The 142,832-nt window shown below is 42.7% G+C and overlaps 5 protein-coding genes and 2 long non-coding RNA genes across 10 annotated transcripts in view; 4 read left to right on the top strand and 3 right to left on the bottom strand.

Moving 5' to 3' along the window:
- Window positions 1-1,957, bottom strand: part of LOC309372186 (uncharacterized protein) — a 50,461-nt gene extending 48,504 nt beyond the window's left edge. Inside the window, exons 1-2 of the mRNA XM_081915485.1 lie at window positions 1,698-1,957; window positions 1-115 (exon numbers count right to left, since the gene is read on the bottom strand). The exon at window positions 1-115 is cut by the window's left edge and continues 30 nt beyond it. Coding sequence (XP_081771611.1) covers window positions 1-115; window positions 1,698-1,856 — 274 coding nt within the window. The 5' untranslated portion in view covers window positions 1,857-1,957. The remainder of the gene's footprint in view (window positions 116-1,697) is intronic.
- A 2,163-nt stretch (window positions 1,958-4,120) lies between these two features.
- EFCAB14 (EF-hand calcium binding domain 14) lies at window positions 4,121-27,088 on the top strand. Of its 2 annotated transcripts, none has more exons than XM_081913994.1 (11): window positions 4,121-4,633; window positions 7,926-8,074; window positions 13,236-13,381; window positions 14,652-14,750; window positions 15,207-15,317; window positions 15,978-16,079; window positions 17,670-17,858; window positions 19,420-19,500; window positions 20,238-20,346; window positions 21,582-21,713; window positions 22,760-27,088. In XM_081913994.1, exons 1-11 carry the CDS (start codon window positions 4,401-4,403, stop codon window positions 22,933-22,935), a joined length of 1,527 nt encoding a protein of 508 aa, XP_081770120.1. In that variant the 5' UTR covers window positions 4,121-4,400; the 3' UTR covers window positions 22,936-27,088. The 2 variants fall into 2 exon arrangements, with proteins under 2 accessions (XP_081770120.1, XP_081770121.1); XM_081913995.1 differs by having other exon boundaries at window positions 4,123-4,633; window positions 19,420-19,485.
- Window positions 27,089-30,405: 3,317 nt separating this feature from the next.
- Window positions 30,406-32,024, bottom strand: LOC309371425. The gene is made up of 3 exons (XR_014169099.1): window positions 31,662-32,024; window positions 31,385-31,489; window positions 30,406-30,474 (listed from the first exon to the last, which is right to left on the bottom strand). It is a non-coding gene; the product is annotated as an uncharacterized lncRNA (long non-coding RNA).
- A 1,592-nt stretch (window positions 32,025-33,616) lies between these two features.
- ATPAF1 (ATP synthase mitochondrial F1 complex assembly factor 1) lies at window positions 33,617-45,092 on the top strand. Its single transcript, XM_081914021.1, has 9 exons — window positions 33,617-33,876; window positions 35,054-35,162; window positions 36,136-36,171; window positions 36,747-36,809; window positions 38,912-38,962; window positions 39,954-40,001; window positions 40,257-40,352; window positions 41,982-42,089; window positions 42,868-45,092. Exons 1-9 carry the CDS (start codon window positions 33,632-33,634, stop codon window positions 43,066-43,068), a joined length of 957 nt encoding a protein of 318 aa, XP_081770147.1. The 5' UTR covers window positions 33,617-33,631; the 3' UTR covers window positions 43,069-45,092.
- A 5,550-nt stretch (window positions 45,093-50,642) lies between these two features.
- Window positions 50,643-52,840, bottom strand: LOC309371422. Its single transcript, XR_014169093.1, has 2 exons — window positions 51,795-52,840; window positions 50,643-50,748 (listed from the first exon to the last, which is right to left on the bottom strand). It is a non-coding gene; the product is annotated as an uncharacterized lncRNA (long non-coding RNA).
- Window positions 52,841-56,443: 3,603 nt separating this feature from the next.
- On the top strand, window positions 56,444-87,615 carry MOB3C (MOB kinase activator 3C). 2 transcript variants are annotated; one of them, XM_081914042.1, is made up of 4 exons: window positions 56,444-56,577; window positions 73,230-73,731; window positions 79,575-79,777; window positions 85,955-87,615. In XM_081914042.1, the coding sequence occupies exons 2-4, from the start codon at window positions 73,314-73,316 to the stop codon at window positions 85,982-85,984; spliced, it is 651 nt and encodes a 216-aa protein (XP_081770168.1). In that variant the 5' UTR covers window positions 56,444-56,577; window positions 73,230-73,313; the 3' UTR covers window positions 85,985-87,615. The 2 variants fall into 2 exon arrangements, with proteins under 2 accessions (XP_081770168.1, XP_081770167.1); XM_081914041.1 differs by lacking the exon at window positions 56,444-56,577 and adding an exon at window positions 61,689-62,302.
- A 2,845-nt stretch (window positions 87,616-90,460) lies between these two features.
- On the top strand, window positions 90,461-133,103 carry MKNK1 (MAPK interacting serine/threonine kinase 1). Of its 2 annotated transcripts, none has more exons than XM_081914013.1 (13): window positions 90,461-93,180; window positions 104,616-104,712; window positions 111,362-111,460; window positions 112,731-112,828; window positions 114,845-114,924; window positions 115,201-115,274; window positions 118,868-118,972; window positions 127,540-127,595; window positions 127,692-127,787; window positions 130,295-130,489; window positions 130,872-131,036; window positions 131,511-131,554; window positions 131,852-133,103. In XM_081914013.1, exons 3-13 carry the CDS (start codon window positions 111,364-111,366, stop codon window positions 132,078-132,080), a joined length of 1,239 nt encoding a protein of 412 aa, XP_081770139.1. In that variant the 5' UTR covers window positions 90,461-93,180; window positions 104,616-104,712; window positions 111,362-111,363; the 3' UTR covers window positions 132,081-133,103. The 2 variants fall into 2 exon arrangements, with proteins under 2 accessions (XP_081770139.1, XP_081770138.1); XM_081914012.1 differs by lacking the exon at window positions 90,461-93,180 and adding an exon at window positions 95,911-96,161.
- Window positions 133,104-142,832: the final 9,729 nt, after the last annotated feature.

Below are 142,832 nucleotides of genomic sequence, written 5' to 3'. Positions count from 1 at the left end.
CAGGGTGTGTGATAGTTACACAGGCAGAGAATTTCCCAAACCACAAAGGAAAGGCAAATGGATATAGAAGGCTCCAGTTTTCTACCTTCCGGAAAACCTTGGAAACAGGTAAGAGCTGCAACAAATTAAGAGAGCAAAGAAGGAGGTGAAGGTGGAATATTTTCCTGAAGGGATCAGAACAAACATTCAATCTAAATTATGCTTGAGGGTGATAGAACTAGGATCCAGCGCAATACGGGAGAAGGAATAAACCTGGAATTTTAACTATAAAACTAAACTATAAAATAAAATTTCAATTAAAATGCCTACTGAAAGGGGGAAAAAATGTCTTCACTAGGTTGGTAAAGAAAAAGCATTTTATATGTGTTGGAGATTGTGTAACTGCATAAGGGGAACATGAACATGGAAATAATGCCTGGAAGAATAAACATAACAAAACAGAACAGAAAAGATATAAACCACAGCAAAAACCATGGACTTAATTCTCCAGGCTATTTCCTGAACACAGAAAAACTGGTTTGGCCTATATTTTGACATTGCTAAATTTGGCATCTGGCACCCAGAAATGAGAAGGGGGTCCAGGAATTAGAAGGGGAGCCCAGGCACACCACAAACTTTAACAATATATTGTCTCTGGTCTGCTTCATCTGAGCAGAACTTTATCCCAATCTCTGATCAGAGAAGTGTGGGAAGACAAACTCCATGCCGCAAAATGTGGCTGTTGCTGTTCCTGTGGCTGTTAATGTAAATGGCTCAAGGGGCGGTATTAAACTAAGCCTTAATCAGAGTAGACTCACTGAAATTTATCAAACTAACTTAATCATCAACATTAATTTCAATGGGTCCAGTCTGAGTAGAACTCACTTGAATGCCACCTAAGGTTCATAAAAATGCAAGGTGACATTGGCCAATCTAGAAAAACAAGTCATTGTGTTTTCAGGTCACCAGACCTAAGGGCAGTGTCAAAGGTCTGCTGCCTTTCTGATTCAGGTTCGGCCTCATACTTCAGAAATTTACAATGTAACCTTTTCCTCCAGGCTGAGTTGCTACCAATCCGAGCTCCATGGGCCAGTGGTCTGACCCCATATAAAGGCATCTTCCTTCTTCTAATTGCTTCTGTTAACTTAATAACAATTTATTATTTATACCCCGCCCATCTGGGTGGCTCCCAAGAGAATAATAATAATAAATAAAAAGTGATAAAACATCAAAAATTAAAAACCTCCCTAAACAGGGCTGCATTCAGATGTCTTCTAAAAGTCAGATAGTTGTTTAATCAAAGCACATACTGGTAATTAATGCATGTTTTTATTTATTAATAAATGATACAATCCATTAATAATAATGTCTCTTAATAGTTGTGAATTTTACTCAGCTACAAGCAACACCTCTTTGGATCGGGGATGGGAAAACCTTTTCAGCCACATTTCCTTGTGGGCAAAGCTGGGAATGGGCACAGTAATGAAAGTAAATGTCACCTTTGTACCGTAGTAGGCGAGTTTTTACGGGCACTCACACGCCCCTGGGACGGGTGGCCCTGGGTGGAGGATTCAGAAGAGTGTGTCAGGCGCTCCGGATGATGCTGGACCCGTCCCTCACCCCCACCCCACCTCGCGATGCTTTGTGCGCTGCGGCGGCGTCCGGATTTGAAGCTGCTTTTCTCCCATGCACAATAAGTCTCCTCTCTTTTCGCCTACCTCAGAGATGTGCCCATACAGCCAGTGGGTGGGGGGCCCCGGGAAACAGCTCAAAACCTTCAGTAGCTCCTGCCTCCGGCGATGCAACTGGATGACTTTGACCAGCACGCACGTTAGGCAAAAGACAATCACTAAGTGCCAAATCCGCGACAGATCCATCGCAGCAGCAGGAAGGCGTGGACCAAGTGGGCTTCAGAGCAGGACGCGGCCTCGATCAATGTGCCTCCCGCGGACAGACGAAGGCGGCGCTTCCAGCATATTATGGATGATTAACTCCTCGGGGCAATTGCCCAACCTACCGGGTCGCCGTCAGAAAGGAAGAAGCAACGGAGGCCTCTGGGAATCTGGGCGATCGGAGAGATAGGAGCAGCTTTCTGCGGCGGGGGCGCGGGGCTGTGTCTGCGGGGAAAGGGTTAAAAAGCGTTGCAACTGCTGCTGCTGCCGCCGCGCTTGGAGCTTCTGAGGCAGATTGCAGCCTCCGTGGTTGTATTAAAACCCACCCCAAAAAACCACGTCACTTATATTGTTGCCGCTGTCCTCGGTCATGAAAGTATTCAACCAGAATCCAAAGGTCCGCCCATTCCAGCATCCTGTTTCGCAAAAACTGTCGACTGGGTTTTAGATACATGCTTCATATGATGCTGGAGGCAGTATACAGCTATCAGTAATCAGAAGCCCTGGATAGACTCTATATCCATGAATTTGCCTAATCCCCGTTTAAAACTGTCTAAGTGAGTAGCCATCGACACCACAACTTGTGGCAGCAAGATAATATAATGATGAGGATGATACAGTATTTAATAGCCAAAATATGGGAGAAGAAAGATGAACAGGTGATGTAGATGTAAATGATACCTCAATGATACACCTGCACCTCCAGGATAGAATCATCAATGAGATGGCATTGAGTTGCATCATCGTCAATGCTTGGCCAATGACAGCCAAAGAGGGAAACACAAATAAGGAACTGGTTTAGTTTTCTTTTCTTCTTACATATTTTGGTTATTACTGGCATAGATTCCCAAACAAAATGCTGGACCCCACAGTTTACTGTCAACTTGCAGAAGACACTCTTCACAACATATGGTAGCAGCTGACAGCATGGTGAGGTGGTGGCATTCGCCTAAATGTCTGACAGCTGAGTTGCCACTGTTTACCAGGCAGGAGAGGGAGAGGTGGCTAGGAATCTGGCGGTCTTGCTGGTATGTTTGCATTGCATTGACCTCCCTGCTGCTCCATCCTCTCCTCAGATAAGCAGCAGTGACTCAACAGCTGGGAGATCAGATGAGTGATGCCACCCCACCACACTGATGTGTGGGTAAATAATTTGTGATAGCCCCAAAATTATTTTCAGTTGCTTACCAGCAGTTTCTGATTCTGGTCTGCATATTCTGGCTATTGGCACAAGGGCATCATGCTTGATAATGTTCTACTCTCAAAGCATTGGACCAGATGCAATTCAATGCTGTATAGCAGGGGATTCTCTTATGGAGGTGTGGACCAAAGATTTGTAGTGGCCCAAAGATTATTTTAGGGTGCACACCCCTGGCTGCTTAATCACTATATGTTTTGATTACTATTTGCAGCATGTTGTGTCCCACAAAGTATTGGACTCAGTTCAATGCCATCTTGTAGAGGACAGTCTCCTGGAGATGTGGGTATATATTTTACAACCTAGTCTCTTATAACAATGTTATATTACATTACATTACATGTTATATTACATTACACTGGCTATTATTGAAAGATTTATAATTTGGCATGCCCTTTATGGATATAGGTGCTGTTCTTCATAAGAGCATCGCTGGTGATTTTTGAAAATTGTTTCTGCAGACTTATGCTAACTTGTGCATGGTGCCCACTTTTTTATTTTCTAACCCTTCCAAACTATGTTTCCTAGATCATCTAGGTGAAATTACCATCAGTGACCATTTTTCTATGGATATATATTAGAGGAACAGGGCTATTATTGTTAGCTCAGATTTATTCACAACTTTCTCAGGTGGTTGCTTAAACAGAACAGAACATGAGAACAAAAGACTATGAGAAGCATCTGCTCCAGTGAGATTCAAGGAGACCGAGTCTGAGCCCCAAGTGCATCTTGGTCAATGACCGTCTCATTTTCCGATCGGAAGCTGCTCAGTACGTTTCGGTCATTACTGTACTTAAAACTGACCTAATACAGTACCCCAAAGCTATATACAGCACTTGCCCTTTAATAATTTCCGTACGTTCTCGCTGTGGGCTGGCATTAACTGGCTCAGCAGCCAATGAGAATCCCCGAATACATCTACGGTTGAGAGAGGCGTGACAGGCGAAGAGGAGTTGCCTTTTTGTCCAATAGGAGCGGCCGATGCTGGTAGGCGCCAGAGCAAAGCCGTCCAGCCAGCTTCCTCAACCTTTTCCAGCCAATGGCAGCGCCTCGTGTTGGCCGGCGGGCGCTGAGGGCGAGGAGGAAGCTGCGCCCGCTCAGCTGCCATGGGTCGGGCGGTTGTGGCGGGAGGAGCAACCGATAAAAAAGAGCAGCAACGGCACCGCCGGCGTCTGAGGGCGCCGCGCCAGCCCCGCTGAGGCTGCTCCAGGGCGGTCGGGGAAACCTCCGAGACGCTGAAGCTGGCGAGCCGTGGTCCGGAGTTGGGAGCCCCTCCCGGGTTGCGCTGCTGCCCGGCTTCCCCGGCTCCTGCCCCGGCCCAGCAGAAAAGGATGAAGAAGCGCAAGGAGCTCAACGCGCTCATCGGACTGGGCGGCGGGAATGGGGACCGGGGAAGCGGGAGCGGCGGCGGCGGCGGGCGCAAGAAGAGACACTCGAGGAAAGGCTCCGCCTCGGGCCACCGGCTCCTCCGCACCGAGTCCGCCGAGAGCAGCAGCAGCAGCTCTTCTGGCCCGGAGTTCGGGGACGGCTTCGGGCTCCCAGGCGCCCGCTCCCGCTTTGCCAAGTGAGGCCCGCAAGAGAAGCAGGAAGGGGCTGCGCTTGGGGAGGAGGGGGCGAGGGACCTCGGTCCGTGGAGAGGCAGGCATGGCTCGGGCAGGACCAGAGGAGTGTGAAATATAATTTTAGATACGATGTATTATTGGGCGCCGGGCTGCCCCGTGCGGGATTTGGGGCTCCAGAGTGGGTTGGGTGGGTAGGGATGAAGGGAGGGGGTTGAGGTGCATGTGGAAGAGTTGATACGTGACTAGCTCCATCGGGAGTATGCTGGGAGGAAAGGGGTTGGGGCATTGGGAGTGTAAGGTTGACATGATTGCAGCTGAGTTGGAAAGTTGGAGACTGGGTGGGTAACATTTGGGTGTGCTGGGGTTGAAAGTGAGTTAAGGCTACTGAGGATCTGGAGCAGATTGTTAACACAAACAGTGAGTTTTTGTTCTGAGAGGGAAGCTGTCTGCGACATGAATAGCTGGGTGTGTTTCTGGTATAACTTGTTGCTCTTGCACTAAGCCCAGGTGTGTGGGTGGGACAATTAGTGCCATTCTTTTTGCTTGGTTATTGTCATTTTGTTTATTTCATTTATTCAATTTATACCCCATGCTTCTTCCTGAAGGAGCCCAGGGACTGTTCTGCTAAGCTTGTTGTTTAGTCGTTATGACCCCACGGACCAGAGCATGCCAAATATAAATCTCCTGAATATAGCTTCGGGTGCTCATAACCATGCTCTAATACATTTGATCTTGATTGATCTATACCTCTGGTTAATGCCTTTCCTGTGGTCGTTGGTGTACTTTCTACTGGTCAATGGCAATCTGATGTATTAAGTCTTCAGCGCAGTTTGTTGTAAAACAAGATTCTGTTTGAGTTCTGGAAGAAGGAATCCTCAGTACAGATGTGGGGAACCTTTGGCCCTTTTAAATGTGGTTGAACTACAACTCCTGTCAGCCCCAGCAAGCATGACAGTAGTTGTAGTTCAGCAACATCTGGAAGGCCAAAGGTTTCCTGCACCAGTTCTAATAAGACTTATCCCTAAATTCTGCTTTGTGGGCATTGTGAAAAAAGGTCTAATTCCTTCAAGCTTATTAAAACAGAAATAGTTCTTACAGTACTTCAAATTTGATTATAACCCCCCCCCCCAAAAAAAGCTGGTTGTAGTAATTTGTAATTAACGTTAAGACCAGGGAAATGTACAGAGTGCTAGATATTCTGATCCTGTGCTATTCTGTGCAAGTACCCTTTTGCCAATGTTTCCATTGTTGGATTAGGATACTAATCTAGAACATCATGACAAGTGCTCTTCCTTGAACATTTGTATCAAAAAAGGTAAAATATCAGCAAGAACTTGGATTACTAGATACTGAATAATTAATGGAATTCCTACAGTCAAGAATTAATAAAAACCTCTGGTCAAGGGATTTAGGTGAAGGCCCTTGAATAATAAACTAGTTTTGAATTTATCTAGCTGTTTTGCATTGGATTGAATTGAATTGTGAGAGAGTAATATATTGCATTAATATTGAATACAATGTAAGTGCCAATTTTGTGTGATATTTGGCCATTGATAGTATTCTGAGGAAATTACTATGGGATAAACTTGCCGGCTGGGGAATAGATAGAAGGCTCCTGTGGCTTATCTCCCAACTTCATGCCGGGTCCGTGGCCAGGGTGAGAATATCCCCTGCTGGAGACCTGACTAACCCTGTGCCAGTAAATAAGGGTATATGCCAGGGTTGTATTTTAGCGCCTCTTTTTTTTAACTTATTTATCAGTGATATGAGGAACCCATTAGCCGTCGCACAAAAATTTATCCATGCCCCTCGTATAGCAGATTACCGTTGTCCTCTACTTCTCTACGCATATGATGCGGTACTACTCTCTTACTCCAGAGTGGGTTTAAGGAGGGCACTAAAGATTTTTGCGACATATTGCCATTCTAATCATCTGTCTATCAACCACACCAAGTCCAAAGTACTGATATTTTCAAGGAGTCGAAAACTTTATTCATGGAAACTGGAGGGCACGAAAATCGAACAAGTACATAAATTTAAATATTTAGGAATTTATTTTCAATATAATTTAGGGTGGAAAGCGCACGTTGAATATCTTCAAAACAAGACAAAAGCCCTATCACACTCCCTCCTCCGTTTTTTCTACTCTGAGGGGGCCTTATTCATCCCTGCGGCCTTGAAAGTGTATAGCATCAAAGTGATGGCCACAATGGCCTATGCTGCACCTTTATGGGCTGCCTTTGCAAACCTCTCACCTTTAGAGTCACTTCAAAGCCAATTCTTACGCCGACTTCTAAAATTACCAACTTGCGTAAGTAATGCGGCTATCCGCTTAGAAATGAAGATCCCCTCAGTGGAGTTAGTTATATGAAGGAGAGTTTTCATTTATTGGATATCCCTATGGCATAAACTCCCGAACCACTATCTCATTCATTGCATGTGGCGTGATGACTTCACAAATTTGTGGTCAGGAAAAATCCATGCCAAATTGCTGTCCTATGAGATCTCGCCCACTGAACTGCTCAAACTGGATCTAAATGTGGCAAAAAGGTGTATAAATCAAAGGCTGGATGATGCGGAGCTATACCAAAATTTCGTAGCTGGTGGTGGAGCCTGTTCGCCGTTAAATTTCGGCATAACCCCTATCTACCGCGCTCCGTCCTACTTAACATCGCTTATGGCCGCGTCTCACCGATATGCCTTCATTAGAGCTAGGTTCAATGTCTTTCCAACAAATGTGCTGAGACATAGATTCACTAAGGGCCAAGTCTCTTCAATGTGTGCTTGTGAAATGAAAACATCTGAAGCTCTACATCATGTTATGTTTATCTGCCCTTTGTACAGTTCAGCCCGTGCTAGTATACTAAACTCCACAATCCAGCCTATGGCTGACAAACCAGTAGACCTACAGCTTGCCTGGGTTCTTCAAGATGTGGATCCTTATATGACCCTACAGGTTGCTAAATTCCTAACAGCCGTCCTCTCATACAAGAGACGGAATGGAATGTTAGCTGATTATTGATAGTTATAAGAATTTTCTATAATGACATCAGATATTGATTTTAATGTAGTGCCTAAATTTTTTAATCTTAATCTTAATCTTTTCTTATGAATGGCTAATATCTGCCCTTGTGAGTTGTGAATCGTGTTATATTATTTGTGGTTTGTACGAGTCCGCTGTTTTATTTGATTTGTGTGTGTGTGTGTTTCATGATGGGCGTAAAGCCGAATAAAACATCTTTGACCTCTATTTGGCCATTGTGATGTAGCTGAACCATTTATTTATTCATTTAGGGGTGACTACCTGCGATGCTGCAAGCTTTGCTACCCATTATGTGCTTTTGTCATTTTGGCTGCTTGTGTGGTAGCTTGTGTTGGCTTGGTATGGATGCAGGTTGCTCTCAAGGAAGACCTGGATGAATTAAAGGAGCGGTTTCGAACCAGTAAGTACTGATTTTTGGTATTCCCTTTCTTTATAATAACTTGTGGGATATGGGACAAAGTCTTATATAGCTGGTAATTGCCAAAAACACTCTATTTATAGTCTGTTTTAATATGAAGCAAACATGCTGACAAATGGTCATTTGTGTACAAAATACTATAACTCTGTTGCCATCCTCTATAAGCCACAGGTGAATGAAAACACATGGCCATACGTGTATTTTTAAAACGCAGAAGCCATATTTATTGGCATATGTCTTATTTGAACTATTTAATGCTTACAAATCATGTAATTAGATCTCTGTGATCCTTGGTGAATGTGTTAAAAAAATTCAAGTACTCAAGAATATTTTCAAAGGCGGAGTTGCTAAAGTATCCTGAAAAATTTCAGCTGCTTTGTCTTGTGGGTGGCAGTGGGTAGACAAGTTCACATCTCTGTGTCATCTGATGGTGATTGTGAACAGGAAAGATCCATATTGATTTGGTGCCTTGCTAATTTTACTAGAAGTATGAGATAGAAATTGTCATACAGGAATTCCAAGGAAGGCTAATACCATGAGGTGAAGGGAATTGTTTAGGAGGAAGTGATTTTCTTCAAAGCTGCTGACACTATATAGCTATGAAAGATAAACAAACTACCAGTTCATTTGTAACCAAGCTTTTCTTCACTATAAACTCCAAAACACACTTCTGATCCTCCTTTTGTGATCTGTTAATCTTGGAAGGTATACAGTGGTACCCCGCAAGACGAACGCCTCGCGAGACGAAAAACTCGCAAAACGAAAGGTTTTTTCGTTTTCGAGTTGCCTCGCAAGACGAATTTCCCTATGGGCTTGCTTCGCAAAACGAAGCTTGCCCCGGGGACAGCGGGTCTTCTCTTTTGAAGCAAGGGGCGGCGGGAAGATCGCTTCTCCCCACCGCCCCTTGCTTCAAAAGAGGTCCGGGGGCAGCTCTTCCCGCTGCCCCCGGACCTCTTTTGAAGCAAGCGGCTGCGGGGAGATCGCTTCTCTCCGCAGCCGCTTGCTTCAAAAGAGATCCCGGACCTCTTTTGAAGCAAGCGGCTGCGGGGAGATCGCGTCTCTCCGCAGCCGCTTGCTTCAAAAGAGATCCCGGACCTCTTTTGAAGCAAGCGGCTGCGGGGAGATCGCGTCTCTCCGCAGCCGCTTGCTTCAAAAGAGATCCCGGACCTCTTTTGAAGCAAGCGGCTGCGGGGAGATCGCGTCTCTCCGCAGCCGCTTGCTTCAAAAGAGATCCCGGACCTCTTTTGAAGCAAGCGGCTACGGGGAGATCGCGTCTCTCCGCAGCCGCTTGCTTCAAAAGAGATCCCGGACCTCTTTTGAAGCAAGCGGCTGCGGGGAGATCGCGTCTCTCCGCAGCCGCTTGCTTCAAAAGAGATCCCGGACCTCTTTTGAAGCAAGCGGCTGCGGGGAGATCGCGTCTCTCCGCAGCCGCTTGATTCAAAAGAGATCCCGGACACCTGCCCCAGCCGCCGGGCTTCGTAGCGCTGCTGCGAAGCCGGGCGGGGGGGCGGGAACACCTGCCCCAGCCACCCCGCTTCGTAGCGCTGCTGCGAAGCGGGGTGGGGGGGCGGGAACACCTGCCCCAGCCGCCGGGCTTCGTAGCGCTGCTGCGAAGCCGGGCGGGGGGCGGGAACACCTGCCCCAGCCACCCCGCTTCGGAACGCTGCTCCGAAGCAGGGTGGGGGGGGGCGGGAACACCTGCCCCAGCCGCCGGGCTTCGCTGCGAAGCCGGGCGGGGGGCGGGAACACCTTCTGAAGGCGGGCGGGGGGGCGAAAGTCTTTGTCCCCCCTGCCTGCCTTCCCAGGGGCTTTTAAATCGCCCCGGACAGCGGAGAAGTCCTCCGCTGTCCCAGGTTTTTTAAAATGCTGGGGGTGGGAAGAAAAGCCCTTGTCCCCGCCCCCCAGCCTTCAGAAGAGGTCCGGGGACAGACTGTCCCCGGACCTGGTCTGAAGGCGGTTTCCCTAGGAACGCATTAATTGATTTTCAATGCATTCCTATGGGAAACCGTGCATCGCAAGACGAAAAAACCGCAAGACGAAGAGACTTGCGGAACGAATTAATTTCGTCTTGCGAGGCACCACTGTACATACATGTATTGATTATCACAGCAACTATAATTTGCCTTTTTGATATAATTTATATACATACCTGGATACTTGGTCCAGGTGATGTGTGAGACTATATACTGGCATATAACAAACCACTTTTGCTGTTGACCCAACTCTGTAGGGGAGAGGATTTCACAATTAATTGGCGTGTTTCCAGGAGGAAAACCACTAACGGCAATGGTGAAATACTATTTTGTTTATTATGACACTTTCAGGTCACCCATCAGCTTTAGAGCTTAATCTTCAAAGCGCTATTCATTCTTCAAATAGGTTACTTGGTTTTATGTCTGTTAATGAACTGTCTTGAAAATGTACTGTGTTGAATATGACAGTTTTTCATATAGGCTGAGCAATTACTGCATTTCTCAGCTGTATTTGTCGCTTTTAAGAACTGAATTCTCTACTAAGAAAAAAATGAAAAACACAGTTTACTTAAAAGAGCTCCCTGGTGTTCGTTCTAAAAGCTTTAAATAGTTCTATCCAATCATCCAGGCATTCAGAATTCAATTTTATTTCATTTTACCTAGCTAGGTCCAAGGTCCATCAATCTAAGGTTGTTGTATTAATCTACAAAGCTCTGGACAACTTAAGTCCAAGGTACTTTAATGACTGCCTTATATCCTAGCTCAATCAGTTATATGATCTGTAGGAGCATTGCTGGTTATCCTTTAAGTCACTGAGGTTCAAATTATGTAGCCAGTAAAGCAAGCTTTCAGCATCATTGACCCAGTCCTGCAAAATGCTGTTCTGGTTGAGATTCAGCAGACATCTGCTTTAGTCTTTAAACTTTTGCTGAACACTTTTTATGTCACTAGGCTTAGGCAGGCAATTAAGAAAAAAAGTAAATGTGATAACTGCTAGTTTTAGATTTTCTCAGTTGTAAGCTGCCTTGATTTTTTTTAATGAAACACTGATAGTACACATATTTATGAAAAAATATACCGTATTTTTCGCTCTATAACACGCACCTGACCATAACACGCACACAGTTTTTAGAGGAGGAAAACAAGAAAGAAATATTCTCAACGAAACAGTGGATGTATGATTTTTGTGGTTCATGCTGTGGCCACAGACATGTGATCTGACAGTGAGTTTGGGGTAGCCCAATACAAAAATCCTGAGGATCCATGTGGATCCGTGCTTTGTAACCACGTTTTAAGTGGGGAGGGAAGGAAAAACACTCAAGGGACAAGGAGCACACGTGGGGGGGGGTGTGGAGAAGGATGCTGCGAATAATGCAGGAGAGGCTCCTCTCCGGCTTTGCTCCTTTAAAACAAGCAGGCTCTGCTTCTATCCCTCCTCCCCGGCAAGGAAACCATGATAGTAAGCATTCTGAGACAAATCAAGAAAAATTGCGACCAACACTCCTCCCCAACAAGCGCAGTGAGGTCAAAACACACACACACACACACACACACACACAGAGAGAGAGAGAGAGAGAGAGAGAGAGAGAGAGAGAACTGGCCCTAAAGTCGCAGGGCGCTGGGAGAGTGCAGGGGCGCAGGGAGAGTGAATGGAAGCAAGAGAAGGAGAAGGAGCCCTCACACACACAGACACACAGTGTCAATCCTAAAGTCGCAGGGGCGTGCAGGGGCGCTGGGAGAGTGAATGGGAAGCAAGAGAAGGAGCCCTCACACAGACACACAGAGTGTCAATTCTAAAGTCGGAGGGAGAGCGCACGGGTGCTGGGAGAGTGAAGGGGAAGCATGAGGAGGAGCCCTCACACACACGGAGACACACACAGTGTCAATCCTAAAGTCGGAGGGAGCGCAGGGGGCTGGGAGAGTGAAGGGGAAGCAGGAGGAGGAGCCCTCACACACACACACAGCCCCTACAGTGGCTAATCCAAAATCGGACAGCAAAAAACTGCAGGCAGGGACAGAGAGCATGGGGTTGTTTTAAAGCAGCCAACTCCCGCTCTGCTTCTCTCCCTCCTCCCCGGCTCCGCTAGCTGACAGGAGCCGCTTACACCCGCTTTGCTGTTTCAAAGCGAGCCACGGACTGCTCACGACTGCAGCAAATTCCCCCGCCATCTGTAGGCATTCGCTCCATAACACGCACAGACATTTCCCCTTACTTTCTAGGAGAAAAAAACTGCGTGTTATGGAGCGAAATTTACGGTAATAAAAATATTCTTGAATAAAGCTATGTTTCTAGATATTAACAGACGGTTAAGTTTAATAGCGTAACTCTGTTATGAAAGAAAATTACTAAGGAGAGCATGCTCGGAAGCATATTTGAAACTTGAAAGAAAGAGGTTATATTGTATATACACTTCATAAAGTGGTAGTGGGAGTCCCATTATACTTAGTGGGTGAAATTCAGCATTGTGCTCTTCCAACAGCCAGTATGGTATAGTGGTTAGTGTGTTGGAGTAGAACCTGGGAGACAAAAGAGTTTGAATCTCTGCTTGGCCATGAAGATCACTGGGTGATCTTGGGCCAGTCAGTCGCTCAGCATAACCACACAGGGTTGTTGTGAGGATAAAAATTGGGGAGGGACTATATATGCCACCTTGAGCTCCTTGGAGGAAAGGTGGGGTATGAATGCAATTAATAATAAACAAATGTACAAGCAGCTTGGGTATTGCTTTTTTCTTGTTATGTTGCTGAAGCGTATGACACAGCTGAAGTCGTAAGGACATAACAATGACTGAGTAAAAATGGAATTCAATAAAGATTACTAATAGTACCTTAGCATCATATTGTCTGTTCATCAAAATAATTCCAATGGTTATTTAGTCATTAGTGTATGTAACTCATTTCCTTGACAATAATAAACTGCCTGTTTAATTCAACTTCTCTCTCTTAAGAGCAGACACAGATTACAGGAAGGTGGTTCCTGCAATACATTTTATGATGTCTTTCACATATCTGTTAATCTACAACTTTGTTTAGCTTACTCTTTGTTCCTAAATGCACAGTGTGGAAGCTTGGCTAAAATCAATTCTAATATGTTTAGAATTCAGTCCCAAATTACAAAGCAATGATCTTCGTGTTGATGGATAACTATTGCTTCTGACTTTGTGTTTTAGTGGAGTCTAATCAAAAAACCTCATTCCAAGAAATTCCTAGATTGACTGAAGATCTGCTTAATAAACAAAAGGAACTGGAAAAGATTGAGAATGGAGATGCGGGATTAAGCAAAATATGGGTAAACATCACTGAAATAAGCAAACAGGTAAAGTAAGTGACCATTCAAGTAAAGTTACAATCTAAGCCATTTAAAATATGTCTTATAACATCTTAGTTGAGCCATCTGCTATTATTGGTATGATTGCTATTGAAGAGCAACATTCTGGGTCAACGTGTATGTTGACATTTTTTAAACTGGTAAAAGTTATTAATCCATTCTTTTTACTGTCTGTGATAGTACATAATGCTAAGCTATAAAGTATGGTTCCGTAAGCCACACAGTACATTAGTTGTGTGCTGGTTCATGCAACCCAAGGGCTCCTGCTTCACTTCTCCTTTGTGCAAGCAGGTAAACAAGCCATAATATAGGTAGGTTACAATAATTACCAAAGTTAGGGCCATGGTTTGCTTTCTCCCTGACAAACCATAGTAACTAAGCCACCAACAAACTATGATTTAGGAGTGGCTAAAGTGGTCATTTGTTAGGAGAAAAAAACATGATTTCATGTTCAGATGTTACTCAAAGCTGTTGACTTTGTGGTTTATTCATGTGCTTGTGTAAAGCAGCAGGGCATAAGCTGCATGCTCCAGCATGTGGCTTGCGCACGGTATGGATTTCTAAATATAGTTTAAGTCTTATGTGCAGTTGTGGCCATTGGCTTAGCTTGAGTTCTGACAATGCAATAAACCATGGTTTATTGTGACAGTAACAAGCATGCTGCCCTCTCCCTCTTCCTTTTGTGCTGCTGCTAAAAGGAAATAAGAAATTTTACTTCCACTTCATTTGCACTTGACTTGTTAATATTTGTTGCTTGCTTGAAACAAGGCAACTGCAAATCATTGGTTATGAAATTAGCTTGTTTCAGCAAATCATATTCAAAAGGAAACTGAGAAGCGTTGTCATGGAAGGAGTAAACATAGAAAGTCTCTGCACAATTGGATTGTTCCTAAATTTTAAAAAGAATGTTCAGTGACTCTAAAAGCTGGGAAGGAAGTGTGTGCTTTTTGAATTTTTGCCTGTTTAGTGTATTTCGGTAGTTGGAAAATGTTTCCTTTTACCCCACTTCTCTTATGATAGAAGAGTTAATGGTGCTTAGAAGTTAGCAGTGAGCTAGCAACCTGCTTAATCAGTAGGCTGACACTGACGAATCCACCAGTAGATTCTGAGCAAAGTGTTACCATGGTTGTGCCTAGTTGTATGTAGTGCAGACTCAGGAGGCTTCCCAGTATTAGGTGCTGTGCCATTTATGTTTAAATGATTTATCTGTAACCTCTACTCTGAGAGAGAATGAAATAACATCTTCCTCTCGTTTTAGATTTCTTTGTTGATGTCAGCTGTAAATCACCTCAAGACGAACATTAAATCTGCTTCTGATTTGATTAATCTTCCTGTCACAGTAGAAGAGCTTCAGAAAGTATGTACTACACCAAGTATATTGTGTTTATCAAATTCTGCAAGCTACAAAAGTATTTTGAATCAGAGTTTTTTGAACCACTGCTATCAGTGTACAATGGTGTTAATCACTTGTAGGAAGTATGTAGGTGGGAAATGATACTGCTGCACTGGGTCACATTGCATAATGTCAGGATGTGCGCAGTTTGTTCAGTATGACACTCCCATGTGGTTTTTTGTAAGGTTATATGGGTTGTTTGTATTGTATTGCTTGGTATTTTGGGTTGGGGTTGCATGTTCGTGTTTGCATTGTTGTATTATATTACAAGTTTCTAAATGTAACCTGCCTTGGGATCTTATGTGAAGTGTGGTGGTTATTATTATTTATTAGCTACTCTTCTGGAATTAATACATTTGAGTCTCACACTTTTTAATATACCACTGATACTACAATATTATGATTGGGTTTTTTCCCCAGAGTGTTGCTACTATAGGTAGCACTGTAACTAGTGTTCATCATGATGTTGAGAGTATGCAGGCAGCAATTGAAGAACATAAGAAAACTATAGAGACACTCCAAAATGAGATGGTAAGGACTTGTATTAATCTGATAGTAGTTCATTCTGTGATAATTCCCATATGAACTTCATTTTGGCTATGTCATTTGACAGTAAAAAAATGTCTTTTTAAAGGCAATCAATGTTTTGGATGAAAATCTGTATTCTCCAGTTTATTGTTGCAGAACTCCATGTTAAAGTTTAACAGGGATGGGAAGCTTAAGTCTTTCAGATTCCTAGATACTATAAACAAATTTGTAAATATTGGTCATCTTTGAGGATCTAAATAAGTTAACGATTAATGCCCAATTAATAGGGGATTGGGTGTCTAGCCTCAATGGACTTTCCTGATCCACCCTCTTCATATGCTCCTTGTACTATTTCTTAAATCAAGCAAAGCAAGTAAATGTGACTTTAATTATAACAAGAACCTTTTGAGTAATCGCATGCTGAGGGAGCATCACATATCTCTCATGTTTCCTAACTGCTTTCCATCCATACAATACTTGTCATATTGCACTTGTTTATTTATTTTGAATCTCTTAAATACATTTACATGGAGACCAGTATATTTCTGTATATCACAGTCTGCTACCCTCTGTCTTCCTAGTTTTGTGTTTGTGAAAGCTTGGTTCCCATGTTCAAAGTTTAAATAACTGGTTTCAAAAAATCATTTTTACTACTTTTATTAGAGTGAACTCGCAGAAGATGTTAGAGGAAAGCAGCTGCCTTCATTTCCCTCCTCTCCAACCCCCCAAATAAGTGAGAAGAATCTGACAGACAGTTGTAAACAGGTACAGCTTGTTGCTGCTTTAGATGCTTTGCAAATCAGTATTTCAAGATTTCTGTAAAACTATTTTAAACTAGGATTCTGGGACAAAGGAGAAACTGTCAGCCTCTATTTTAAGGAAACATGGGTTGATATTTAAGATTAGTTATACTCGGAGTAGACCAGGGGTAGGCAGCCTAAGGCCCGTGGGCTTCTCAGTCTGGCCCGTGGGCGGTCCGGGAATCAGCGTGTTTTTACATGAGTAGAATGTGTGCTTTTATTTAAAATTCATCTCTGGGTTATTTATGGGGCATGGGAATTGGTTCAATTTCCCCCCCAAAAAATATAGTCCAGCCCACCACATTCTCTGAGGGACGGTGGACCAGCCCACGGCTGAAGAAGGTTGCTGACCCCTGGAGTAGACTGATTGAAATTGGTGTCGTGGTCATTAATTTCACAGGATCTATACTGAATAGAACTTCATAGAATCATAGAATTATTGAGTTGGAAGGAACCATAAGGATCATCTATTCCAGTGATGGCCAAACTTGGCCCTCCAGCTGTTTTGGGACTACAGTTCCCATCATCCATGACCACTGGTCCGTTAGCTAGGGATGATGGGAGTTGTAGTCCCGAAATAGCTGGAGGGCCAAGTTTGGCCATCACTGATCTAGTCCAACCCCCTGCAAAGCAGGAATCTTTTGCCCAGGTCTGTGTCTAACCATTAGTGAAATTCAGTTTCCTAGGCAGAGAGCAGAAATAAAAGAGAATATGACAGTCTTCATATTAAGAAGCTGGATATTAATTTTAGGTTGTGATTTGTGTAATAGTCTCTTCCCTCAATCCCTTGTATTGCATAACATCCAGCACAATGTGGAGTTTTGGAGAACTAAGAAGCTTTCTCACACACTATTTTGAGGCAATTTAATTCATTTTAATTAATTTATTGTCCAACTGTGAATTCTGAAAATTGAGCAATATGTCTTTCTTTGCTTGTTAAAAAGGAAAAACATACAATTTCTTTGAAAGAAACCATCAATATTAAAACAGCCAACAACATGGCAGTTCTTGAAATAGATCTCCTAGCTTTGTGGTTAGTCATTTGCCCTAGTTAAGTACTTAATTAGTGAGTAGTAAATTGCTATGCCCACTTGTCAAACTTCCTTGCAAAACACTGGCAAAGTGTATTTATTATAAAATAAAGGTATCAGTAAAATATATTAAATAACACAGTGGTATTAAAACAACATGTTGGCAAATTATTTTGTTTGATCTGTTAGGCTTTGTACTCTTTGAAGGCAGCTTGCACTAAAAGAACTGAACATAAGGCCTGTGAGATTTAGCACACCTGTTTTCACAGAGGGTAGTTGCTGAAACCCAGCTTTCAACTTTCAAAGAACTAACAGACCTCTTTCATTTAAGGATTTGTCAAGTGGCTCTAAACCCCATTTGAGCTGCAATCCAATGACTCTTGGGAATATTCTTTGCTGAATTTAGGGATTTATTTATGCCAGCATAGAGTCAAGCTGCAGATGAATGACAACAATTGCATAAGTATAAACAGTTATTGCTGTTTCTATAATAGGGTAAGAACATTTTTTTCTGTGTTGAACAGGATAACCAGTACCTACATACCTCTATAGAAGAGGTAAACTCTACCCTAATGTTGTACCAGAAACAGAATGATTTAAAACTTTTCAATATGGACTCCACAGTTGGTAATCTAAGTTGGAGAGTTGCTTCATTAGAAAATCATATGACAGTGAATAAACTGGAAAAAAGAGAAAACCTGACCCTTGGCATGGTAAGTGCCTAGCTATTGTGGGTGTTTGAGAAACGAATTTTTGCAAAACAGTTATGTTTTCTGTCTATATGGATTTGTTGTGCTGCATAGTGGTTGAACTGATACTGGGAAAGCCACACTTTCCAAAAAGAAATTGCAATTCACGCTTGGTGTGTGGAGTTATAAATGCTAACTATAATGAAAGAGGCCATTCTCTAGTTATCTGGATTCCTTCTATCACAAGCTTTGCACTGAATTAATGAATTTCTGCAACAATATGAGCTGTCAGTTGGATATTCAGTGATGCTTTCTGTGTTACTGTGGATCTTGGTCACCTTGAATTTCTAATTTGCTTGTACAGCTTTTGTTGACTGATAATTTGAACAGTAAAATCCACTATACTCTTAATGACTATGAGAACTATGCTTCAGTTTTATTACAAAGTTAAAACGGCAGTCCTACACACTTCTTGGGAAGTAAGCCCCATTTATGTCAGAGGGAGTTGTTTCTGAGTCGACATGCATTGGATTGGACTTGGATTGCAAGTTTGTATGGATGCAGTAGTAGTGCTTGCATTGCAAGTAAGATCCTACCTGAATCAATTAATATTTGTTGCAGCATTTTGTGTAGTTACTCTCATCTGACTATGCATTGAGACTCTGCACCTAGAAAAATCTTGTACGTTAATAAGTAGCCTGAAATGTTGACAAAGCCAGATTCTACATGCCTACTTCATTTTTTCTCACTGAAAACATTTTTCTTTCCATGTTCTGCAAGATTTTGGGACATATTGGGATGAAAAGAAAAGGAGCTGGTGGAACTGGCTATCAGAATGGCAACTTGGCTGGGCACTAGACAAAATGATATTTTTCTGTGATTCTCTTCTTTTTAAAAAATTTAAACACAGGAGTGGAAGTACTATGGTGAAATGGCAAACATCTAGAGCAAGTGTAATAGTTGAATGTATACTTTAATGTTTTTAGAGGATTAGAAATCTCAAATAATGAAGTTGGAAATCTTGGCCATATGTAGGACTGAAAACTGTATAATACAATTGCCACCTAAGATGGCAAATGTAGAAGGAAGGCTAGGAGAAGCTGTATTGATCAGGTTGTATTGGACATTGGCACTAAAATGTGTAACTTTCATTAGATTTTAGTTGTTCAGTATATTGGATCCCCAACTTCACCTTTCTGGCAGCACTGCTGTGTGTGTGTTCCTGTTGTACAGTTATTATACAGTCATGCTGAGTGGTAGCCTTATTGATATGCTATTTCAACCTCCAGTGTACTTCTCTTTCTCTTTTTGCTTAAATAGCCACTGGGTTGTGCTAGTTGCAGACTAGGACTGTCTGAGCTTCCATTGATCTCAGCATGTCCTGGTGAGCCTTGTATATTAACTTTTCTCTCCAGTATAGTTGTTCAAATAATAGGTCTTGATGCTTTCTCACACAGCTACATTTTAATATCTTTGTGATTACTGGCTAGTCCTAGGGTGTTCATTTCTTGTATCGCTTAAGGGTAAACTATATTTTAGAAGAAGACACAAACATAAGCCTTTCTTTTGGTTTTGCTTTTTGCAGGTGAGCGACTTAACTACCTCGGTGAAAGTAGAAAATGAACCAAGGAATGAAACTACTACTGAAAAGGTACAGGGCATGGAGGTAATTCTAGGGAACCCAGAAGTAGTGTTTAAAAGCAAGCCATATCATATTACTACACATTTTTTTCCTGCTTTCCCTAATTTACCCATAAAGATAGGAAGGTGTTTTAACAAATTCCAACTAAGGAAATATGCAAAATGGTACAGCTTTAAATTTCTAGCAATATATAAGAAATCTATTCTCTGCAATGTATAAAACTGTATATGCTGGAGATCTCTCTGGCTTGCTTTTAAAAGCAAGCTACATGTTGCACACCAGAGAGACACTCTTAAGATCTTCCTAGGTAATAAGAACTTACTAAGGATAAACAAGGTTATGCAGATTTTGATAAAATGAAATGACCATTTTAAATGCTGGCTGGGTGAGGTTGGTTGGTGCAGAGTATCTTATTTTTCACAAATAAGGTACTCGCTCGTACAGAAAATGCTATACTAAGCTAGTCCTATTGAATATGTTCTTGTTTTGTCAGGTTAGTGGGCAAGTGAAATTATTACAATATTTTATTTTGGCTTATTGGTCTATGGAAAAAGTGTATTGTAGCATCTTAAGGAAGATTATGTTATCTAATCCTATGGCCACCATAATAGGCCACAGGGGTTCTACAGAACATATGGGTGATATGATGCTTATAGATCAAGTATTTAGACTTCTGAACTGTGGAATCTTTCAGTTTATTACAACTTAGTCTGAAATTGGCAGTGTTTTTTCATGGAAATATTTCTGTTGGTATTGTACAGAATATAGAAAACGGGGATTCTCAGGTATCTATGTTAAGAGAGAAGCTGCAGCTGATCAACGCTCTGTCAAGCAAACCAGAAAGTGATCGATCTGAAGCATTGAAAAAAGGTGAATGTTACATATAGTTTCACTTCCTGCACTAAATTACTATACTACTGCTTTAGCTAATTTAATAATGAGTCATTTGCACTACAGTTCCTTGTACAAATGAGCAAACCGGGTGCTGAAAGGAGTGGAAATATGTTTGATGGCTGGCCTCTAGTTACAAGCTTCTGACCGAAGCCTCTCATAGCTTATCCTTTATGGAAAGGCAAATAACAAGAAGTGTAAAAATATAAGTGCTTACTTTGGAAGGGAAAACTATTAGCAGAACCACATTATTAACAGAAACAATTGAGGCATGTACAATTCAGTTCCAAATTTATCAGTTCCATCACTTTCAGCATATGAACTGCTTTGATCGTTCAAGTAAGCGTTTATACATGTATATCACTCTTACTGTGCTGTAATGAAAAGGCAAGGTAGCTATCATGTCAAAGTCCCCAGTAAATGATCAGTCAAAATATTTTTCTTTGCCTTATTGAGTTAATACTCTAGCATAGAAACACACGTGCCACATCAGTAAGGCTAGGTTATACATTTGAAATGTGCTTTTCCATTCAAAATGCACAAGAAGAAGCAAGTTGGAAAAGACTGGGCCATTACTTTTCCATGTTCAAAGGGGAAAGCCCTCTTCCTCATTAGAAGATACTTTCTATAAAATGTTAAAGTCTGGGGTTACCAGTGTGACACCAGTACCAGTAAATATACTCTTTGAAATCTGCAATACGTGAGTGTCTGTTTGCTCTTCTGGCTCAGTTCCTGTTTGCACTGGCTCAATCTCTCCTACACTGAACATGCTCCCTTTAAAGATACCCATGTTACATTGGATGCCAGAATTGGACACCCCACTCCAGTTGTAACAAGGGGAGAGGTGCAATGAGCTTCTTTATGAGAGAGTGCAGTGGTAGCTGATGTAGATGCCTTTCCCCATAGGCTGGGAGGGAGGGGCATGCTTGCACCACTTTGCCCTGTTGCTTTGTCTGTTCTTTTGGATGTGGAAATCCTTTTGTGACTGGCACCAATGGCACTTTTTCAAAATTTCATAGATGCCCGCTAGCCCAAAAAGGTTGCTGCCACCTGCACTGATTTTTCCACTAATGACATCTCTGGTATGTTACTGTGTTGAAAGTGCCATATTATGTTTGATACCATCTCCATGTAGCCCCGTTTTTGAAGCATAATTGCCTTCCACCTACTCTTGCCAGATAGTTAGCAAAACCTACTGTAAAATTTCTTGACAGGAGGAAAGCTCCAGAGCACTACATCAAAGCCTACAAAGCTTCCAAGACTTTCTTCAAGATCAGTTGGCAGCAGTTTTGAGGGGAATAGACACCCAAGAGACTTGTCATTACCTGGAATATCCAACATAGAAGGTAACCGCATGTGGTTGGAGATGAATGAACCATAGAGAACATTTTTCAAATGTAGCATAAACAATCCCAAAGGACCTCTCCAAGCTGAGTGAATGTGCAGTAAAATAGCAAATCAATTCAGTGCAAGCAAGTGTAAAGCGATGCATGCCTGGGTAAAAAGATAATTTTATGCACTTACAGAGTCTGAAATGGCAGTAGGTGGCCAGGAACAAGACCTTGGGGTCATAGTGGGTAGCTCAAGAATAGCATCACAATTGCAGCCAGTCTGAATCCTTAAGATTATGGAAAATGCAGTGGTAAACATTTATGCCTGCTTAAAAGCCTGCAAAGATGGGGAACTTAAGGGAGGTAGATTCTTGTCTGTTTGAATATTTTTAAAAGATTTGTGCAGTTGCAAGTTGCATGCTGTTCTGCCATATGTGTTCAAAAGTAAAGAAAACAGTGGTGAAGATGTATAAAAGATAAAAGAACTGAAACACTGACCAAGATTTATTTGGCAGAAGTACAATTTACTTTGTAATGTTCTCAAGCAAATCTGAGATTTCTGGTTCAAACTGTTGAGAGAGGTCCAATATTTTAGCAAATCAATGTTGCTTTTGTTTAAATGTCCACAGAGAATGATTCTCTTTTGGGCTGATTCACATCTAGCAATCTGAGAATGAGTCATGCCTCACTTACCCCCTGTTATCACTCCCCCTCCTTACCTTACATGCTGAGAAAATATTCTGCTGTGCTATGTTTAAGCCACAGTTTCCTGTTAGCTCTGAACTGGGAAACTGGGTGAATTTTGACTAACAGCCTGGTTTCATATCCTGATTAGTAATGAGAAACTGGTTTAAACAAATGGCAATAGAAGCAGCAACGTTGGCATGCAAGGGAAGGAGGATTGTGGAGATCCAGTGCTAGTAGCACTACCGGAATGTATATTACAGACCATATAGTGTGTATTTTGTGTGTCTCGTGGAAAAAGCTACTGCTGCTGGAGGAAAGTGTTAATACTTCTTAGCTACTGTCTGTTCTTTAAAATTATTTGTTCCTTCTTGCAGACCTTCAGGATTTATTCAGGACCATCAGCCAAGACTCTGATGGCAAGCTATCCTATGAAGACCTGCAAAAACTGGTTGGATCTGCAGTGTATGATTCCCAGAGCTTTAAAGAATTTGATACAGATGGAGATGAGAAGTATTCCTTACTGGAACTAAGGATGGCTTTAGGTTTATAGTATCTCTACATATATAAATAACAGTATTGGAGGACTACAGTAGCTATACAAGAAAAACTGATAAGTTAAAAGCTACATCTGGCACTTTCTGAATTATATACTAATCTTTGCAGCTAACTTAGTGTACATGTTGACACCGTTTTAATTTTGTGTTCTTTGGAAAATATGGAAAGCTAATTTTTGATTTAATTTAAGAGATACAGACTCCTCAGATTTTCAATTTTGAACCTCTAATCCCGAGATTATTTGGTAATGCCTAAACTCTGTTGACAAGTAGAGGGCACATAGGTGCAACTAAATTTTCTCTGGATTGAGGCTTAGAGGATTGTATTCTGCCATGGTTTTGGATAACTGGGCTGCACCTTAAATTGCACTAAGAATTTTAGCTCAAAGTTTTTATTTCCCTTATAAGGGAAGCACTTGTCTTCAAATTAGAATATGTGTGTATATATTGACAGACATGTATTTTATATTTCAAATTTGCCTTAAATTAGCTGCACTTTAGAATAAAAAAAAAATAAAAGCATCTATCTTCACAGGATGGGGGCTCTTTTCCTTGTAAATATTTAAAATTGAATCAATTACATCTGAGTCAACTTGGCAATCTATTAAAAGTAATAAGGATCCCAAAGTAAGTTGTGTTGGAGGAGGCTGGAAATACATGTTTCTCCTTAGGACCACACTTTGGGGGTCTGCTTTTCCCATAGTTGCATGGGAATCCATGGATAACTTTCAGATACTAAGATACCTGTCTACCAGACTCTCAGAATGACTTTTGTCCCTGAAGATGAGATGAAATAAAGTTCCTGTTTATTTTATACTCAGAACCATGGGAGTTAGAATAATAACTAGTTCTTTCCCTCTGCCATTCAATTTCATATGGATTGTTTAGTATTGAAAACTTTTAGAAGAAGTGCAGTTACTAGCCTTTCTGTAGACTTTCCCTCTTATTTTGGCTAACATTTATTGAATTAAATTTCCTCACCTTAATACAAATCTCAGCAAATCAGAGGTTGTTTTACATGGGGGTTATGTTCCTGGTCAGGAACCCCTGGAACCAGGGCCCCTGCAAGTTGGAGGGCTGCTTGCCTGGCTTGGGGAAGGCTGCACAAGGGCTCTGACAGCGTCCTAGAGTCCTCCCATCTCCCTTCCAAACCCTAGTAAGTGCTTGCCCAGGCAGGAGGGCTCTGGGACCCTGTAAACCTCTAATGGATAATCCCACAATCACAGCTCTGCACAGGTGTGTGTTGGGGAAATAAAGATTGGGATTCTGCCACTCTCCATGTATTTATTTCCCCACCGACCTGCGCAAAGCCGTAATTGCATTAGTAAAATAAGCATAGGTTGTGACTTACCTGTACTCTCATTTTACTTCTTTCTTGATTTATGTGAGCGAGGAAAAGGTTGGGGATATTTGGGACCAAACATGGAGTGTATCTTTGCATTTGTACATAGTGTTGTTGTTTTTAAAATAGCAGTGTGGTGTCCTGATCCAGGTTGGCAATGTGGCATGAGTAAAGTTTAAAAAAGGATGGTAAAGGAGCCCTGGATGGATTAAGTCCAGTCAAAGACAACTATGGGGTTGTGGCGCTCATCTCGCTTTCAGGCTGAGGGAGCCAGCATTGTCTACAGACAGCTTTCCGGGTTATGTGGCCTGCATGACTTAAATCACTATTGGTGTATGGAGGAGCGTGACGAGTGCCAGAGTGGGGATTCGAACCACCGACCTTCCAATCAGCAAGCCCAAGAGGTCCAGTGGTTTAGACCACAGCGCCACCTGTGTCCCTTGTGGCATGAGTAAAGGTAAAGATATCCCTGACCGTTAGGTCCAGTCGCGGACTACTCTGGGGTTGCGCGCTCATCTCGCTCTATAGGCCGAGGGAGCCGGTGTTTGTCCACAGACAGCTTCCAGGTCATGTGGCCAGCATGTCTAAGCCGATTCTGGCGAGCCAGAGCAGCGCACGGAAATGCTGTTTACCTTCCCACCGGAGCAGTACCTATTTATCTACTTGCACTTTGACATGCTTTTGAACTGCTAGGTTGGCAGGAGCTGGGACTGAACAACGGGAGCTCTCCCCGTCGCGGGGATTTGAACCGCCAACCATCTGATCAGCAAGCCCAAGGCTCTGTGGTTTAGACCACAGCGCCACCTGCGTCCCTGTTGCATGAGTAGAAGAGGGTTAACCCTCCCCGTATCATTGTTGTGATGAAAATCCTGTCTTCTGAAATTGTCTCATAGGGCAAATAGCTTGTGGGAGGGATTTCCATTGGGATCACCACTTAGAGAGTAAAGATTAACCCATTGATTCAGCACCGCAGTCCATATCTGGATTGGGGACTCCACATGTGCTGTTTTAAAAAGTGTGTGCAAATGTGAAGAGTCTGTGGATGTATACTGCAGCTTGGTCCTTTTTACAGTTCCCTTGCTTAAACTTAAGAACTCTTTGATATTTTAAAAGGATTTTACCTTTTCACTTTTAATTTGATCAGCAAAGTAACACAACAAAGTACAGACTTTACAGTCATCTGAATATGCATGCCATGGACAATAATAATAATACTTTTATCTATATGCCACCTATCTGAGTTGCCCCAGCCACTCTGGTCGCTGTTAACAGAAGACTAGTGTACATGGAGGTCTGATATAATGTTGGTTTACTCTAGAGTAGATGGAAACGATTCCTCCAAAAAACATTACAATAATGAAAAGCCTTGAAAACCAAATTTTTCTCATAGGTTCTCTAATTTTTTACTACCAGTTTCCTACCTGGGCAAGTTGACCTTGCCCAGTGAAGTAGAAAAATATTTCAAGATTACTGAAAACCAGTGCTTTCTCAGACAAGTATCAACCACTTTTTTAATCTGCTTTCTGTATAAAACTGTTGACCAAATTAAATGAAGCAATAAAAATAACTTGGCTAGTATTTATTTGTACCTATGTAATATGATTGTATGCCAAATTGTTGAAGGTATTTTTGGAAGATTAGTTTGTATGGTTAATATGGAAGGAAGCTCTTTTCTAGCCCCACTCTTAAGCAAATAACTGACAATTGTTTAATTTTTCTTTGAGGTGTATATTTACCATAATAGGGAATCCCATTCAAATACTTTGGAATATTCATGGCTGGCTGGATGCTCAACTACTAAAGTGATAGTCCTCCGGAACTCTACCATCTCAGTTTTCATGAAGGGAAACATGTTTGGAAACCATCTCACTTCAAAGGATGCCTCTTATGCAGAAAGCTTTCCAAAGCCCAGTTCATGTTGCCTCAGCAGCAAGGGAATTGTACAGAGACTTGTGTGTTCTTTTAATTACAGTATATGGCTCCTTCCCACAGTAGCATTTTCCAGCTCCTGAGTGTGTGTGTGGCACATGTGGGAAAGAACCACATCATTCATCAAACTCACATGGGTCCATTTTGCTGGTGTGATGTGGGGACCGATGATAAAAAGTAGGTCTCCACCAATCTCTGATAACATGAACTGGGTCTAATTTCTTCTCTCTGAAGAAGGAACCAAATACTGTGGTTAGAACAATAGTTGCGTATGTTAACAGGAACATCCATGGGGCTGTGAAGACTATAACACCAGTAACCTATTAAGCAGAACTAAATCATGTATTCTAGGGAATACTGTTTTAGCTCAGGTTGTTAATGGTTTGCTGCTTGTGTTTTACAATGCAAGTGTTTTGCTATATTTTGTAGGCTGTGGAGCACACAGTCCCGTGCAGTAGTGCTAATGTAACTTCTCCCAGCAACATATGGAAATAAAGGAGGGAAATGGGTTTGAGCCACAAGCTTAAATCCAAGCTTCTGTTCAATGTTTGGTATCCTCAGCATTGGGATGTGGCATTCTGTGTTGGGAAGAAGCACATAGATGGTTATAGCTATGGTTAACTTTTTTACCTGCTTCTTCAAGAATGCCAACGAAACTGGGATAGCCACTTTAGTGCTGCAGTACTGAAGGCCTTTGGGTGAATACTGAGTTTCTTATTTTAACACTTTTGGAATGCTTCCAGTGAAGATGAGGCATTCTCTGAAAACTGAAGTGATCCCTGTTGCCCTTCAGCCAAGATTGAAAATATGTTGGTTGAGAATTAATACACAATAATAAAATTTGTTTATAGCATCTCTTGTGATGGCAGAAATGAAAATGATGTGTATTTATAAAACAAATGTGTGACTTAAAACATTTGGTTTGGAGTGGTCATATAAAAAGAGGATTTAATAGTAAGGACTCCACAGCATTAAGAGCAAGAGACAGTTTATTTTTCTCTGAAGTATTTAAGACAGCTGCTTCTTTGGTGCCGGAAAGGTTGTATTGATCTTGTCCTTTGTGTGTTTTAGCTACAGTGAAGAGAACTAAAACTATCCAGGAAAAGTTGAGCTATTCCATTTTCATATCCTCCAGTGTTTCTTGTCTTAGGAGAAGCTTTTCCGCATAGGAATAGCCAGTCAGTTTTGTGGGTTTTTTAAAGAATTTTGAACAGAATTATTTGCTAAGATTCTTAGCTTTGCTTTGGTTTATTTTCTTTATAATTTGTGTTAGCCTACTGCACTAAATATTTTAGTTGAGCGTTGTGTGAATAATTTATTTTAAGCTGGCCTTCCATATATATTGGCTGAATTGCTGACATAAGCAAATTGGATATCTTTTAGAACTGTAGAAAAACTTGTATGAATTAAAGCTGGTTTTAGCTACAGAATTTTGCACCTATGCATTTGTGAATGTCAAATTTAAATAAAAACACTTTGTTTGGGGTGTAATTGGCATTTTATTTTCAAAATCAAATTTTATATTAAGGAAATGCTTTGCAGCATAAGCTGACAAGATGTTTATTGCTGTTCAAAGCTTGCAGCCGGCTCAGTTCAGAAATGTTAAAAATTGTGTGGCTTTCATTCCATTATGCACACAGTTGGACAAATTAATCTTTTCCTGTGCTAATAATTCTCCACATTGACACTCATCTCATCCAATTCACTTGTTCGATTAGTGCAAGGATTTACATTGGTGTAATGGAACATCCGCTCTTTTACCTGTGTGTGTGTACCCTGTACCTACCCCCTATCTGCTTTGGAGAGTTGGGGGAACCATGGGGATAAGTTTTAGGGGGCATACAGGGAAAGGAGAGAGGGAGAGGAAGAGAGTTAGGTTGCACAAGCAGAAATCCTCCTGCCGGTGGAACAAGGATGTAGCACTAGTTTGACTACAACCCAGAGACTTCATACCATTTTGGGATTGGACCCGAGCAGCATACTCCTGGGGTTCTTACCTGAATGCCAGGGATTGAACCTGGAACTTTTCTATATCCTAAGCATGTTCTGTCCCACTGAGCTGCAGCCTTTCACATACAATAGAAATCAGAATGACAAACCAACACAGTCGGTTTTGAAATTGTTCTGCATCTGGACTTTATTTGGGGTACAATTAAAATCATGAAGACTTGCTGGTTCATCTTACTGCTAGGCAGAGATGCTGCTACAGAGATTGTATGCCTCCTTTGTCAACGTGGCAGATTTCAGAGGGGAGTTGAATAGCATGCTTTTGGTTCGGATGCTCGAGCAAGGGTAAGAAGCTGAATGCTCAAGCAGTGGCGGCATGTGAGAGAGCACACAGGTGCATGGTATTTCCTGAAACACTGGCTTGTACGGCTCTTGAGCTGATGGGATGGAATCGCCACTGCTATCTATGGTGATCTCACTGGCCGAGAAACTGTCTTGTGGTTTTTGGATGCTATCAGACTCAGGACTGCAGGTTTCTGCTTTATTTCCAGGTTCGGCTTCCTTGTGAGCCAATGCGCGCTGGAAATACGATTCCGTTTTCAGCTGTTTCACCCAGGCTTTTGCACGTCGCTTCTGCTGGATTCCTTTCCTCCATTGAAAAAATAGCATACAAATGAATACCAGCATGTAACAAAATCCTAGACTTCCAAAGTAGACGGGCAGCAGACCTGCAGATAGTCAGAAGAGTAATGTGTACTATAATTTAGTCTTGTAAGACTGCAACACATGGCAAAGGCATATACTTAAAAAACGAAAAACAAACTTCTAGTATGTAATATTACAAAAATGATTCCAAAACCCCATTGTAGAATTCTGTTTTGATTGAAAGGTTTGTCCAAATACGTGTGTATTTGTGTGCATGTTAGTGTTTAAACAGCTATCTCACAGCCCCACTCAGTATGGGCTGTTTTTTAATATACTTCCATCAAAATAGGGGCATAGCAATGCATAGTTAGTTTCACTGTGGTGCACCAACTTCTGGCCTCTGACATGGAATTTAGGCCTTTGGGGGTGTAACTTTTTCAAGTTTTTGTGGTTTTGGAGAAAAGTGAAGGTGGTATTCGCAAAGAGCTTTTAGAAATTCTACGTAATGTTTTCCCTAATTTTTATAAAGCTGATTCTGAGTTATGATAATCAAAGCTATGCAAATATGGGTTATGATCCAAAAAGGGATAAAGAGGACTAGAATGACTATTGAACTTCTTCAGATGCTGCTACAGCAGCTGAAGAAACAAATATGTCAATCCTAATCTGACTACTGGGTTAAGGCTTCAGCCGTGGAAACTGATAAACACATTAAAAGAAGTTGTGTTATGAGTTCCTCCTTTTTTATCTACTTCCATTACAAGATATCAGAGTACTATGTTACCAAGTTTATAGTAGAATTAATGTCCACTAGTTTCCCAAGACATTTCACATTATCCTAATTATCCTTATTGGATAATCTGTGAGGTCAAGTTGTGATTAACAACAAAGCTGCATTCCTCCATCCTTTCTCCCTGCTCTCTTGTGAGCATGGGGGGAGGATATTTGGAGGTTGTACTGGATATGTATGGATCATATATATCTCAGCTAAGAAAATGGGGACCAAATGGTAGCAAGGTCATCCTGCCACCTGCTAAGGAAATGTGATGTTGTGTAGCCACCACAGGGGTTGCCAATTTATGGCCCTCCAAATGTTTTGGGACTACAGGTCCCATCATCCCCAGCCAGCAGGGCCCATGGTCAGGGGTGATGAGAGTTTGAGTCTTCAGCACCTAGAGCACACTATGTTTGCTATCTATCACCTACCAAATTCAATCTTGTGGATTCTGCACGGAGGATGAAATATGTCTGCTTCTCTCTCCGTGCCTGTAAGTGCTACACCATAATTCCAAAAGTTTTAACAGAGAGCTTCCACAGAGTGCAACAAGCATTGGCAAGCAGGTGCCAGAATGACATGAACTCCTTTTGTGATTCTGGAGTAGAAACTGGCATCATTCTCTTCCTCATACACATGCGCGTGCGCGCACACACCCACACACCCACACCCTAATGTGCCAGATACAGCTGTAGCCAACCAGTCTGCCCATGCACATGCCCTAGAGCAATGGCATGCACACAACTGCTTGTTGTACTACCTGCAGAAGAAAAAGTTAAGCTTGCTTAATGCGTTAGAAACTAGACTTACCACTGGAGATAATCATTATTGATCCACAAACACTTGGGAATGTGTCAAATCTGTCTTCACAATGTTAGGCTATTTGTTTTTCCAATTCTATGGAAGGAAGGAAAAACGAACTAAGAGCATATGGATGAAGTGATTGGTGTCGTTGGACTAGAACTGCAAAGAGCTGAACACTCCAAAGCCTTATCATGAGACAATGGCAGCTAGGATACCATTCGGGGGGGGGGGGCTCAAAACACAGGAAAGCCAGGCAGACAAGCAGGAGAAAAGGAGGATGAGCTTCTCCTCAGGTGGAGAAGGCCTTGCTTCCCACCCTGGGCTTCCCTTTGCAGGCTCTCGGCCACAGCCTGCTCCAGCCTGGCTTTCTTCCTCCTCTTCTGTCTGCTTACTCATAAGGACGTGCCCCTAGGATTAGATTCTGGATTTTGTTTATTATTGGTACTAGCAGTCAGGGCTGTACCCCATATTAGTCCTACTCAGAAGTATTTCAATTGAAACAGATGGGCCCCAGTGGGTTTGAGTAGGACTTGGTTAGATAATCATCCTAGTTTAGATCCTTGGTTAAATAATCACCGTTATCCTTTGGAATTGTAATAAAATTGTACCGGTAATTGTTTTTTCTTATTATTTTTGGAACCTATATCTTTGGTTTTCTCTTGTTTTTTCATCTTCAAATACACCACATCAATAGATTCTGGCTGTAAAACTGTTTATAAATCAATGTTTTCATCAGTAATATTTCTCTTCCTCCCTTCCCTCTTCATCATTTTGGGCCAGCGGTAGTTGATGGGAACCCTGAAAAACCTCCAAGAGAGCAGTACTACAATAGCATGAGACTTCTGCCAAACCTAAAGGGCTGGCAGGAGGAAGTAGGGGGCAGGCATGCCCTATGGTGGCAAGGTTTTGGGAACAGATGATGGATGGCATCAATAAAATTGCATGTGTCACCAGAACCCCAGAGCTGGCTTTACTGAATTTGTATTTGAAAGAAAACCAGGACCTTAACAAAGCCTTAATCCATGGTACGTATCATCACCAAATTTTGGAAGGACCTTCATGCTGCCACCATAGCAACTTCAGACAAGAGAGAGTGGCAGATAGCTGTCTTTGTGAAAAGAATTGTGAAAAATTAGCACGAAAACCAAAATTAGCAAAAGGAATAAAAGGAATAATGGTGAAACTTTAGCACATACACAAACATTCCAGAAAATTAAAGACCACCCCAAAGGCAATATGACCACTTGTGGATAGTTTAATAATCCTCTGTATTTTGTTACCTGTCATAAAGCAATATACTGCCTCTAAGGGGAATTCCAGCATCACATTGGGGTCTCCAAAATGGAAATTGAGGGGGAAGTTTGTGGGAGGGAATTTAGGGGAGGGCCAAGGTCTGGGGGTCTGCCTGAAGATGCCCAGTGGCAACAGTAGCCCTAGGACAGAGAATCCTTGGTTCAGTTGAAAGCGTGGGCAACTGCCACCTTCAGCTCAGTTTCAAAGTGCAGTTAACTGCCATCTTCAGTCCAACTGAACGCACAAACACCTGTCCTCTGCACTTTCCACTGAGCTGAAGAAAAGTGTCCCTACTTAATGGGCGAGGTTTTTGATTTGATTGATTTGATTTTCACTGTTTGGAATTTTAAATCTACCTCAAAGGAGGAGGATAGGCAAGGCTTGGCTGGCTGCACAAAGTGTCTGCCCTGGAATAAAGCAGCTTCTTGTGTGCCTGACCACTCCATATAAATGGCCTTCTTCAACCTGGTGCCCTCCAGTTGTTGCTGAACTACAAGTAACATTGGCTCCCATCCAGCAAGCGAGTTAGACTGGAAAGAAAATCAAGGAGCGTCTTGAAAAACTTTTGAGGTGGGAGTGGGGCATACATCTTCAGGATGGTTCCCCTCTCTGCCCTGACTTTGCCTGTGGAAATAGGAGAAACAGCTCCTTGTTATGCAACACAGGAGGAATAAGACAGTTGCCTGCACTTCCAACTGAACTGAAGATGGCAGTTGCTCACACTTTCAAGTGAACTGAAGATTCTCTCCCAGGCCTGCTTTCGCTACTGGATATCTTAAGGCAGTCCTCGAGGCCTTGGCTCACCCCTTAATTCCTAGTCCCAGGAGGGCAAGGCAGCTGGATCTAGTTCCCCATGACACCCCCAAACTCCCATCTCCCTGGGACAGTGAAATAAGGCAGGTTGTGAATGTGTCCTTGCCTCATAGCATCTCCTGAGGTGTGGTAAGGACAGGGCTGGATTTAGGTTTGATGAGGCTGTAAGGTACTGAAGGTAATGAGGCCCTTTATATGTCCAGCTGTCCTTTGTCAACAACAAATTGTTGCTGTTTTTTGTGTTGAATATGTGGTAATTTATGGACCTAATAGGTATCTGAAGCCATTTGCACATGTTGCCATGCAACCAGTCCATACAGAATGTAGGCACCCTGTATGTAAAATAGTGGGTAGACATGGCAGACAACAGCGATTTCTCCAAGCAGCTCTTTATTTTGTAAGCTGGAACAGAAGACTGAACAGCAAACAGCTCAGCCGGCCTGCTTTTATAGGCAGCCGGCTGTCAACATTGTAACAACAACAACCCAGAGTTTCCCGCCTAAAATAACTGACATGGACCTGAGTGAAAACTATCTACAGACCTGAGTGAAAACTATGTACAGTATCCCCCTGCTGGCCCAGGGTGAACTTCACTACATAACACTATATATAGAAATAAGCAAACCAGTGGTATTTTGGCGAGCAGGCGGGGCTCATTACTTACATCATAGGAGCCTACACAACACAAAACACTGTTGCTGCATGTAGGTTTTATTTTTTTATCTTTGGAAATGTACATCCAGTGGTTTTTTCCTTTAAATCATTTGGGGCCCCCCAAGAGAGTGGGGCCCTAAGCTATAGCTTGTTTAGCTTAAACGTAATTCTGGCACGTATAGACCATCCCGTGCTCTACACCTTTGCCGTGGAGAAAGGATTTAGCCGTCGGAGCCGGTCTGGGGGAGCTTCCTCCGTACCCAAACTGCACAGGATCGACCTGTAGCTGTAGCAGCAGCAGCAGCAGCAGCAGCGCACCCTCAGAGATTAGGGGGCTTCCTGTACCCTCCTTCCCCGCGTCCGCCGCCGCCCATTCAAAAGGAGTCGCTGCAGCTCGCCCTCCCGCCGCCTGTTGTTTCTTCCTCCGCCGGAACTTTTGTGCCGGGGCCGCGGCGGAGAGGAGGGCGGTGTTCCGCGTTGCTCTCCGCGGATGTGGGCCGACAGGAGCGGCATGGCGGCGGGGCACCTGCAGCAGCTGTGGTGGGGGGCGGCGGGGCTGGGGCTGTCCCGAGGGGCGCTGGTGGGGCGCTTCGCCGCCCTGCGGCCTCTGGGCCTGCTGCTGCCCCCGCAGCCTCGACTTCTGGCGGTCTCGGTTCGCGGGGCGGCGGGCGGCGGCGGCCTGGAGGCGAACCCCTTCTTCGCCAAGTACCAAGGCAAGATCCAGGAGCTCCGCAGGTAACAGAGGAAGCAGAGATGTCCCGGGCAGAGGACCGGGGAACATGATGGGCCCGAATCCCTCCTGAGTTACTATTATTTTGAGGGGGGTGGGGTGGGAAGAAGCGGGGATCTGATAGCAACCTCCAAGTCCCAAACTGAGCAAGGGTGCCCTTTCCCCTGCTTCGCTTAGGCAAGCTCTTTGTGTATGGCAAGGGCAGTGCTCCCCCCCCCCCCCTTAAAAAGATATGTTTAGGAGTACTATCATTATGACTCAAGAAAATCACCATTTTGTAGTTCAAATCCTGGAAAATAAAGGCAGTAAATGGAGAAAAGTACAAAGATTCACAAAATGTTTAGCGGCATCCCCCTCCCCCAGAAAAAAAAAGCACTAGACAAGGGTATGTAAGCAACCCTGGGTACACTTGTAACTCCATTGGACTCGCAGTGGGACTCGTTTCAGGATCAGGCTCTCACCCGCCTCTCCCGTATTTTAAAAACTTTGCTTTGCCACACCTCCTCATATGGTTGTTTACTCTCCGCCCTAACCTTTTGTGGATTCAAGGTCCCCTGATTTAGGAGCTGCTATCAATCAGAAGGGACACAGGTGGCGCTGTGGGTTAAAGCCTCAGCGCCTAGGACTTGCTGATCAAAAGGTCGGCGGTTCGAATCCCTGCTGCGGGGTGCGCTCCCGCTGCTCGGTCCCAGCGCCTGCCAACCTAGCAGTTCGAAAGCACCTCCGGGTGCAAGTAGATAAATAGGGACCGCTTACCAGCGGGAAGGTAAACGGCGTTTCCGTGTGCAGCTCTGGCTCGCCAGAGCAGCGATGTCACACTGGCCATGTGACCCGGAAGTGTCTCCGGACAGCGCTGGCCCCTGGCCTCTTAAGTGAGATGGGCGCACAACCCCAGAGTCTGTCAAGACTGGCCCGTACGGGCAGGGGTACCTTTACCTTTACCTTTACTATCAATCAGAAAGAGTTGCTGCTTGTAGTTTTGCTCTTGCAAGACTTAGCCCTGCGCTTATGGGTTGCTGCTCTCCTGCCATCCTGTTGTTTTGCTCGCGGGGATTGAAAGGAAAGCTAAACGGATATGTTTTTGACTCACCCTGAGCTGCTTGGGATCGGGCGGGAATGAGCTGGAAATGAAACACCCGCGAGTGCCTGGCAGCTATATAATCAGTTCGAACTTTGATTCAGATCCAATCCAGAAATTTTTGAATCCCGACTGGATCAAAGGAGCGAAGTGAAAAAGCAGCCGGTGGGAGATTCGAAGCAAGCAGAGTTTGTCAGACTGATGGAGGAAAAGGCAAGGCCAATATCCAAACTCCATTTGTCAGATATTTTATTTATTCCTGACTTCTGTTTACATGTGTGTGAATGTGTGTAGCTGTGCACAGATGGGTTCCTGTCTTGTTTTTATGCTAAATGCTTTTCAAACAAATTGATGAAAGCCTTTGTGATGTTTGCTAGATTTTGCATTCCAGTTAGCTTAACAAAACGTGTTTGTTTCGGTATAGACACACATTTTACATGACCACACAGAAAATGTAACTAGTGCAGGTTGGCCACTTCTTTCCTGTATATCTGAATCTGCATATGTTGGCATATCAATAAAACACTGTTTCTGAAGTAAAAAAGTAGGTATTCAATGTTGTCAGATGATTTTTATACGTTGTAAAAGCCACCAACAGTTTTTGTAAATGCTTGTGTTAAAATGATTAGCAATTGGCGGAACGGGGTGGGGGGAACCCGCTATCTCCTTAATTTGGTGCTTAAAAAAATATACTTCGATAATACAATCCAGTGCATGTCTACTTAGAGGTAAGCCCCATTAAGTTGAATGAGACTGTCTTGGGTGGGTGTGTATAGGGTTGCCCTGTAAAAGTTTTTAAAAGGACTTTATTATCCAATAAACTGACATTGCTGCCCAGTTGTTTTTGTGACAATGTATATTTTTATCAGAAAAACTCTCAATAATATCAAAAAAGGTTTTCCCTATAAAGGATTGGAAGTTTTTTTATTTCGGCATCCCCCCCCCCTCCAAATCTGCAATTTCACATTATATCATCAGGAAATCTGTGTTCTACACTACCATTAATTGCAATGTTTTCCACACAATGCCTTGGCCGATGTATTATTTTTAACTATCTGGGTATGTGTGTATGTGTCTAGATTGCTCTCCTTCCTGGATAAATAGCTTTAACAATTTTTTCTTTAATAAGGTTATGATGGCATGAAGGGTATCTATTTAAAATAAGTATTTTTATGTTTAATCTTAGTTCAAAGAATCACTTCATGGGTTCACAAAAAATAAGGTAAGCTGGTATTTTTGTAAAGTAGCCTTTCTTTTCTTATTTATCTTACTTGGGATTATGTATGAAGGACTTGACTTTCAGTTCATGTTCAGCCTTTGGCTTATGTGTGACTGTCAGCAAAGTTCTCCTTCTGAGGATGCAGACAGGCAGCTGTTTTTTTAATGAGATCTTCTACATAAAGTCTTGTGAGGAACCAGCAGAGTCTAGTTCTGCGACCACCAGCCAGTTGCCTTCAATCTATTTGGACTACAGCTTCTTGTGCCTGCTGGTGCTGATGGGAGTTGTCATCCAAAACAGCTAGAGGGCACCAGGCAGGCAGGTGTTTGATTACCTCTTATGAGCTGTCAGATTTTGTGCTCTGTTTCCTACCTCCCCCCCCCTTCTCCCCTGACAGCCCATTAGGTTTCACAGAAGTTTTATAATTACTATTATACCTTCCTATTGGGCATTGCTGCATTTTTGTCTTTCACGATGGATTTGTCCATGTTTGTATGTGCAATAATTCAGACTTTTTGTTTCTTTTCCTCATATCATATGTTTCAGTTTATGTTGTTAATTGTTGTCATTTGTTGCAGACACTTGATTCTATCCTTAATGTGGAGATGATGAAACGGAAGAAGCCCGACGAAATAAAACAGGTGATCCAAACTGAAGTGGTAGAAACATTTTCCATTTAGCTTTTGTTAATCTTTTATCTCGACAGAAAGTATTTCTTCATGCTAACTTGTGAAAGTAGATATGTAGCTATAGATATATATCCAGCGGCTCATAAGACACTCTGGGCCATTTCACACATGCCTGTTTCTTACATGGAGACACCAGCTGTGAATAAAAATAGGAGACTGCTATCAGGTGTGAAATACAGGGAAGTGTCTGTTATGGATCAGGCAGCTGCTATTCACTCATAATGATAAACTTATAGTTATGCAAAGAGATAATTTCCTTGTGAGAACAGTAATGGGCAGAAGTCTGTTCCCATATATTGCTTGCCTGTTCACTGAGCTCTTCATCAGATGCTGTTTGGGTGCCCCTTTCTTTCATTGTGTGGTGTGATGGGTCCCTACCAAGGATAGGGTCTTTTTTGTAGTGGTAGCCCACTTTTAGAATACTCTCTGGAAGAAGGGTCACTTAGCACCCACCCTGGTGTATTTTTAATATCAGATGGAGACCTTTTTGTTTTCCCCAGGTCCTTTTAAACATCAGCTTATGCTTATTTATTTAAATAGAATAAAACCGCCACACACACACCCGCCCATTCTGATGGCTGGATTGTATCCAGCTAAGTTCTACTCAGTTAAGCCCATTAAAATTAATGTACCTAAGTTTGTCATTCCCATTAATTTCAATAAGTATGTTCAAAGTATGACTACCACTGGGTATAACCCAGAGAAAACAAGCAAGAAGAAAGGGAGTGTGCGTGGGGGAAGGAGATAAGATGCATACACACTGATTGATGACATTTTCAGATATTCCAAAGGGTATCTTGTCAACATAAAGATTTTTGTTGTTGTTGTTTTATACTTCTGCATGCTATTTTATTATTATTTCTTTTATGGTGTCCATATGTTTGAATTGTTAGCTGCCCTGAAAGCCCTGCTGATGGATAGGATAGACATCTGTGAATGGCTAACTAACTCCCCATTCAGAAGCTTGATCCAGCCTCCCCCCATCAATTTTTTCCTATGCCCCTAGACTCAATGGAATTATTTGATGGCAGTAAAAATTAAAAACATCAGATACTGTGCTGGGATGGTTGTAGCCCAGCACCCTGTCGAGGATTCAACTTAGCCCCTCCTAGAGCATCTGATCAGTCAGTGATGAGCAGAGAGTGGGCCATAATTTCCACTCCTCAGCACATTACCTGAGGAGAGGGAGGCTATCTGTGGGCATGCAAAAATATGTGCAATAGTGTTGGGTGGCTGCACCCACCCCTAGCATGTGACCCCAGATGCTTGGCCTAAGGTGAATGTGGCTGGGGGGGGGGGAAAGGTTAGCCACTTAGGCAGTAAATAAATAAAATAATTGTGCAGTGATCTTCTGTTTATTCCAAGCAGATCAAATCCATCAGGACTGAAAAATGCAACAGTCAAGGCCAAGCTTCCATTAGTATTGACTAATCATATAAGTAAAAGGTAAAGGTACCCCTGCCCGTACGGGCCAGTCTTGACAGACTCTGGGGTTGTGCGCCCATCTCACTCAAGAGGCCAGGGGCCAGCGCTGTCCGGAGACACTTCCGGGTCACGTGGCCAGCGTGACATCGCTGCTCTGGCGAGCCAGAGCCGCACACGGAAACGCCATTTACCTTCCCGCTGCTAAGCGGTCCCTATTTATCTACTTGCACCCAGAGGTGCTTTCGAACTGCTAGGTTGGCAGTTCATGTAAGTAGTAATGTTCATATAGGATTATTGCATTTGGGTGGTTTTCAACAAAGGCTGCAATTCTAAACCTACTTACTTGTGAGTAAATTCTGTTGCATTCAGTAGGACTTACTTTTGTGTAGACATGGTTAGGATTGTAGTGTTAGACACCCTCAGGGTAGACCGATTGAAATTCATGGTAAATAACATAAGTTCATTGATTTCAGTGGGTCCACACCAAGTATGACTTAGTTAGCTATCACTAAGTCATCTTAGGTGATGGTCTATGAAGTTAATGTACTTCTTTCTTCCTTCCTTCCTTCCTTCCTTCCTTCCTTCCTTCCTTCCTTCCTTCCTTCCTTCCTTCCTTCCTTCTCTTTCAGATATGGAAGCAGTATTATTCTGGAGAAGACACAGTTTATGCAGTTATTCCTGTAAGTACAGTCAATACACAACAGTGTGAGCGCTGTTGAGTTTAGGGCACACAGGTCTGCTAAGCAAGATACATTTTGCTCTTAGCAGTTACAGTTAAGTTAGTAAGTTTATTGTGCTAGCTGAAGGCCATGACAAACCATACAAACACTATAAAAATATAGAACAAATCCTCTGCTTAAACCAACAGAACCGTGCAATGGAAGCAAGACTATAAATGGGAAGCCACCATGAAATACAGTGTATTTCAAATTATATATCCTAATCTTCCTTGCAATTTACTGCTCTTTTGTCCAAATCCTTCTTTTTTGCTGCCAGTGCAAAAAGGGCCACTTTATGAGTCACTGAGGTGTTTTGAGTTATTCAGCAGCCACAGAACCCTTTCCTCCAAGAAGGGACTGATTTCTTGAAGAAATGGGATTAAAACAGTGTCTCTTAGGTTCTGTGTATAATAGGCAATGTAACAAATAATGAAGAATGTTTTCTACTTGCGGTTGCCTACATATACAGAGTCCATCTGCATATGGAATCTTCTTATAAAGTCCCTAGATATTGTAAGTGGCAATTAGCTATTCAGATAAGAACACTCAAACACCTCCGATGGATTGATCGAAACCTGCAGCAAAATTGAATATTCTTAGTACTGACTAGAAGGTGTTGGAATTCTTCAAAAAGTATGGCATTGTATTATTATTTTTGCTGAATTTTCACACACATGAAAATCAGTCTTACTGATTTTATAGGCCTTCAGAAGTTAAAAGGAGGTGTTTTAATGTTGATATGTACTGTGGATTACTGTCATTTTTAATATTTGATTTTTTGAGTTAACCATTCTTAATGCTTTGTTATTTGCAAACCACTGCAAGCAATTGGAATGATGGGGTGTAAATAAATGTTTTAAATAAACAAAAGCAAACCCCAAACCCCTAAGCTTTCTTTACTAGCACTGAGAGTTAGTTAAATATCCTTCCCCCCACCCCCTTCTTTCTACAGGGAAAGACTTTTGATCTGATATGGAAACGAGTTCAGGACTGCCCATCTGTAAGTATAGCACATGTGTCTTGATTGATTTCTTTTGGAATGAAGCTTTTTATCAAGCTTATCATGCTTCCTACCCACCTTGATTTATTGTGGCTGCAAAATTTTATTCTTGAAGCTTCTATGTTTCTGATTTCATCCTGAGCTGGGATTTGTTAACCGCCCAGAGATCTTACGATGAAGGGCAGTGTATATATCCAATAAAGAAAGATAAAGAAATTAATTAAATTTAATAAACCTGTTTGATTTCCCCACCAGTTTCTATATCCACTGCCAAGAAAGGAGGGCTATGAATTTTTTGTGGGACATTGGTCAGGACCAGAACTCCACTTCACTTCTCTGATAAACGTTCAGGTAGGTGAACTTTGGCAAAACTGATTGCCAGAAACAGACTTGGAAGTAGAAATTGTGTTTTTTAAATTACATTTGCTCCTGTGTAAAACATTCCATAAAACACATGGCAATTCCTTGTTTCACGTGGACACTGTTAATGCAGTATTACTTGAGCTGTAGGATTTCAAGGGATGCCTTTTCTGTTATGAGGCTTTCAGAAGATTCCTCTAAAATGGAGGCTAAGGCAGATATTTGCAGATACGGTTGTTCATTTGTCCTTACTGTTAGCGTTATAAAAGTGTCTAACCACTTCAGAGCAAGACAAGATACTCAGCCACGTTTCAAAGTCAGCTTCGTGCTTTGCTTGTTCTAAACTGTTCGTCAAAGATTCTGGGTTTGGATGAAACAGGAATCCCTAGTTAATTGAATACTTACCTGGTTTGGTTTGCTCCGGTTGTGAAGGGCTTGCCATGCATGGCCATAAGGTTCATTCTTATCTCAGTTTATTAAGCTGAGATACCATTGTTCAAAGTCTCTCGGTACAGAGGTGTGTACAGTACAGACATGGGAAGTTAAACTGTTGTTGGAGCTAACTGTGTCCTGTATTAAAATACTTCCTTATCTTTTCCTGTTGAAAGTTCATTCGGCTTCTTTTAGAGAAATTCAACATCCCATCACAACTTTCTCCTGTTTTCTTTGTTTAAGTTTCCCTATTCTTTGCATTCCCATGTGTCTTTTCTGTGCTCTCTTGACTTTGTAGTCCAGAATTCAGGAGTCCTTTAATTCAAGGGACTGCCTATGAAGAGTAAGGTTGCCCACATACTGTGCTAACATTTCAAGCTACCTCTTAAATTTAACATGGTGAGAAGGACACAGTTAGGGCCCAGAATGCAAAAGTCCTATGGCATGTCCTGGTTGGATCTCTCCCCCCCCCTTTTTCTCTGGATGGCAGCTATCCTCTGTTTTAAGAGAAACTGTTTTTAACTTTGGAAGATTGAGAGTTGGAATATTTGTGTTCCTACTGGTTGAACAAGGGTTTTGAGAGGCTGACAAGCAAGGATATCTTCATAGATGTTAACACATTGGTCTCACTAAAATAATTGTGAGAAAACCTTGCCTGGAAAAATAAAGTAGTTCAGAGTTTTTCAGCTTTAGGCTTCTATATGTCCCATTCTAAAATAGTTTCATATTGTTATTGAACAAAGGTTTCCAAACTTTTCGTGTTGGTGACACTTTTTAGACATGCATCATTTCGTGATTCAGTTTCACTAGCAAACCGGAGGTTAAATTAACCCCTTTCCAGCCCTGGGTGGAGCACGTGCAGGATTCGCATGACACACCTACACATTGCAGCTGCCACACTAATGTGTCATGACGTGTGACACTAACATGGAAAGCTCTGTTGCAGAGGCTTCAGATTCCTAAATATCAGCATATTTTTCACATGCAAACCTAGAATGTTCATTAGGACTATTAATGTTTTGATTTCCTATATCTGGTGGGTGACTTTTTGGGCCTGGAAGGTTTAAGATGCATTGAATTAAGTTTTGAAATGATTAGCTCATTATTGAAAGTTCTGGCTTCTGATCTTTTGCTTGAAGGACCACATTGCATATACTTGCATATAATATATATTTTTATTTCCTTTAGTCTCGAGGGGAATCTGCACCCACCCAGTTGGTCCTGTATCATTATCCTGAGCTACAAGAGGAAAAGGGCATTGTACTGATGACAGGTGAAATGGATCCTAGATTTTTGGTAAGCACCTTGGTTCTCATGGCCAGATGAAGAACTTGAACTCCCAGCTCTGTTTCTGCCAAAGGCTTTAAAATGTAAATCAGATCAGAACATAGGTAAGACACCAGGTTGCTAGCACAGGTTCATTCCCACTGTCATAAGCTATAGTTTATAGCAAGCATGGCCAAACTTGGCCCTCCAGTTGTTTTTGGACTACAACTCCCATCATCCCTAGCTAACAGGACCAGTGGTCAGGGATGATGGTAATTGTAGTCCCAAAACAGCTGGAGGGCCAGGTTTGGCCATGCCTGGTTTATAGAACACAAGCAGCATGTTGTTCCCTCCTTTTTACATTCTTGCTGGGTTTTGTTTTTGCAGCTGAGAGTCTCCTCGAACCGTTCTCTTTTACATATTTGTTTTTCAATGCACTGGGAGTTATTTGGATTTGATTTTTGACATGAATGAGCATTCAATCTTGAAATTCCTGCTCTCCTTCAATTGTGAGGTGGTGTAGTGTTGGGGGAGAGCAGTATCACGGTGGTGTGACATTCAGTTTCATAACCAGTGTTGCTGTGGGGCCAGGAACCTGATTGACTCTGCACCACAAGCACTGGGCTTTTACATTGCAGCTGGATTAGCCATCCCTATGCCACAGAACAGGATAGTCACAATACATGGATCCACAGTCCATTCCCAGACTTGGGTCAGCTGGTGAAAGCAGGGTGGTCTTTGGACTGAAGAAGGGCTGTCACTGACCTGACAACTTTAATTGTGTGTCTTTCTGTTTTACATCTTACAGACTGTCACAGAAGCCCAGTGCCTAGCCAGCCAGGTGCAGCTTTTTTATGCCACGGACCGTGAAGAGACCTACCGTTTAGTAGAAGAGTTTAACCACCGGCCAAATGAGTTTAAGTACATGTCTGTAATAGGTGAGCTTGAACAGAGCAGGCTGGGGGAAGAACTCAGGCCTCAGCAAGACCCACCATCGTCCACTGCTTGAGTGGTGGGAGAAGCCTTGAAGAGACATGACGGGTATCGGAAGCGCTCTTGCCTTGAGTTCTGGAGCTGCTGCTTCCGACTGAAATAATCTTGATGGGAAAGGGGTGACATTGACATCTGATGGGGAGAAGAATATCTTACCAAGTGACCTATACATCTGGGAGCATGGAGGTACTTGCACAGCCTTTGTTTCTGGCTGGTAGGAGCAAGAAGGAAAGCATAACCTTGTTATCCACTTGATGGTGTTTGGCATTTGCTTTCCCCCCACCCAAAAAGCGCACACAGATCAGCAAATTTCAGCATTTATGAAGGTTTATTTAAATCTCTTCATTCAGCAAGGGAACATAATTGGACGGGGGGAGGGGGGGAGCTAGGAGACACTACTGGAGATGGATGCGGTAAGTTTCCTGACAAAAAATACCATTTTTTACATCATAATGTGCTACGTTCTTAGACAAAATATATATTTTTATTATTTACACTAAAACACCCTTGACATACAGGAAACTACAGCCCAAGCAAAAAGGACCATTCCCAGCCCCAGAGACCTTAAAAATCTGGCAGTAGGAAGTGAATAAGCACAAAATGGAAATCTGTTTAGGGCGACCAAATTTTGCAGTCATCTGGTACGTAAAACCAAAAAACATTTTTTTAAAAAAATAAATGAATAAATAAATTTCATCTGAGGCTGTCCTCCATGAAAGATGGTTGAATGTTTTCCATGATGCTGCTGGCAATTCTTAGTACTGGAAAGGTGTTGAGTCAATTTCACCAACACTGACTAGAGCTGAGGAAATGCCCTGTTGCCTTCATCCTCTAAAAGCGCCTTTATGAGATAGAACTACATATTTTTAGAAATGAGAAGGATCTTAAGCTATTCCTAGCCCCATAGATGTTGAGGAACTGGGCCATGCGCGATTTTACTCGTCATTCATCTGTGAAGTGGAGATAATGCTTTGTTATCTTGTGTTTCCCCTCTTTCTTGCCGCTTTTCTGTAACGGGTTCAGAACCTTATTTGGCCCACATATTTGTTTCTGAACCTGACAGGGATGGAGTGAGAAGGGGGAGGAGTGGCAGGTTCAGGAAAGCCCAGGTGCAGATACATCTGGTCTTCCAAGTGCTAGGCATGGCTCTCAACCCACAGAGTTGTATCCATCTCTGGGTTGCATCCAACACTACTGTTCCGCTTACACAACGTAGCTTTCCGATGCTCTCCTCTCTCTTGCAACCCCACATTCTCAAAATCTCCTGAGGGTTGTAGGATCCTCAGGAGCAGATTTGGGAGGCAGGGGCAAGGGCACACAGAGAAGAGAAGAAGAGAAGGTCATGTTTCAGAAGTAGACTTCCCATATGCACATCATTTGATGCATCCCTAAGTCATGGCATGAGTAGGACAACTCCTTCCCCTGCTCCAGCGGGTTGGGGGAACCTTCAATAGCATTTCTTTTGGGGAAGGGGGCAAATTCTGCTCATACCATGACTTAGCTGCATACCCTCCATAGACAGCAGGAAAGAAGGAAGGCATAAGACATATCTGTGAGCCTAATTAGCTCACAGGCTGGGATCAGAAATGAGTATCTGTCAGTCCCTTCAATCTACAGTAAAGGGGCAGTGGCAACTAGTAGGCTCACTGTGGTCAAATAAGGGGAGCAAGGAGAGAACTCGCAATTTTGAGAATATTTTAGAAGTTGCAAGTTTGAATTTTTCTATTTTGTGGCTCAGCCTGTCTTCTCTGTTCTGTGATGTGCTGCCTGCTGAGAAAACCCCAGTGTCCCCCCCTTAGTTGAAATGATTCAAGACCTGCTGCTTTGCATATCATGGGCTAATTTGCATATTGTTGAATACTCCGTTATTTGAAAACCAAAGCTTTGCAATACCTTGGAAAACAAGTGAAATGGGGCAAGAAAGAAAGGGAGAGAAGCAGGATTGCTACCTGATTCCAAGAAATTGCTTGATTAATCATGTGTGTTGAATGACTGAATCTGTATACCTTTGCATATGAATAAAAACAATATTCTGAAAAAGCATACTACTTTTTTTTTTAGACTATATGCACACGTTACACTAGGCACCTGTTGGGAACATTTGTTCAGAGGACTAAACTTCTTGTGCCTCTTCTATTATGGGATCTGCCGCTGGTAATTTTTTCTAAGTACTTGTATTAAAAACAATTCATCTTAAAAAAATAATAGTAGTCTGTTCCCAAATAATGAGGATACCTTTTTGGTCAATGAAAAGGGATTAATCTAACTGAGGCCACATCTATACCACACGTTTTAAAGCACTATTATACCACTTTTTACAGCCATAACTTTCCTCAAAGACCCTGGGAACTTTTGCACTGCAGGTTCTTAGGAGACCCCTTTCCTTTCACAGAACTACAGTTCCCAAAGCGGTTTAACAATGAGTCCTGTTTCCCAGAGAACTCAGAATTTGAGCTCCTTGAAGAGAATATGTGTCTCTTAACAACTCCAACTCCCAGCACCCTTAATAAATGACAGTTCCCAGGATTCTTTGGGGAAAAGCTATGACTCTTTAAAAAGTTAAACAGTGGTACCTTGGGTTAAGAACTTAATTCGTTCTGGAGGTCTTTTCTTAACCTGAAACTGTTCTTAACCTGAGGTACCACTTTAGCTAATGGGGCCTCCCGCTGCCTCTGTGCCGCCACTGCCGCACGATTTCTGTTCTCATCCTGAAGCAAAGTTCTTAACCCGAGGTACTATTTCTGGGTTAGCAGAGTCTGTAACCTGAAGCATCTGTAACCCGAGGTATACTGTAATAGTGTTTTAAGTGTATGATGGGCCTGCCAACCTAGAGACAAGATCTTAAGAGTAGTGCTGCATGTGGCCCTCAGCTTAATTAAATGTCGCCCTTCAGTTCTTACCGGTGATGAGGGGAGAGAGGAAGAAGGGTGTGGTCCTACCCACCTTTAGCAGTAGCCTTGCCCACCACTGGTGTGTGGGCCTCATCTGGTTACCCTCAAGGGAAGGAGGCTCATGACAGATCAAGGGTTCCCACCCCTGTCTTAGAGGATCCTTCAGCCACAGAGGGGCAATTAGAGGGGAAGCCTTGTTTCCAAACTTTCACTTGTCACACTCCCACAAATATTAAGGTTGGAACTTAATCTGGAGTGTTACGAACCAAATTCTCTGCCATATGTTTACCTATAGAATTCAAGTCTCAAAAGTTACCCTCTGAAGCAATGTTGTGCCGGCTTAGATGAGGGAAGGTGAGGTGCTGCTGTGCATAGACTGGAATGTTTCATTCATTACTCCTGGCTTTGGCTCCAGGGGAGGAAGCATGTTAGATCTTACACATTAGGCTGTCCCCATTCCTCCTCCTCAGTCCTGTTGCTCCGCTTGTCGCCATGGGAACAGTGAATCACTGTGACCTGGAGAGGCCTAGAGAAGCAGAGTGGAATGCACTATTGACAAGACTGTGGGTGGGCAACTGCATCTTTATCAAAAAAGAGTGGTGAGTTGGGTGTGGGAAGTGCAATTTTGCTGACTTCTTTTGGGAGCCTTTAAACTATGAAAGAGCTGCAGTCCTTCATTTAAATGACATTGTGAAAGCAGGGCAGCTAGCCATGGCCCTCCAGATCTTGTTGGAGCCTTCCTTCCATTAGCCTCAGCCAGCAGGGCCAGTGGTCAGGGCTGATGAGAGTTGTAGTCCAACAACATACGGGCAGCCACAGGTTAGCCAGCCCTGCTTTAAACATTTTGCGGTCTTTGTGTTTTTCAGTTATTCAGGGCAAAGATAAGTAACTGTTAACACTCAGCATTTTCAGCACTTTCAGCTGTCCAAAATGGTTTGCAAACATTAGTACAGTAACTTTAACCCTGTGAAGTAGATCAGCATTTTTATCCCCGTGTTGAAATGTGCAACTGAGGCTGAGAGGCAGCTACGTTGGCTGAGTGCATGGGTGAGGCAAGATTTGAACCAGTAACCTATTCAATATACCAGTTCTCTCTCTCTTCCCCTCCCTTCCTCCGTGTGTGTGTGTGCGCACACACACCTGGGTGGCCTACTCACAGAGGACCCTGCCTTTCATATAGAGATTTGCCTTGGAGGTCCTTCTCTGGGTCCTACAGGTGCTGACCAGAGTGAGACAGCCTTTTTAGTGGTGGCACCCTGACTTTGGAAATTTGTGTGATTCTGATCCTAGCATATTTTCTTCTTATGAAATCAAATAAATAAAAAATAAACTTCCCTCCTAGGAACTATGACAGTTACCCTGGTTATAAAATGTCCAATCTGGTAAAAGCAAGTTATTAAGGATATACACTCAGTATGCAGCTTATTCGATTAGTAGACTCTTGCAAACATTGGTTTCTGTTTCATTTAATGTTACATTCCTCGTCAGCATCAAGGTGTATGCATGGTAGTTGGAATTTTTTAGAAATCAGGGTACAAGAACCCAGCTTCTCTTTGTCTGATTTCAACAAGAGTTATTAATCACAGAATATGGAACTTGTCTTTTCTAGCCATATGTCAACGATAGGGTTGCGAACCTGTAGCCTAGATGTTGCCAGACTCCAGCTCCTATCAGCTCCAGCCAGTCCGGGTTGATGGGAGTGGTAGTGCATCAATCTCTGGAGCCCCTGCTCTACCTTATCATTGCAAAATGTATATGCTTCCAGCGCAATCATTTGAAAGCTGGAGAAACAAATGCTCATCACACAGACAGCCACAAGAGGGCAAAATTGGCCATTTCTTTTTACATGCTCTTCAGCCAGTGTCCCACGCCACTTTTCATTGCTCTGACTTGTTTGCAGTCTTTTCTTCTAATGCTAGTGGGTCGTCCCGTCCCCCCTTTTGTGTGTGTGTTGCATTGCAAATGTACAACTATCAACACTGGAATAAATAAAGAACAAGATATGCAGTGAGGGACATAACAATAGGCAGCAAGGGACCTTCCTTGCAAGTAGACCTGCGAGAGAGAGAGAGAGAGAGAGCTTGCTGCCTGGCTTCCTAAGAAACATGACAAGGCAATGAAGACCTTTATAGCATAATGACCATCCCATCTACACCAGTGTGGTGTAGTGGTTAAGAGCGGTAGTCTTGTAATCTGGAGAACTGGGTTCGAGTCTCCGCTCCTCCACATGCAGCTGCTGGGTGACCTTGGGCCAGTCACACTTCTGTGAAGTCTCTCAGCCCCACTCACCTCACAGAGTGTTTGTTGTGGGGGAGGAAGGGAAAGGAGAATGTTAGCCGCTTTGAGACTCCTGAAGGGGAGTGAAAGGCGGGATATCAAAGCCAAACTCTTCTTCTTCCCATCTTACTCTGTGTTTGAATATATGAGCTAAACACAAGTCACTCTTTCCAGACAGGTAGTCAGGCAGATCTTTTTCAGGAAAAAGAGTTTTGTGGCACTGACCTACAGGTTGATAATGGAATAAGCTTTTGCATACTGCAGTCCATCAGATGCATGAAGCATTATCCTGAGTTGCATGTATATAGAAGCAGGGGTTTTTTTGGGGGGGGGGTATTTGGTTGGGCCAGAAAGGGGCAGTTGTAAACAGTGAGGTCAGATGGAAATGAGATGCAGAAAAGTTAAGATGTGATAATGACTCAGGCACTCATCTTGTTCTTAGCCAAACCAAAACAGAAGTCATATGCAGTGCTGCCTAGTGCCCACTGGGATGGGTTGGGCAGAAACCAGGGAGATCAACAGTAGATTGCGCCACAGCCAATGATAGGCAGAATGAAGGCCAACTGTAGTTGGTGGGGCAGTCTGCATTTGCCCTAATACAGTGGTACCTCGGGTTACATACGCTTCAGGTTACATATGCTTCAGGTTACACACTCCGCTAACCCAGAAATAGTACCTCGGGTTAAGAACTTTGCTTCAGGATGAGGACAGAAATCGTGCTCCGGTGGCGCAGCGGGAGGCCCCATTAGCTAAAGTGGTGCTTCAGGTTAAGAACAGTTTCAGGTTAAGAATGGACCTCCAGAATGAATTAAGTACGTAACCAGAGGTACCACTGTACAGACACCCCCAAACTTGGCCCTCCAGATGTTTTGGGACTACAACTCCCATCATCCTTAGCTAACAGGACCGGTGGTCAGGGATGATGGGAATTGTAGTCCCAAAACATCTGGAGGGCCGAGTTTGGGGATGCCTGCCCTAATACATGAAGCTCTATTGGCTCATGTTTCAAACAGTTTTTGTAGGAGTGTGTAAACTGCTTAGAGATTTCTGTGGAAATATAAAGTGGCATGCAAGTTAAATAAATGTGAGAAGGTTGGTTGGATGTTGGGCAATGCCAAACTTTGATTTGTGGTGTGCTGACCACATTTGTCCAATGACCTTCATTATTTTGTCACTAGGTTGAGTGAGTGTGGCTAGCAGGTGCTGTACCCAAAGTATCTAAGCTTTTTGTCATTTAAGGTGAAAGCAAGTGAATCTTAATGCTTAATAATGTATGAAGTGTGGTGTGTACCTTTATCATCTTTAAGCTGCCAAAGGTGCCATGTGGCAAAAAGATGACCTGGAGATTCTATAGAAATAAATTGCTTTTGTTCTATCTTAATGCTCACATCTATTTCATGGGGAGTGTGTTAATAAATATCCCTAGGATGTCCTTGTGCCATCAGCATTTCTGGTCAGAAATTCTTAGCTCAGCTGACTGTATTAAAACTGAAGAGATGATGTATTCCTTTTTCTCCCTGAAGGAAAAAAATATCATTTGAATGGAAATGAATGAAGCAAAGGCTCGACTAATGCCAGTTCTGAAAGAAAATGCTGCCTGATGAAGAGGTTTGCTGGCTTTGATTTTTCTCAAAAGGCAACACGAATCTAATTTTGAAGCCATAAAAAGCAGATGAGCTTAATTTTGTACCATTTTAAGAGTTACTTGTTAAAAGCTCTCCCCCCCCCCTCCATCCCCAACTTCCCACCATCTGGATATTGAAGTGGGTAAAAATCGTTATGTGATTCTACATTTTTCTAATCCAGTCTGATAATTCATTTTCCTGAAATAGGGAGGTGAAAAGTTTGTTAGAGCAACAATTGATTACAAATCCTCTTTGTTTTTACACGCTATAGGAAGACACCCCCTTTCCTCTTTAAACAGGAAAGCCCATTCTGCTGAATAGCAAAAGTGAAGCTTCACCAGGCCTACTTCTTGATGAGGTTGCAGATCTGTTTCTGGGTTGTACCACTTCAGACCGTAGGTGAAGGCTTACACAATGGAATGCTCTGCCATACAAAAATTTCCCTGCACAGACCCCGCCCCCCCATAGCATAATTAGCAAGAAGCTTTCACTTTGACATTTACTTTTCTATGTGCAGAGGGTTTTTTAAAAATGTATATATATCGTATGGCAGAACATTCATACAGTTTTGTTGTTACGTATTTAGTGTTTTCATTTTGTATACAAATTTTAATAATGATGATGATGATGGCATCAGTGCCATCCCATTCTCGTATTCCACCTACCTCAAAAGTTGGTCAGCATTCCATGATCACTTGGCACCTTGCCATGATCACTTGGCACAACAGCCACCGTGGGCTGTTTTTGGGCCTCCCTTTTAGGATTTTTCACACCAAAGGTGTGGTTTTTTTGGGGGGGGGCGGGTACTTCTTCCAGCCTTGGGTCTTCAGAAGTCTGTTGATATCTCCCTCTTGTGTGGGGATGCTACTGTTTTAGCTACATAAACAATGACACAGCCTGAACCTTGGAAATCAAAGGAATAATAATAAATCTAGGTTGCCATTGGCTAAAAATCAGTTAAGTTCACCATGACTTTCCTGGTGCGTGTACTTAAATGATGGAATAAATCAGTGATGAAGTGACCCTTTTCTTTTACAGACATAAAAGTGCAAATCTAGAAGGGGTACAAGATTTGAGGCACTTTTCATATTTGTGATTTTTCTAGTTCCATGACATACCCTGGTACTGAAAGCTGATTCTGGGCTCCAGTGTACATTTAGCCCTGATAATTTGTGTAATCTTTCTCTTTTTCATATAATTTGAATAACCTCTCTATGTGCATAGTATTAATCAGTGCTGTTCTTCTATAAAGGTGCTGGAACATACCATGAACACCTCCCTCGTTCTCTTAGAATGGCAATGGCACCACCTGAGAGGGGCCAGGATTGAGTTCTAGCTGGGGGGTGGGGAGCCCTGGTATTAATCTTTATTTTTAGAATGCAGTTTTATTCCCTCTGTGACCAGTTTGGTTTTGCTTAGACCTGATGCTTCCAGACACCTATCATAAAATAGATCTTCAATTGCACAATTGCACAAGATATGCCCTTAGGAAATGAATAAGCACACATATATATTTTTCCCTTCCAGGAAATGACACAGGAGGAGTAGGAAGGAGGAGGGGTTGGGACTGGATCAACCACAGGAGCCACAAAGGCAACCAGCTTTGGGGAAGAGAAATGCAACCACAGCTCAATCCTGTTTATGGTTTTCTTATAAAGGGGCTTCTGAGTTCTTTGTGACAGACTTTCTAGCAAGTATGCTTAGGATTGTAGCAGCTCAGTGAAGGACAGTGTTTCCAGTAAGGTTTAGTGCTTTTTTCGGGGGGGGGGGATAGGGGGACACATACCCCTAAACATTTTGTGAATGGGCTTATTGAGGGGCAGTATTTCAATATGAATAGGAAAGTACCCCTAAACATTTTTTAAAGAAAAAAAGCACTGAATATTAATAATGATATTCAGCAAATGGTTATGGCCCTGTTTGAATTACTATTTAGAATTTCCACCCGCCTTCAATAAGGCAAAATTGAAATTGGATCAGATGCTGGGAACTGCAGCTGGAGTGATTGTAGAAATGGAAGATGCTCCCTTAGATCACGAGGTCAAGCAGTTCATACAGCATAATGTCCTTGGTGTGTTCGTTACTTTTCATCCCCCCACTACTGCTGCTTCCTTCTTTCAACTTTTGGATACTTTTGCTTTCATGGACTGATCACTGAAATAAGAAAAAATGAACATCAATACTGAGGACCTCAGGAGGTTTTGCCCTTTTCCCTTCGCTGCCCTGTAGGCTTGGCACTGTCTCCTAGAACACATTTGAGATGCCAGCTGTCTTCCTTCCTTCAAAACCCACCTTATCTATGAAGCCCTTGACGAAACGTCTTTGTTTCCATTCCCTTCTGCAGCTAGACCTGTAATTAAGGCTAAGCACACACAACTGAAATTTAATTGCATGTTGCTTTACTTGTTTACCTCTGCCACCCCCTTCCTTTATTGTTTTACATGTGTTGAATTTCAGACTGAAAGCTCCTCTGGGCAGGGACCAGGCCTCTTGTACTTGATAGAGCGGGGGCAGGCAACATGGTGCCCTCCCTGTGTTCTGGACTACTGCTCCTCTCAGCCTCCGCCAACATGGATTATGGGATATGTAGTCCAAAACACCTTGAGGGCATCATGTCACCTCAGTAGAGCACCATGCTCACTGAATGTATTATATGCATGACAAACAAGAATAATGTAAGAAACGTTATTTCCGTTGTGGTATTGCATCAAATATCCTAGTGAAACTCAGTTTGGGGGTTTGAAAATATCCAGCTGTGCTTCCCTCTGACACTAGTCTCAAAACTTGATCTCATTTATCTGGCATGATTAACCTTAAGGTCATATATTACATTCATCTGCCATTTCCTTCTAGAACTTTTAAGTGATTTTCTTTTAACTAGTAACCAGGTATTTATGCATCATTGAAATTATGCTAAATAAGCTTCCTGGACAAAAGCGTAAAGGTGACCAACCTAGAGTTGAACATTATTTGCTATTAGATTTTATTAAAAATGGAGAGGAAATGTTTGATAAGTATTTGTGTCCTAAGTTATTAATTACTTCCTAAACCTTTAGAAACTCATTCTTCTTCCCAAGATCCTATTTAAACAGTTGGAAGTCTGGAACTTTTTCTCACACATTTTTTCTGCCGAACTTTGCTAGCAGACAATCTATGCATTGTTGATTCTATAACTTGACTTCCCCTAAAACTTTGCATATTGGGTATATCCTGTAGAGATCTATTAATAGCAGCTTCAAAGTCTGCTAATCAACTAGCATTGGCTTTCAGCCAGTTACTGTTCTGCTTGGTGCCACTTTTATTCTTGTTGTTTATTGATGGCAGATTAACTTGTAATAACAAACTTGGGTAATTGAGTGTCTGTCAGTTAGGAAGTAGAACAAGGCTACCCAAAAATTAGGGTGTGTGTGTGTACCATTATATCATAAACAATATCAAAGCAGTTTAAAACACTGTCTATATACCAGTGATGCCACAATAAAACTGTTAGCACGCTTGCAAAGCTAAACAGGGTCCATTATGGTTTCAATTTAAAAAAAAAGTAAGCATTCAAAATTGGAGAGCATTACGGAAGGATGTTTTCTTAATTACCTACATAAGCCTGGCAGCATAGCAAAGTTTTCAGCAGGTATTTGAAGGTTGAAACAGAAGGCATCTGCTGAATTTCTATTGGCAGAGCATTACACAGGACTGGGTGGGTGACACTAAAGGCTTGGTTTCTTGTTGCTGTCAGATGAGCCTCACCAGCTTGGGGGGTTAAGCAACGTTACTTGTGCAGATGATCTCAGTGACTGAGTTGGAATATAAGCATTTAGGAGATCCCTAAATACCCTAGATTTCATTGTTCGGGGCTTTGTAAATTAACACAAGGACCTTGAACCTGGCTGGGTAGCAGATGGGCAGCCAGTGCAGATGTTTTAACAATGGCACCACATGTTATTGGCCCCATGGCCCCATCACTGCCTGGCCTCCATTCTGCCTCAGCTGGAGCTTCTGAACCAGGCCCAAGGGCAGCCCTGCATAGAGTGCCCATTTCCTGAGACATCCCTGATTTGCACCTAAACAAATCTTGCCTCGTACAAGACTACATGTTACAATAGAGCCCTGGTACTCGGATGGGCTGCTTTCCATTGCTGAACATCCTTGGGAAGCAGTAGTTTTCTCCTTTATATGACAAAATCCCCACTTGGCTCCCTGCTTTTGAATCATTGCATTGTAGAGTTGGAAGGGACCACGGGGGTCATCTAGTCCAGCCCTGAAATGCAGCAATATTTCACCCAGTGTGGGGCTTGAGGTCCAGCACCGAGGTCCTTCTGGCAGTTCCCTCACTGCGAGAAGCCAAGTTACGGGGAACCAGGCAGAGGGCTTTCTCGATAGTGGCGCCCGCCCTGTGGAACGCCCTCCCACCAGATGTCAAAGAGAACAACAACTACCAGACTTTTAGAAGACATCTGAAGGCAGCCCTGTTTAGGGAAGCTTTTAATGTTAGATGTATTAGAGTATTTTAATATTTTTTTTGGAAGCCGCCCAGTGGCTGGGGAAGCCCAGCCAGATGGGCGGGGTACAAATAATAAATTATTATTATTATTATTATTATTATTATTATTATTATTATTATTATTATTATTAAGCCCACGACCCTCAAATTAAAAGTCTTGTTCTCTTTCCTCAGTGGGATTCCCAATGGGAGGTAAGCAGGGATCTAGAACCCAGGCAGGTGGGAAAGGAGCCTAGGGAAGGAATTAGAGAGCTGGAAAGGAGAAAGGAGGAGGGAAATTGGATGGAAGTTTACTCACCTCTGCCCCACTGACATTCACCCTAGTGGGGGGTAAAAGTTCCCTGCCCCTGCAGTAGTCAGTCCTAAAATCTGTAAGTCATGCTGATGCACCCCATGCCTGCACATCCAGAAGAATGGAAACAGCCAGACCAGTCCTGCTTCAGAGCAAAGTATTTTCTCTGGAATGCAGGTGAACCTGATGGACTTTGCTCACAGGTGTCCTTTGTGACTTTTCATTGTCCTTTGTAGTTTCCCCCATATGCACAATGTTACAGGAACCTATGAGTAATACTTCTCTCAGTTTGCTCAATCTTGGCAATGTGATTCAGTCGCTTTCCAATTCTTGCTTTCAGCAGCTTGTATAATATGCAGGATCTTTTCCAGGAGTCTCCTGGGCAGATTGTCCATATTGCATCAGCTGTCTGGGGGGGGGGGACAGGGCAGACAGATCAGTAGTCTACTCTTGGAGGTCCTTCGGGGGGGCACATCCAGACATATGGTAGAGGCAGCAAGTTCTGATTCTGGAGAATGAGCAGCTAGACGTCTGCCCACCCATAGGAAAACAGGCTTCTGCATATCGGACCCGTCTTATGTAGATAAGCCATTTCAGTGTTATGTGCTGATATCAAACATGTATTCATTTCACTGTGAAGCCAGAAGATCTTCTCTCAGTGTCCCAGCCAAGTGGGGCACATTGGGTTGAACACACTCTCTAGAGATGTTCACAGGGCACCCACTTTGTACTCTATCCAGTGCCTGGTTAAGACCTTTTAAAGGTTTGCAGAGAAATCCTACGGGGTTGGATGGGAGGGAGGAATGGTTGTGGCAGAGGAACCACCAAATCCAAAGATGTGTCATGCTTGTACCAGCAAGATGACCCCCCCCCCACGGGGTTTTGGTTTGTTTGTTTTTTTGTCAAAAAGGATTTTCATTCCCATTGATCCCAATGGGAAGCAGAATCAATATGGAAAGGTCCGGGACCAGCATACTCCCCTCCCACTTTCCAGGGACACGCTAAGGGAATGGGAGAAAAGCCAGGATGAGCAGAGTTCCTCCTCTGCTGGTGAAGACAGATACACAAACTCCTATGGCCCCATCACACCTTCAAAGAAGATTGGGCCAGGGGTCAGCAAACTTTTTCAGCAGGGGGCCAGTCCACTATCCCTCAGACTTTGTGGGGGGCTTGACTATATTTTGGGGGGGGGAATGAACCAATTCCTATGCCCCACAAATAAAAGCACACATTCTACTCATGTAAAAACACCAGGCAGGTCCCACAAATAACCCAGAGATGCATTTTAAATAAAAGGACACATTCTACTCATGTAAAAACACACTGATTCTTGGACCGTTCGCTGGCTGAATTTAGAAGGCGATTGGGCTGGATCCGGCCCCCGGGCCTTAGTTTGCCTACCCATGGATTGAGCCTTTAACCTTTAAAACTATTTGAGTCTTGGTTTTTCAGAGATACTTTGTTGCTGTTTTGTTGACTTTACTCTCTGCTGAATTTTATTGTGCTACTTGCCATTGTAAGTCATCCAGATGACTTTGTTATCTGGAGATCTGTAAATACGGTAAAGTAACTAAGTAAATATAAAACATAGCGACACATTAGTTTATTAGTTCCAAGGAGGATTCGGAATAAATGCTCAGATGGTACAAATTGTCTTTGTAAGCTCTGCTGGTGGGCATCAAGCTGAAGATCTCACCTGAGAAGAGACCTCTTGGAGGTGGGAACAGCATGTTAGCATGATGCAGAGCAGCAGATGAGCCAAGTGGGACTGTCAACGTCCCTTCCCCCACAAGCTCACTAGTGCCTCAAGGAAGTGAAGAATACTCAACCTTCCTCTAGGTTTCTTCCTCCTCCTGCCTCTCAAATTGCTTGATCTGCAGATCAGGAGTCAGCCCTATGCTGTGCTGGAATGCAAAGGAAAGTGTGGGGGATCTTTTCACTGGTAGGTTTGTAGTTTTTTTGTCCTTTTTGTAGTGCTTGGTTGTTTATCTGCTTCACGTCACCCAAAGAGGAAATGTTTGTCACAGTTCAGTTTGGTTGTAATGGGGAAAAGAAGGTCGACTTATAAGAGTGTTCTGCCTTGCCCACTTTGCACCGGAGAGGCTATTATTATGGCGGCTAGTGAGAAAAGACACCTTCTTCGCCTCTGTACAGATTTGGCTCGAACTGGGGTGGGGGGTGGGATGGCAAACTGGCTACAGGTACATGGGGCCTCTGACTAGAGCGAGAGGGCAGGGAGATATGAAACCAGATCTTTCCGCTTTGTTTTCATCCACCGACTGCCTTAAGCCAGTGGGATTTTCCTCTGCTTTTGCTGCTTCAGGTTCTCTTTGTAGAGTATGTATGTTTTTGCTACATGATTGTAGGAAAAGCCTTGCACAAAACTTGCATGCACCATGGGAAATGGGGGCGGCATCATCATCATCATCATTATTATTATTATTATTATTATTATTATTATTATTATTATTATTATTATTTTACTGCAGTACAAGGGTTTGGAAACCACAGAGCAGGAGATATCCATGTAATTTTCATGCCTGTCAGAGTGCACATTTTGCACACAGATTCTCCAAGAGGAACACTCGACGGGATTCCCCATGCAGAAAAAGTATCATGCAGGAAGTGATCCTGTGCATGTTTACTCTGAAGTCAGCAGCGTTGTGTTTTCATGGGACTTATTGCAGCTTTATCAGTGGGACTTTATTCCTAGCAAATATGCATAGGATTGCTCCAGATTGTGGCAGTTCTCTCTTCTTGACTATTGCATGTTTAGCTATGTTAAATGTATACAATTGTAACCTGTCCACCTGATCTGTGCTGGAGTAGTGTCTTTGGCTGTGGAAGCCACATTTTAAGAAAGGCTTGGACAAACTAGAGAGGATGTAGAGGAGGGTGGAGTCTGGGAACCAAATCCTGAGGACTAACTGAAAAAGCTGGGTATGTTTAGCTTGGAGAAGGGAAATTTAAGGGGAGACGTGATAGCCGTCTTCAAATATCTGAATGCTGACATGCCAGAATTCAAGCAGACTTATTTCTCCTGTTGCTCTAGAATAGGCATGTCCAACAGGTAGAATCTGGGGTGTTCATGGTAGATCCTGGTAGATCTTTGGTCCCTCAGTGATCTCACTGGTGAAAAAACAATTTTGGCTTCCTAAAAAAATAAAAGCTCAACAATTTTGGTCCATCCAATGGCAATGGGTAGATCTCCGCCAGTTCCAGGTTTTTTATATGGTGAGTAGATCACAGTCTGTTGGGTGTTGGACGTCCCTGCTCTAGAAGGCAGCACCCAATGCCTTTTTTTCCCAGCTGGAACTCACTGGAACTCAGTTCTGGCACCTCTCAGGTGGGTGCTATCGCCATTGTAAGAGAACAAAGGAGGCATTCGTGTTGAGTTCCAGCACCTCTTTTTTTTTAGAAAAATAGCAGTAGCAGCACCAGGCCAGAATTAATGGATGGAAATTGCTGGGTAGCAGATTTAGGATAACCATACAGAGAATCTTCTTATCTGTAAATAACAACAACAACAATTTATATCCCACCCATCGGGCTGGGTTTCCCCAGCCACTCTGGGTGGCTCACAACAGAATATTAAAAAGACGATAAAACATCAAACATTAAAAACTTCCCTAGACAGGGCTGATGGATGGTAGAAAAGCTGCTTGGCAAAGTAGTTGTTTCTCCTTTGTTGGAAGCAGCTGAGCTAAGGTTAGAGGATCCATCTGTCAGGAATGCTGTCGGCATAAGATTCCTGCATTGAGCAAGATGTTGGACTAGATCTCCAAATTCCCTTCTAGCTCTAATATTCTATAATTCCCTGGCACCAAGCTTTTGAAAAATATCAGTGGCAATATCACATATCATTTCATCGTATCACCTCTTCGTTTAGTTCAGGGATGAGGAGCCCTTTTAAGCTTCAGTACCCCATTCCCTTCTGGGCAACTTTCTATGTATCATTGGTGGGGGCATCCAGAGGCAGAGGTGGGTGGAGTAATAAATGCAAAATTTACATTGCTGCAGTAAGTTAGTTTCTATACCCACTTAGCAGCCAGTTCTATCCTCCATTCATTCAGGGAAGCAACAGGCATTATCAAAGTTCGAGGACACATTCCAGCCTGGCAAACAACATGGAATCATAGAATTGTAGGGTCCACAAGGATCAACTAGTCCAAACCCCTCCAGTACAGGAAACTTTCCCCCATCATGGGGCTCAAACCCACAGCCATGTGATCGAGAGTTTCATGCTCTACTAACTGTGCTATCCCAACCTGGTTCAAATCAATACCAGTGAGGGGTGTGGCCTGGAGAGAGTGGCTTTGGTCTGGGAAGAGTTAGGGGAGCCAGCTAGAGAGCTTAGAGGTTCCTCACCCCTGGTCTAGTTGGTGAGAAGAAGCCAGCCAGATGACAGCTCCCGATTCCTGATTGTCTCTCCAAAATTATTGTTAGTAGAGGTTTCAGATTCATTTGCGCTTTTGGTTGTGGTTCCCAGTATCCTTTTCAGTATCAAGGGCATTCTTCTTGTAAACATCGGATCCAAGTCACTCTTCCTCACCATATGTCCCTTGTGGTTTTTCAAAGTACATGATTTTCAAAGAAATATCAAAATCTTATCAGGCTTCCTTTCAAGCTAGTCACAAAGCAAGACTGCTTTTGTACTCTTTGCAGTGTTTTCAGGCCAAACATTGGGGTGTTGGGTTCAGACAGGACATTGAGTTCTGATACAAATAAACAGCATGTTACGAATACGGCTGTTGTTTCTGCCTGACTGCACTGGAGATAAAGTCAAACTAAGGATACAAACAAGAAAAAAGAATTCATTCGGCCGGGGGGGGGGGGGGCACAGCCATATTTCTGTTGATTAGATTTATCTGTACATCCAATTGTGCCTCCTGGTCTCATTTTTGCTACAAACGCAAATGAGCTGTGGGGAAATTTCTTGCCTTTGGCAAGAAAAACCAGGCAATAAAAATAAAAAATAAAAAGCAAGACTCCAAGGCCATCTCCCTGGGGAAACCACTACCAAAAGACTTAGTAAGAATGCAAAGTAAAGCCCACCTCCCACTAAAATGGCCAGCCTGGGTCCCAATGGTTGGGTGGCAATATGAGTGGGTCAGATCAGCGCTGGGCTCTTCTGAGCTCCTAGGGACCTTAGCCAGTGCATGAGTTGGCCGGCTGCTTTCAATAGGCCTGATTTGCATCTCTTAATGGACTCAAAAGACGAAACGAGTTAGGTAGGAAGATGAGGACTGAGTGTGCTCTGTTGAGGGGGAGTGGAATGGAGTGTCCTGGAAGAGGGCATGACTGGATGGCTGGAAACAAGAACAGGAGCACCCCACACAGCAACGTTTTGTTGCAGGTCCCACTTGTAATCCACAATACCTAAGTGTGTAGAGAAACCCTATGGCAGAAATTAGGGCTACGCTCATTCTGAAGTATTGATGGCTCGGAGCAGAATCAGGCATGCTTAGGGTCAAACCACACATTTCATTGGAGTGCTGGGATTGGAACTCCTGACGGGTGGAGGATTTGGTATAAGGCTCAGGTATGGAGACAAGGATTGGGCTTTCCTTTCCTCTGCACCAGAGCCCCAGTCTAAATCCTCCATCATTCCCTGTCCTGATGCAGCTGATTTTTTATAGGTGCAGGTGATGAATGCATTTGGGAGTAGTTTAAGTTAAGGAATTTGTACTTCGGCACTGAAAGGCACACAGGTGTTGCTTGGCTAAAGTTGCTTCCAGGCTGTCGCTCTTTCGTAAGTGGGATCCGGTTACATCCCTGTAAATTCAGGTTGCGCAGTGAAAGTGGACTTGGAGCTCTTGCACAATAAAACCTCCAAACAACAAAAGCAAAACAAAACCAGACTTTTGACAGTAAGGAAAGTGATGGAGAAAGGCCTTGGAAATTGAGAGATAACAATTGCTCAATCCAATGCCATATCACCTCTCTGCAAACAAATAATATAACAATTCAGAATGAATGCTCAACACTGGACTCCATGGACATCCAATGAAATGGAATGTTGGAGCATTCAGGACTGAAAAACCACTGAGCCTCTTGGGCTTGCTGATCAGAAGGTCAGCAGTTCGAATCCTGTGACGGGTGAGCTCCCGTGGCTCTGTCCCAGCTCCTGCCAACCTAGCAGTTCGAGAGCACACCAATGCAAGTAAATAAATAGGTACCGCTGCGGCAAAAGGTAAACAGTGTTTCCATGCACTCTGGCTTCCGTCATGGTGTTCTGTTGCGCCAGAAGCAGTTTAGTCATGTTGGCCACATGACCTGGAAAGCTGTCTGTGGACAAACGCCGGTTCCCTCGGCCTGAAAGCAAGATGAGTGCCACAACCCCATAGTCACCTTTGACTGGACTTAACCATCCAGGGGTCATTTACCTTTACCTTCTTCACACAGAGCAGACTTAAACTGTGGAACTTGCTTCCAGTGATGGCCACCAACTTAGATGCCTTTAAAAGAGGATTAGACAAATTCATGGATAAGGCTATCTGTGGCTACTAGACATGATGGCTCTTCCTCCATGGTTAGAAGTGGCATACTTCAGAATACCAGTTGTCTGACTACTGTACACTGCAGCACCTTTCTATATTTAAACTATATGAGCGTGCACAGAAGCATCACAAGGGAGAATCAAAGTCACTTTTATATGCGACAAATTCGTGCACATCCTCGATCCTTCACTCTGTTATCAGTGGCTGTGTCCAAAGTCCCATGGACTCTGAATCCAGTGAGCTCCTGCTACTCCTTTGGGAAGTGGTGTACACATACTGTTAGCTGTAATTCATATCTCTTCTGTTGTGAAATACTGCATTTCCTCCAAAACCAGCTGTAGTTCAAACCGAGAAAAGAGTGACTTAGCTGCATTTTAAATGCCTACACAGCCAGTGAGCTCAGCACATGCCTTTTGCCAACTCCTCCACATGATTATCTCCCCCAACCCCGCCTTGCAAGGAATGCTCTTGTTTCCTGAGATGGCAGAAAAACTTGGACTGGGGTCATTTATTGGCTTTCTTTGGCTTCCAGATAACGCTGGCTATTTCTCAAGTGTCCAGGGAAGGATAAATTCATTCTCTTGGGCCGGCACTTGAGAAGAACAGGAGGAGTCAGGGCAGAAATCTGAATTACGCTGCGGCGTCCTCCCCCCTCATTTTTTGCTAAGGGGAATTTTCATGGGACCTAAAACTCCCGTTTAATCGGGAGCCAAGAAGGGGGGGGGGGAGAAATAAGACAAAAAGGAGAAAAAGAAAGAGAAAGAAAGGATAAGGGGGAGAGAAAATGGAGAAAAATAAAAAGAAAGAAAGAAAAGAAAAAGTTTTGATTGCACTCAGAGAGAGGGAGAGCGAGTAGCAGCCCCCACTCCCAGGGTGAGTTAGGGAGGCGTAGCCCGGGAGGCTGAAAGAAAGGGTTGGCACGCTTCTGCTTGCAAGGACAGCTGTACTCTTCTGTGGACACCGTCAGGATGTGACATCACTAACGCGGAGAGAGAAAAAGCCCCGAAGTTTCTTTAATGAAAACTCCTCCAGCCAAGGTTCCTTGCGTGGGATCCTTCACTACAGCGCTCTTGATAAGCCGCGGGCACTTTTAAGGAGGGCGGCAAGGATCCTTCTCCTTGGCTCCAGAGGGAGCAACTTTTATTCGGCTCGGCTGCGCAGGAGGCGGTGAGTATCTCTCCCTCCCCCTCTGTCCCGTTTCACAAAGAAGTTTGATCGGAGCGTGGCAAAGCTCCAGGCCAAGCCTCTCTCTTGGAACCTTTCGCAGCCCTGGAGTTTTTGAACTTTTCAACCCCGGTGAGTGGGGGAAATGGCTCGAGAAGGCGTTTGCAAATATTTGCAAGAGAGGCGCGCGGCTGCCGGAGGAGCTGGTTGCTGGCGAGAGAAACAAATGGGAGCAGAGCGGTTTTCTGGAGCAGAAAACATCCAGGAGCGAGTTGGTCAGCGCTCTTCCGGGCTGGGGGGCGCTTGTTGGCGCTGGAGGCCTGCCAGTTGCCGCTTGGCAACGGCACCAAGGAAACCGGAGAGCGCAGTGCCCGACCATCCTGGTAGGTAGACGGGCTGAATCAGCGCGTAATGGTGTGGACTGAGAACTGGTGCCTCTGTGTTTGAGGCAGAGAATAGGCTGGCTGAGATGGCACGCTGTGACTGTGTGCCCCCTGGATTTATAATTTCTTAATCGCCAGTCACTATTCTCAAGGTTTTCTTTTAATTATTTTATTTCATGGAATTTATGCAGGCAACTCTCAACTTATGTCGGGTTTACGTTCCAGAGATAGCGCATAAAGCCAAAATTGTGCATAGTCAAAACACATTAGGTGGGTGGGATTGCCAAAGCCCCCCCCCAATGTCTGTCCTCTTTTTGCCACCATATATTTATCCAAGGACATGAGGCTGAATGCACACAAGTTTAATGTGTGCAAGTTGCAAGTTATCTGTACACTGCTTGATTTCAAAACAAAACTAAAAAAGTTAATATAATAAAATTATCACTAAGGAAAAGTAACTGCAATAATTTAAGACTTTAGAAAAGCTAAGTTATTTTCTAAACAGCTGGTAGGCTTGTCTAAACAAAAATGTTTTTAACAGCAGCCAGAAAGAATTCAGCAAAGACACCTGCCTGATATGAATAGTGTTGTTGCTGCACCACTCAAGTTCTTACAAATTCAGAGTGGCCCCTGTAACACTGCCAGGTCAGGCTTCAGGGATATCTGTGAATTTGCAGCAGACACTTCAAACAGTCTTCCCTAACCTGGTGCCAACCGGATGTTTCACACTACAGTTCCCATCAGCCCCAGTCAGCGTGGCCAATAATCAGGGGTGGCAAGTGTAGCCCAACATCATCATGGGGGCATCAGGTTGGGCAAAGCAAAGGTAGGCCACACCTGGGAGGGGAGGTGCGTTGTGCATGCCTTTGTTCACCCCTTCCCTGGTCCCCATAATTGTGAGGCTGGTGAAGGTGGCAAAAATCTATCCTAGCAAAGGTTCTTCTACCTTTCACTGACCTGTTGCTCCTGTATGCCAGGGCTCAATCCCTGAATCTTTTTTTGTATACCATGGCTAAGACCTACCATAACAGTGCCTCTGGCCATGTGCAGAATTTCTTACTATTGGGGAATCAGAGCCCACTGTTGGCATCTGTCTGTTTTCAGAAAAAATAGAGTGCAACTTTGGGGCTCAAGTCAACCCTCTGGAGAATCACAGCACCTGCTGTAGCTGCAAAGACCAGTAACTCACAACTGCTGCCTCCTGTGTTGTTTTTGCTGAGTTACTAGCACCAAAGTGACCTATTTAGGGTGCAAGCCTGGGCAGTGTGCATGGAGGTCATGGGCTGCCTGGATGAGAAGACCCCCCCCAGCCTCACTGATGTGGTCCATTGGAAAGCCGAGCAATACTTTTGGCATCAGCTTGGAAGAAGGAAATGTACAAGATACCATCCAATTGTCTTAGAACTGTTACACTGGGGGGGGGGGAGGGGACTTCAGTGCCACCCCCCTTATCGTTTTCCTGCTGATAACCCAAAGCTGCTATTTGCTTGTTAGGGAAAGCACACATGAAACCAAGTTTTCCCAGGACAGCTGATTGTGAACAGCTCCGCATTAGTTCCAGTGTCAGAACCATCTGGGAGCCAAATCCAAACATGAAGGCCAGGACAAAGGTGTTTTCAACACTCTCTGTCCATTTGCTGTGGGTCTCTCTCGCAGCTTTGCTCTTTGCCATGAATAACTGCATTTTCCTGAAGTTCCTTTTTCAAGACTTCCTGTCAGGCAAGTAGACTGGCCTATACTCTGCAATCTCTCTATGTCTCTTTTTCTCCCTCCCTCCTCTCTCTCTCTCTCTCACACACACACACACCAGCCAATGACCTCTTTTTACAGCCATTTCCTTGGAATCAAACTCTGGAATTTTCCATAATATTTAGATAGCTGAAAAGGTGGTCTCTGGAAAGCAAATGCCTGAGAGTGAGTTTTACATCATGAATAGTTCTGAACTGCCCTGTGATCTTCAGGTGAAGGGCAGTATACAAAATTATTTAATAAGAGTTCAGGGGAACACTTGGAATCCCTCAACCCTCTGCTGCATCCTCATTTGTCAATATTTATATCGAAGATTTGCTAAATATTCAGTGTTAATATATTTTATTTCTGTATAGAATAGTCAGTTTCAACATTTGAGAGCCATTGCCAATTGATATTTAAATAGCAGACTAGTTAATGTGTAGTCGTGTTAAATAGCTGATGTTAATACAGTATCTGAGAACTTTTTGGAGCTTGGTATTCCACAGATGTCGTTTGATCTTTGGAGCTGGACAGTATTTGATCAGCAACTCTATTTGATATTATGCTCTTAGGACTTGATATTTGTCTTCTGGAATCTTTCATGCCTTGGACCTTTACTGCTAAAGGCATTAATCTTCCAACAAGCCTTCTAAAATCTATATCCCAGTTGAATTTGCTTCCAACTGTTTTTATATTTATAATTTTAAAAATCTGTCTAATACTGAGTCAGACCATTGGCCTATCTAGCTCAGTATTGCCAACACTGGCTGGCAGTGGCACTCCAGGGTTTCAGACTAAGAGTCTTTCTCAACTTTACCTGGAGATGCCAGGGATTGAACCTGGGACCTTTGGCATGCAAAGCAGATGTTTTATCACTGAGCTATGGACCTTCTCCTAGCCTTACCATTCTTGATTACACAGAAGGCCTGTTACCAAGTGATAAGCTTTTATCATTTGACATGCCTTTTCTCTATTCATGGGAACAGAATTAACGTGAGAAGAAACCCATTGCAGCTCACTTGTATTAGCAGTTTTTTACTCAGCCCAATTAGATGGAAGTTGGTGTATGATAAAAGATGGCTGTGTGAATTCTGCCCTTAATCCATTTGCCCGGAATGTATAAAAATCCATCTAATGCTCCCATGGCAGCCAGATGTTTATGGAAGGGAGAGCTGCACATAAGGCTTGTGAACTAGATAAAGTGCACACCTCAGCAAATCTCTGTAAAAGAGATGGGTGTGCAGTGCAGTGACCATGAACAATGTTCTGCTATCTGCCTGGCAGATAAAGTGAAGGCAGAGCCAGTTTCTCAACAGCAGCTTGCCATAGGCATTGGGGGCATTTTCTTCAGTCTGCATGCAAATATTAAAATACTTGATAAAGTCAAGGATAAGGTCAGGAGATGGGAATCACCCGTCAGATTAGCAGTCTATCATTTGCCCCAGTAGCTTGAAAGTAGCCCAATCTTAATGTCTCAACTTGTTTTACTACAGATTAACTGCAGTGCCCCAAACAGGTTTCAAATTGTTTTTACACCATACTGTATTGGCATCCTCGTTTTTTGCTGCCTGCTCCCATCCTGCTATGGGGTTCAAGTACAAGGCAAATCCTAACGATTAAAATGGATGCCCGGTATGCATTCCACACAGGTATGCATGGGCCTTCACTATACCAACTCATTACAATGAGTAGTCTGATATGATTACATTCTATTAATCATTATTCTTGCTTCATCAGACGGCGAAGATGAATTCAAGTATTTTATTTTTTTTAGATGTCTAGAATTGTTGGAAACAATCTGGTATTGCTTAAATGCATACTCATATTAATCAATTGTTATTATACCAAGTAACACCTTTTGTGTGTGTGTTGGGGTAGCAAATGAAGCAATTGGTGTTTCAATGTCAAGGAGATGGGGGCTGTCAAAGCATGATCCAGAGTGGTCCAGCTTTACTGATTGACAACCTTCTTTACTGACCTTGTGAATTCAGACTTGCTGGGAGCAACATGGTTTGTCCACCTCTGTGATACAGAAGCCAAGTGATAGATCTTTAGGTCCTACAGGCTGGCTGTAGAACAGAACCATGCCACAAGGCCCACAATTGGGCACAATTGGAATCTCCAGATAGCAAACAACAACAACAAAAACACCTTCTCTGAAACCCTTGAGAGACACTGCCAGTCCGTGCAGACCAGGGTTACGCAATGTGGTACCCTCCAGAGGTTGTTGCTGCACAACTTCCTTCAGCCCCAGGAGAGATGATGGGTGTTCTAGTCGAACAACATCTAGAAGTTGTCTGTTTCTGATTGAGACAATCCTGAGCTAGATGGAAGAATCCTCTGACTGGCTGTATTCTGAAGTACTGTGATGAATAGTGAAATTTGATGAGAATGCTTAATTTTGTCTGGGTCTGCCATTCTAAGACAGCACTCCTAGTCACATTTACCAGGAGGTAAGCTCCACTGAAGGCTGAAAGACTTACTTACGGCTACTCATTCAAAGAGTTAATCTACTTCTACTTTCTGCAGAGCTTGGAATGTTATGGTGATGACTGGAAAGGGGATTGAGAGTGTGCATCTGAGAAATTACAGGGGAAGTGGACAGTTAACGTGGAAGAGGCGGCTCTGGGCATGGAGGTTTCGGAGAGGAAGGGGAAGTGAATCACAGGCATCTGTGGCTCTCCGTCTGCAGTGCAGCTATGGAGATGAGTGTCCTGCTAGCCAGAGGCTCAGTTCTGAGACAACTACTGAGTCTGCCTCTTCCTGCTCTCTGATCATGGCTCTTGACAGCCAAGGCCCTGGTTTCACTCGTAGCTTCAGCTGTAAGGCACAGTTCATCTGAAATTGGGTTGGAGGCAGGGTTAGAAATTCAGATATATAAGCTAAGCACCAAATGGCTCTTTAAGGAGGTTCTGCACCCCCATCATTCTACCTAGATATGGAGGTCCAGCGCCAAGGGCCTTCTGGTGGTTCCCTCACTGCGAGAAGCCAAGTTACAGGGAACTAGGCAGAGGGCCGTCTTGGTAGTGGCACCCACCCTGTGGAACACCCTCCCACCAGATGTCAAAGTGAACAACAACTACTAGATTTTTAGAAGACATCTGAAGGCAGCCCTGTTTAGGGAAGCTTTTAATGTTTGATGGACTACTGTATTTTAATACTTTGTTGGAAGCCTCCCAGAGTGGCTGGGGAAACCCAGCCAGATGGGTGGGGTATAAATAATAAATTATTATTATTATTATTATTATTATTATTATTATTATTATTATTATTATTAAACCAGGGTTACAGTTGCCAAAATGGAATGCCTCGTTGCCATTTTGGGGGCAGATGGCTTGAAAGTCGTATTTTTCAATACAACTTTTTGGTTACGGAACTTCATTCTGATTGTGCAGATAAAATACAGGGGATAAATTCTACAGGATGTGTTGCTAGTGTGTGAAAACAGTCAAGATTCAAGGGTCCCCAGGCATACACCTCCAGATGTTGGAGCCATCAGGGACCATCCTGGTACCCAGGCATCTTCACTTGGTTGCAAGTGGCTGGGAACCAGGTGCAAAATGCGCCTGGCGACTTTCAAACACTGCTTGGAGGCCACATTTGGGCAGCATGAAAGGCAATGGAGTTCAGCTACCTTGTGTGGACTGTAATGGCTTGGAATTTTAGGGAATGTGACATGTATCCATATGAGAAATGCCTCTCTTTGGCCCTCTGAAATCTCCTCCTTGGAAAATGTTATTGAGCTCTGATAATGCTTCTTGCCTGCCTGGATGGAGAAATGTATGGTGTATGGAGCTGGCACACAACTCTAAGATTTACAGGAGCTCTAAGGCCCAGTCAAAGAATCTTAAAGTATATGGGCTATATGTAACCATGGTACCTCTGTTTACTGTGGTTGCTGGTCTCAGAACAAGAAAGCACACAATCAAGCAAGCTATCTTTGCTTTGAACTGTATTGACTCAGTTGGTGGAGAGTCAGTGTGGAGGGGAGCAATATTTGTTACACTCAGACCCCACCACAGAATAGCAAGACAGACGACAGTGGCTCTTTACACAGCAACTCATGATTCAAAAGCCACGTTGGTACCTTTAACAATAAAGTTGAGTTCATGTAACTGGATTTCTCCCCAGTGGGGTTAAATACAGCTTTGAAAGCACAGAAGGGGTTAAACACTCCCAGAGCCATTGTTCTGGTCAATACCAGAGCCTCCAATGGATGCTTTAAAGTTTCTCTTTTAGAAAACAACCACCTCCACACGTCTCGCATCTGTTCTGGCCCTCAGCATGAAGGATAGCAGAGATTGTTACAAAGTGGGAAGGAAATCAATTGTGTGATTCAGTCTTCAGATGTTGGGGTTTTCAAAGTGCTCAGCTGGCCGCATTGTCCACCCCACATGAAAATATATTTTTATTCTTAAATACATTCTCATTATCTGGCAGCTGCAGAAAAGATCAAAGGAGAAATTTCCAAGTGACATTTTTTTTTAAAAAAGGCTAATTTTGTATAGTAGTAAGTGCTTAATGAATGCACCAAAATGACGCATTTAGGGTACAAATATAGACTTGAGACACTTGAAGGGCTTCAGGATCTGCCAGAAACCCCACTGTGCTAGCAGAACACAAGATATTCCATGGTCATTTTTTCATTTTTCTTTGTATTTTCTGGTTTTGTATTTCCCACCTCTCGTACTGAGAACACATTGGATACAGTGGCTATTTATCACATCATAGTAGGGGCACATCTAAGAGCATAAGAATAGCCTGCTGGATCAGACCAGATCCTGTATCCACAGTAGCCAATCAAATTCCTTTGGGAAGCCTACAAACAGGGCATGAACACAGCAGGACCTAAGTATAGGATTTCTCTGTCCAAGTTCCATTAAAATTGTGTCTTTCTGAAAACATATGTTGTTCTGTGCATGTGCATAATATACACTTTGAGGCTCAAATGGCATTTTAATGAGGGAGTAGAGGCTTAACTCGAGTCAGTTGAGGATTTAGAGTAAAGATATTGCTGCTTTTTTGGGGAAACAGTAAATCAATGTGGAGATTTTGGGAGTATAAAAATTTGGTGCTGGCATCATGATTATCAGCTTCCAAAGCAAAACATTCCAGGTTTGGTAGCCATAGTGTTATATGACAGGACCAAAATGTCATCCAGCACTTGGCTGGCTGGGAAGCAAACCTGAAAAGGCAGGACCGAGAGGACAAGCTCATTTTGTCTTGCAGCTCTTTGGCAGAGACTCAAGTAGCTGTAGACTGTGTCCAGGATCACCCTTTCTACCTCATTCTGTTTTGAAGTAGCATATAGGAGTGCAAGTTAAGTTAATTTTAGACTCTGGACTTAAATATCTGGAGGGTCACAGTTTCCCTACCCTTAATGTAAGAACAGTGTCGTGTGTGAAGCGCCACTAAGGCTTACGAAACCTTTGCATTCTTTAAAAGCAGCTTGTGAAAGTATCCTACATAACTTTTGCCTTTACTGAATCTGAGAGACTGTGGGAATGCAGAACTTATTTCCCCACCAAAACAATGCTAAAAATAGTGTTCAAAATGTGCACAGAATGAAGAACAGTCGCGAAGCAGCGGCAGGGAAGCAAGTGTTTGGGGCCCACGTGTTTCTCCCAGATAAATGCCTTAGCTGATGCTTGACAGCTCTCCGCTGTGCTGATGTGCTGGGTGCAGATCTGCGTGCACAAGATAATGTCTGAACTGAAGAGGACCTGAGGTTTTGTTACTGAAACACAATGAAAATCTTCTGCGGAATGACAGAACTTGAGGAGAGGCTTATCCCTCAGTACAAGATACATAACACACGCACATCGTAAACAGTGTCTACATGCTGAAATGGCTTTCCCTTCAAATGATCTATGGATAGCAGCCAGGAAAGCATCAGGCCTCTGTTATCATTTTTAAGGGGAAACCTAAGATTAACAGCATGCACATGGTTGTCAGCATATGATCACAAGAGGAGTCCTGCGTGGTGGTACCTCCGAAACCAGAATGGTGGGGGAAATTATGGAATGTCCTTTTATTAGTCAAATGGACAGTGTTCCATAAACCTTCAAATGCATTTGAAAGCATTGGCGAAAAATGGAGCCCAGTAGTTGTTTTTATAAAGAACTCTGTGACACTAGTTGAATGGTTAAACCCTGATACAAGGAATATTTTTTCGGTCTGTTGTAGATGGGTTTGATCTTACAGGAAGGTGGCTTTTATATAGGGATGAATTCAACGAAGTAATTGCATGAGCAGAACGGCATCCAATTGAGCAGTGGAAATTCCTCTCCTTCCCTCTGTGTGCCCTCTGCACACACCAAATCTGCTCCAGAGGGCTGAGGAGGACCCCCAGAGCAGATTTAAGAAGAGCTTGCTGGTTCAGGCCAGTAAGGCATCTCGTCCAGCATCGTGTTGTCACAGCACTGAAGCAAATGTCCATGAACAGCCAGCCAGCAAGACCCGATCACAACTGCATTCTCCCCTCCTGCAGTTATCAGCAACTGGCATTCAGAAACAGTGGAAGTAGAACTCAGCCTTCAGGGTCAGTAGCCTTGTCCTCCATGATTTTAGCTAATTCTGTGTGAAAGCCATCCATGTTGGTGGCCATCACAGCCTCTGGTGGGAGCTAGTTCCATCCTCCATGCCCCGTGTGGTACTTTCTTTGAGGACCTGCGGTGTTGTGAAGAGGGAAAAGGGAGGGGAAGTTCTGTTGTACAACTTTGTTAGATACAGCCCACAGAGCATATGTTTCAACTTCTGTATGTTTCGATACTTGTCTCAAAGTGGTACCTTGCTTGTCAAACTTAATCCATTCTGGGAGCCTATTCGACTCCCGGAACTGTTCGAAAACCAAGACACGGCTTCTGATTCGCTAACTCATTTACGGGTTTGTGGCATTCAGGAGCCAAATTGTTTGGGAGCCAAGCCATTTGACAACCAAGGTACCACTGTAATTTTTTAAAAAAAATTAAAGAAGAGATGGATCCTTTCCCCCAGATGACTGTGCAATGCTGCCAGTATTAGGCATGTGCTGCATCATTTTGAGTGTGGAGTCTGTGGTGTGCCTAAGTGTAGTGGCTTCTTCACAGCTGAATGGCAGCTGCACAAAAGCAGTGCCTGCTGGCCTTTATGCTTAAGAGTCTTCCCATGGCTCAGAACTTTTTTGCTTCTTCCCCTGGGACACCATTGAACTTGAAGCTGAAGCCCCAGGGTCTTTTTAAATATCCTTGACTGCAAAAGGAGCATTATGAAACAAGAGCCACAAAATGATGTGAACTGCCAAACATCTGTATTCCCAGTAGATGTGGACTGAACGGCCACACCAGTGACAAAGCAAAAGGAATGTTTTCTTCTAGGGCTGGAAATGGCACAGCTGCTGAGGAAACTGCCCCCCCTCCAGAAGGACAGATGTATTTTTAGAATATGCCTTGAGGTGTCACTTTGATATTCTTTTCTTCTTTAAAAGAACTTCTTGGCAATGCCGTAGAAATAATAAGAGCCTTTTCCAGTTTTCATTCTCTAATCATCATGGAGCACAAATCACTGAGGTGTAAGGATTCCGTTTCTGGTGAGGCAAGGGCTGGGGCAAGGCAAATATTTGGTTCAGAAACACAACCCAGAGAATCTGGGAGAAGTGTGAATTTTATGAGAAGGACTGCAATGTTGACCCCATTAGTAGCCCCTTGAGCAGTAGTTTGCCTTGCCATTTCTATGGCTGGAATTTTTATTTATTTATTAATTAATCTCTGCACAGTTTCAGAAAGTCTCACTAAGAATGGTGTTGTACAACCTGCTTGGCTTGATGGCCTGAGTTGCCAATAGCACTGGGGCTTGATTGTTTTACAAGCATCAGAGTTATAAAGCATGCACGTTCATATTGTGAATTGATACCTCATTGGAAACTATTTATGAAATAAATAATGCCCATGGTTGACCGCAAGTTATCTATACGGCATCCTTCCTTATTATTCCTTTAGAAGGATTTTACCTCAGGCTAGAGCACTTCTGCCAATCATTTTTCCAGAGTGATGAAAACGGTAGATAGAGATGGGCAAAATGGTGGGCACTGAGAGATTGTGTAGACCAGGGGCTGCCAATGTGCAGTCCATGAGCACACACTGAAATTAGGCTGGAAAGAAGCAGTGTGCTGTATCAAATAGAATAGTTATTTTGAGTGGCTTGTCTGTTGTGGGGGGGGGGAGGGAGAGTGATACCCATAATGTGTGTGGGGGGGGGGGGAGGGAGAGTGATACCCATAATCCAGTTTTCAAATGTGTCCAGAGGCCCATAAAAGTTTCTGAAACCTGGTGTAGATGCTACAGGTCATTTTTGTGAGGATGCAAATATATTCCGGAATGCATCTGGTGGTGTTTGTTTTTGCCTGAATTGAAGACCTGACCTAACTAAGCAGTGTTAGAAACTGAGTTATGAAAGTTAGGAGCTAAATGGCACCTTAAACCTAGGTTATGGGTGCATACTTTTTATAACAAGAATACAAAGCTGAAAATGAATGTAATTCAGCTAAAATATTATCTTCATTTTTCACATGGTCTAGTCTTTCACCTGCCCACCCTAAGTGGGTCTCTTCTCCAGACATCAGAGAATAGCTGGAAGTGGGGAGGCAGGAAAAGGTCCTCCTTTTCTTCCACTCTGCAGTTTGAGGCACAGTGCTATGCCCAGAGCTTAGAAACTGCTTGCATTTATGAAATTCCCTGTTGCAAAATGTGCCTGGAACAATGGAAGTTTTGAACACTGTAACCAAGGTGTACATTGTAAAACAACTGACTTAAATACTTTGTGTCCATTTTATCTTTTAGGAACCATCCTGATTATTATTTTTATTTTTGTCCTTTGGAAAGACTGGTCCTCCTTGTCATCACCCTGGCTGGTTCCAGCTCAGAATGGCTTTGTGCCTTAAGCAAGTTTTCAACAAAGACAAAACCTTCCGCCCCCGGAAGAAATTTGAGCCGGGGACCCAGCGTTTTGAGCTGCACAAGAAAGCTCAAGCCTCTCTGAAATCGGGACTCGACCTGAAAGCTGTGGTCCAGCTTCCCCCGGGGGAGAACATCAATGACTGGATTGCGGTGCACCTTGTGGACTTCTTCAACAGGATAAATCTCATCTATGGGACCATGTCAGAATTCTGTACCGAGAAGAGCTGCCCCATCATGTCGGGTGGCCTCAAGTATGAGTACCGGTGGCAGGATGACTACCGCTACAAGAGGCCCACCAAGCTGTCGGCACCCCAGTATATGTGCATGCTGATGGACTGGATCGAGACCTTAATTAATAACGAGGACATATTTCCTACCAGGATAGGTGAGTAGGCAATAGGTGCTGCATAGGAAGCTGCCATATTCAGGGTCAGACTCTTTGTCCATCCAGTTTAAAATAAAGTGGTACCTTGGTTCTCAAACACCTTGGTACTCAAACAACTTGGAACCCAAACACTGCAAACCTGGAAGTAAGTGTTCTGGTTTGCAAACTTTTTTCGGAAGCTGAACATGCTTCATTTTGAGTGCCACACTTCCATTTTGAGTGTTAAGCTGAGGTCCCTCTGGTTTTTTTCTATTTCTTTTGCGCTTTTGTTTTTGCAGCTCTTTTTTGTTTGTTTTTGTGACTGTGTGGAACCCAGTTCAGCTACTGATTGAGTGATTGTGTGACTGCAGTACATTGTTTATTGCTTTCAATTTATGGATCAATGGTCTCGTTAAATAGTAAAATTCGTGTTAAGTTGCTGTTTTAGGGGTTGTTTTAAAAAGTCTGGAATGGATTAATCCATTTTGCATTACTTTTTATGGGAAAGTACGCCTTGGCTTTGGAACACTTTGGTTTTGGAACGGACTTCTGGAATGGATCAAGTTTGAAAACCAGGGTACCACTGTACTGTCAATTGGCCATGGCTCTCAGGTGTTGCTGCTCATCTGGCCTCTGGTTGGTCACATTGCTGCTGCTCACCAGGACGGGGAGGGGCAGGGGGGACAGTGAGCTCAGTGGCACAGTGCAAATGCACTGGTATGATTGGCTCTGTTGGTGTGTTCTCAATTCACTGGCCTTAACTGCCACCTCCCCCTTTACCTCCTAGCAGACCAGCACAACCGACCAGCAGTCAGGTGAGGGCAGTGGTGTCCCCACCACACTGTCTCCCACTAATCTTTCCCATATATGCAACTGATCCTTTTAACTGGAGATGCCAGAGATTGAGCCTTCTGCACGCAAAGCATATGATCTGCCAATTGAGCCAGGGCCCCTGGCTTGCTGCTGCCACCAAGAGCCTGTACTGCACTCCCTACTGCCCTTAAGGTTACAGTCCTGTGTTCGCTTATTTGGTAGGACCCTGGAGGCCAGGGTTCAAATCTCCACTCAGCCATGAAGCTCATTGGATGACCTTGGGCCAGTCATTGTCTCTCAGCCTACCTTGCAGGGTTCTTGTGGGGATCAAATGAGGTGGGGGAGTACCACATATGTCACCTTGAGCTCCTTGGAGAAAAAGATGGGATATACACTCAAGCAGTGAATAAATACATAAATAGGAAAGTTCCTTGAATAGTGGAACTATTAATCTAGTATTGGCCCATGTGCAATCTCATTTTTTCAAATATTAATACAATATTGCCTATATGGTCATTGTAAGGTGATGTGATAGTGTAGGGAAATTTTGCTCTGCCTGCTGCAAGCTGTGGGAACAGGCGTTTTTCAAATAATAGCAAGGTGTTGCTATGGGTCATCCTAAAATGAAGCAACTGTGCAGGGCTCGTCTGCATTGTTGTAATCCTCCTGCACGGTGTGGGATGTGACTGTGTGATGGTTTCCACAGAAACATGATGTTGAATCCCATACTATTGAAATGAATGGACCTACGTAGCTTAGTCATGTTCATTAATTTAAATGGGCCTACTATGAGTAAGGGACGCGGGTGGCACAGAACCTAGGGCTTGCCGGTCAGAAGGTCGGCGGTTCAAATCCCCGTGGCAGGGTGAGCTCCCCTTGTTCGGTCCCTGCTCCCTTGGCCAGTAAAGCGAGATGAGCGTCGCAACCCCAGAGTCGTCCGCGAACGGTCAGGGGTCCCTTTACCTTTACTTACTGTGAGTAAAACTTAGTTGAATACCATCCTTACTTTTGAATCCACCTGCCTAGGATTGCATTGTACTGTTGACTATTTGCACTTTCCATTTTCAGTCCCCAAGGCCCTTTTGCAAAAAAGGCAAAGGATTTGTGTGTGGTGTGCGGGAAGGATAATATGATGCCTTTTGGGTTATTCTCCCATTGTAACCACTTTGACACAGCATGTTTCTAGTTGTTTTTGCAGCTGGCTGGTTTCGTCAAGGCTTGCTTGTGTTATTGCCACCCCGTCTCCTTTCAGAATTAATGCTGTGCAACAATGTGCAGCTGTTCTTGTACCATTTCCATTAAGTGCTGGTTTAAAACACACACACACACACACTCTCATAAGGAGAGGCTGTTAACAATGCCCATGTCTCATGGGGTTTGGAAAAAAAATTCACTGTATATGTGCCGTTGTTTTGGATAATTGCTAATTCCTACAATTACTTTGTAGTGATTAATAATAAGGAATCCCATTACCAGGCTTCATTTGAACGCATTGGGGGGACAAAATCTTGGCTTGGAGAGACAAATCCTTTAACATTCTGTCCTGTAATTTATTTGCTCTTAATGCCTCTCATTTATAATGCATTAATACACCACTTCTCATTATTTCCTTGTTGGATTAAGTGATGCTGTGTGAAAGCATCTGTCTCCGAAAGGGAACTCTTCATCCAACCAGTACCATTATGTTACCCTGTTCCATGTGCGAACGTGGTGGTAGACGGACAATAGTTTCTTTCAGAGGATGATATGATGGAGGCATTGCTGCCTATTGTAGGCACACTCATCCAATTATCATCTTTCTTTGCAAGTGCTTTAAAAAAAGTATACAAAATCTGATTGACCAGAGATGACCAGAGTGAGACAGAACCGGCTTTTGCAGAGAATAAGGTTCTCAGTGGCTACTAGGCCATAATGACTGCTCTGATTTGCTGGTAGGAGGCAGTAATGCTTCTGAATAGCCAGGTGATGGAAACCACAGGAAGAGAGAATGTTCCTGTGCTTGCAGGTTACTCATGGGCATCTGGCTGTCTACTGTGAGAACAGAGTGCTGGGCTTTTTGCCCTTATGGGAAACTTCATTTCATGATGGAAATCATCGCCCCAAAACACAATCTCAGTAGGACATCTAGCCAAACAACCAGGTGGCAGGATCTAGGAAACCTATTAACTTCCAGGTGAACCTGGAGTTTGCTGGTCAACCACTAGCTGAATTTCCTGAGCAGAATGGTTGTGGGTGGCCAGCAAGCCATCAAGAGGTTTGAGCCATCATACATCAAAAAGGATGTCTTGCTTATCAGATTTCCACCACATTTCCTGGCTCAAGGGAAGCCTTTATCTGCATCCAAGCCACCATGCCAGGCACTTCCTGCCTGCTCGTCTACTGTTGATAGTTTGCTTCTTGCGTTCGCAATGTACGGCAGAAAGGGCTCTCACTGGAATAGAGAAGTCTAGAATGATGTACCAAAGCTCACTATAAAGTTCTGAAACTTGAATAACTTTTCACAACTGTGCATAATTATTCATTCATTTAGGGCTATAGAGTTAATCAATAGTGGCCATCAGGGGAGGGTGGCCAGAGCTGCCTTGCCCCTCCCCATGGCAGTGACATGCAGCATTGAGAAGTCAGGTCTCCAGACTGCTACTCACATCAGTGTATTTTCAGCATACAAAGTGCTGTTCAGCTGTTATTTCATCTTTACACTGTACAGCATAAGGGAAATCAAGCTGGGGACTGCAGGCCATGTAGCAGTGGCACAAGCATGTTGGGGGCGTGTGCCTATTTTAAAGAGACACTGTCCAGAAACTGATCCCCCAGGATGTAATATGGACTATAAAGTCCACAATTTGACAAGACTAGTCTGGTATTCAAATCTAGTGCCTATAGCAGCGTATGCACATGTGAAAATGGTCTGGACTCCAACAGAGCCTGACTAGACTTTTTTCATGGCTATACATGGCTGAAATCCTTGTGCAACTAGAGCATCAGAATGACTGCTTTCCATCTTTCACAAGAGGTCCGTGGATACATGAAAATAAGCCTTTCTGATTCTTTAAATGAGCATTTGCACTCTCCACTTTTAATTCTAAGTGCTTTCAGTTTGTACTCTCAAGAGGAAGAACAATCCCTGAGTGTCCTGGAGCAGCTGTCTCAAGGTTTTTGAAGTTCTGTGATTCTGCTGTAGTTATTTCCACTCTATAAGTCACAGCAAAAAGAGCTTTTAAGCTCCAGACAGCACGACAACAGCACTTGTTGACTTCCCAGTCATTAGCGCATCTGAAACCTGCATGTCTTATTGCAGGTGCAACTTTGTGTCTATGAATCCTGCCAGCAACTCCAGACTTCATTAAAATCAGGTGCATAATTGGTTCATTTGGCTTGTCTTCAGACTCTGGAATGCATTTGTGGGAAACAAATGCTGATACCCGCTTGAAAATACCCGCTGATACCCGCTTGAAAATAAAATGTAACTGCCAGACCCCTTAATTGTTTGTGGTTATTCCTCTTTTCATCTGTGCAGTGTGCATGGCAATGGAACACATGTGGTGGATCATTTAGGGGGCTGTTTCATCTGTTTCCCATTACTGTGATCAAGTTGTATATACCATAGTTGTTTTTATGAGAGTGGTAACAGAGTGCCGCTCCATGCAGTGCTAAGAATATCATCTAGCTCCCCCTGCAGGTCTAGTGTGGTTTCATGTATTCAGTAAACACTCAAGCAGCGGTTTCCAAACTCCCCTTGTCCCCTTCTATGGACCACTATAAAATTGCTGTGGGTCTTGGTGGACCACTTACTGATGTTTTTGAAGCCCTATAAATTGGTACCTCGGGTGACGAACTTAATTTGTTCCGGAGGTCCGTTCTTAACCTGAAACTGTTCTTAACCTGAGGCGCGCTTTCGCTAATGGGGCTTCCTGCTGCCGCCGCGCCGCCGACGCACGATTTCCACTCTCATCCTAGGGCAAAGTACTCAACCCGAGGTACTACTTCCAGGTTAAGGTAAAGGTAAAGGGACCCCTGACCATTAGGTCCAGTTGTGACCAACTCTGGGGTTGCGGCGCTCATCTCGCTTTATTGGCTGAGGGAGCCGGCGTACAGCTTCCGGTCATGTGGCCAGCATGACTAAGCCGCTTCTGGCGAACCAGAGCAGCACATGGAAATGCCGTTTACCTTCCCGCCAGAGCGGTACCTATTTACCTACTTGCACTTTGACGTGCTTTCAAACTGCAAGGTTGGCAGGAGCAGGGACTGAGCAACGGGAGCTCACCCTGTCGCAGGGATTCAAACCGCCGACCTTCTGATCGGCAAGTCCTAGGCTCTGTGGTTTAACCCACAGTGCCACCCGTGTCCCTCTACTTCCAGGTTAGTGGAGTTTGTAACCCGAAGTGTTTGTAACCCGAAGCGTTTGTAACCAGAGGTACCACTGTATAATATATTTTTTCAGAATTGAAAAACTACAAACATGTGCCTGTACCAGCGAATTTAGGGAAGTGGGTAACAAACCAAATCAGTTATCTCTGTACTATTTGAGGAATTATCTCTGGGCCATGCTACCTACCAGGGATAGCCAACATGGTAGTTTCCAGATGCTGTTGGATTGTAGCTCCCATCAGCCCCAGCCAGCATGACCAATGACCAGGAATGAAGGGAGCTGTAGTCTACCAATATCTGGAGGTCTACCACTGAGCTAACCCTATTGTGCACACCAGAACACAATAGCTGTTGTCCTTAAGAAAGCCAGGGCGTTGGAGTGGTTAGAGGGTTGGACTAGGACCTGGGAGACTAGGGTTCAACCCCCCCCTCAGCCATGAAGCGCATTAGATGACCTTATGCCAATCATCATCTCTCAGCCTAGCCTACCTCACAGGGCTGTTGTGAGGTTAAATGGGGAGGGGGATAATCATGCATGCTGCCTTGAGCACCTTGAGGCCTAAATGTAAAAATAAATAAATAAGAATAAAAGGAAGGATGCACAAATGCAAGGCCCTAAATAGAGCCTAATGTCCCACAGTAGTGATGAAAGCTCTAAACACTCCGCCCCTTGTGTCTTGCAGGTGTTCCTTTCCCCAAGAACTTCCAGCAGGTCTGCACCAAGATCCTCACCCGCCTCTTCAGAGTCTTTGTCCATGTCTACATCCACCATTTTGACAGCATCATCAGCATGGGTGCCGAAGCTCACGTCAACACCTGCTACAAGCACTTTTACTACTTTATCAGCGAGTTCAGCTTGGTCGACCAAAGGGAATTAGAGCCTCTGGTAAGAACATAGGTACTGTTATTATGCACCCTGCTTTTGATTGGCAGGGACACCTTTTGGATGAGGGAAGAGCACTGGAGACTTAAAGTGTTCCAAAAATTCTTTAAGTTTGCACTGCAAACTACACATTAGCGCTACTTTAGGTCACCAGGAGGGCTGTCAGTATCTCCAAGCTCTTATGGAGATCACATTCCAAAGGCTTGAAAGAGATTCCCAGCTGTCAGGCGACTGCCCTGTTGATTTTTTAAACAGAGTTCAGAGCAGAGTGCTGGCCAGACAACCTTAAGAAGAATGCCATTTGCATATGTGCATCACATCAACTATTTCACACTATAAACACAAATTTTTCACTGTCTAGGAATTATTCTTAGAAGGCTCCATTTAAGAATCAGCTAGGATGGATGAGCTGATGACGATGATTAGCATTTCGAACTGTTTTTAATGGTGTGTTTTTATTGTTGTAACTTACCCTGAGACCTTAGGGTGAGAGTGGGTAATAAATGGTACTAAATAAATAGTATGCACAAGCCCCATGAGTGCTACAACTGAAATCCTGATCTCTCTAAACTTTGGCAATATAGTCAAAATGTGTCACTTCTTAACAGATGAGGGAATGGATACAATGTTTCACATCTATATTTCAGCTGACCCTAAAAGGTAATTAGAGATCAGGAAACCGAAGAGGCTGAAAAGAACAAAAAAAAAATCAATTCTAATCCACTTCCCTCCTTCCTGCTGCTTCCCTTAAGACATAATAAGAGGAAGTTTCTCCCCAATTGTCCTTGCAAAGTGACAATAACTCCCAGTTAGTGTTGCTTGCTGGCCGTGTTTCCGAGTGTGAATTTATATGCCTCTGACCTTGTACCGTCTTTTCCAACCATATATTCTAGAAAGAATATATGGATTGATCTTAATTTCTAGTACTGGGATATTATAACATGCACAGCTGATTCCCACTTTCAAAGTGATCCATGTGCAGCAAGCATTGTCTGTCTAACACATTCACAATGAAATTGATAGAATCCTATACTTGTAGAGCTGGAAGGGACCACAAGAGTCATCTAGTCCAACCCCCTGCAATGCAGGAAGCTTTTGCCCAGTGTAGGGCTCAAACCCACAACCCTGAGATTAAGAATCTCATGCTTTACCAGCTGAGCTATCTCAATCGTGTAACACAATCACAAAAAAATCATTTCCCCTCTGTCTTGAGTCATGATTATATTATTATGTATGCTAGTGAGCACGGATACTGAAATGTCCTCAACTAACAAGTCACCATCCAATACGGTATTGACATGAAATGTACTATCATCACTAGGTCAGGAATGTAAACCAGAATAATAAACCACGGTAGTGCAAACCATAGTTTTCCTAACTATGGTTTCAGGTGCTCTCTGAATTGACAAACCTATAGGCATGGCTATGTCTCTAAATGGTATTGCAGCATGGAGACAGAGCTTATGGCCTCTTAAGGAACCACGTGAGCTTATGAATAAGAGGAAGAAAAGTGAATCCTTGTTTTTAGCATCAAACTTCACTGCATTTCACAAAGGCAGATGAAAGATTTTCTTTTTTTTGAAATCTGAAATTCTTCCTGGCCCTGGTGGTTGTGGGTGAAATGCTAGATCAGCATGAAATGGAAGCACCACATCCTAGAGGGTAGGCTAGATTTCAAGAGATTGGAAGGCTTCTGAAATCTGGGCATCGACCCGACTCCATGTCTCTGCAATCCTTTCCCCTCAATATCTCATGTTACGCATTCTTTAAGGGAAGGGGAAATAATAGATGCAATTCAGCTGGTAATAACCTCAAATTATTTCTCCATTTCACAGAAAGGAAAGTAGAATTGAGATAAAGTGACCTCTTCAAATCTCTCTCTCTCTCTCTCTCTCTCTCTCTCTCTCTCTCTCTCTCTCTCTCTCTCTCTCTCTTTGTGTGTGTGTGTGTGTTTGTTTGTTTCATGGCTAGATTCTCCCCCATCAATTTACCGGCTTTGGAATACTTTAAATTAAACATTCTGGGCTTCTTTTTCAGAACTGAGCCTCTAGATAATTTCCTTCATTCTACTTGGTTGTATAAAATGAATGGCTTTACTCTCTTGGCCTGAGACTAATTTTAGAGATGTGTCTCCTAAGGAAACAATAATTTGTTTTGCTAGGGTAAAACAGATTTGTTGCAACAAGTAATAACATTGGCAAAGCCTTGGATTATTTCTGGGAAAGACAGGAGCTGCTGTGGGGACCTTCTCAGCATAACGAATGTTGTCTGATGTAGAGATGGGTCACTGTTTGTGTCAGGATGAAAAATCAAAGGACTTAAACAAGCTGATGTGGCGGTGGTACCCAGAAGGTAGGAGAAAGTGTGAACAAAAGGTGGGGAAATTGGAAATCTGAAGTGTGAAAATAAAGGTAGAAAATGAAGCAGCATCAGAAGCAACTGAATTTTCAGACTGGCTTTCTCTTTAAGCCAAGAATAACAACAACAACAACAACAATTTGCTTAAATAATTATTATTGGCTTAAAGTGAAAACCAGTCTGAAAATTCAGCTGCTTCTGAGCCAGAGTAGAGAGGCATGATTTTCGCACGCACACCCTGCCAGGCCTGTGCCCTTAGTTGGGGCCAATCTAGCCAATCCCTATATATCCCCTTGCTTTCCTCGGCACAAATCTGTTGCTTTTGTTTAGGAGATTATTTAGTTTTTGCCCCCCCCCCCACAGCTGCATGCGTACACACTCACTCACACATATTCCTCACTAAAAATGAGTGGGAGATGAATACTTGCAAATAATATACTTCAACTCATTTTTTTAAGTTTTCAGATCTGTGGGTGGAATGACTAGGCTGTGGGGGTGGGAAATATTGTTTTAACAGAGGCGTTAAGAGATCTTGATTGGAAAGCAGAAACTCTCACTGTGTTCCCCAGGCAGACAGAATCCTGGAATTGATGTTTCTGTTTTTTTGTTATTCTTCAGAACTTGAAGATGGTCATGAATGTTTGGCTTGCACAGGCAAATGTTACATAATAGAACATGTTTTCAGTTTTCATTTAGCTTGAAACAAGAATAAGCCCACTAGCTAGAATGGGACTAATACAAACCAAATGCATTCAAGATGTTAGCGACTTGTCTTTTCCAGCATCTCATGCTGTGGGCTTCTGCTTCCAGGGCTTAACCCTTTGTCCTCAGATCGAAGCCTTCTTCAAAAGAATCTATTTGGCACCAGCTGACATCGCCTCTTCGTATGTGGTTGGTCATCTCTCCACCCCTCCTGCTGCCCTTACTAACTCTATTGTGGCAATTCATAGATGGTCTGACGTATTTTCAAAGTGTTGTATCCAACGCTACTATTCCGCTCACGCAGCAGAATTCTGTTTGTGCAATTGAACTTTCCCCTCCTGTCCCCTGCAGCCCTATGCACATGCTCCAAATCTGCACCAGAGAGTTGGGGGACCTGCCGGAGTGGGTCTTGTGGGAGCATGGGGGAAACACTGTTGCACATGTGGACTTCTGCTTGCGCAGTGTCGAATGCAACCCAAAGACTGTGAGGTTCAGATTTGCTCATTCCCACTTCCACCGGCATTAGGAATGTTTGTGACAACAAAGAAAATGCCAGCATATGAGCATGGCAGAAAACCCAGGAAACTGGTTTGTCATGACCATGGATGCCCCAGGAACAGGACTGAAACCTGGAGGTCTAAAAAGCAGTTCAGGTCTGTTGGGAAAATGGCTTTCAAAGAGACCCGCGCTGAGATTTGGCTCTGCGAGCCTGTTCCCAACATGAAACAGGCATGCACAGCCAAACTGAGCAGGATTTAACCCCTGCCCATCAGCTGATGAGCTGGAGTTAAATCCTACTGCTTTGGCTGCATGCATGATTTACCAGAAAGGGAAGAGAATCAACTGCTACCAGCCTGCTAGCCACTGAGGTCACCCACCCTTGGAGTGAAATCAGCTGATTGGCAGGTGGGTGTGGTTTCTTTAAAAATAACCTTACAAGCCAAATTTGACCCCCTGTCAGGCCAAGAGGTTGAAGGTTCCTCACTCCTTAGACAAGTGACTGATCACATGCCACAATAATGCATTTATATTGGTGCCTCTATTACTATGGATCTGTGTCTGGTGAATTCACATGAGCAGTTCGCCTGGTGATTATCAGATGATAAGCTTTCATTGAGTTGTGTAAACTTCTCTTTCAATACTGTACTGTTCAAATATCATAAAGAGATTCTTTCCATTGTCATTCATAAATGACGTTTCTTCCCATGCTCCTCAATCCTTTGCACATAAAACACATGGCTATATAAATCCAAACTCAGGAGCTTTTTATATGTAAATGTCACTCACCAGTTCAACCTCTTTTCTTCTTGCCAAGTGATATTTGATAGGATGTTGTTTTTAACTCCCTTTTACACATATTGTGCATATTTCCTTTTGTTACCTATGCTTTCTTCATGGTATTAAAGGAAAACAGCGAAGATGTCGAAATTGGATTCTTTTCAGACCCAACACAACCCTTTGTGGATTATCCGCTTCTGTTGACCCTTTTGGTTATCACCAAGGCAACTCAAAGAGACACTGAAATTCTGTCCTATTTTTTGCTTCCCGTGTCTTGCTTCAGAATCTTATTTCTTTCAAACCTAAACGCTTTAGGCGGTTTTAAGTTGAAATCAATTTAGAAATGTAATAATGTCTACCAAGAAAAAAAAATCACTGCATTGTCTCAGATTTCTTACAAAACGTTAAGAGTTTATCGTGAAATAAGTGAAGGGGGATTTATTTTATTTTATTTTTTATGCAACAGATTAATCCAGAGTCTTGAGTCATATATTTCCCCTGTATTAACTGACACATTCAATGAAATATTGCAAACATCCATCAGTTCAAACTAATTTAATTTGATCAGTCTGGAATATTGTGCATTGGTTGAAATCATGAATTTATTTAGGTGGTGAAGGGCAAGTCCCTTTCCCTCCTATGTGCAGTATGGGGATACGAAAGGAACCCTTCTATCAAAGGAACAGTCTGTTGGGGGAAGGGAACCTTTGCATCTAATTCATGCTATATGCTGAAGCAGCATAGGCTGTCCTTAACAGCAGTGTGTTGACTTCCCACCCTGGGACCCTGCAGCTGGCAATAACTGCTGTCCGTTTATCTTGAGTATGGTATTAGATAATGTGGTGGCAGAGCAGTTGCGGTACGGACTCTCCGGGTTCAGCCGTGGTTTTGAGACTGAATTAGCTTTGGCTAATGGATCACCTGCATTGAGAAAATGCAGAGCAGGGGTCTGTGAGTCTGCTCTGGCTTCTTATTCTGTTGGCAGATTTTAATACCGTTGAGCAAGGTATCCTCCTAAGACGTGCTTTGTGGGTTGAGTATCAGAGGCACTGTTTTATACCAGTTAGAAATGAGAATAATTCAGGGGTATAAAAATGTAATAAATAAATATACATACATACATACATACATACATACATACATACATACTGCACAGGGGACCCTCAGTGGAAGGGATGGTCATCCACTGATAATGTTTATAGACTGTTCACATTTTTGAATCCCCTCTCCATCAGAACATATTTTGGGGAGAAGGCCTAGCTGTCTGACCAATTAAATATTGCTTCAGTTTGGGGTAAAAAATATGTTGGGGGGTGTGGGTGGTTGTAGGCTCCTGTAGGCAGCAAAGTGTGCCAGCAACTATTCTTTTCAAATGGACCCCTATAAAGTTGGACTACAAAACAGATTCTTTGTTTGGTTGTAGAAATGCAGCATATTCAGATAAATTTTAAGACTTATTGCCTGGAAGATGGTATAACACCTGGCACAATTTTTTTTTTTTGGTCCTATCTGCTATGAAAGCTAAAATTACTGTGTAGAATAATAAAAGGATATAGCTATTACTATGCATTAGTAGGCTATTTTCCATTTTTGTATGCAATGATTAAATACCCTGGATTATAACACGGTAACAGAAAGCCTCTTGATACCGTACCCATTCTGCGTCACTGATGGGATGAGTGGCTAGACCATCCGTAATCACTTGCAAAGGTCCCAACCCTATGAGAGATTCAAGGTCCTTTGTATACCATGTTGAATCATACAGTTGTTTTCCTAAAGGTTTTGTGGACACAGACTTCTTCTTCAAAAAAAATTACATTTCTTTTCTTTTTCCCCTCACAGAAAGAAATGACAGAAAGGATTTGCCATTAAGATCATTCGGGCATCATTTGAATGGACAAACTGTCCTCATGAGGGCCTCACATGGTGATCTGAACGACTACTGCTGGGAATATGAGGAACTTTGTGTTCCAGGGACTGAAACGTTTCAAAATAGTGGACCCCAGTACGTCCAGTAGACATATGGACCCAATAACATTATGTTCCTGCCTCTTGTACTCTGCCCTAGTGGCTGCAGCTGTGTGTCATTTTGTTTTCATTTTGTCCTCCAGAGACCCACCTCCTCCTAAGTTGTTTCGCACTTTTTTGAAGCGCAAAGGGGGAAATAACCTGAGAATTCCTCCACCGAGACCCGAAGAAAAATGATGAATGTTTTCCACACAGAAGACTACGTTCATCCCCTTTAGTCTATCAAAGTGCAGAAGGTTCTCAAGCAACATGCCCTACCTTGTACTGGATTGGGGGGAAATGGTTCACTATCACCCTACCCTCCTCCATTATTATTTTTAATGAGCTACTGATTATTCCTCTCTCTATACGCTTTCGTCAGGAGAACCAGAGATGCTAGGAAGATACCATACCACTAGGAATGCTGGATTGGAAGAACATTTCCCCCCAGTAAGATGTCATTTGTAGAAAATAATATTAGTATTAGAACTGAGTGGAATGAAACAACAATTTGCTTCAGTTTTTCCTCAGCTTACAGAGCATCCACACAACAGCCCACATGCAAATATTTGCAGTCCAGTACATCAAAAACAGAAGGCAGGAGCATCCCAGTAAGGTGCCAGCAGAACACATCTCTTCAGGTTGCACAAGTAAATGAGCCACTGTGTGTGCTGAGGGGAAAACACAAGCCCTATGAAGACTGATACCAATCCCAGAAATGGAATCAGTGCCATAAAACAATCAACAGTTGCTAAAGAGAATTGAAGTTATGGAGCATGGAGCATGCAGATCTTGTACTTTTGAGGAACTTTGATGCATTTTTTTTAAACTATAGAAAATACAGACTGCTTTAGAAGGAGTCAAATTAATAGTTCCTCTAGCCTGAGACTCCCAACCCCTGGACAGCTATTTACAATACTTTAGCTGCAACCTTAAACACACTTTCTAGAAGATAGCCTCCCTTGAACACAGGGAGCATTATTTCTGAATAAGCATGTTTAGAGCTATGCTATTTAACTGGAGGTGCCAATAATTGAACCTGGGATTTTCCTACATTCAAAATGTGTGGTCTATCACTGAGCCATGAGTCTTCCTTCCCCATAAAACCCAGTGATCATTTCCCCATTGACTGCGAGACTCTTTTTTTGAGAAGGGAGGGAACAATATTTTTTCTTCACTTTTTTCCTTAAGTGACCTGAGCCACATGCATCGATGAGTTTTACTAGTCAAGATTTTATACTTTCTACAACAATATTTATAACTTGGGTTGTCCTACTTTTTCTGTCAGTGAAGTTTAAATATTAAAGTTGCACAGATTTTTTTTTTGAACTGACAGCACTTATTGTGACATTTAAAATCCTTATGCTATATTTTCTCCAGGTAAGCAAGCAGATAAAGAAAATCATTACTTATTTGTGTCATGAAAAACCTGTATCTTATATGCGTCTTCTCCTAATAAGAAAAGAAAGGGATGCAAGGAGATAAAGACCAATGCATACCAGTGCTACCACAATAATTTCTGCTAAGAAAAGAAAAACTAAAGTGTTAGATGTTCTTATTCATAGTTCTTTGGTATTTTCCCTGGCTTTAATTTTTTCAACAGCTTCACCACCCAGAGGTCATTGTCAACTTTTTTGTCGACTGAATTTCAGCCTTCCTTCTTTCATGAGAGCGCTGAGATGCTTAGAAATATCTGTGCCGAAACTGACATAACCCAATCGGCCTAGTGATAATGTGGTTTGAGTTATTTGTTGTGCAACCCTTCAACATGCTTTCGGCAGACATGTTCTGAAGCAATCATAATTTTTCTGTTCTCTAGGGATTCACTGATCCTCGCTACGGATTCTTGATAAGCCACCCAAAATGGCATCATGGGTTTCTCTTGACAGTGTCATTTCACATAGACAAAGAATGGTTATTCTTTTTCAGCCTGAAGGTGTTATTGGTATGAAGGCATTACTGGAAATCAGCCACTTCACCAAGGGCCACAAGGCAGTGGAGGGTGTGGCAAACATATATTACACGTGTATGCATGTGCCCTCACCACATATACAGAACATATTTAGACCACAAAGAAATACACTCAACATGCACTGTTCACTTTCTCTCTCAAATGCTGAGAAAGGTATTTCAGTAAGACAGAGCTTACCACCACCACCAACTGTAGCACTGTGGTGAGGAGGGGGACACTATCTTTTTCACTACAGCAAGAAGTGAGATGCTTTCCAGCGGTGCCTCTTCCTGACCTTTCAAAGGCACCTCTTTTTCCTCTTGCATGCCTAGTATATGGCTGCTCAGGAAACAGGAAGGACCACTCCTTTGGAAGATACCCACTTGGCTGGGCCATTAGCGGGCAATTTGAGGGCGCTTGGCAGGTCTGAGCCAGCCTATAGGCTGTGGACTTGCCACACCTGTTGAAATCTGAGTTGATCAGTTGTTTGTTTCAAACAGGGAAATGGTTAATGCAGAGTTTGCTGCAACACATACACAACCCACCAACTCTTCTCCCAATTAACAGATACTTATTACAGGAAGAGGACACGGGTGGCACTGTGGTCTAAACCATAGAGCCTAGGGCTTGCCGATCAGAAGGTAGGCGGTTCAAATCCCTGCAATGGGGTGAGCTCCCGTTACTCGGTCCCTGCTCCTGCAAACCTAGCAGTTTGAAAGCACGTCAAAGTGAAGTAGATAAATAGGTACCACATGACCTGGAAGCTGTATGCCGGCTCCCTTGGCCAGTAAAGTGAGATGAGTGCCACAACCCCAGAGTCGTCCGCGACTGGACCTAACGGTCTGGGTTCCCTTTACCTTTATTACAGGAAGAGAATCACTCTCGCTTGCTTACTCTTTCTCTAGTAAGGTCACAAAATAAATATGAAATGAAACAAAAAAAGCTCCTCAAAGTAGAAAACACTCCATGTTGCTTCTCTGACCTTCAGAGAAACAGCTCTGAGCATTCCCAGAACTAGTGCATGGTTCTGATTGCCTGATGCTACTACAGTGGACTGTTTTTGAAACAGTCCTGACTCTTCCCATACCTGCTATAGTAGCTGTGCTGGACAGGCCTCCTAAGAGCAGCTTTCTGGCAGCCCAATCAGTCATAAGGGTCTTTCTGCTTAGAGACACATGGAAGGAACCTCTTTGTCATATTTGTCATAATCTGACATACTTTGGGATTAGGATTAGCTGTGAAGAGAGCTGATTGACCAGAGAACAGTAGATGGATAGAAATGTTTGCAGAACTTCTCTGAGCTCAAATAGAATTATAAAATGTGTGTGGCACAATAAATAGTGTGTAGCTTTGAGATTTTGTGGGGGATTTTAAAAAACACTTCTTGTCATTCTTCTTGGGAAGACTATGCCCTAGTGGACCAGCCTCCACTGCTTCTATCTGCCCTGTTGTTTCTTGTGGAATACTGTGGTTTGATGTGTTTTCCCCAAAACCACATTCAATCCAAGTTATGGAAAAGAATGACCTAACTGCATTTTAAGCCAGCAATGTGTAGACAACAACAGTGTTGTGCAGGTGTGTTTTACAGAACCCTGACTTTAACTGTTAGTGTTTTATGACCTAGTTACAGCAATCCAAAGGTATTCACATTGGATGAACTAAACTACTAGACCTGGGTGTTGCTGTAGGAGGACAATTCTGATTCATTATAAACAAGCTAGATTACCTGACTTCCTGGTTTTTCCAGCTCTACCATTCCATAAGTCTGTTTATCAATGTCAGTGAGAGAAAAAGTGAAATGCTTTTTTGTACCATACTTTCCCTTGGTACAGACATGTTTCAGCATAATTGACTCAGTCCTTAACTCAAAATGTGTAATCCTAAATTGTGTTGGACGTCTATGGTTATATTGATTGGGAACCATTTTTCCCTCTTCATGTTCTGTGCCTTCCCACAGAGACTTTGTTTATGAGGCTTGGATGCTGATACGATCATTTTTCTTGCACCATTTATCATCAACTACAGATAATATAGTGTTATTAATTTCTGTGTATATCTTGACAGAAGTGCTTTGATGCAAAGGGGAAAGCTGACATGTAGATTTTAAGCAAGGAAGCTTCTATTTGAGCAACTGGAAAAGTTCTGACTTGGTTTGTAGGTCTCCATAGAAACATCACCCACACACCCTGACCACAACTACAATTCCCATTATCCAGTGGCGTAGCGTGGGGGGTGCAGGGGGGCCGGCCACACCGGGCGCAACATCTGGGGGTTAGGGGTCGCAAATCCACGGGTTAGGGGGCGCAAAATCCATGGGTTAGGGGGTGCAGATTACTTGCCTTGCCCCGGGTGCTGACAACCCACGCTACGCCACTGCCATTATCTCTGTCTCACTTGGGTATGCTGACTGGGATTGATGGGAGTCAGACCCCCAGCAACATTTGGAGGACCACAGGCTCCCTATCCCTGCAGCAGGTAGCATGAATAGAAGATAAAAAGAATCTGCTTGTAGATTGCTGGATGATTTGAAGTAGATGAGCAAGGGATCTGGACTCCCAGTGGTCTAGTAACAGCAGCAACAAAAGACTCTTTAGCCTGCAATGTAGGCTGTTAGACTCTCCTATCTATAGCAACTCAGATGTGGGCCGTTCCAGTGTTTGTCTCATGAAAGTAATTGGCTCTAGTCTCTACACTACCATTTTCCAGGTGACCCCACTCCCTATTTTGTGTTGGGTGACTCTCCCATTAGTAGACTTTGCATTTCTTGGAAAAACCCAAAGTAGATTCCCTAAAGCCTGAAATCTGCTCACACCTAGCCTATATGTTTCCTTGAGTCTCTCTCATTCTGTGACACCAGCAGAACTTATTTGGGACTATACATTATATTACCATATACATAACCATATATTTCTATTTTTGTCCCAATAAATTCCTGTGTCTGAGAAACATTTTTCTGTACCTTGTCTTCTAAAGCTCTGAATGCTTCCTCCTTCTGAATTTTCTTATCTAACTGCATGTCACTCCATTCATAAAGCTAGGTAAGAGTCTGGGAGTGAGCGCATTCTGTTGTTTGCAGGATGTGCTTACACAACAGACCCTGCTTCACATTTCTTTGTGCTTCCACTCCTGCCTCAGCATCATCCATTTCCCGTTTAACTTCCTCCCTTCTGCCTTTAACCAGGTCACTTTAGCAACACCCCACCTTTGTCCACACCCTTCTTCAAATAAAAAAGGGCAATTGCCACTTTCTCTCTGGTGGAGTCAGTTGGAAATGTTTTAGGGAGAAATGCGCTATTGCAGGTTGGGGAGCTCTATGCTGAGTGGGGAAAACACTGTTGCACAGGTCAAATCACGGCAGAACACTGCCTTAGAGTGTTTTCTGCTAAACTCTGCATATGAAGCTTTACGCTGCACCTTTCAAAAAACTTTCAGCGTTAATTTATGCTGGCTCCGAATCATGTGTTTCTATTTCTTTGCAATTTCTTGAGCGCTTTCGCCCTCTGGCATCACCACACCTGGATAATACTGTAAATAATAGTGTCAGTGTAAGTAGCCAATTTAAAACCTGGGCCACCATATGCAAAGAATGTATGGAACTTAAGTAGCGCTGCTTTGTGCCTTTACTCTTTTGGATACACAATACAACAACTTGAGACTTGCAGAAGGTTCCTTTTAGACTGCAGGGGACTGGTTGTGGACGGCATTAAGCACTATTTCCCTATTACTACTTTTTCTAATGTGTTATATTAAGATCGCAATAAGGAAATGTTTTTAACATCAGAACTAGGCTAGATTAATGCCGCAAAATATAAAATCAGTCTAAAGTTTCTTAATACTGTACAGGCATTCTTGGAATCGGCTTTTGAGCACTTGTGTGTACATGTACACACATGCGTCTGATAGCGGCTGTTCATGGCTAAAATTGAGTGGTTACACGGATGGCTTCTGGAAAATACTGCAGACCTTTTCAGAAAGATTGCCCAGGACAAGTCCATGAGGTAAAGAACAATCAATCTTCAGAGAGGTCTGACTTGCTCTGATATGGCTGAATAATGGTCACAATCCATAAAACTATGACCCATTTTTGCCCATGGACGAGATACCTTAGAATGGGCAGGCATCCTTCTGCACAGCTAGGCTGCTTCTACCTCTCCTCCTCACTATTAAGGGATTCCAGAGCAGATTTGTGGGGAGGAGAATGGGGAGAAAGGAAAATCGAACTCTTGTGCAATTTATGGGTTAAAGCCAACTAAGTTCTATTCAGATTAGACCCATTGAAATCAAGTGAGTCAATGCCATTTATTTCACTGTGCTTCCTTGAGTAGACCTAATGTTGGGTGCAACCGTACATCTTTTCTTGGCTTTAGTTGCAATGAAACAAGAGGCACATTCTTGCTTCCTCCTTAGGTAAACACTCATGATGGACTTCAGATTCCCTTCGTAATATGAGGATTGAAGTCAATAGAGCTAGTGAGATCATAGCTGACCAAGCATAATAACACAGGCTTGGATTTCCTCCTCCTTTTTTTAAGTTAAAAAACCCCCACATTGATTGGAAAGCCACTTTGGAATTGGTTACTGCCTTCAGCAAAGCCAGCTGTCTTTGTGTCAAATAAAGTAAGAACACATATAGTATCAAGCGATTTATTACACAGGATCTTGACACTAGAGTCACAAGTCTGTCGATTACATTTCTTCCTCTTTAGTTCATAGCAGCTATTTCTGGAAGTGATCTGGTCACATACACCCTGCTGGAAGAGATGCTATCTTTCCTTGGATCAAGACAGGCTCTGGGTCATTTTCCAAGAGTGATACGTGTGTATATTTCAGAGAATTGAAAAAAAAAAAGGAATTCTGCAGCAGTTAGGGGTTGTGACACAGCAAACAAAGTTGAAGACAGTGTACCAGTCTGATTTCTAGTCAAATTAGAGGGAGCTTATTTATAAACCCCTTACTCCTAACTGGAATCAAGTTACATCTGGCTAGGTTGGATGATTATTCCTTTCCCAGGTGCTCTGGGAAAGCTGACACAGTGAGTAAGCACTTGCTCCAGGTCCTTGGGATGTGATGCTTTTCCAGTGAAGATATCCTTGTATATTATTTTACTTCAGTAAGTTCAAAGTTATTGTTATCAGGAGGAGATGAGTAGAATATGCTCTGTGGTTACAGGGCTTGCCTGTACGGGTTATAACAAGATGAAATGCAGGATTCAAATTTGGAATCTTTGGTGTGGACTGTACTATTAAGAAGAGGGAAACATCTAGTGAATGTGAACTATTAGGCTTTCATACAAGCAGAATGAAGGAAAAGAAATTATTTTAGAAATGATAATTTCCAAACGGATAATTAATGATAATTAGTTGACTAACCTCACTTGTAGATATTGTAAATGTTAAATATTGTACATGCAGGAATTGGCAAGTGGATAGCTGATGGTTAAGGATAATACGTTTTTTTAAAAAACCACTATTGTCATATAAAGTTAATTGTAAGGGATGGAATGTGAATTAGAAATAACTAGGGCAGCAGCAAGAAGAACCTTCGGACACATGAAGAACGGAACATGGGAAACCACTTTTTGGAAAATTTGTTTTAAAGTTATTTTAATGTGGCTGATTTGGTAAAAATTTGGAAAAATCAATAAAAATGATTCAGAATTTTTGGTGCCAGGATATCCATTTTGCTTCCTCACATGATCCAGAATGAAGCCTGGCACTAGGTGCGCTGGCTTCAAATCAGGAGAGAATCACAGTCTCCTACAGTAATAAATAACACTGTTATATCCCAAACAAACAAGAGGTCCTGTAAGGTTTAATATACCACGGGCTTTTTCTTGGTACAACCTCCTAGCCTTGATTGCTTAACTCCACTCAAGCACTTGGCTGGGTTAGTCTGCCATCACTATTATTTAATTGTGGTGAGAAATAAAATGGATCAAACTGTGTCATGGGCATAGCCAGGATTTATGTTGGGGACAGGAACAGAACTTTAAAAAAGCTATTTTTATTTATTTCCTTGATGGGGGGAAGCTGCCCGCTGTCCCTACCTGGCTATGCTCATATTTTGATGTCGTACTGATTTGTTGCCTTTTCTTGGACAGCATTTAGATGCACACAGGTTGCCCTCTAGGCATCAAGGTAAAAGTCAGTCGACTGGCACTTAGAGGTAGAGGTAGGGAAGGAGGGGATGTTAACAGTTTGTCACAAGGTCTCCCCTGCATTTCAGCTATCCTTGAGTAAAGCATGGGAAACTGTAGCATCAGAGTCTCGCTTTGAAAGAAAGTACAATAACATACCCACCCAAGTAAAGTCCTTCCAATAACAAAAACTTGCAGTGTATATTTCACTGTTTATTCAGATCAAGGCTTAACCTGTTAGCATCCTGACCCCCCCCCCTTAAGTTGCAGTAGCACAGAGTGTTAACATTACACCACACCCCTGCTAGTTGTTAGTGTTGCCCATTGGAAAACAAAAATTGCTTATATGGAGACCTGGTTGAAGACAAAATTTCCTGAGGACAAAAACCAACAGTGAAAACTTCCATTTGCATGATAGGCTGGTAGGCAGCTGAAATCCTGGAGCCCCTTGCTGATTTTTCTTCTTCTTCCCGGCTTGCAAATCTCTAAGAAATCAATGTGTTATGCAATGTATCAACCTTGATTAAGTGAATCAAGAAGAGAAGAGAAAGTAAGCACGGAGGTGAAGAAATTTTCAAAATGCAAGCTGTCAGCAATATGAAAACTAAACATTGCTGAGGGGCATAAAATATAGCACATATTGTTTTTTGGAAGGGGGAAAAAGTAGCATGAGCATGGTATGATAAATTTTCAAGGGTGAGGTTGTGGGGTGTAAAAGTTTGTGGTCTTGACTCGTAACTAGAATGGATGTCATTTCACATCTAGGATAATCACATTTCCAAAGGTAGGATCATAGAACTTGAAATATACTCCAAGTCCTGTAGTGCTTTCATGCTCTTTATCGCAGCTTGTAAAACAGTGAGTGAATTGCCCTCCCAAACCTCAGGCTTTTATATACATTATTTACACAATGTGTCCTGATTGGCTGATTCTGCTTCCCTCCTGGAGCCTGATTGGTCTTTTCCTGCAGGCCAATCTGTTCTTACATTTTAGGATCCTACTTGCCTATTATTCTAGGAACCAAGCTTAGTACATAACAGAACTGTAGAGTTGGAAGGTACCACAAGGGTCACCGAGTTCAACTCTGGCCTGCAATGCAATGCAATACCTCATGGTCCCAACTTTTGCCTTGCTCTGTTCCCTTACTCTTTGCAATGGGTTTACCTTAATTAAGCTCATGGCTTGCTCAAGAGACAATTCATAGACAATTTACGCTGGCCTTCTTAGCCACACCCTAGATGCCCAAGTCCCCTGATTTAGGCGGTTTCTCGATTCTTCTGCACGGGTGTGATTTTTGTCATGACAATTAAGCACAGCCTTTGAACTAATTTTTAGCTTTCCCATGACTTCACAGGCCAGAGCTTGAGAAGCAAGCGGGGATCCAAATTAGGGTGCGTGGGATCAGTGTTCATGTATAACATCTTTTGGACTATGAGTAACCAACGGCCTAAGCCGTGTTTCTGGCATCCCCGCTGCCATGGAGAGCTCGCCTGCTCTCCCAACGCAACGCAGCCTTCCTATTGCGTCTGCCATCCGGAATCGAGAGAGAAAAAACCCACACAAAAAAGAGGGAGCCAGCCCGTTTCAGAATGTTTTGCGCATGTGCACAGACTTCTCCCCACCCGGCCTGCCCTTGCGCGCGTGCGCCGTTTCCTCCCGCGACCGGCAGGGCATTCCTTGGGCATGCGCTGGCCCGGCCTTTTAAAGTCTTTAACCCTTGAGGGGCGGCAGCTGGCCGGCGAGCTTCTCCGCGCTCCCTCGCTCGCCCTTCCTCCCCGTGGCTAAGCGGGAGCCCCGTCCGACGGGGCGGGAGAGGGCCGCGGCGTGGCAAGCGCGGAGGCGGGCGGAGCGGGGAAGCGCTCGCTTCCGAGGAGCGGCCGGCGCCGGGAAGCCTGCTGGGGGGAAGCCCTGTCCCTCGGGGGGCCTCCCAGCTTCTTCGGAGCCCGAAGGGATGGGTGAGTTAAGAGCCGCTCGTTATTGGTGGAGGAAAGGAACTCTTCACATGCTCAGAGGCTTCTGCAATGATGCTCCTGTGTCTTGGGGGGTTCACCTGAACTCTGCCAGAAAGTACTTTCTGGACCTCCCCGGGGATGAGCGTGGGAAACAGGGTGGGCGCAGGGATAGGGACCGTCCATAGAGCAGAGAATTGTTTTCTTTCATTCTTTCTTCCAGGAATGGGGAAAGTGGGAGGGGAGGAGTCCTCCCTGATGAGGCGATACGTAAAGTGGCACAACAAATAGGAGGAGTAATTGGATAGAGTAGAGGTGCTCCTCCCCCCTCCCCATGTTGGTTTTGTGGTTAGCAGTGCACTCTGCACGTCCCCAGTTTCCTTTTGGAGTGGTAGAATGTGTGACTTCCCTTTATGAGTTGTAAATTAATGCAGGAGCTGGAAGGACTTTTGAACTCGAGGCATCAGAAAGACAAGTCATTTCCAACTTGTCAAACTCACAATGAGATTTGAGGTTTGGTTTTGTAGGCGGCTGTTACTGTGCCTGCGCTAAGCTGAATAATACTAGATAAGGTACAAGGAGATAAAAGAGTATCTATTTAGTGGACTAACACATTGAGCTGAGAGAATAAGAATATTTGAGGTTTTTACAGAAAGTCTTTTCTAGCCCGCAGAGTCTGCTTTGTAGTGCTCTTCTGGGAGTACAGGAATTTGTCAAGGGTTGTATGTAAGTTTTGTTGCAGCCTAGGGTTGTTGCAGCCTAGGAGCAGTAGCCATGCTAGAGAGCTGAAGCACCCTGCACACAGGTATTGGGAGCACTAAGTCATGGTTCCTTTGCCCTCAAAGTTTAGAATGTAAGAATTGCCTCACTGGGTTACACCATGGTCCCTCTAGTTCTGCAATCTGTTGCTTCTGAAATCTTGCCAGGAAAATGTGAAAGTAAGTGTGGGCCTTCCCTGTATATTGCTACAGCTAGCAGCTGTAGATGTGTCCTCTCCTTAGGACAGTGATTTGCAGTACTCCAAATGTTGGACTATAATTCCCATCATGCCAGACCATTTACAATGCTGGTGGGGCTGGTGGAGTCCACAACAACATCTGGAGAGCCACATATTTTCCATCCTACTCTCATAAGGAGTTCACCTGCTCATTCCTCTGAACGGAGACTCTATGAAAATTGGATTAAACAGATCTTGGGGTTTTGTTTTGTTCTTTGAGAAAATAGTCCTGGTGAGATTAACTTCCAATTCACACAATTTCTTTACACAATCATTCAGTACCTTTGCTGGGGTTATAATTTTTTTCACCTTCTGAATAGTGGTGATGCTGTGCATTCCTATGTTTACATTCAAATGCTGTTTTATACTTCGTATGCATGTATTTATTGCTACTACTACTACTATTAATACCAGGCCCTCTGTGTATTTCTTAAACAGAAAAAAATTGCCTGACATGCAATAACATCTCGTCCATTGCCTGAAAATAACGCATCAATTGATGTTGTCAAGGCCCTCCTTTTCTTGTCAATGAAACTACAGTAGATGTTCTTGGAGATAGTTCAGTGTATGGTCCTGGAAATGGCATAGCTCCTTGTAGTTGTGCATTTGTTCTGCACTACACACAGGGCCGGATTTAGGTTTGAAGAGACCCTAAGCTACTGAAGGTAATGGGGCCCTTTATATGTCCAGCTGTCCTTTGTCAACAACAAATTGCCACTGTTTTTTGTGTTGATTATATGCTATATGGTAATTTATGGACCTAATAGGTACCTAAAGCCATTTGCACATAACAAAATATGTATTTTATCAAAGTAATTGATATAGAAATGAGCAAACCAGTGATATGGGTGGGGCCCATTACTTACATCATAGGAGCCTACACAACACATAACACTGTTGCTGTATGTAGGTTTTATTTTATTTGTTTTTTATCTTATATTTTGGAAATGTACATCCAGGTGTTTTTTTCTTTCAATTTTTTTGGGCCTCCCAAGAGAGTGGGGCCCTAAGCTATAGCTTGTTTAGCTTATATGTAAATCCAGCACTGACTACATGGCCAACTAATGTTGACAGATATTGTGGGATATTCTTATTTTCTAGGGTGCATACTCGAATCCTTATTTGGGGGCAATGCCTTTTCAAGTACTAAGCTCCATTGAACATAGTGGGACTTACTTCAGAGTGAACATGCACAGGATTATTGATATTGAAGGGCAAAGTATTTGTTTTTGTTTTGAAATTGTGTATCTGTTTGCTGCCTTGGACTCCTTTGGGGAGGAAGGGTGGGATATATAAATTCAATAAATAAATAAATAAATAAATAAGGAAGAACCTTAAAGCACAGTTAAAAAAAAAGCTTGTGTTAAAACAGTCCTAATTAATTTCAGAAGGATTGCATAGAAGACTTCTCTTACCCCAGGACTGGATTTTCTTTTTTTAGGCCTGGGATTTTAATGTGTTTAGAGGGTTAATGGGGACTCAAAGGTAGTATAATGATAAAGTGCTGGGAGTGAAACATATGCTGTGGACATCTTAATGATTGAAGTATAGGAACTTATCTTGTATAAATTTGGCTACCTCTATTTGCTCTGTAACAATAAACCAGTTATTTCTGATCTTATGATGCAACCCATCTAATATTTCAAGTCAGTCTTGAGCGGGTTCTGATGAGATCCTGTCAGTGCCTCTCATGAGAAGTTATTACCCTTTGTAGCTTGGACATTTAAATCAGGTAGGTGGCAAGTGTTACTTTAAAATGGCTCGTAGATCGACTTGCAAGTCCTGTGATTGTCACATAAAGAGATGGTGTACAGAACTCTGAGAATCTCAGCAATATTATGCCTGTTTTGCAAGTCAGGGATAATTTTGCTACTTTCAGTCTTTCCACACATGATGAGTCGCAATAATATTTTGGAATGGAAGATCTTCCCTTGTTCTGTTGAGGTAAAATGTGAAGAGCCTCTGGTTAATTCTTCATGTTCATGAGCTGTTAATTAATTAATTAAGATGTGTATCCTGCACTTCCTCCCAAAGGGACTCTAGATTTCTTGATACATTCATGTCCATTAATGTATATATTATATATTTAAAAATAGCTATGATATGGCTTTAGGAGGAGGTTTTGTCTTAAACATGTCGCTGACTATTTCATCTTTCTAGAAATGAGGTCTCCAAAGTTGGAAGAATCCTAACATATTGTGGAGGTTTAGAAACCGGGTTCCTAACCAAACCTGTCTTTCCCTCCCAAAGGGCTTCAAGTTGACATCTGCAGGGATGGACTACCTCCTTAGTGAGCCATTGTTCAGTGCTTCTATTCTGAGTACTGAATCTGTCTATAGCATGCTTTAAAAACCACCCATGTTGGAAAATCCACTAAGAATTCTTTTTTAAAATATTTTTATTCTGGATTCCGTAGGCAGATGCAATGGCTAAAAGGCAGCCTATAAATATAATTAATAACTGGTAGGACAGTCCAAACCCTGGATAGCCAGCAACAGAGGCAGTCCTGCATTTGCAGCCCCATTGTTCGTGCTGCCAAAAGGCGGCGGCGGCAGGCAAATCACTGCAGAGTGACTGCAGTGGAACGGAGTTCAGATCCAGAAGATCCTGGCTCAGCTCTTTACCCCCCCTGCTCCCAGAATGTCCTGGTTTGAGGGTTCTTGCAGGCTAGCACCAGTAGGGTATTCTGATAGTGGTCCTTCCATCTGCCTGCTTGGTGGACAGAGTGGGGAACATTCACCCAATCCAAATCCTCTTTCCCTGCCCTCTAGCCCAGTGCAAAAGGAGTTTGGATTGCAGCATAAATAATGCAGCCGGTTGCTGTGCTCCAGCATTCCTATATTTAGAAAGTTGTTCCTAATACCCTGCCTAAATCTTTGGATGCAGTTTGAGCACATTCTTTCTTGTCATCTGTTTTAACCAGTAGAACCAATTCCCACGCTTCTCAAGGCAAAAAAAATGCTTCTGAAGACTCTTAGTTGTATTTTCTCCATTCTTAGCTCTTTTGGTAGTTCTCTGCATGTCTTAATTTTTCATGTTTGTTATTCTTACATCCAGCTGCTTCATATCTTTAAGCATGTTGACCAGAACTGAATGTACTCCTCTTGCCGTTGCCTTGCCAATGCAAAATACCTAAATTCCAGCGTCATACATAGTACCGTATCATTGCAATCCAACATGGCGTTGCTTTTCTTTGCAGTGGCACTACAGTACATTGCTGAGTCATATTTATCTTTTCATTAGCTACAATTCTCAATTCTAGACTCTTGAAACTTATACCATCTTAGTGCTACACTGCATCTCCATCAGCACCATACATTTAAAGCAGTATCATGAGCAGTCAGAGCTTCCCCTAAAGGATCCTGGGAACTGTAGTTTGTTAAGGGTGTTGGGAGTTCCCTATTTCCCTCACCAAACTTGTTCCTAGAGTGATTTAACAGTCAATCTCTCTTTCTGGGGAATGCTGGGAATTGTAGGCCTGTGAGGGGAAATGGGGCTTCCTAACACCTCACAGCACCCGTAACAAGCTTCAGTTCTGAGGAGTCATTGGGGGACTCCTGTTTAAAGGGGTATAATATTGTTTTAATTGTGTGGATGGGACTTGTAACCAAAATTTCCAATCTGCTTATCTCTTCCATAGGTTTGGTAATTGGGGAATAATCCACAAAGCGCTTTTCAGATTGCCAGACAGTCAGATCCGTTGACCAAAATGCCTTGCAGCAGGGTAACTCTGAGCCTGATGGCAGAAGCTGCTTTTCCAAAAAGAGGCGTAGATAATCAGTGGCTGCACTTTGGATGCAAGGACTGGAAGTACTGGTTCCATTTTGCATTGTATGCAACACCGTGAGCAGCTTAGAAGAGGTGAACTTGCCCCTTACCAGCTGAGTGAGAGAGTGACTCACAGAATCGCAGGAGGAGTCCAATAGAGTTTCAGGGAAGACAAGCTTTATTCTTCTCAGAAGTTAGGGAGATTTTATTGGGTAGTGTAGAGCACTTTTTTACCCTGCCCCCAATCTATCATTTTTATTTCCTCCCTCCTTGCTTACTCCCGAGAGAGAGAGAGAGAGAGAGAGAGAGAGAGAGAAGACCTTTCAGAGTCATTTTCTTCCTAACCCTCCACAGGATATTTGGAGAGCACTTGGGAGTCTTCTGGGAGAAGGAGGGGAAAAAATCCATTTGCACAACATTGGATCTTGCCCAATGTAACTTTTGTGAAAGCTTCACTCTTAAATCTCAACAGACAAAGCTGTCAATAATTATAAAATAATAAGCACAGATTACAAGTTATATATATATATTAATTTATTAGCTAAGACGGTATGGAAGCAAATGCATTAAACAGATAGACTGCTTCTATTAAATAATAGTTGGTGACTCAGCCCAGTCACAGTTCTAGGCTCTCTATATAGAAAGAAATATATTCATTCACTTTCACTGTTATCTCTCTGAGGCGGCTTACATTGCATTTGTTTTAGTACTAAGAATACAAAAGTAACCCAGCTTGTTTTTGTGAATTTTGTTGCATTGGTCTACTTTGTTCCTACTGACATGCTGCATTTTTCTTGATTATTTATTTTTTGCTTTATTTCTGTTTATTTCTAGGAGCATGTTGTCAGTTTGTACTCCTCCCTTACTGGGAGGATATATAGTAAATCTAAAATGAGGTTTATAAACTAAATAGCTCATTCCTTATGTTGAACACAAATCTCCAGGCAGTGTGAGGTTTTGCAGTTGTAGACTCTGTCACTCTCTTTTCCTGGATTTCAAAGGTATATGTGGTGTGAGAGGCGGGCTAGGAGCTTCTTTTTGTTGACTACATGGCAAATTCAGACTGTCATTCATGGACTAAACTTCCCTGGGAATTAGTCTTTTTGGGTTTTGGGACAATGTGTGCAAAGAAAAATGGTTCATGCTGGTAAGTAAATCTTCAATTAGGGATTGTAGTGATTAAATATGAAACATGATACATGGTTGCTTGGAGGGTAGATGAGGAGGAAGAGAATGTGACGTATATATAACAAGATACAGTGGTACCTCGGGTTACATACATTTCAGGTTACATACGCTTCAGGTTACAGACTCCGGTAACCCAGAAATAGTGCTTCAGGTTAAGAACTTTGCTTCAGGATGAGAACAGAAATTGTGCTCCGGTGGCGCGGCGGCAGCAGGAGGCCCCATTAGCTAAAGTGGTGCTTCAGGTTAAGAACAGTTTCAGGTTAAGTACGGACCTCCGGAACGAATTAAGTACTTAACCCTAGGTACCACTGTATAACAAATTTAATGTCACACTGCCAAATAATTTGTGGGTTCTCTTGTGAAGAGATGCCTACAAATGTATATTATCAAAACATACTTTCCCTGGAAAAATTCCATCTTTATATTAGGTAAGGAGACAAACCCCAAATTTCTGAAATGAGATTGGGAAGCTTATTCATAGATTCTTTAATGTCTGAAATAACTGTTCTCGCTTGGGGAATTGTAAAATGTTGATTCACATGCTATATACACTAAATGTAGGGGAGGAAAATAACTTTTTAAATCTGTTTAAGAAAGTTGTTGCATTTGACCTGTAGTATCACTCATCTTTGCTGTGTGTGTGCACTCCCATTAGAAATTTGAGACTGGGGGGGAATATGGTGTCCAGTTCTCAATGACATTATTCTCTTTATAAACCTGAATAGTCTAGTCTGTCTATCTTGAGCTATGTTTTCATCTTTTGCTGCTCCTAATGAAGCAATGCTTGGAGTCATCATCCATAGCTCAGTAGCAAAGAACATGCTTGGCATGCAGAAGATCCCAGGTTCATTGAAACTGCATTGCAAATATACTGTCTGTTAAGAAACGAACCAAACTCATAGCACCAGTGCAACAACGCAGTTTGAAAAGCCATCCAAAGGACTGTGCTTTTTGAAGGCAGGCACCTTTTAAAAGTCTGTTTAATAGGTGGGGCAGTAGATTGGGATCTGAGAAGAGCAGAACTCAGTTCCAAGTGTGCTGGTGATGGTTCCTCTGGACTTGTGCTCAGGAGACAAGAGGAACTTAACTTACAAAATGGGACAGAACCTGCTAAGTTGTGAGATTCTTACAAGCAAAAGTACAAGTGGTTGTCTTTTTCTAGTAGTATTGATTGTGCATTACCGTACATGCTGAGAACAATCGTGCTTTTTTAAAACGTGCAGAAGAATGCTTGAATACACCCTTTGTTTGTTTCATAAATCTTGGCTTATCCAGGGGTCGGCTTTGGAATGATTGCCTTGTGTTTCTCTGTGTTTTGCGGAGACAGCAGAGTTACCACTTAGTCTGCCCAGAGATCCCTTTTGCCTGAATGTACTCCCTGCACCACGAGATCTCAAGTTCTACAAAATCAAAATCGGCATATATAAATTAAGCAAATGTGTGTAATTTGCGATATTTGGCACAATTCTTCCATTCTTACTATTTCACATAATGCATTATCCTCCTTGTTTTGGGGGTGGGCATCTGACTACTAGAAAATATAGTCAGCAGCTCTTGGATGTTACCGAGCACTGCAAACAGACGTCAGAACCATACCAACAGAAAGATTGCTCTTTTGATGAAAACTAAATTCTGTGGGCGTGCAAGACTGCATGACATGCATATGTACATCTAGTTCTGCAATCTGCTGTGAACCACATGTGTATGGGGAAGTATGAGTTTTTTGTCTGCAGGAACCCGCAGCTTCCTTGAGAATTGTAGTTGCAGTGCACAGTTGTTCATGAGAAATACTCTGCTTTAGGGAATTGAGAAACAGAGAGAGAATGGAAAGGTTTACTTCTCAGAACATAAAGTCTGCCCAGTCAAGATCAAATGGCATCATTTACTTTCTGTCCTTGGGAAACCCTGAGTGCTACCCCCATAAACATTATCCACCCCATGCCCTTATATAATCTTCACCAAATGAAGAGTCTCTTTAATGGACTGCTAGGAGTTTGTGTTCTCAATTAATGAACCTTCCCTGAGTTCAGTTTGCCCTCCTGGAAACATGCAACTTTGGCAAATGTGCCTCTGGTGAACTAGTTTATTAAGAAGCTGGATTAGAACTAGGACTAGGAGGTAGTAAATGTCTCCAGTTGCCCTATTTATTTTATTTATAGTGCCATGCAGAGTTTCTTGTGGAAAAACAGATACTTCTCTCTTAGGAATTTGGCTTAAGATACACAATGGGGAAAACAAAGGGGAGGAGTAAGGAATATGCACAAATGCAAATGATTGGGCATCAAGAGAGAAGTGTTAATTCTGTCTTCTGAGTTTGCTTAGCGTGTATATGCATGTATTAATTCTGCAGCTGCAAATAAGGGATAAGCTTTCTTTTGTATGTGCAAATGGGTAACCTCTGTTGCTGAGGGTTTGCCTTTTGTTATATCTCCCTGTACTGTATAGTGCATAGTGGGTATTTTCTAGGCGCTAACCTGCAAAACTAAATAGGGTTTTGTTACTTTCAGTCACAAAGCCAACCTTCACTGAGCTCGCTTGTGGGTGAAACGTGTTGCCTGGCTACACCAACCATCTTTTCAGCGAAACCAATCCAGCATAAACCAGGTATCTTGCTTTGAATATTAAACTGCTGTGCTTATATTTATCCCTGTGGTACACTTGTCCTTAGAATATTCAAAAGGACAAAATTATCCATGGTTGCCTATCGAGCAGGTGGGTGGCAAGATACCCTTTGCTCTGACCATTGTAGACTTGCTTATCTATATGGATAAATATAGGCTAGCTACGTACCTACGGCTGGCCTACTTAACTGAGCATTAGCAGTTAAGCAATAATTCATAGATTATTAGAAGTGTAGAGTTGGAAGGGACACCAAGGGTCATCTAGTCCAACCCCCTGCAATGCAGGAATCTCAACTAAAGCATCCATGACAGATGGCCACCCAACCTCTGCTTAAAAACCTCCAAGTAAGTAGTGTCCACCGTCTCCTGGCGGAGTCCGTTCCATGGCCAGACAGCTCTTGCTGTTGGAAAGCTCTTCCTGATGTTTAGTTCTCCTTTCTGGTAACTCAATTCCTTCATACAGGTTGTTTATAAAAAAACATTGAAAAACTGTGGGCCCAGGACAGAACCCAGTGGCACCCCACCCGTCACCTATTTCCAGGAAGACGAGGAACCATTAATGAGCACTCCTTGGGTTCATTCAGTCAATCAGCTACAATTCCACCTAACAGTTACCTCATCCAACCCACATTTTACCAGTTTTTCTGCAAGAATATCATGGGGGACTTTGAACGTCTTCACTGAATTTGCAGTTTACAGTTTTCCAATCCTTTGTTTTACTCCCTAAATATTGGTATCTTATTGGACAGTGCAGTCTAGATTGCTCATAGCTTTCTTTAGCCAGTTAATTAAATATAAATATTGCTAAACATTTTGACATTCTTAAATAAATAGAACGCTTTCCTGCAAATATATCATTTTAATACTTGAATACATCTGCTATTCATCTTGAGAAATGCTGCCTTTAATATTTGTTTTCTTGTCAGATTATATACCAGGGCTACCATATTTTTTGCTCTACAAGACTCACTTTTTCCCTCCTAAAAAGTAAGGGGAAATGTGTGTGCATCTTATGGAGTGAATATAGGCTGTGTGGCTATCACAGAAGCCAGAACAGCAAGAGGGATTGCTGCTTTCACTGCTCAGCGATCCCTCTTGCTGTTCTGGCTTCTGAGATTCAGAATTATTTTTTTCTTGTTTTCCTCCTCCAAAAACTAGGTGTCTTGTGGTCTGGGGCGTCTTATAGAGCGAAAAATACTGTAAATACTGTTTCAAAAATGAAGGCCTGAGACCCATTGCTGAAAAGTGGAAGGCCCAGATTTAGAAGGCACATCAATGTTGGTTTCAGTGCACACTGTCATTAGTGGCACTGGAACCCATGGTCGTTGTACCATGAATGGACAGAAAACTGCTCACTTTCAATAAAAACTAGAAGGGAGAAATCTTCTTGAAGTTTGTCAAATTTGGCTGCAAGAGGCTAGCAGGACTTCAGAGTCTCTTCTTTCTGATGTTTCCAAAATTACAATCTTTCTTCTCCAAATTTCTCATGATTTCTTCTAGTTGACCAAACAAAGCTTATAGTTGTATTAAAACACATTTAATTGAACGTGGGTGGCACTGTGGGACGCGGTTGGTGCTGTGATCTAAACCAGTGTTTCCCAACCTTGTGCCTCCAGATGTTTTTGGCCTACAACTCCCATCATCCCTAGCTAGCAAGACCAGTGGTCAGGGATGATGGGAATTGTAGTTCAAAAACAGCTGGAGGCCCAAGGTTGGGAAACACTGATCTAAACCACAGAGCCTAGGGCTTGCTGATCAGAAGGTTGGCGGCTTGAATCCCCGTGACGGGGTGAGCTTCCATTGTTCAGTCTCAGTTCCTGCCCACCTAGCAGTTCGAAAGCACGTCAAAGTGCAAGTAGATAAATAGGTACCGCTCCGGTGGGAAGGTAAATGGAGTTTCTGTGCGCTGCTCTGGTTCGCCAGAGGCGGCTTAGTCATGCTGGCCACATGACCCAGAAGCTGTCTGTGGACAAAAACCGGCTCCCTCGGTCTATAGAGCAAGATGAGCGTGCAACCCCAGAGTCATCCGCGACTGGACCTAACGGTCAGGGGTACCATTACCTTGACCTTAGTTGAACGTTACCCCAAACAAGTGTTCAAACTGAAAATCCAAATGTCATTGATTATCAATAAATCTAGTTTGAAAACATAAAAAGGCACCTTTTAATGAAACAGATCATAGGACAATCTAGTTCACTTTTGTCTACACTGGCTAGCAGGGGCTCTCCTGGGTTCCTGGCAGATGTCTTTCCCAGCTCCACATGGAGATGACAGGGATTGAGCCTGGGACCTCTTGCAAAGCAGATAAGCTACAGCCCTCCCCTATCTCTGCATTTGTATCACAGAAGTTGTTTAGACTGAGCCAATGTCTCATAATTAATCATTTTACAAAGCTGAACTTTCATCATTTCTCTCGTTTTATTTTTAAATATATATTTGTATGCTTTACAAACAGAAAAATCACCAACACAGTTCCAGTGCAGCCAATGATCTAATATAGAGAATTTCACCTCTTCTTCTTTTTCACATAAATTTGATACATCTAATAGATGGCAGTATTATAAAACAGGCTAACAAATAAGTAACAGTGATCGTCACTCAATTTTATTAGTGTTGAAATTTATAATCCTTAATTATTTAAATTGCTTAACATTCCCTAGCAAAGTTGATGGATTTGATGAGTCCTGCACTATATTATTCCCATATTGAACGAAAAGCCTCAGCTTCTCTATAATTACATTTCTAAATTGTCTGACCTGTGTATCTCTAATTAAGTTTGTCAGCTTTCCCATGCATGTGAAGTCCTAAACCTTTGTTAACCAGACATCTAAAGAGGGACAATTAGTATTTTTTCCAATTTTGGCAAACTGTCATCCTTGCTGCAGTTAACCGATGAACCGTCATTTCCATACCTTCCTTTTGTACAATATATTTAAGATAGCTAAGCAGTATTGCTTACCCCAGGATGCTGTTTATTAATGCCAAGGCTGAGTTTTTGTGCATGTCCACACGATATGTTAGCATGTCTTACAAACAAAAACTTTTCTCAAGGTTAATTAAGAAAGTGATTTGCTGTGAGACGCTCTTGACAATCTTGGGCACTGGAAGATTTCCTCATTAAAAGTAGATGAGTGGGATCGCTTTTAACTGTAACTGTTTTACTAAAGTGGACTTTAAACCAGCCTTCCCCAAGCGGGTGTCTTCCAGGTGTTTTGGACTACAACTCCCATCAGTTCCAGGGAGCCTGGCCAATGGACATGAATGATGGGACTTGTAGGCCCTACATAGGAAAGGCACTATCATGAAGAAAGCTGTTCTAGAGCGTAATGAGTGTTTGTTTTTAAGGTGCCATAGGGCTCTTTATTTTTGCTGCAGCAGACTACACCCTTTATAAAACAGTGAACTGTAGATTGGCTAAGAGGACTTTCAGAGGTCATTTGTATGCACATGCACACATACAAAATGACATTAAAACGAGCAATGTGTGTTTCATTCTTGCAAAGAAAGTATCCTTAGAAAGCCTGAGGTCATGCAAGGATATGTCATGCATTTCTGATTGTATACCTCAGGCTGAATAACCTGCCAAACTAACACCTCTTGTATGCCTGCCTGAACACAAGTTGGAGATATCAACAAGCCCAGTTATTTTCTGGTGTGAAAGAAAACTCTTTAACCTCTGGTGTGTCAGACATGGAAGAACTGATAGAAGTCTGGCTTGAGAAGTTAGCCAGCCAATGGGTAGCATATGCTGGCTGACCCCGTGTAAAATAGACAAAACAAATCAATTATTTGTACTGTTGCGCAGGAAATCTTAAGTTGTTTCTTCCTGGCTTGGATAAGGTCTTAATTTGCTACTGTTGACATAAGGATAAAACAATAACAAAAAAATGAACCATGATATGTTTTCTGTTGAGTTGATGGATGACAATTCATCCATTAACAGTTGAGGGAACTGGGTATGTTTAACCTGGTAAAGAGGAGACTGAGCGGAGATATGATAGCCATCCTTAAATATCTAAAGGGCTGTCACATGAAGGATGGAGCAAGCTTGTTTTTTCTTGGCCTGGAGGCTAGGACCCAAACCAATGGATTCAAGTTGCAAGAAAGGAGGTTCTGGCAAAATGTCAGGAGGAGCTTTCTGACATTAAGAGCCATTCGACAGTGGAACAGACTCCCATGAGAAGTGGTTCCTTGGGAGGCTTCAAAGCCGAGGTTGGATGGTTGTCTGTCATGATCTGGTTGAGATTTCTGCATTGCAGGGGGTTGGATTAGAGGACCCTCAGGATCCCTTGCAACTCTACCATTCTGTGATTCTATTAATTTTATTTACATAGTTTGGTTCATTCCAGGAAAGTACTCTCCCCTTCTGCAAATAGAAACCTTTAGATACTAGCATGGTTTCTACAACATAGTAGCATTGTAAGTACAGATTCAGAGGCTGTTAGTAGGAATAAAAAAAACTGTGTTGTTTTTTTTAAAAAAGGACAATATTGCAGCCCTGTAGAATGGATTTATTTGGAAGTCTTAGCAAAAGCAGTAGAGAAGTCAGACTGACACTGTTGCTTCTAGTCTCTCTCTTCATTTCTGCCCATACATGATGGTGCATTTTCCTTGAGCATTTGTTGTTTGAAAACATACAAATAATTCTTAATTACTCTGTTTTTCTACCAATAAATGAAGATGAAATAGTCTGCTAGTATTTGTGAGGGTGATGGAAGATAATACTTAAATATATATTAGAAATATTATTTATTTGTTATGGTTCATAGGAAATAAAGGGGAAATCTTTGCAGTTCTCTTAAATCTTTGCAGGAACAAATTGCCCCCAAAGTACACTCGGTCAAATATAAGTGTTCATACTAATAACTCCATTGCTGTCACTTGAGGCACAGGTGGCCTTGGTGGCATGGGGTGTCTTCCATCAGCTTACGCTGGTTACCTAACTATGACCCTATCTGGACAGGGATAACTTGGCTGCAGTTATCTATGCTCTGGAACCTCAAGGTTGAATCATTTCAATGCATTTTATATGGGGCTGTTGGAAAACTGTTTGGAGGCTTCAGCTAGTGCAAAATGTGGTTGCCTCACTGTTGACAGGATCAAGACAAACAGATTCTGTACCACCAGTTCTGTTCGAACCACTTACACATTTCTGAACCCAATTCACAGTGATTGGTTCTACTCACAAGAACTCTGGATTCAGCCCAAGGTGTTTAAACCACAAAAGGTCAGGGCACTACAGTAAGGCGTGATATGGCCTAGTATAGTGATTTCTTGTTAGTAGATTTGGCCTGAATTCTGCTGCCTCCTTGCCTTCTCTCCACCCTTATTGTTTTGTTTCAAGTATAACAAAGATGGTTCTACTTTAGTTTTGAAAACTGAAATGGTGAAGAAATAATACTGTTCCTATTAAGAACAGACCAGTAACCTGCGGTATGGAGATCCTGCAACTGGGCACTCTTAAAACAGCATTGGTGGTTCTGCTGAGCCTGCTTGGTACATAAACTACCATATTTTTCGCTCTATAACACACACCTGACCATAACACGCACATAGTTTTTAGAGGAGGAAAACAAGAAAAAAAATAAATGAAACAGTGGATGTATCATTTTTGTGCTTCATGCTGTGGCCACAGACATGTGATTTGACAGTGTGTTTGGGGTAGCCCAATGCAAAAATCCTGAGAATCCATGTGGATCCTGTAGCCATGGACATGCTATGTGATCTGATGGTGAATTTGGGGTGACCCAATGCAAAGATCCTGAGGATCCATGTGGATCCGTGCTTTGTAACCACATTTTTGCACCATTGCAGCCCCAGGCAACAGTGGGTGCGTGATTTTTTTGGTGCAGGCTGTAGCCATGGACATGCTATGTGATCTGATGGTGAATTTGGGGTGACCCAATGCAAAGATCCTGAGGATCCATGTGGATCCATGCTTTGTAACCACGTTTTAAGTGGGGAGGGAAGGAAAAACACAGAAGGGACAAGGAGCACGAGAGGGGTGTGCAGAGAAGCAGCTGGCTAACAATGCAGGAGAGGGGTTTAATGGGAGGGAGGAAAGGAAGGCAAAAGTTTCCCTCCACCCACCCAAGCCAGCCCCCCCCCTCCCATCTGCATGTTTTCCGGCTGCCTGCGAGTCCCTAGAATGCTGGACGCAGCAGCAGCAGCACCGGAGCATGGAGAGGAGGAGGTGGTGGCTGTCGGCTGTGCTCCTAGCCGACAGAACCTGAGCCGGGTGGGCTGGAGCTGATTTTTGCCCCTGCACTCGGGCCAGTCAGCTCCAGGGACCACACATTCGCTCAATAACACACACAGACATTTCCCCTTACTTTTTAGGAGAAAAAATGTGCATGTTATAGATAGAAAAATACGGTAATTGCCATAGTATAAAAAGACAGTGCAGCTTTTCAGAGTAGATTCTCTATAACTACTTCTTAGCTTTTCTTTTCTTTTTATGATTTGGAAAACAGCATTGTTCCTTCGGTGTAACCAAAAATTGTTGGGTTTTAAAGACTCAAACACAGAATGATTTTTTAAAAATCTGAACACTGGAATCTTTAAGAGCACAATGACATATTATCTCCCTCTACATATACATATGTTAACTCTAGCTTTCTTCTGCCATGTAGAGATGGTCATTAGCCAGCCTGTTCCCATATCAGACAATGGGAAAAGAAAAAAGAAAAAAAGAACCAGAGCTACAGACCATGTCCCTGGAAGGTTTGAAGGTCAGTCCCATGTTCTGCTTTCCTTTTGTTTCCTCCTGATCTTTCACAGTAGTTAAGCAGTTGCTTCAGGGTTGCTGTTTGCTTCAGGGCAAAAACTCTGTTGAGCCATTGCATTTCTATAGCCCCTTTTGTGGGGGTGGCATTATGTCTTTGTGGTTTTGTTGTGTGGCTTCCCTCTTAGTGCTTTGCTTTCTTTGAAAGGCAGCAAGGTGTTGAAATTATATGTGATTGTATAGTTTCATTTCATGGGGAGTAGTCTTTCTTCTGCTGTCATAGGATTATTTCAAAACAATTTTTAGAGAAGGAAAAGTTATCACTTGAGCCTGCAGTCCTATGAACATGTGTATGAGGGTATGCTCCCTTGAGTTCTTCAGGGCTTATGTCTGTATAAATGTGCATTGGATTAGGTTGCACTGAGCATGTTGAATTCATTGAGGCTTAATGGGCACTCTAGATCAGGGTCAGCAACCTTTTTCAGCCGTGGGCCCGTCCACCGTCCCTCAAACCTTGTTGGGGGCTAGACTATATTTTGAAGAAAAAAATGAACGAATTCCTATGCCCCACAAATACCCCAGAGATGCATTTTAAATAAAAGAACACATTCTACTAATGTAGAAACACCAGGGAGGCCCCACAAATAACCCAGAGATGCATTTTAAATAAAAGGACACATTCTACTCATGTAAAAACATGCTGATTCCTGGACTGTCCGTGGGCTGGATTGAAAAGGCGATTGGTCCGCATCCGGCCCACGGGCCTTAGTTTGCCTATCCCTGCTCTAGACTGTGACCCATCTGTTAAACACCTTCATTTACTGAGTTATTTCCTTGGTGCAGGATGTTCTCATTGTAGTTACTTTAAGATGTTATCACAAAACTACTCTAATGATTCAGATTTCCTCTGGAGAAACCCTGCTCCCCATTTCAAAGCAATCTTGAAATATCTTGGCTTATATTAGTTAAGTTATCTTATCTCTATTTCATATTTTATTCTGTTTGTTTTATAAGACGGAAAACATAGGATCACAGCCTTCCTGGGCATAGTTTAATATTTTTATGGTAAGAAGGTCTCAACTTCACTCCTTTGCTTTTGTCTAACTGAGAGCAGATGGATCATAAAACTAAAGCTGCTGTTTCAACTCAGTTAATTACCAAGGGAGCACCTGTTCTTGTTTTATTTTCAGGGGTAGTGATTAGCTCAGTTGTTTATACGTGCAGTTCATAAAAATGTTTTCTAATAATGATTTCTGTATACTGGAATTCTTTGGCAGATCTGTACAAACTCACCGCAGAGTTACTTGGTGCAGGATCATATGCCAAGGTTCAGGGAGCAGTTAGCTTGCAGAATGGGAAAGAATATGCAGTTAAGGTAAGTAAAGTACTCCAGTATTATTTTCATTCATTAAAGCTGCCTAAAAATGTTCTTCACAGATGCTGCTGTACTAATGTATTCTGTCATAAATCATTGATATTGCTAACATCATGGAATTTAGATTCAGGTAGGTAGCCGTGTTGGTCTGACACAGTAGAAATAAAAAATAAATAAATTGTCCAGTAGCACTTTATAGACCAGCTAAGTTTGTTCTGGTATAAGCTTTCGTGTGCATGCACACTTCTTCACTGAATTTAGTTTTTAGATTTCTGATTCTTTAAACCGTGGCATGTGGGATTTTGAATGAGCCCTGTGCTTGTGCAATACACCTTCCTAAGCCTACTTTGCTTAGTTTAATGAGTATTGTCCTAGCTTGGAAATAATAATAATAATAAATTATTATTATTATTATTATTATTATTATTATTATTATTATTATTTATACCCTGCCCATCTGGTCAGCTTCCAACAAAATATTAAGATACAGAAATGCATCAAACATTAAAAGCTTCCCTAAACAGGTCTGCCTTCAGATGTCTTCTAAAAGTCTGGTGGGAGGGCGTTCCACAGGGTGGGTGCCACTACCGAGAAGGCCCTCTGCCTGGTTCCCTGTAACTTGGCTTCTCGCAGGGAGGGAACCGCCAGAAGGCCCTCAGCAGTGGACCTCAGCGTCCGGGCAGAACGATGGGGGTGGAGACGCTCCTTCAGATATACTGGACCGAGGCTGTTTAGGGCTTTAAAGGTCAGCACTTTGAATTGTGCTCGGAAACATACTGGGAAAACTATGGTTTGGTCAAACAAGGAAGATTGTCTTTTAGCTGAATGTGTGAGGAGGGAGCAAGCAAGAACAAAACTCTTCCCCTCTTGTTAGACCATGGTTTTGAGGATTGGAATTGTCTGATTCATCCCAGTAAATTATTAACAGATGGAAGCGGCTTCAGAGAGGCATATTTTCCATTGTGAAAATACATTTATTTTGACCAATCAAATAGGCTGTGCTAGTTTTCCAAACGATACAGAAGCCTGCTCACCAAGGACAAAACTGAAAGAGGGAAAGCTGGTTGTAGTGTATATGCTCATCCAAAACAATCTACAAATCTTTGAGAAAACAGTGGCCAATTTCCAGTTTAAAATAAAGCTTGCTTTCTATCCTATGTTAACTAAATATTAAATAATCATTCAGAAAGTCTTATCCCAAACATTTGCACTAATACAGGCACATTACTTTTTAAACCTACAGCCATGCATATCACATGAGACTGCAGTGTTTGTGACTGCCATGCCTTATCTCCCATGATATTATCTCCCACTTCCTCTGCTCCTCTTTCTAGGTCGAAATTTGATTTTGAGAGGGTTCTAAATGTCTTCATTTGCTTGTCGGGAAATAAAAATGTTGAAATAGGAACAACTTTATTCAACGTCACTAATTTTATTCTTTAACCTTTGGCCATGACTCAAGAAGGGAGATGGGTTGCATTAGAATTGTCGGTTTTCAGTGAGAGATGGGCAGAGCAATCCTAGTTCCCAGTCAGTGCTACTGGAAGGGTTACAGCCTTTCTCAACCTTGGGTCCCCAGATGTTTTTGGCCTACAACTCCCATCATCCCTGGGTCCTGTGAGTTAGGGATCATGGGAGTTGTAGGCCAAAACATCTGGGGACCCAAGGTTGAGAAAGGCTGGTTTAGGATGAGACAGAGGTGTTTCTTGGCTGTGTTCTACTGCTGTGGATCTTCCCACTGTGCCCAGCAAAAGTGCAGTAGGCTACATGCTACTGGCAGCAGTGTTTCCTGCAGTGGTAGCCATTGTAAGATCTTGAAATGGAAAAAGGGCATTATGGGGGCTCGGTGGATGTGGAACATGCAAAATCTGTATCATGCCAGTAAACACAAAGCAAAGAGTGCCTAATGTTTATATGGACACTTTTTTTTGAAAGGTGACAGATAGTAACAGTAGCTGCTCAGCATGATGTTTCTTGCTTTTTTTTAAAAAAAACTGGCTTTTGTTTTTATAACAGATAATTGAGAAGAACGCTGGGCATAGTCGTAGTCGGGTATTTCGGGAAGTGGAAACATTGTATCAGTGTCAAGGTAACAAGTAAGTAATTGTTACAGCATTTAACAATACAATTACGAGTTTTAAGTCTTTAGTGTAATCATGTATTGGATATGACATTGCTTTGAACCCAAAACAGTGTAGTTCGCTCAGTGAAACTTGGAAATGAGAACAGTTACACTGTTTTTATGTTGATTAGAGCACTCCTCCATGTTTAGCAGAAAACACTACCAAAATATTAAACAATGATACCTTGGATACCCCATAAATATTTATACAGAACAACAAATTTAACACAGATGCCTTTTTTTTTTAAAGGAACATTTTGGAATTAATAGAATTTTTTGAAGATAATGCAAGGTACTACCTTGTCTTTGAAAAACTGCATGGAGGTATGTATGTACATGATTTTTTAAATTTTCTTGTAATAAATTAGCTAGATAAAGATAGAATTGTCCCCCCCCCCCAATGTGGGTGGGCTGTTTTGTGTGGAAAAGGGTTCAGGTTCATTCCCTGGCATTTCCAGCTAAGGCTAGGAAGGACAGCTAACTGAAACCCTGGAAAGCTGCTACTGGTCAGAACTGAGACTTGGGAAATGTGTTTCCTGTGATAATGCATGCTTCTCTTACATCAGGGCTTGCATTTAGTTCAGCTCTAGATAACTGTCCCATCACTGCCGCTTGTGTAATGGGACTTCCTCCTTCTCCCCTTGTGTTCCCCCTAAATATGTTATGCATCCCCCCCAACACTCCAGAGTAGATTTGGGGATGGTGCAGCACATGTGTGGAGTGGGGAGTCCCATGGCACAAGCAGAAATCTTTGTGCCGATGGGATAATTACTTAGCACTGCATTAGAAACAAGCCAAGGCATCTTAAAAGACAGTGGATACTGATGTGTTTGGCACATGCTTGTGTAAAGACAATTTTATTCCATTGGGCATTATCCTGATTTGAGCTCTTGGATGTTCTGATTACTTCTTTGCTTGTAAAAGAGATCTTGTATTTTATTATCTACAATTCTTTCGATTGCCTATATTGAGTGTACCTCAGCACAGAAGCTGGGGTAGAAATTATTTTAAAAATACTTCTTCAGAGGTATCATTGTTAACATTTATTAAAGAAAATGAACTCGCAATATCTGGGTTTGGGAACTGAAGATAATGTTGGTTTATATAAAGTGAATTTGCTGGGTGTTATGTTGAGTAATTTTCTATATATACTGTAGCTGACAGATGAAGAATTGGAGGTTCTCTTTTCTTTTTCTTTCCATTTTTTTCTTTTTCCTTCATCTTTTTCTTCTCTCTCTCTCTTTATGTGTTCTTATCAAGATTAGCTTTTTAGTTTTGATTAAAAGATATCTGATATTCATCTTTGTATTTCCCCCCAAATTTTAATAATCTATTAAAAGAAAAAACCTCTTCAATTATTTTTTGACATGTTGAAGCTAGATAGTATCTACATAGCTTGTGTGTGTGTGTGTGTGTCACATGTGACCTTTGGGGGCAGTTATTTTAAAGGGAGGATGAGCACATAGTCTTAGTATTCATGTTACTGGAAACCTATTAAAAGAACGTGTAAATGGTTTCAGAATTCTAACTGCAATATACATTGACGCAAGCTTCTCAATAGTAGTAGTAGGAATGATGGTGATGATGATGAGTAGTTAGTATTTCCCCCTGTTTAGTCATTGGACAACTTGGATGTAAATCTGGTTTTTAAATAACTATTTTTTCATATTGAAACTTTTAACAGGCATGTAAAGCTTTACCCATCAAATGAGATCATAATAGTCACTTGTATAATTACAAGTTGTTACAGACTTCTCTGTGGATAAATGAATAGACAAGTGTATAGGACAAATCTGAGAACTTGATTCATAAGAACATCTTATTCTGTCACCACCTACAGAGGCTTTGTCTGATTTTCTTAACATGCTGATAATCTATCAATAAAAGCCCATGCTCTGTTCCAGGAAGCTTCAAGTCTGGAATGTTTGTTGGCAGGATCCTGAACTCATTCAGGAAATTGTGCTCACAACTCATAGTGAAAATTTGAATATTATTGTCTAGCACTCTGGGGAGGGAGACATTGCTTTTGAGCACTAGAGCAAGCTGCTGTACTTAGCCATTAAAATAGATTAATGAATGAACCATTGCTTCCCCCTGCAAATAGCTGGAAGTCCATAAAATGTCACTGGTCCTGGTGGTTAGTTCTTGGGTCCTTTGGATGCTTGTTTCACACTGGATGTCTGCAACATCACCTCTGAAAATTATTTTCTGTGCTTACGGATAGCAGTTGGCATTTTGCCAGTTTTCCATTAATGCCGATAGGATGTTAAGTGCACAGAACTAGGTGGGCCTAATGGAGAGGCCCTCAAAAACCCAGACTATTTTATGTTATTTGCCGGTTAGATGTGTGTTTACTTGCAGGGAACAGGCAGGGGGAAAGAACTTGAATGCATGAATTTCAAAACCGCAGGAACAAACATATGAGCTCTTGGCCTTGTGCCTCTCTGAAGTTAGCATGTTGCAAAACTCAGTGAAGTCTATTCTACATTACTATTTAAAAAAATGGATTGCTTTGGCAAATTCTATAACTAGATTTATCACTTTATGGATCGTATCCTCCCTCTACTTCAAGGCCACTTTGGCAGAGATAATCCAAGCCCTTTTTGTGCCAGGCTTGGGGGGCTGTATTGGGGAGAGGATTCCTTCCTCCCAGCCCTGTTGGCCCCTATTGGCCTGTTGCCACCTGGGGAGTGATGCCAGCATCACTGCAGACCCAGAGCTCCCTTTCCACCCACCCACCAAACATGCAAGCAGACAGAAGTGCCACTGGTAACAGACATCAGAAACTGCAAAGTGGGCCTTTCCAAGCAGAGGGCAGGGCTGAGCCAAACCAGAATCCATTGGGTCCTGAGTTGGCTCTCCCGAAATGTGCCAATTGCTGAATGCCACCCCCCACAACTTCACCCTGGCCGCTGTGCACAGCTTTAGGCAAGGTGCAGCCATTTGCTTCAGGTGGCGGATCCAACACCCGCCCCCCACCCCCATGCTGCCAACACAGCCCTGTTACTCTCATCACCGCTACTGTGCCCTTGCCACCATGCTGTGGTGGCAGCGCAGGTGCAGCTGCAGGTGAGGGTACAGTTGTGGTTATGGGGCTGACAGCAGTGGGGGGGGCAGAGAGACAGCAGGGTGGGGAACTAGATCTGTAGCAGGGTGTGGTGTGGAGGGGTGTTCTGTCTACAGTGGCACAATGTCTCGAGCACAAAAGGTTGTGGCCTTTTCACCCCGCAATGCACTTCTTGGAAAAGTTGGGTTTCTTCTTATGGTGCACACGTACCAGGGTGATACACACCTAAAGTCAGATTGGATTTCTTCTTATAAGAAGAGTTTGGTGCATTCTGGCAGCTAGAACAGTTAAACGATAGTAACATGCTCAGGATTTGTCAAGCCTTTGGCTTTGGGAAATGGACAGAGGGGTAGAGACAAAGGGAGTGGGGAATCTGCTTCTTCTGTGCTGTGACAAGGATCATAAAGAACTTCACATCAATCGGTTTTGAGTATGCCCCAAATGCATGGGAGGGCTTTTCCTAAATTCCAGCCAGGCCCTCTCCCAGGGATGATGGGAATTGTGCTCCAGCAACATCTTGAGGGCAACAGGCTCCTTGCCCCTGTAGTATATGCACTTAGATTTGGAATAAGTCCTATTGAATTTAGGATTTGCTTCTGAAAAAATCATGCATAGGTCAAGCCGTGTGTTCTCTATTATAGAGCTGTGGAATTGTTGGCTGCTAAAAGCAAATACTTTACCATAGTTACCTTTGGCCTTGTTCATGTTGAGAGGAGAACCGTGCTATTCAACTTGAATCTTAGCAAGTGTGTTCACACTACATAGTCTGTTGGATGCTTTGAGTCTAGCATAGTTTGCTTTCAAGTCACACTGCATTTTTCAAAGCACCTGCTTGCCTTTTTCTCCACAGGTTCTATCCTGGCCCACATACAAAAGCAAAAACACTTTAATGAGAGAGAAGCCAGCAGGGTGGTGAGAGACATTGCCTGTGCTCTGGATTTCCTCCACACAAAAGGTGAAAATGCGTTTCCTCCATTTTACAGGCTCATTAGCCAGCAGTGTTCAAGCAGGACAAGGTCTGCTAACATAAATACAAGATCAGCATGAAAAGCAGGGCATTTCTGTGATTTACTCCCTTTCTCCCCACATATGGCATGCCAACTAGCGCTGGCCATTGGCTTTGTGCCACAGTGTCTGTGATTAGCAAGAATTGGTTGACACAGTGATTCAGGGTACATGTCATTTGCAAAAGCCTACTGGTATTTGGAGATGATGACTAGTATTCATGCTGCACTTAAAGGTAACTATTGTGTCTGGTAGCCAAATAGGTTTCGGCTTTATGAAGGAAGCTGGTTGTTTGATCAAGCTCTTGAGTTAGGGATAATGAGCAAATTAAGGTTGATAAATACTTCTGCAAGCTAACTGCTTTTTTTGCAGTAGGCTTTTAAAAGTTTAAGGCTCCAGTTCATTACTACAGTTGTTCCTGAGAGCAAGTGTCAAGGGTTTAGTGATAAATGTAAGCTATATACATCTGGTTCTGGAGTGACAGAGGACCTGCCATGTTCATTTGTGGTGGGAACTGCCTGCAGTGCCCCCAAAATCACTTTGCTATCATTTTGCCTGTGTAAAATAAGTGTCAATGAGAGTGTTGCTGCAGGAATCATAAAGCAAATTATACATTTTTCTACAATTTTAAACATGGTTTTCAGATTCCTACATTTTTTTAGGATTGGATCTTACCAGGGTTAAATTTAGTTCCCACTGATTTGAAAGGAAACTTAGGTAGAAGTAACTGTCTGGATTCATCCCTTAGTAATAATAGTTTGGTTTTGCTATACTGATATTATTTGGGTGTGATCTGCATTGGCTTCCAGTATGTTTCCGAGCACAATTCAAAGTGTTGGTGCTGACCTTTAAAGCCCTAAACAGCCTCGGTCCTGTATACCTGAAGAAGCGTCTCCACCCCCATCGTTCAGCCTGGACACTGAGATCCAGCGCCGAGGGCCTTCTGGCGGTTCCCTAACTGTGAGAAGCAAAGCTATAGGCAACCAGACAGATGGCCTTCTCGGTAGTGGCACCCACCCTGTGGAACGCCCTCCCTTCAAATGTGAAGGAATTAAGCAGCTATCTTATCTTTAAAAGACATCTAAAGGCAGCCCTGTTTAGGGAAATTTTTAATATTTAATGCTGTATTGTTTTTAACACTTGATTGAAAGCCGCCCAGAGTGGCTGGGAAAACTCAGCCATATGGGTGGGGTATAAATAATAAATTATTATTATTATGCATTTTTTTCTTGTAAGAAATCTGACATTACGTCACAAATGAGCAGCTGTTAATTTCCAGGCAAGCAGTTTAATTTCAGAGAAACTGGTGTGAGAAACCATTTCCAGCCAGACATTCATGCCAGAAATTTTAATTTTGCTCTTTTAGATCTCCAGAATATTCTTTTTATGCTAAATTAAAAGTTAAAAGCCAAGTAAAAGCTAAAAGAAAGATAGAGGGAGTTTTCTTACTCATAATTTGATTAAAAACTGGTGTAACTACTTTCGTATGTTGTTTTCTGGTACCACCAGAGCAACAGCTTACCAGTGTGCTTTGAAGGTGGCAGAATTCCATTTGAGGGCTTAGAATTGGAAGGGCTTGAATGGCTAGTCTGCTGGAGAAATTGATTTGTGGAAATAGCATTGCTGAGTTGAATAGCTTGACTTGAGATGGAGAAAGTGAAAACAAATATTGAAGCAGAGATGTTTTGTTTAGAGTGGCTAAGGACTGAAGCTTAGAGTCAAACACAAGTTGGGTGGACTTGAGGTGAAAACAGAAGATGAAGCTATTGGTTATAATCTGCACTGAATAATCGTTAGTAATGACTTAATGAGGTGTAACAGGGCTATGAGGACATCCTTTGTTTCTTGAAGTAAATAGAGGGGGGGTGTCTGCCTGCCTACGCAAAATAAATTTGTATTATTAGCTTCTATCTGAAACCACTGAGAGGTCATTGACATTTTGGCAGTAGTGTGTGTGTGTGTGTGCTATCCTCAGAATGTTGATGACATATAGCTCTAGTTCTCCTTTCTATTTGACTCCAGGGGAGCAGTGGAAGTCCTAAATCAGTGCATGATATCTTTAAACGCTCTGGGCTGACCTAAACACCACGGAGGGTTTAACTTGGTGGTGACAACCAGGAAGGAGTCCCAAGGTCATGAGGAATGACTCGGTGACAATGCTGGTCCAGTGTGTGGCAGCTGTGAAAACAGAGAAATTTATGTTAGGGACCATTAGGAAATGGATTGAAAATAAAGCTGCCAGTACAGTGGTGCCCCGCAAGACGAACGCCTCGCAAAACGAAAAACTCACAAGACGAAAGAGTTTTCCATTTTTGAGTCGTTCCGCAAGACGAATTTCCCTATGGGCTTGCTTCGCAAGAAGAAAACCCATAGGGAAATCTCTGGGGACCTCTTTTAAATGCTGGTGGTGGGGAGCAAAGCCTTTCGCCCCCCTCCGGCCTTCAGAAGAGGTCCAGGAAGGCTGGCGGGGGCCGAAAGGCTTTGCTCCCCACCGCCAGCATTTTAAAAGCGGTCCGGGATAGCAGGGAATTGCGCTGTGCTTTCCCGCTATCCCGGGCCGCTTTTAAAATGCTGGCCGTCGGGAGCAAAGACTTTCGCCCACCGCCGGCCTTCAGAAGAGGTCCTGGACCTCTTCTGAAGGCCGGCGGGGGGCAAAAGTCTTTGCTCCCCTCCGCCTGCCTTCCCGGGATAGCGGAGAAGCGCAGCGCGTTTCTCCGCTATCCCGACGGCTTTTGAAGGCAGGCGGGGGGGAGCAAAGACTTTCGCCCACCGCCGGCCTTCAGAAGAGGTCCAGGATGGCGGGGGGCGAAAGTCTTTGCTCCCCCCCGCCTGCCTTCCCGGGCGATCTTAAAATGCTGGTGTGCGGCAGCGAAACCTTCGCTGCCGCCCGCCAGCATTTTAAGATCGCCCCGGGACAGCGGAGAAGTCTCCGCTGTCCCAGGAAGGCAGGCGGGGGGGGGAGCAAAGACTTTCGCCCCCCGCCGGCCTTCAGAAGAGGTCCTGAACCTCTTCTGAAGGCCGGCGGTGGGCGAAAGTCTTTGCTCCCCCCCGCCTGCCTTCAAAAGCCGTCGGGAGAAGTCCGCTGTCCCGGGAAGGCAGGCGGGGGGGAGCAAAGACTTTCGCCCCCCGCCGACTTTCAGAAGAGGTCCTGGACCTCTTCTGAAGGCCGGTGGTGGGCGAAAGTCTTTGCTCCCCCCCGCCTGCCTTCAAAAGCCGTCGGGATAGCGGAGAAATGGCAGAGAAGTCTCCGCTGTCCCGGGGGCTTTTAAAATGCTGGGGGACGGCAGCGAAGGCTTCGCTTTTAAAATGCTGGCGGTTGGTAGCAAAGCCCTCCTGTCCCCGGAGCTTGCAGGGTGGGAGGTGGGGAGAAGGGCTTTTCTTCCCACCGCCAGCCTTCAGAACAGCCTTCTGTGTGGACGCGGAGAAGGCCTTTGACAACATTTCTTGGAAATTTATGAAGAAGAATCTCCATGGGATGGGGGTAGGCCAAGGGTTTGAAAACGGTATAGGTGCAATATATTCTGAACAAAGAGCGAAATTAATTGTGAACAATGTGGTAATGGATGAGATACCAATAGAGAAAGGTACACGACAGGGATGCCCTATATCCCCTTTACTGTTTATATCGGTCCTGGAGGTTTTATTAAACATGATTAGGAAGGACCAGCTGGTAAAAGGAATACAGGTCGGATCCAAACAATATAAGTTAAGGGTATTTGCAGATGATTTAGTGCTAACTTTGCAACAGCCAGAAGCTAGTACCAAAAGAGTTTTAGAATTAATGGAGATATTCGGCCAGGTCGCAGGATTTAAATTGAATAAACAGAAAACAAAGGTGCTGGAAAAAAATCTAACAAAAGAGGAGAAAGATAGGTTTCAAAGTGAAACTGGGCTGGAAATAGAAAAAAAGGTTAAGTACCTGGGGGTAAATCTGACATCAAAAAATGTGAACCTATTTAAAGACAACTATGAAAAATGTTGGACAGAAGTTAAGAAAGATTTAGACATATGGTCTAGGCTGAAACTTTCCTTGTTAGGCCGAATTGCTGTTATCAAGATGAATGTATTGCCAAGAATGTTGTTTTTATTTCAGACGTTACAAATTCTAGACAAAGTGGACTGTTTCAAGAGGTGGCAGAAAGATATATCTAAATTTGTCTGGCAGGGCAAAAAGCCCAGAATAAAATTTAAGATCTTAACCGATGCAAAAGATAGAGGGGGCTTTGCCCTGCCAGACTTAAGACTTTATTATGAATCAGCAGCCTTCTGCTGGTTGAAGCAATGGCTACTTCTTGAAGACACAGACATTCTTGATCTGGAAGGATATGACAATAGTTTTGGTTGGCATGCATATTTGTGGTATGACAAGGTAAAGGTGTATAAAAGTTTTAAGAACCATATTGTCAGGAAAGCATTGTATAATGTTTGGAATAGATATAAGGATCTATTGGAAAGTAAAACCCCTAGGTGGTTGTCACCAATGGAAGCGAAAGCAGTGAAAAAAATTAACATGGACTCTAATTGGCCTAAGTATTGTGAAATTTTAGAATATGATGGCGAAAGACTGAAGCTACAAAGTTTTGAGAAGCTAAAGCATAAAGTTCGAGACTGGTTACACTACCGTCAGATAAATGAGATGTTTAAGCAGGACAGGAAACTTGGTTTTCAGAAGGAGAGGTCAAAGTTAGAAACAGAACTGTTAGAATCCAATACTAAAAACTTATCTAAAATGTATAATTTGCTGCTGAAATGGAATACACAGGATGAAACAGTGAAATCAGCTATGATTAAATGGGCACAGGATATTGGTCATGACATTATGTTTGACGACTGGGAACAGTTATGGACCACCGGTGTTAAATTTACGGCATGTAATGCCCTGAAAGAGAATATAATGAAAATGATCTATAGGTGGTACATGACCCCAGTCAAACTTGCAAAGATTTACCATCTGCCCAATAACAAATGTTGGAAATGTAATGAGGCTGAAGGTACCTTTTACCATCTTTGGTGGACCTGCCCAAAGATTAAGGCCTACTGGGAAATGATCTATAATGAAATTAAGAAAGTCCTTAAGTGGACATTTGTAAAGAAACCGGAGGCTTTTCTCTTGGGCATGGTCGGCCAATTGGTATCAAAGAAGGATAAGACATTCTTTATGTATGCAACCACGGCAGCAAGAATCCTGTTGGCAAAGTATTGGAAGATGCAAGAATTACCTACTCTGGAAGAATGGCAATCGAAGGTGATGGAATATATGGGACTGGCAGAGATGACCGGCAGAATCCGTGACCAGAGGAAAGAGACAGTGGAAGAGGACTGGGGGAAATTTAAAACATATCTAAAAAATTACTGTAAAATTGTGGACTGATAAGATGTTAAGGGGTAGGAAACAAAGAACTACAGCTGTAAATCTTAAACTTTAAGGAAATTCAAAAGGGACTTAACTAAAGACTGATTGATGAGTTGCTCGAAAAATGGTAAAACAAGGATGTGGCGAAGGGAAGGCATGGGGAAGTCAATTTTTGTTGTTTGTTTTTTGATGTTTGTGTTTGTCTTGTATTGTCATTAATATGTGTAAAAACTAATATTTTTTTTTTTTTTAAAAAAAACAGAACAGCCTTCTGAAGGCTGGCGGTGGGAAAAAAAGCCCTTGTCCCCCCCCCCAGCCTTCAGAAGAGGTCGGGGGACAGACTGTCCCCTGACCTGGTCAGAAGGCGGTTTCCATAGGAACGCATCGAAGAAGAAGAAGAAGAGTTTGGATTTGATATCCCGCCTTTCACTCCCCTTCAGGAGTCTCAAAGCGGCTAACATTCTCCTTTCCCTTCCTCCCCCACAACAAACACTCTGTGAGGTGAGTGGGGCTGAGACTTCAAAGAAGTGTGACTAGCCCAAGGTCACCCAGCAGCTGCATGTGGAGGAGCGGAGCCGCGAACCCGGTTCCCTAGATTAGGAGACTACCGCTCTTAACCACTACACCACACTGGCATTGATTGATTTTCAATGCATTCCTATGGGAAACCGTGCTTCGCAAGACGAAAAACTCGCAAGAAGAAAAAACTTGCGGAACGAATTAATTTCGTCTTGCGAGGCACCACTGTACTATATTATATTATGCGAACCTGTGGTGAAGCCACTTGGAGTGCTTTGTATAGTTCTGAATGAATACTGCAGAGCTGGAAAGGGTTCAGGAGAGGGCAACCAAGATGATAAAAGGGTTTGAGCAACTCACCTATAAGGAAATATTACAGTGTTTGGTGCATTATCGTTTAGGGGAAAAAGTTGACTATGGGGGAGAGATGATATGCATAAGATCAGGTATGATGTGAAGAAAGTGGGCAGAGAGGTGTTTTTCTGTCTCATAAGATCCCGGGGCCACCCAAGGAAGCTGAATGTTGGAGAATTCAAGAAAGACAAAAGGAAGTATTGCACACCACATGCAATTAAACTGTGGAATTAGCTACCATAAGATGCTGTGATAGCCACTGATTCAGACAGCTTTGAAAGGGGATTGGACAAATTCATGAAGGATAAGACTTCCAGTGGTTCTGTACAACCTCCAGAATTGGAGGCAGTGTGCCTCTGAGTACCACTTGCTGGGGTCATGAACAGGAGAGGGCTGTTGCCCCTGTGTCTTGGTTGCAGCCTTCCCACAGGCATCTTGTTGTCCACTGTGAGAACAGAGTGTTGCACTACATGCTCCTTTGGCCTGATCCAGCAGGCTCTTCTTATGTTCTTACGTTCTCATCCAGCAAGTTGACGCTTAATCTTCAGACTGAAGCTCCATCCAGATGAGATGGAGGTGGAAATACTGTGAAGCCAATCTGGAAGAAAGCGTTTGACACGTTCTAGGTGTTTGAGGGAACTGTGTTTAGCCTGCAAAAAGAGCAAAGAGTCTTAGGGTACCTTAAAGACTAACAGATTCCATATGACGTAAGCTTTTGTGAACTAGACAGAAGGGTGGCTGCGGCCAGGGGCACTTCTGCTCATCTTCAACTGGTGTATCAACTGCAGCTTTTCCTAGAAAAGGCTGACCTTGCCACAGTTACACATTCATTGGTTGCTTTGAAATTAGACATACACTTTTTGGGTTTGCCTTTCGAAAGGGTCCAGAAATTTCAGTTGAAACAAAATGTTATTGGGAGTTCAGTCCTATTAAAGTATTGCACCAACAGGAGTCTTAACAACATCCAGGGTTGCAGGGAGGTCCCATATCATTGCCCTAAATGGTTTTAGACTCGGATGTTTGAGGGATTGTGTAAATGATTCCACACTGAGGTCATTAAAAGAGGTTTTCTCCCATACCTCTGCTGTATTGGAACTTCTCATTAGGAGCATTCAGAGTACGGAATTCACTGTTCCAGGCATGCTTCTCCACTTCTTTCAGCATGTAGAGATAGCCGGTTAAAAAGATTACATTTCAATATTTTATGGTGCTGTTCAATGTTTTGTAGTTTTATTGTGTTTTATTCTTAAATCGATACTAAGCCATAGAGAGGCTGTGATTTCAGTGGAAGATGTAGGGTATAAATATTTTATATAAACCAAATAGTGAGCTAGGAGTAGTATTAATGCTTGCTGATCACGAATTCTGTGGCTTGCTTCTTTTTAAACTGTCCATGGAGCTTGCTGCTCGCTGGAGGAGAGAAATGGCAAGAGCAGTGATGCCTTGCAAAAGACTTTACACGCAGAGCTGTTAAAATTATGTTTTGGGAAAGAAGCCATGCAGTGGGAATACGTGTTTCTGGAATCATCTACTGCCATATCTCTTGATTTTTGTCATTTAGTTTATGGTTCCACTGTGTACTATTAACATCTTTATTAAACAATAGCATGCACAATATTAAACAGGAAACTGAAGCAATTGTTGCAGTTTAGCACTTAATCATTCTGCTGTTTAAAATTATAGAAATCTCAGAAGGTGAGAGAGGCTTGTTTTTCATCACCTTGCTGCAGTAGAATGCTTGTTTTTTTTCCTTGCTGCTATTTCGATGTAAGATACTGTATTAGTGTTGTGCAGAACGTTCCAAAATAAACTTTTTTTCCCAGTACATATTTTTCTTAAACATCTGAACAGTGCTACATACTTTATACAATATGAGGATTTCCTGTGGCGGGTTCAAGCCTCCCAGCAAAAGCCCCTTTCTATTTAATCTAGTGTCATGAAAACTACTGCAGCGTGGCTCTTTTCCATGCTGCTTGGAAATGACAGAAGCCTCTGGTCACATGGAAGGAGATGATGCCCTGTCCTCATCTTACATAGGCACTGCCCTTCTCAGAAATATGATCAGTGCTGGCAGGAGAAGGAGGCATGGCGTGGGCTCCATCCCCATGTGACTGTGGCCATTTAGGGCTGCTCAACCTGGTTGACTGTACCCTAGTATCCTGGTTGGGCACACAGTGCAGCTTGCAACCTGCTTGACTACAGCTTCAGTCTGTATGTTAACACCAAGAAGCAAATACCGTTCTTTTCTTTTAAGTTTGACACAACTCACTTCTTCTTGTTTTATATGTTAGGTATTGCTCACCGAGACCTAAAACCTGAAAACATATTGTGCGAATCTCCCAGTAAGGTACATCCTTCTTTTGTGATACTCTTTTGGTTGTTGTTAGGTGGATTTCAGGGTTGAGTGAATTAGTTTCTGGTTTTTCTCCTTCCCTCGTTTCAGGTGTCGCCAGTGAGAATTTGTGACTTTGACCTTGGAAGTGGGGTGAAACTCAACAGCGCATGTACTCCAATCACTACTCCTGAGTTGACCACTCCAGTATGTAGACTACTATGTATTAGCTATACGCTTGAAATGCAGGGAGAAGGATGGGCATCTTATCTGCGACACTTAATCTTTTGTGCCTCCAAGTTGCACAAATGTGCATAGTAATCAAGTTGCAGTTCAGTAGTATTGCCAAAGGTGGAACTTCAGACATGTTGGTTGAGTGTACTCCAGTCTCTTGCAGATATCATATGGTTGGTGCCCCGACAACTTCATATTTTTTAAAGTGCACTCAAAGTAAACTAGTCTTTTGCAGGGCAAATGTTCTTAAGTTATGTGAAGTGTGTATAGCAGACCTCACCCAACCTTCAAATCTGCATGCTCAATTTTTGCAGCTAAAGGAGACAATTTCCTACATAGTAATAGTGCTCCAGCCCTAGTTCTAGTATGTATGATGTTGCACAAAGTCTGACTTCAAAGAGGTGCTTGAGAGGTGTCTTACATGTGTTTCCCCTCTCCCTCCAATCTCTGCAAAGAAATGTAACATCACATTCATGAGATCTGCTTCCAGTTTATGGGACCAAACTGCCGCCCAGCCATTTGCGTGAGGGCCTCTGGGTCACAAGACTGGCGTATGTGGCTGGTAGCATGCAAAAATGACACATTGTGGGGAAGGACTTAAATGCTGCATAGAAGAATAGGAAGCTGCAAAAGTCAGACTTTTGGCCTATCTAGCTCAGTCTTGCCCTCACAAGAAGTAGCCAACAATGGTGCCCCTCCAGATGCTGTTGGACTACAACATCCATCATACTTGATCTTTAGTCGCGGTGGCCAAGGCTCATGGGAATTGTAGTTCAATAACAGCTGGAAGGCACTGTGTTGGCTACCCCTGGTCTGCACTCACTGGCAGCAGTTCTCCAGAATTCAGGATGGAGACTTTTTGCAGTCTCACCTGGTGATGCCAGGGATCAAATTTGCATATGTAACCCGTTGTGCTGTACCATGGAGACTATGGCTCTTCCTCAAGCCAACGCTCAGGGCTGTATTTAATTGGTAGACATGGGCATGTGGGAAGTTTCTGCTGCAGCATAACACAGTTTTACTGGAGGCAAGTTAACCAATCATTAACATTATATTGATACTGCTAATATTTCACCATCCTTTTAGGGGAATATTGATTTTAAGGGTTTAAGAGAACCAGCTGCAAAATGAACGCGTTTGATCTGAAAGGCATTAACTTCATTAGTATTAAATAATATATGTGTTAATATAGCACCACCAATGTGTTGGGTGTTTTAACAAAAAGAAAGGCCTTGAGGAACTTGCAATCTAAAGTTTGATATGGGATAAAATAGAGGGAAAGGGAGAAAGTTATAAATTTGGGTAAACATGGGGGGGGCAGTGAATATGCATTCAATTGCATTTCAGCTTATGGATTCACAGCATCAGTGGTATTGAATGAGAGAGAGAGGGAGACAGAACGAGCAAGCTGTTTGGGGAGGTTGTTCCAGACATAATGGGCATGAAAGAAGAATGAGTGGAATGATTTAAGGGAGCAGGAAACCTGAAAAAAATGTAGAATTGTGGAAGCAAATATATACACGCTTCATATTTGCAAGTCCAAAGTATTGCAAGAATGAATTATGTCACCACATTAACAATTTCTTACTGTGCAGAAATAGTCTAAAATTGTGCTTTTTCAAATACCAATGTAATGTGAAATAATTGTATTCACACTTTCGTACACTGCCCTGGAATCTGTTGATAAAGGGCAGTTAAGCAATATTTTTAATGAATAATTACTGAAATAGCTAAGAATTAAAATCCTTTATGATATCATTTGCTTCTGCATAAGTCTTGCTGTTGCCCAGCAACTGTTCGGTATTTTATTGCCAGAGTTGTGGGCGGCAAACCAGCAATCTCATGCTTATTTGCAAGGAGTGTGAAATTTGTAATGAGTGAAAATCATTGGTTTTAAACGTGTTGGCTTGGTATTGTGTTATGAGTGTGAATTAGACTTACGCTACAGATTTGTTCCTGGTGTTTCGGAGTCTGCGTTTGCCTGCCTTGGAGTGAATGATTTGCAGTAGGTTGAATTTCCAGATTGTTAACCATCTGCATCTGTGGTAAAGTAGGTGGTTAACAAGGCAAGTACTGAGTACTTAGTTCCCTCCTGACCACTATCCTAGCATCCACCTATCACCTGGCCATTATCTTGCCTTGGATTTCCTCAACCATGTGTTCAAAAGTATCAGTAGAAGAACTCCCTGCGCTGGGTTTATACTCTGCCAGCTTTGTATGAAAAGGTTGGATATTCAAAGAGCCATGAGGTTTCATCAGTTTTGTGAAAAATAATAATCTGATGTGGTAACATTAAAAAAAAATGTATTAAAATGGTCTAAAAACAGCAACCACCAAGCAGAGGAGCATCTATTGACCAGTATGTTTTAGATGCTCCTTTGAAAACAAAAGACCTGGGGCAGTTAGCAGAAGTTTCTCTGTCACTTTCATTTGGCTTGGTTTTGGTTTTTGTCTTAACTCTCTCATATGTGCTTTGCTAGTGTGGTTCTGCAGAGTACATGGCCCCCGAGGTGGTGGAAGTCTTCACAGAAGAAGCCACATTCTACGACAAGCGCTGTGATTTGTGGAGCTTGGGTGTGATCTTGTATATCATGCTCAGCGGGTACCCGCCGTTTGTGGGGAACTGTGGCGCAGACTGCGGCTGGGACAGGGGAGAGGCCTGCAAAACTTGCCAGGTAACTAGAGGAGTATGTTGGGCATGTGTGGAGGAAGGTAGCAGCAATTTCCACCCCTGCACATCTTCAGAAGTGATTTGATTGGAGAACGGCTATATGTTGTTGCCCTCGAGACATGCAGAGTTCCATTCTAAAGCTGTGTTAGCGAATACTGTTTGCTGCCCATAACTCCTTTGTCGCAAAGGGGTGGGATATGGATTCAATTAATAGAGACTGGCGATGCTAGTCTTCCATCAAAATTCAGAAATATAGGGCTGTAAGGATTTTAAGGTGACTTGGGTCATTCTGTAAAAGGTTGGAAATGACAGTTTTAAGTCAACTTCTGTCAACATAGTATATTTGTGTGTGTGTGTGTGTGTGTGTGTGTGTGTGTTTATTCCAGAGCAAGCTGTTTGAGAGTATCCAGGAAGGCAAGTATGAGTTTCCGGAAAAGGACTGGTCTCGTATTTCCAGTGATGCTAAGGATCTCATCTCAAAGTTACTGGTCCGGGATGCCAAGGAGAGGCTTAGTGCCGCTCAGGTGCTGCAGCATCCATGGGTACAAGGTGTAAGTACAGTGGTGCCTTTCAACATTTATTTATATAGCATCAGTAATAAGCACAGGTTTCTGCACAGGATATATCTTTGTCATGTACTAGGCTATACAAGTGAATAGTGGTTGAGCCTTGAGCCACGTGGCTCATGTTTTTCATTAGCAGCTGCTAGTAAAGGCCTAACTTATTTCCATGCATCCTCAATATCTCCACCGTAGCCTGAACGGGGATTTTAGCGAGAGACTAATTCTACGTTCAATTTAGGAAGAATCAGGTTCTCCTTATGTTGATATGGGCAAAATGCAAAGTCTTATGTATTTTGTTCTTGTGATCTCTCTATTTCTATGTTCATTGCCTGTATCTGACTATCTAATTCACCTGAAATTTAATCTGTTTATAAATGGTCATTCCACATAGTGAACTCTGTAAGGATCCATTTTTCTGCTAAGGCTCCTCAACTAATCTTGTATCTTTTCCATTGTGTGCAGCATGCTTCTGAAAGAGGACTGCCTACGCCACAGGTTCTCCAAAGGTGACCTTTTCCTGAGCTTCTCACACAACTAGATGAAAGGGTGGTTGTCGGGTGGATCCAATCGAATCAGGGGAGTTTAGGGACAAAGTAGTGGGCTGCATTAGTCAGAAGAGCTCTTTGCCAAGAGCACGTGGCTTCCATTGTCTGAAGGACTACCGCTTACTGTGGTTCTTACTTTATTTGGAAATTAATCACAGAACTTAACTTAGTTATGTATAAGAGAGACAGTGAAGAGACAACCTGTGCCTTTCTGCCAGCTTTAAGGTCTCAACTGAAATTTTCCTTCCCCACCTACAGGAACAGCAGCACGAAAGAGCTGACTCTCTTTGCAGCTGAGGCCATTGCCCTGAACCGTCAGCTCTCCCAGCACGAGAATCAGCTCAGTGAAGAGCAAGAGAGCATCACCCAGGCCCTCTGCTCCATGAAGCTTTCTCCCCCCTCCAAATCCCGCCTTGCCAAACGCAGAGCCATGGCTCAGGCCACGAAAAGCAGTGACTTCCAGCCTGCCCCTCATGCAGCCCTTTGATGTACATTTCCTGCTTGCCAGAGTTGGGGGTCAGCTTTTGTATGGTCATTTTAAAGAACTCATGGGTGCATCAGTGTTTTAAAAAGACTTTTTCCCAACAAAGTTTATGATGAAGTGATTTTAAGGGACTATTTAGTTGGGATTTTATTTTTTATTCTTTAATGAATGTGTTGAATTATATGATGTTCTTAAATGACATTGCTGCTGTGTTACTGACATAACAAACCACATAGGGCAATGTTTGCACACAGTGTTTTGTAACCAGAAGATAAATCCTGGCCACCAGCCCTGTGAATAGTGGAAATAGGGCTTGGAGTTCACAGGCTCTCGAATGAGCTTAAAATAGTTGCACAACACCAGATCTCTACCTGCAGTCACCAAATAATTATGTGGACCATGCTTTAGGAAGCTTTGCTTATCTGCATTTTTAGCTTTCTTTGCTATAAGTTCTGAGTTTGAACTAAATGTACAAACTACTTATCTTTGGTGGTCGCTTTCTGTAGTACTTGTAACTTATTAGGGGCCTTATACTTGCCTGGATGTCTGTCCATGTGACATTCAGAAGGTTCAAAGCATGTTTATTTCATGCAGAGATAATATCATCAGAATTGGGTCATTTCCACCATCACATCAAAATAACGTTTTGACCTGTTACAGGTTACATCTTAAAAACTGTTGTCAAAAATGAATTTTGAAACCAACCCTCGGGATGTAAATACTTCCTATCCTTAGTAACACCTTCCTTCCTGTTTCGTTGTGATCTACTTCCAGGTGATCTACTTGTGCAATTGCTTGAAGTGATGGGTTTAATTCTTTATAAACCATTTCCACAAGGAGTGTACCTTTTCATTATGACCTACAGAAAAGATCAAATTGTGACTACCCCTGTGTGAGCACCACTGCAAAGCTTCCTGTGGTGGTGGTCTACACAGAAATGGGAATGTCTGAAAGCTTGTAATCATGTGCACTCTAGTGGCATGTAGCACTGTGGCAGTGCACTGCTTGTGACAGGTGTTAGCATTGATGTCACATGACCATAATTTGGACTGGTCCTGATTTGGGGAGTGATGAGGTATTCCCCTAGCTCCTTGCTTAGATATTTTTCCTGGCTTCCATTCTTGCAGAATTCGTCATCTTCCATTCTTGCAGAATTGTTTTCACCATCTCTAACCACCTAAGGAGCACTTAATTGTTTGCTTGGACAGTGGTCCTCCAGGTTAGCAACGTAATTTCTAAGTGCAATTTTGGTGAAAAATCCTTTTTTAATAAGCAGAAAGATATACCATTGAGATGGGTAAACCAACATGGGGCTGCCTTTAATTTGGGTCATGGTGGGTTCTAGCTGTTGAAATATACATTCCATACTTATTTACGGATATATAGTTGAAGGTGGAACAGGGGAGTCTGCAGGGTTTGTATATGCCATTTTTTGTAGCACACATTTTCTCATGGTCATCTGTGACTTCTTAGCCAGCTGTTGCTGTGTCTGCATCCCTTCCCATATTATCTCAGACAAGACAATTTGTTTGGAAGAGGCTTGGATCATCTCAAGCCTTTCAGGCTCCAGTGCAATGAGCTTTTGAGTGGGTTTGTGGCAATATAAGTGACGGGAGTAACATCAGATTGTTTTTAAAATTAAGTATACCACTGAGGATTAAGTTCGTGGTTTGAAAATCACCTGTGGTTCCACAGTAGTCTTATTTTAACACAAAGCTAGTGACTTCATCTTCAGTATCTTAAGAAGCCTTGCTTTATTGGAAGTGCTAAGGCCGTTCACCTCAGGAAATTCAAGAAGATTATTTAAATTTGCTTGTAGCTGCTGAAAATTTAGGCCAGTGAATTGTGAAAAGTGGGAAGAATCTAACTTTTAAAGGATCAGTGTTCATGTTGAAGAAGCAGGAGATGGAACAAAGTCAACATGCTAGAAGGATCTGAATCCCAGTTATCCTAACTCAGCCTGCCTATCTTCACGTTTTGCCTTTAAATAAAAGTTATGTATTTATATGCTTTTATTTATTACTGCACATAAAGAATGGCTACACTTAAGGTCTTTTATACATTGTACCATTGGTGAAGGTTATTAATTATATTATTATATACTGTGGTTTTTAAATGTACTTTAGGCTGTTACAGTTTTAACGTGCTCCATAGCTAATGGTTTTTAAAAGGCATTGGAAAACTCAGGAAGAAATCTCCCTATGTATGTGACACATTAATTAATAGCGTACTGAGAATTAAACTTACCTCATCTCTAAACTGGGTTGCTGTGGTTAGTTTCCTTTTTACGATTTGAATTACTCTACAGATCCCCTTTTCTCAAACTGGATGTAACGTTGCAGTTCTATACGGAAGTATGCCCCATTTATTTTAGTGGAGCTTAATCCTAGGTGTAGAAACGTTGCCTTAGAAATGCAGAGATTCTTTCACAGTAGAGTAGAGGTCTAAACAAAGGGAATAATCCCTCCTTACAAGCAGCCCAAGGAGCACTGAACATGTTAAGTTACAACCTGGAACCATGGGCCATTTGGAAAAGAAAAATGGAAAACTCTGCGAGTGAATTGACCTCCTTGGACCCCTTATATTTTAAACTATCCTGGAGCATGTTGTGGCTGGCTGGCCAGAAGCTTGAGCAACAGGAGGTAAGGATACACTGCAACACTTTGCTGCTGTTTCTGTTAGTTTCAAACACAATTTTCAGCCCTGCAGATGAAATTAATAACTTGATTATATATTGCTTTCTTCTTCCCTAACTCACCCACTAAAACATTCCTTGCTGTGTGTGAGAGAGAGAAAGCAAGTGCAAATAATCCAACAAATAAATATTGAAGTTTGTATTTCCGCAGTGCAAGAATTCTGCAGTGTGTCTGCATGGGTTCTTTACTATCGGTATTCTTAAACTGGATAATTCATCCTTTAGCTTAAACAAAGCTCTAAGAAAACTCCCTTTCCTCCTCTCCCCTATTGCTGGTATAAAAATAATCTATTGATCTTAGACCCATGTGGGCATATTTCCCCCAGAGACACTAATTTTGTGTATGATCATTAGAAAAGGGGCTGTTTTGCAAATTAGTTTTTTAAAGAAAAGATCTGCCTATTTAATTCTCAAGGCTTTTCTTTTGGACCATTGCTGTGGTAAGGCACAAAACATCTTTGGTTTCTTTAGGAACCTGCTACCATGGCAACTGAAGGCTTGACAAATCTGAAGAAGCATATGTTGGTGCCCACTCTCAGAGCTTCCACTTTCCTGCTTACTATTTCATTTATTCCTTTCATTTATTATTTGCTACTAATCCAATAATAGAGACACTGCAGTTTGGGGTATATGATTAAGAAGGTTCAGCCTTAGAAATGAGTAGCCTTCCATCTCTTGGCATTACCTCTTCTGCCAATAGGAGCAACAACACAACAATGAATTATTCACAGATGACAGAGCAGTCTTGAGTAGGGCCAGGGACCATGGGCATCCACAACCCTGCTGGCCAGGACAGAAGAGGCAGTGTTTACTTTTTTGCTGCACTAGCTTCCAGGCTAGCAGCAAAAGCATGTGGATCAACCTAGGATCTAGCCTAGGGTTTCTCAAACTTGGGCCTCCAGCTGGTTTTGGTCTACAATTTCTATCATGCCTGACCACTGGTCCTACTAGCTAGGGATGATGGGAGTTGTAGTCCAAAAACAACTGGAGACCCAAGTTTGGGAAACCCTGATCTAGAAGATCTATGGCCAGCCCTGCTCTACCCCCCTCACGACACATTTCAGGATCTACCACCAGCAACATCACTTCCCGTGCCACACTTCTGTAGTGGGATCTCAGGGACATCCACTAAACCCCTCCCGCAGCATGGATCTATTGTTTTAACAGTTTATAATACACACACCTACTGCTTTGGGGAGCAGGAGAGTTGCTCATCAGTGATAGCCACTTTATCTGGTACTTGCTCAGTATTGGATTGGTGTAAAAGTAGTAAGCATGTATTTATGGTACTTGCTAAGGTGGAAAGGGGAGAAGGAAGCCTGGAGTGTTCTTGTCTATACAGTGGAAGTTTGGCTGCATGATCATTGGGTCACACTGAATGGTGGACCTTGGTGGGGTTTATTTTCCCTACCACTGCAGCTTGTAGCAAGAGTTGTTGAGTTTTGCTTTGCTTTTTTAATCTTGTAAAAGGCATTCTTGAACTTTAGCTATGGGGAAGGCTTGTAGCTCAATGGAAGAGCATCTGCTTTGCATACAGGGAATTCCAGGTTAAATCTCTGGCATCTTCAGGTAGTCATTACTGAACTAGATGGACCAATTGATCTGATTCAGTATAACAGTGTTGTCGTTATCGAGCTAGACTAGATGGACGAAGGGTTTGCTTCAGTATAAGGCAGCTTCCTATCTCATATCAAGCCTCTTTCTCAAATTCCAATACCCTCAAGTATTGCAGCACTTCACAAGTCTATGTGTTTTTCTGTCCATGAGTTTATGGCTGCATGGTGAACCATTGGAGTAAAGTAATCATGGGTCTACAGGTTAAAAATGCAGGGGAAATGGTTAACCACATCCTCATAACCACGGATCACCTGCTGATTTCAAACTCTTCTATTTTTCTCACAAAGAGAACCAACGGTTTTACGCATTTGCAATGTAAAGTATGCCTTGGTCCTCAAGCACTATTACATTTAACCAGTTCAGCTGGGAACAATATACACCCAAATATGGAATGTAAGGGCACTTTGTTGATACAGCATTGTGAAGAATATGCATATGTTTGGTTCACTCAATGGCAACAAATGAACCCCTTCTAATCTGTAGGGACAGGAAAGGTGCAAAAATACGTTGTCCTATTCAGCTAAAATCCCCATGGAGGCAGAAAGAGAGATCAGTTCACTTTGAAAGTCATAGAAAAATCTGTTTAAAACAAGTAATGGTATGTGAATAAAAAGAGTGGCTGTTTGAGAATAAGGTACTTAACCTTTTTTCTTTCAAAAGTGCTGGTGCCAATCAACCAGTTCTCTCCCGGTGGAAGATGCGTGCATGTTATGTTTATGCATTTTTCTCCTAGAGACAAAGAGGATTCAATTTTTTTCCTAGGGGGACTGGGTAGAAAGTGATGTGACATAGCTGGAATTGTTGCTAATCAAGTCACATAGCCTCCAACCTGTTTCTAATTAGGCTGTGCTAAAACTACCATAAATCCGTCAAAAGAAGGTCACTCTGCTGAATTCAAGTTGAACTTTAAAATTTCAATAATTGAAACACCGGTTTCTGCTTCAGGATGGAATTTGGTGATGTGTGCAGGTTATGGTTCTCCTGCTCAATTGAAGTAGCTTCCTTTTTCTAGCCACTGCTTGAGCAGGATTAAGCATCCAGGAGGGAGAGAAGTATTATATGCTGAAACACAAATGGAGTAGAGACTGGCAGCTAGAGATGTGGCTGGTAAATTTCCATCAGTTTATGAAACTTTGCTGCATTCAGCTACAATCTACTCCTTAGATTCCCTGGCCCATAGGCCTTCCAACCTCCATAATTTCCTTCGTACCTCCATTCCACGGTTCCTTTCCCTGGGCTGCATGCAAGAGATTCTCTTTCAGCTCCTCTTCCATTGTACAAGTTCCTCTTCTCAAAAGCTCTTCCTTCTCCATGTAAGCTCCCCTTAATGCCCTGCTTCATGGGCAGCAACAAGCAAATCCTATTGAGGATGTGACCCTTCTACCAAAATAAGAGGATTTATTAATTCTTAGTGGGTGTTGTGGACTGGTTGGATGCAGAGGAATGATGGGAGGAACCAGCCGAGGGAAGAAGCCCAGAGCCCTGGGAGTGGTGGTGGAATGATGATGAGTAGTGAGAGGGAGAGGACTGGGAAGAGGAGGTGTTGGAAGCTGAAGGAGTAACAGGGCTTAGGGAGCTGGAAGAGTCTGTGACAGAGAGAAGGCCAGAATCAGAGGCAGAAGCCCAAACCAGTGAGCGGGAGGAGGGAGCCAGGGTTGAGTCAGGCTGGTGAAGAGTCATGGGTGTCTCCCACTCCTGCTGCAACAATCTCCTTTCCCACGTGTCTTGCCAAAGGAAAGGTGGTTCTTTTAAAATGAGATTCAGAAGCGATACAAAATACACAAAGAGTAAGCAATGTATACATACCAAGCAAGCACTTCAATCCGCCGCTTGGAAGCCCTCAAGAAGTAGCGAAATGACTCCACCAGGTAGCCTCAGTTTGCACGGCCCTGCGGCCAATCAGTCTGTGCACAAGCTTCAATGAAACTCTGACCAAACCGTCCGATTTTATAGATAACCTGTGTAGCCTGCCAGACTGGCTATGTGCAGATCATTCATTAGCCACCCCCTCCCAATGCCTCACTTTCTCAAAACATGTGCTATTTGCTGCTTCAGCCACTCACACTCTTGGCGTTCCTTCTCCTCTGTGATTATTCATTGTGGATCCTGGGCAGCTGATAGGAGAGTCAGCAGGGTCTAGGTGTGGGGGATGCTGCCAGCCAGCCTAGGAATGATGCCTGGCCATTTCTGCTGTCCCTGTCTGGAGCGAGTGCCGCCTGGAATCCAAGCCAAGGACCATGGAACCAAACTTCAAGGAAGGCGGCAGGGATTATTCTCTGCCCAGACTAGCATTGCTCTTAGAGGGAGGGTGTGCACAGGAATCCCTCCTAACCAATGTCAAGTAGGCGCTTTTGATGGTGAGGCTTCACTGCCATGAACATCATACAGTAGCCTACAGATCATCAGTAGGCTACGGTATCAACTTGTATAACCAGTGCAACTTATTTTGTCCCTCTGCTATTTCATATCCATCATCTAGGAAAAGGTTTCTGACCTCTTAGGTGTCAGAGGGTAGTAATAAGCATCCGTTGTAGGAGGTCTGATGGAATTAGCCTAGTAATCCTCCCTAACTTCATGTAACACATAAGACTTGCAGGCCCACTGCTTTGAGTCATGGGAGCCTATTTTTAGATGCAGTTGTCTGAAGACTTGTGTGACTTCATTTAAAGACTTGATTATAGAAATTGTCTGTTTTGTAGGACCATAATATAGTGGGTGAAGGAGCTCAGCATTCTGGTACTAAGAAAAACACTTTCATTCAGTATTTGGATTCTGTGATGGGAGTAGTTAAGAGGTGAAACTATCACTGTGATGGGAGTAGTCAAGTGGTGAAACTATCACTTCCCAATGGTGCCTTGTGTTATGTTTCTGGTTACATCTAAAACTGCCTTCCACTTCATCAGCCAAGCTGCTTCTTCGCCTCCTTCCAGTCTCTCTGTCATAAAGGCTCCTTTTTCAGCGTAGCCCTTCCTGAACTCCCCAAAGGCCTATGGGGCAGCCCTATTTGGTCACAGATCTCCATCTTTATTTGTGAATGGAGCAACTGAGAGTCTAATGGAATGGAGTTTCCTGGAAAAGGTAGGCTGATTCAATGCTTGGGTCTCTGAATAGGAGCACTCCACAGTTGCATGTTCTACTTGTCCCTGATTTATAATGACTCAGTTTTCTACAGTGCCCTGCATATAAATGAACCTGAACTATACAGAGGGCAGTGCTTTTAAATGCCAACATTTACTCCAGGGATGGGGGACCTGTTGCCCTGTATAAGTTGCTGGACTCCAGCAGCCATGCCAATATAATGATAAGTCTATAAGATTGGGTGTGTTACCTATGTAAAAGTGTTCATTGCATTAAAGCTGCCTGAAGAAAATGTTAATGAGATTCTGGTCAGGGTCACAAACACTCAATTTTGTTTTGAGACTGGCTTGTTGCAGAAAGCAATCACTCTAAAGAATGAAAGAGGTGCATCATGGAAAGGAAAAGACATATGTCTGATGTATAAAAAATTATTCCAATAACACTTCAAGGGTCATTTGTGCATTGTCAGCTGAGCATAGGGACCTGTCAATATTTCCAAAGGCATCTACTACCCTCCTTTTTCTTTTTGAGTTTGTAATGACTGAGTTTATGACTGTGAAATGTCACAGAGAAAAGTGCAAATATTTGGGACAAATATTTGGGAAGAAAAGCCTCTCAGCAGGACTTGAAGTGATGATCCTGAACACTTTTTGTCCCACTCTTCTTCAAGCATAAGCTCCGTCCAAACTTTGAAGAAACTGATAGTTTATACTTACTACCTAGTAAAACTCTCAAATGTTATAAAAGGTTTTTTTTAAAGCTAATACCTGGGGCAGGGAGGAGTCGGTTTGTGTGCTGTGAGTATGGATGTGCTTTGGATGGAGGGCCACACCTGTCACTGTCATGTGGCCCTCAAAGGGTTGGCCAAGAGGGAATGTGGCTCTTAGATTAAAAAAAAGTTCCTAAATGGAGCTCAACCTTGGTGGTGAAAGAGCTGGGTGGGTTGAAATGTTAATTAAAATGGCTTAAAGAAATCTTCTAAATGGTTCCCTTAATTTTCTTGTAGCATTAGTTGCCCTTCTGTGTTTCTTTTTCCTCACTGCAGTCTTTTGCTGCGAGAATACAAAACAACTCGTGTATAGTTATTTGTAAACACTGTAATTTTTTCCTTCTATGAATTGCCCAGGGTACTCGGTTGGTGGAGTTAATGAAGATAATAATCCCCTAAAATAAAGAAAAGGACCCCCCCCCTCATTTCAATGTTTGGTGAATCTTTCTCTCTTTCCCTTTTTTCTTTGTGATGGCTCCCCCTTTTGTGTTCAGTCTCGGCAGTGCATTCACATCATCATGTTAGCTGCATCATTAAGACAATCATGAGCCAGGCTGCTTAACAAGGGGAATTGTTTGCCAACTTCCTACTCTGCAGACACTTGACTGCAAATGAGCCTCATTAAGACCTCACTCTGGAGGAAAGTTGGGTCAGGTGCTTGGCACAAAATCCTAAGAGACGAGGGAGAGGAGTTAAATAAAACATGGTAATGTTCATGCTCTTGAGAATGGCTGGGGAAAAACACACAGATTTAGTATGGGATCATGTTTTCAAAAGCATTTTCATACTTTTGCTTCCATTGTGGGTTACTGAAACAACTGCAAGCTGATAGCAGTGCTGCCTAGGGCAAGTTCAGAGGCAGTGGTTATATTTATATTCCCACTGTCTAATTTTCCCAAAGTTGCCCAATAGACCATGGGTGTATTTGAAACCAGGTCTCTCTGCTCCTAGATTAATCCATCAAATCTTTTGATAAAGAAACTATTGCATTTACAGTGTTTAGGATACAGGCACTTTTATTTTCAATTCCTTTCCTAATATTCCCCAATATGAAATGTCTTTTTCACAGCTGCTGCACAAATGACACATGTATTTAATGATAGGGTATTTGTACAAAATGCTAAATGTTGAAATTTACGGCATGTGTTGCCTTGAAGGAGAATATTATGAAAATGATATACCGGTGTACATGACCCCAGTCAAGCTTGCCAAAATATACCATCTGTCTGATAATAAATGTTGGAAATGCAAGGAGGCGGAAGGGACCTTCTTTCATCTCTGGTGGACTTGCCCGAAAGTGAAGGCTTTCTGGGAAATGATTCATAATGAACTAAAAAAGATACTTAGATTTACCATATCTAAGAAACCGGAGGCCTTCCTTCTGGGCATGGTGGACCAGAGATTACACAAGAAAGATAGAATCTTTTTTATGTATGCTACCACAGCAGCCAGGATTTTGATTGCAAAGCATTGGAAGATACAAGATATACCCACGCTGGAGGAATGGCAACTGCAGTTGTTGGACTACATGGAATTAGCCGAAATGACTGGCAGAATCCGAGACTTGGGAGAAGAAACAACAGAGGAAGACTGGGAGAAATTTAAGGACTATTTGAAAAAACATTATAAGCTGTATGAATGTTGAAAAAAATGCTTCTTTTGGGAAACCCCTACTTCAGTAAATGTAAGATAATGAAGTGGAAATTAAGACACAAGAAGTCAAAGGTATAAGAATGTTATAACTTTATTGTGTTTAAGTTAAAATATATAAAAATGGATCTTAATATTTAAAAATGAGGCTACATGATAAAAATGATAATACAATTACAATTACGAATTAATTTAACAAATTGCTGATGATTAACATTACAGAGAACGCAGGATTTGGATGATGTGGGGAAGCTTCTTAAAAGGGATGGAAAAAAGATTCTGGAAATTGTTTATCTTATTTGTTTTACCTTTATTCTTTATTCTTTATTCTTTCTTTTGTATATCTATTTCCTATAAAACTAATAAAAATATTTAAAAAAACAAAACAAAATGCTAAATGTTTATCTAAATACTTTGCATGATTGTTTCACCATCTTTAGCACCGTTGATCAGAGAACCCTTGAATTGTGCCTAGATGATAACCAGCAACTAGATCAACACACTGGTATAAAATGCTTGCAAGACGCCCTCCCCCCCCAACCCCCCCCTGCTTTCCTGAATAGGAATGTGGAAATAATGACCTGGATACCCTGAGTAGGATCTGTCTGTATGTGCGTTTTCCTTTTCTCTCCCCACCCCCAAGTTTTGTATATTGCATGTTACAAAACTGGTGTATGTATCTTTAATCAGTGAAAATGGGTTTCTGAAAGAGAGGCAGGGGAAAAATGGCTGCAATCAGAGCTGTTTCTTTTATTTATTGTAGCATTTGACTCTACAAACTGAATTAAAGTTGCATTAGATGTGTTGCCACAGCAACACTGACCTCTGCGTCAAATAGAATCACTGGGAGGTAGCCCCTGCACTACTTTGATCTCAAGCAATAGCGGGGGCTGTGGAGATTGGTGATCCCTGAACCTGGTAGGACTGCTTTGGGGGGGGGCACACA

This window comes from Podarcis melisellensis (genome assembly GCF_964234715.1).
Source record: "Podarcis melisellensis genome assembly, chromosome: 6".
NCBI classification, from domain to species: Eukaryota; Metazoa; Chordata; class Lepidosauria; order Squamata; family Lacertidae; genus Podarcis; species Podarcis melisellensis.
The sequence above is the reverse complement of the archived record's forward strand: the minus strand, read 5'-3'. Positions and strand labels throughout refer to the sequence as shown.

What these genes read in the sequence shown, in the direction of transcription:
- EFCAB14 (XM_081913994.1), top strand. Translation starts at nt 4,401, where the DNA reads ATGAAGAAGCGCAAGGAGCTCAACGCGCTCATCGGACTGGGCGGCGGG. An exon ending in TCACTGAAATAAGCAAACAG is followed by an intron (nt 13,382 to 14,651) that starts GTAAAGTAAGTG and finishes CTCTCGTTTTAG; the next exon opens with ATTTCTTTGTTGATGTCAGC. An exon ending in AGACACTCCAAAATGAGATG is followed by an intron (nt 15,318 to 15,977) that starts GTAAGGACTTGT and finishes TACTTTTATTAG; the next exon opens with AGTGAACTCGCAGAAGATGT.
- ATPAF1 (XM_081914021.1), top strand. Translation starts at nt 33,632, where the DNA reads ATGTGGGCCGACAGGAGCGGCATGGCGGCGGGGCACCTGCAGCAGCTG. An exon ending in AAGATCCAGGAGCTCCGCAG is followed by an intron (nt 33,877 to 35,053) that starts GTAACAGAGGAA and finishes ACTTTGATTCAG; the next exon opens with ATCCAATCCAGAAATTTTTG. An exon ending in AAATGGATCCTAGATTTTTG is followed by an intron (nt 42,090 to 42,867) that starts GTAAGCACCTTG and finishes TACATCTTACAG; the next exon opens with ACTGTCACAGAAGCCCAGTG.
- MOB3C (XM_081914042.1), top strand. Translation starts at nt 73,314, where the DNA reads ATGGCTTTGTGCCTTAAGCAAGTTTTCAACAAAGACAAAACCTTCCGC. An exon ending in CATATTTCCTACCAGGATAG is followed by an intron (nt 73,732 to 79,574) that starts GTGAGTAGGCAA and finishes TGTGTCTTGCAG; the next exon opens with GTGTTCCTTTCCCCAAGAAC. An exon ending in AAAGGGAATTAGAGCCTCTG is followed by an intron (nt 79,778 to 85,954) that starts GTAAGAACATAG and finishes TTCCCCTCACAG; the next exon opens with AAAGAAATGACAGAAAGGAT.
- MKNK1 (XM_081914013.1), top strand. Translation starts at nt 111,364, where the DNA reads ATGGTCATTAGCCAGCCTGTTCCCATATCAGACAATGGGAAAAGAAAA. An exon ending in CTTTGAAAAACTGCATGGAG is followed by an intron (nt 115,275 to 118,867) that starts GTATGTATGTAC and finishes TTTTCTCCACAG; the next exon opens with GTTCTATCCTGGCCCACATA. An exon ending in TGTGCGAATCTCCCAGTAAG is followed by an intron (nt 127,596 to 127,691) that starts GTACATCCTTCT and finishes CCCTCGTTTCAG; the next exon opens with GTGTCGCCAGTGAGAATTTG.